At 42.5% G+C, this 107,895-nt stretch overlaps 4 protein-coding genes and 1 long non-coding RNA gene across 7 annotated transcripts in view; 1 reads left to right on the plus strand and 4 right to left on the minus strand.

Moving 5' to 3' along the window:
- Nucleotides 1–20,498: 20,498 nt before the first annotated feature.
- On the minus strand, nucleotides 20,499–48,824 carry KNG1 (kininogen 1). Of its 2 annotated transcripts, XM_019463448.2 has the most exons (11): nucleotides 48,429–48,822; nucleotides 43,553–43,663; nucleotides 42,466–42,550; nucleotides 38,388–38,560; nucleotides 37,398–37,505; nucleotides 30,461–30,545; nucleotides 29,423–29,595; nucleotides 24,524–24,631; nucleotides 24,320–24,406; nucleotides 22,807–22,884; nucleotides 20,499–20,729 (listed from the first exon to the last, which is right to left on the minus strand). In XM_019463448.2, the coding sequence occupies exons 1-11, from the start codon at nucleotides 48,618–48,620 to the stop codon at nucleotides 20,649–20,651; spliced, it is 1,281 nt and encodes a 426-aa protein (XP_019318993.1). In that variant the 5' UTR covers nucleotides 48,621–48,822; the 3' UTR covers nucleotides 20,499–20,648. The 2 variants fall into 2 exon arrangements, with proteins under 2 accessions (XP_019318993.1, XP_053759530.1); XM_053903555.1 differs by lacking the exon at nucleotides 22,807–22,884 and having other exon boundaries at nucleotides 48,429–48,824.
- A 2,737-nt stretch (nucleotides 48,825–51,561) lies between these two features.
- On the minus strand, nucleotides 51,562–61,702 carry HRG (histidine rich glycoprotein). 2 transcript variants are annotated; one of them, XM_053903556.1, is made up of 8 exons: nucleotides 61,429–61,702; nucleotides 59,406–59,522; nucleotides 58,470–58,557; nucleotides 57,662–57,828; nucleotides 56,438–56,521; nucleotides 54,329–54,430; nucleotides 52,067–52,520; nucleotides 51,562–52,006 (listed from the first exon to the last, which is right to left on the minus strand). In XM_053903556.1, exons 1-8 carry the CDS (start codon nucleotides 61,618–61,620, stop codon nucleotides 51,597–51,599), a joined length of 1,614 nt encoding a protein of 537 aa, XP_053759531.1. In that variant the 5' UTR covers nucleotides 61,621–61,702; the 3' UTR covers nucleotides 51,562–51,596. The 2 variants fall into 2 exon arrangements, with proteins under 2 accessions (XP_053759531.1, XP_019318989.1); XM_019463444.2 differs by having other exon boundaries at nucleotides 51,562–52,520.
- On the plus strand, nucleotides 59,459–59,935 carry LOC128777275 (uncharacterized). Its single transcript, XR_008422495.1, has 2 exons — nucleotides 59,459–59,547; nucleotides 59,641–59,935. It is a non-coding gene; the product is annotated as an uncharacterized LOC128777275 (long non-coding RNA).
- A 3,298-nt stretch (nucleotides 61,703–65,000) lies between the features above and the next one.
- On the minus strand, nucleotides 65,001–76,483 carry FETUB (fetuin B). Its single transcript, XM_019463442.2, has 7 exons — nucleotides 76,196–76,483; nucleotides 75,746–75,859; nucleotides 73,875–73,962; nucleotides 71,559–71,722; nucleotides 70,707–70,808; nucleotides 66,626–66,709; nucleotides 65,001–65,480 (listed from the first exon to the last, which is right to left on the minus strand). Exons 1-7 carry the CDS (start codon nucleotides 76,418–76,420, stop codon nucleotides 65,100–65,102), a joined length of 1,158 nt encoding a protein of 385 aa, XP_019318987.2. The 5' UTR covers nucleotides 76,421–76,483; the 3' UTR covers nucleotides 65,001–65,099.
- Nucleotides 76,484–105,075: 28,592 nt separating this feature from the next.
- AHSG (alpha 2-HS glycoprotein) overlaps nucleotides 105,076–107,895 on the minus strand; it is a 7,174-nt gene continuing 4,354 nt past the window's right edge. Inside the window, exons 5-7 of the mRNA XM_019463441.2 lie at nucleotides 107,668–107,769; nucleotides 106,449–106,532; nucleotides 105,076–105,797 (exon numbers count right to left, since the gene is read on the minus strand). Coding sequence (XP_019318986.1) covers nucleotides 105,471–105,797; nucleotides 106,449–106,532; nucleotides 107,668–107,769 — 513 coding nt within the window. The 3' untranslated portion in view covers nucleotides 105,076–105,470. The remainder of the gene's footprint in view (nucleotides 105,798–106,448; nucleotides 106,533–107,667; nucleotides 107,770–107,895) is intronic.

Here is a 107,895-nt window from a genome sequence, read left to right on the forward strand (position 1 = left end):
GTCACGTACAACGGTTCAAACGCTGATGGAAGATGGAGTTCATGACTAAGAATCAACCACTTGTTTGCCAGATGGAACGCTGCTGGTAAGATTGGCCAGAGCAGTTTCAGGGGTAGGGATAAAAGCTTGACGTGTGTGGATTAAAGAGAAACTAGGGAGTTAAGATTCCACACGTAGTGAGCTGATAGGGTCTCAATATCCACCTACGACAACTCCCAGAAATGCTAGATAAATGAAAGCAAAGATTATTTTGAGTTTAGAGCCGAGGGGCGCCTGGGTGGCTCAGTCGGTTACGTGTCTGACTTCGGCTCAGGTCATGATCTCGCGGTCCGTGAGTTCAAGCCCCGCGTCGGGCTCTGTGCTGACAGCTCGGAGCCTGGAGTCTGTTTCAGATTCTGTGTCTCCCTCTCTCTGACCCTCCCCCGTTCATGCTCTGTCTCTCTCTGTCTCAAAAATAAATAAACGTTAAAAAAATTTTTTTTTAAATAAATAAATAAATAAATAAATACACTTAAAAAAATAAATTCATAGCTGAACTTGGAAGGATAAAAGGATATTGCAGATACCCAAAAGGAAGAAGGAGGTAAAAATGGGACCAGGAAGCATACAAGCTGACTCCACAGCTACCTAAGTGTTTACCTGGGGGCTTCATTGTTTAAAAATTAACTTTTTAGGGGCACCCGGCTGCCCCAGTCAGTTAAGTGTCTGACTTTCGGTTTCGGTTCTGGTCATTGCCTCATGGATCGTGAGTTCAAACCCCACCTCGGGTTCTGCACTGACGGCGTGGAGCCTGCTTGGGATTCTCTCTCTCCCTCTCTCTCTCTCTCTCTCTGCCCCTCCCACGTCTCTCTCTCTCTCTCTCGCTCTCTCAAAATAAATAAATAGACTTTAAAAAAACTTTTAGGGGCGCCTGGGTGGCTCAGTCGGTTAAGCATCCGACTTCAGCTCAGGTCACAATCTCGCAGTCCGTGAGTTTGAGCCCCTCGTCGGGCTCTGGGCTGATGGCTCAGAGCCTGGAGCCTGCTTCCGATTCTGTGTCTCCCTCTCTCTCTGCCCCTCCCCCATTCATGCTCTGTCTCTCTCTGTCTCAAAAATAAATATTAAAAAAAATTTTTTTTTAATTTTTTTAAATAAATAAAAAATAAAAATTATCTTTTGATTTTGGGCTAATTTTAGGTCAGCAGAGAAGTCTCAGAGCTAGCACACAGAGTTCCTGTGCGTACCCCTTGCCTGGATTCCCCCATTGTTAAAATCTCCAGAGTCGAGCTCCTCAGAGAGGTTTGGAGTTTGAATTTCTTTCAACAATGAAGTCCCCCACACCCCAAATTGAGACTTGAACATAAGAACCCGTCAAATGCAGTGACATCACAAGACTCTTGGCAGAATCAACCGAGAATGGATCTGCCAGGACTCTTTTTCACCCCGGGGCACAATGGGTTCTCTGGGGAAAAAGCAATCTCTGCTACAGATGAGCTCATAATCAAAACATGGACACACATGAAAACAATGTACCACACCCGAGAGTGTACTTAAAACAAGCAATTCAGTGGTCATGAACTTCAGATAATGGAAAGGCTATCTGAAAGAAAATGTGAAATAAGAACATGTAAAATGATTAATACATAGATGACTTGAGTCCCTAAGAAGAGAAGGAGACACTAGACAAGGGAGAACAATTCAGAAGGTGGGTGGAGAACAGGGCTCCTCTTTGCTCTTTGTCTCCCCTTCTTGCCCCCTCCCTTCCTTCCTTCTTTTAACCACCACAAATGCAGGAGGAGAGCCAAAAATCCTTTTCTAGCTTAACAAACAAACAAAAATCACAAGTATTTACATCTTTCAGAAAAAAAAAGAGACAATAATTTAAATATTACAACCAGACTAGTAAGTTGCTAAGAATAACAACCAGGAAGAAATCCAACTTTAGAGGATATAAGTAGCTTATACTAGGGGCCCCTGGGTGGCTCAGTCGGTTGAGTGACCAGTTCTTGATATCGGCTCAGGTAGTGATCTCGAAGTCCTGGGATCAAGCCCCGCATTGAGCTCTGCATGGAGCCTGCTTGGGATTCTCTCTCTCCCAATCTCTCTGCCCTTCCCCCCTCAGAATACAAAAAAATAAATAAACATTAAAAAGAGTAACTTACACAAGCCATGGCAATAGTCTCTGAACTATCATTTTCCAACTCATTATACAGTTTTTCAGCCCTAATTCCCTGAGTCTGCCAGTACATTTATACAGGTCCCAGCTCTCAGGGGAGTATTTAATTTGGCAGCTTACTTTTGCTTACAAGATTCTATCCTTCATGCTTTTAGTGTTATAAAACACCCCGGAGGGTCCTCTGATGCCAAGGGATTACAAGTCTCACTTTCACTGGGACATCTTCATCCTTCATGTCACATTGAGTTTTGTGTTTCTACCAGTGAGTTCCTCTTCACGAAATCCCCTGGCTGTATACCTGGAGTCTGGAGATGGGCAGATTCATCAACATTCTCCCATCAGTAACTTCTTTTTTTTTTTTTTAATTTTTTTAAACGTTTATTTATTTTAGAGAGAGAGAGAGAGAGATAGCATGAACAGGGAGGGTCAGAGAAAGAGGGAGACACAGAATCTGAAACAGGCTCCAGGCTCTGAGCTGTCAGCACAGAGCCTGACGCGGGGCTCGAACCCACGGACCGCGAGATCATGACCTGAGCCGAAGTCGGAGCCTTAACCGACTGAGCCACCCAGGTGCCCCAGCCCATCAGTAACTTCTAATCACACCCAACTTTTCTCCTAGTGACACCACTTTTCCTTTCTTAGCTGCACTTTCATCTGTGTTGGACAATTCTTTCTTTTCATCATCCATTTTTGTAAAACGTCATGTGGGTTTATCACTGGGAGACGCAGTGGCAACTCTGGTGTCTCCCAGTTGGATGGGGGGCCACTAAATGGGGGGCAATCCAATCCGGTGGAAGAAGGCAGCACGGGCAGTGAAAGAATTCACCCAAGACAGAACAAGGGAGATACAAGTTTCCTGAATACACCGCAAGGAAGCTGGGGGCCGGGAAGGGAGGAGGGGGCAGGGACAGCAAAGCACAGACTGCCGTGAGGTTGGGGGGAGCTGTGGTTAAGTGCGGAAGGTGAGGAAGTATGGAAACCAATGGAATCTTCCTTTTTTGGTACCTGCATCTGGGTGTAAGTAACCAATTGGTCAGCTAGGGCTTGTGGCTATTTTGAGGCGGGTCGCCTGATGGGCCTGTTTGTATTCAGCCCGGGGGTTGGGGGTCACTGTGCATCCTTCGACCTTACTCAGGTTTCCATTGTTCAAGTTGGTGCCTACAAGCAGCCTCTACAGCAACCACACACCTTGGCAGACTGCGTGAACTGAGTAACAGATGTGCTGTGTCGAACCATCAGCGGAGTCAACAGGAATCTATGAAATTGGCCACTAATCACGATGCACGTCTGTTATTTCCCTGGTGTTTGCAGAACCATGAAATTTGTACTATGTAATTACTCACAGGTAATATACCATGGTAACTGCAATTTGCACCGTATTGTTGAGGGACTGGTCTTAATTTAACTCAACTGCTGCTGCTGAAATTTGTGCCAAGTAATGATTGCCAGTACTCATTTCGTGTCCAGAATAGGATTGAATCGGTTTCTGGCAGAAGAGGTTATCGATACAGAAGTTCTAAGTTAATTACTTTGGAATTAGTTCACTCAGGTCAAAAGGTGGCTAAGGTCAAAGCCTGGTGCCTGGGGAAGTGTGTCAGTACTTAAGAGAAACCAAGTACACGGACGCTTGGCTGGCTCAGTCCGTTAGAGCAATGGGACTCTTGATCTCAGGGTCATGAGTTTGAACCCCACATTGGGCATGGAGATTACTTAAAAAATTAAAATAAAATAAAATTTGACTTAAAAGAGAGAGAGAGAGTATATACAATCTAATTTCTTAGAAAAAGAGTTTGAACAAAGACCTTTCTATGAACGAACAGACAGGTTAAATGTCCCAGTGGGAATTTCTGTTTTAGTTTCTTCTTTCCCTCCCTCTTCTCCCTTTAGTCATCAAAACAATTCTTTTCATCAGAGTCTTTTAAAGTTTAACCGTCAGAATCACTCAGGGCTTTCTAAAACACAGATTGCTGGAAATCAGCATTCCTAACAAGTTCCCAGGTGGTGCCAACCTTCTGGTCTCGGGACTACACTTTGAGAACCACTGCTTTTGATGGTAGACTCAGGAATGGAACTGAAATTTTTTCAATTAACTGGATAATTAACAGAATTGTTGACTAGTGAAATGTGATCAAGCAATGAAACAGAGAAGCAGCTCCCTCCGGCCATAATTTAAGCACTCCCTTAAGGCGAATCCACAATTCTGTAGCATCCTGCTTTTTCTCATTACAAACACAAATGTGCCTTCTAGTACATACATGTGAAAATTTAAACATCTTCAGAATACAGTCTAGCTATTTTGAACGTTTGCAAAAATATCTGTGACAAAAAGACCTGAGGACAAAAAAAACCCCCAAAACAAAAAAAAAACCCTAAAAGAAAAACAAAAACAAATTTTTGCTGTGAACGGAAAGAAACAATATGTTCATGCTCCTACTAATGGCTTGCTTTTTGAATCAAGTAGGTTTTGAAACATCATTTAAAAGCTCACAGGAAATCAGAATAAAGTTATAGTGTGGTCAGTAGTCTTATAACTATGTATTATATTGTGTTATAGTGTATGATGTCTACTATTTTATTATACTATACAGTGTTAATTTCCTAGTTTTGATAACTGCACTATGTAAGATGCTAACATTAGGGGAAACTGGGTGAAAGGTGGTATACGAGAGCTATCTTGTTATTTTTGCAACTCTTCTGTCAGTCTAAACTCATGTCACAATTTTAGAAGTTTGGAAAAGCTCATTGGAAGAAGGGCACTGTGATAGCTGGATATTCACACATTTAAAGAAGTATGTATCTATAAAAAACCACCTGAGTTTCCTCATTTATTGCTACAGAAAAGCTCAATTCTTTCTACTTGGCACAATCTCAGGATCCATTCTGAGACAGTGTAGATGGACTTTATTGGGACACCAACTGAACTTTGGTGGAGTTGTAGAAATGCACACTGCTGAGCTTTTTTTTTTTTTTTTTTTTTTTTTTTAAATTTTTTTTTTTAACGTTTATTTATTTTTTTGGGACAGAGAGAGACAGAGCATGAACTGGGGAGGGGCAGAGAGAGAGGGAGACACAGAATCGGAAGCAGGCTCCAGGCTCCGAGCCATCAGCCCAGAGCCTGACGCGGGGCTCGAACTCATGGACCGCGAGATCGTGACCTGAGCTGAAGTCGGACGCTCAACCGACTGAGCCACCCAGGCGCCCCTGCTGAGCTTTTTTGAAATTGGTAACGTTTCACTATTATCTTCCTCTTCTAAAAATTTTGATTTTTATTTTGTGAATAGGTAACATATTTATGCGATTTACAGTTTATTTTTTATTTTTTTTTTTAATGTTGATTCTCATGAGAGCGTGAGCAGGGGAGTGGCAGAGAGAGAAGGGGACAGAGGATCCGAAGCCGGCTCTGTGTTGACAGCACAGCAAGGCTGATGTGGGGCCCGAACTCAGGAACCGTGAGACCACGACCCGAGCCTCACGCTCAACCCGCTGAGCCACCCAGGTGCCCCAAGATTTACAGTGTCAAAGATATACAAGTATATACAGTGAAGAGTCACCCTCTCACTCTTGTCTCACTGCCACCTAATTATTCTCTTCAAATCCAACCAATTATGTTAATTCCTTCTGTATCCTTTAGATATATTTGTTAACACACACGCAAGGAAATGCATATCTATTTTACGCAACATGAGAGATACTTTACTTTTTTGCATCTCTCTCTCTCTCTTTTATTACTTAATATATTTGGAGATACTATTTCCATATGCGTACATAATCTTGATCTTTCCTTCCGTCCGCATTCTACTGTATGGTCACACAGTTCATTTCACTGATCCCCTTCCACAGACACGTACACATTTCGCACCTGTTGCTGTTACACACAACGCTGCCCGAACAGCCCCAAACCATCATCATTTGCGCATGTGCAGATCTGTCCTTGAGAAGCCGGACTCAAGGGGCAGGTGTGTGAAATTGTCATTTAGAAGAGGGTTACTTTATTACATGCACTTCTGGATAAGTAATAATACACCTTGTACAAAATGTCCAAAGAAAGGGTGAGTGGTTACAAAGTAGTCTTTCTCATACTCCATTCCCTTCCAGCTGCCCTCCCCCGAGGTAACCATTGCGACTTACCTCTTTGCTATGGGGCGATATTTCTGGCCATTTTAATCTTTTTTTTTTTTTTTTACAAGATCCTTGGCCAGTGGGACATCCTGTAAGTGCCCAGAGCTTCTGAGTTTGGGGTCAAATTGTAGAACTGGATGATATATAAAAAAATAGCCCTAAGGGGCTGCGCACTTGATAAAATAATAAAAAAGGTAACTGAAATTTTTGAATGGATATTTTATAACAGCCACTCGGAGGTTAACAGTAGACATATAACCCTTTTAGCACAAGGGACTTGTGCTGTTTTCACACTCATGTATGGTCATGAAGTACTGAAAAACATCGCAGGGATCAGGATAAATACTGGCACACTTGTGAGAAGTGAGAGTATACACCCAGAGGTGTGACAACTTTTCCTACCGTGTGGGGACACCATTCAGGCAAAGAAGTTTTACCTGCTTCATGTTGACAGCAGATGACATACCCAGAGACCAATTCTTTTTCCAAACTGGAAGTCCTCTCTCCTCTTTTGTAAATAATTTTTAAAAATTCATTAACCTTGATATAGCTCTGATATGTACACATGCATACACTTAGATAGTCATATCAATGTAAATGACAATACTTAAAGCTTTAAAACTCTAGGTTTTAAATTTTTTTTTTTAACGTTTATTCATTTTTGAGACAGAGAGAGACAGAGCATGAATGGGGGAGGGTCAGAGAGAGAGGGAGACACAGAATCCGAAACAGGCTCCAGGCTCCGAGCTGTCAGCACAGAGCCCGACGCGGGGGGACCGCGAGATCATGACCTGAGCCGAAGTTGGACGCCCAACAGACTCAGCCACCCAGGCGCCCCTAAAACTCTAGGTTTTAAAACAACTTTATCAAATACATAATTTGATGTTTATTTTGTCTTAATTGGGGATTCTGAAGGAAAAAATATTTATGCATAAATAAGAATACATCTATAAAAAACATGTTAGGTGTTATGTAGGAACTATACATTTTATATTTTATTTCTCTCTGTTCAGAGACAGGCCTCCCTGGGTTTCTCATAATTCTGCACATCTTAAGAGCGGAGGCAATGGCTAACTTAGGTCTGGAATATCTTTCAAGGATGTTTGTACAACGAACGGCCCTGGGAGTAGAGATTGTGTCTCCTTCCTGAGCAAAGGGCAATTTTATTTACTGGCCATTATAATAAAGATAATGTCTCCTTCCAGCACAAAGGTCAGGCGGGCTTACTGCTTATTATAAAATATTTGTCTTCTTAAAATTTGGGGGTCCTCTCCTGCTATGCAATCCACCATGCGTGCAATGCGGCGATCAGCTGACCCCTTTTGTGTCACCCTGTGAACTGCAGGGGTGGCTTTGTGTAATATCGTCTCTGATCCAGGTGTCCTATACCTTCTGTCAGGATCATGGAACTATGGAGGCTAACGTGTTAGCTTGAAACTGGAGTGAAATGTTAGATTACTCAGTTCTTGGCGCTCTGAACTCTAACATTTTTTAAAGTCTCCAGGTGAAATGTTGAGTATTAGCTAAGTATCTCAATAGTGTAGTAGTTCAAGGTTCTAAAGACAATTGTGGATTAGAAAAAAATATTAAGTTGGCAGGAAAGTTCGCTATAATACTGTTTTTACACTTTTATCACAGAGATGTCATATCTTCTAAGTTTACACATGAAGGGTAAATAGAGGAACTCTGCAGTTCTCATAAATTGAAGTGCTGTCTGAGGTCTATGAGACTGGTTTCTGATTATACCTGTTATTCAAATAAACACGGACAAACCCAGTTGCGTGCCCATGTTTATCTTTATACACTTTAAAATATTAGTGTAAGCATTATTTTATAAGCTGAGTGTTTGGAATCTTGAAACTTGCATTTAATTTGCCATTTTGTAAAATGCTAAACTTTTCGCATGAAATTACATGTTACGTTTTTTAATTTTTCTTTCTCAAATGGCAAAACCAGGAGAAAATATATAGCTATCACTCACATCCAGAATATATAAAAAGACAGGGGCACCTGGGTGGCTTAGTCAGTTAAGCATCTGACTCTCGGTTTCTGCTCAGGTCATGATTTTGCAGTTGGTGAGATCAAGCCCTGTGTCAGGCACAGAGTCTGCTTGGGATCCTCCTTCTCGCTCTCTACCCCCCGCCCCTGCTCTCTCTCTCAAAATAAATGAATATTTTAAAACATGATTTATCCAAGTAGTTGAGTAGTATTACATAAACTTGGCTTATATTTACTTTTTATTCTTATACTTCATTTATTTAAAAAAATTTTTAACGTTTATTTTGAGAGACAGAGAGAGACAGATCATGAGCAGGGGAGGGGCAGAGAAAGGGAGACACAGAATCTGCAGCAGGCTCCAGGTTCTGAGCTGTCAGTACAGAGCCCAACGGGGGGCTCGAACCCACAAACCGTGAGATCATGACCTGAGCTGAAGTTGGACGCTTTACCGACTGAGCCACCCAGGCACCCCTATTCTTATATTTTAAAAGTAAAATGAAAACCCTATAAATCTTAGTCAAAAGGATTTCTTAGGGTCTTTTCAATTGGAAGCTGTGTCTATGATTAATATTTTACAAATGAAATGGGTCTCCTGAAAAGACAAATGAATTTGTCTTTTTCATTCCCTTTTCATAACTACCAATTGTTGGCTCAATGTAAATTTGCCTATCTCTATTTTTTATTTTATAATTGAAAGGGACACCAGGTCATTCAATGAAAGCTAAGTTTTCCTTTTTCTCATTTAAAAATGTTTTTGATTTTCATATTAGAAAACACTTGATATACTGTTTAAACTTTTATTAATACTTTAGTTATCTTAATACCATAATTTATGTTTTTTACCTTTATTTTAATCAGATATAATATTAATTCTCATCTAAACCTAAACTTATCCACTTGGAAGTCACCTTCTCCCAGAAAAAAAAAAAAATCCCTTTTAACTTGCTGTCTTCTGAAGACTAACTTTAACTTACTCGATGCATTTCTACAAGCCACACAGTGTAATTTTACTGCCGGGCACTGACAGAGTCACAGAAAAGCATTTATTTGCCTTCCCTCCCAGCCAGGAGAATTTTGTTCCTTCGGATTTAATGGGTCACTTTTCTTGAGAAACTTTAGGATCCTTTCTGCTAGATTCGTGTAAAGTCTTAGCAGTTTTTTGAGACCAATTGCAGGCACCCCGTTGAATAAGAGATATTTTACTGGAAATTATTTTCTAATTTCCTCCATGGTTGAGTTATCTTAGATAATTCTAAGGCTTCTGCCAATGGAGCCTCTTGTTCTCTGGTGTTTGTGGCATATCCACACCAGCCCTCCAGGAACGGATACCTTTTCCTGCCACAGGCTTCAGAAAGGCCTTGATGGCGCCTTGGCGGCTCAGCCAGTTAAGCTTCCGACTTTGGCTCAGGTCATGATCTCCGAGTTGGTGGGTTCGAGCCCCATGTTGGGCGCTGTGCTGACCGCTCAGAGCTCAGAGCTTGCAGCCTGCTTCGGATTATGTGTGTGTGTCTCTCTCTGCCCCTCTCCCACTTGCGCTCTGTCTCTCTCAAAAATAAATAAACATAAAAAAAAAAAAAAGGCTAGAGTCCCTTCCTGAGTCCCACATCCTCCTGGGTACATATGGACTTTCACATGGGGGAAGATCATAGCCAGATAACAAAAGGCATTAGGAAACTCTGAGGCAAGTGGAAATTGTACAGCAACCCGGTAAGAACAAGGAAAAAGGGGATAGAAATGTACTCACTGAGAAAGCCGCCTCCCAGCGGCCTGGGGTTTCCTAGAAGGACCTTCAGCCACGTGTTTGTCCTCTGGGGGGCAGCAGTTCCCTGTAAAGCAAGAAACATAACCTTGGAAAAAAGAGCTTGGGCCGTAGCCCTTCTTCACTCCGCTTCTCATTTCACTAGTGAGGGAAAACCTGCTTCCTGCCGAGGTTGGAATCTCACAAAGAATCCTCACTCACCAGAAAAAGCTGAATCACCTTTTAAGTGATCACCTTTTAAGCTGAATCACCTCTCAAGGGTTCAAAGAGTGAAGACTGTTGGTTCTCCTTCTGAGTCAAGGGACTAACAGAAGGGTCTCCACCCATTTTACGGGTCCATCTTTTTTACCATTATCCGCAGGTCAGTATGGTAACAGCAACAACAAATACCATACTTACTGGATGTTCTAACCCACTGCAAGTTTTGGGCAGTGTATCGCCATTAAAAGGTATTTATGTATTTCGGGTGCCTGGCTGGCTGGTGTGTGTGGGGGGGGAAACATGTGACTCTTGATTTCTGGGTTGGGAGTTTGAGCCCCATGTGGATGTAGAGATTGCTTAAAAATAAAAACATCTTTAAAAGATGTGGAGGTGGGGGGCGCCTGGGTGGCCCAGTCAATTAAGTGTCTGACCTCCACTCAGGTCACGATCTCCCAATTCATGAGTTCAAGCCCCATGTCAGTCTCTGTGCTGACAGCTCAGAGCCTGAAGCCTGATTCGGATTCTGTGTCTTCCTCTCTCTGTGCCCCTCCCTGACTTGTACTCTTTCTCTTAAAAATAAACATTAAAAGGGGAGCCTGGGTGGCTCAGTTGGTTAAGCGTCTGACTTCGGCTCAGGTCATGATCTCACCATCCGTGAGTATAAGCCCCTCATCGGGCCCTGTGCTGACAGCTCGGAGCCTGGAGCCCGCTTCGGATTCTGTGTCTCCCTCTTTCTCTGACCCTCCCCTGTTCATGCTCCATCTCTCTCTGTCTCAAAAATAAGTAAACACTAAAAAACAATTAAAAAAAATAAAATAAAATAAACATTAAAAATTTTTTTAAATAAAAAATAAAAATGAAAGATATTCATATCTTTAGTATAATTAGGAAAGAATTTATGGGAATCAAATCTAATGACATAAAGAATGGTCATGATATATGTTGAGTAAAAAATAGAGATTATATACTACATTTACAGCATGATTCTGTTTTTGGAATACCCACACCTACAGACATTTGGAGACATTTCTAGAGAGTTATAACCGAAATTTCTACAGCAGTTTCATCTGGCTGGTGAGATTACAATAGTTTGTGTTTTCTGCTTTACATTATTCTGTATTTTCTTTTTTCTTTTTTTTTAAGTTTATTTATTTATTTTTGAGAGAGAGAGAGAGAGAGAGAGACAATCCCAAGCAGGCTCTGCGCTGTCAATGCAGAGCCGGACACAAGGCTCAAATCCACCAACAGTGAGATTATCACCTGAGCTGAAATCAAGAGTCGGACGCTTAACCGACTGAGCCACCCAGGCGCCCCTTTCATTCTGTATTTTCTAAATTTCCCACGTGAAACATTAAAGTACGATATACCACAAGATACATAAAAAGAAAGAACACACATACCTGAGAGAGACGTTAATCGGGGATTTCAACCTTTAAATGAATATTTAAATATGAATGGCCTCAATCTTAGTCCTACGTTTTCCTGTCATACGTCCTGGCTTTTACTTATTAATATTGATGTGGCACATATTTGGAGCATCAAGTTGTTTGGGCGTGGATATGGTTTCAGAACTGAGCAGTAGTAGCCGTTCAAACTAGAGAGACTAAATACAGGACAGAGGCATCTGCTAAATATTCTTTTAGGGCAACTCTGAGCAAATTATCACTCATATCTTTCTCCTTCTCCTCTTGGTCCATCAGGTTCTAGATGGCTTCATCACATAACTCTTTTTTTTTTTAAATATTTTTATTATTTTTGAGACAGAGAGAGACAGGGCATGAGCAGGGGAGGGGCAGAGAGAGAGGGGCACACAGAATCCGAAGCAGGCTCCAGGCTCTGAGCTGTCAGCACAGAGCCCGACGCGGGGCTCGAACTCACGAACCGTGAGACCATGACCTGGGCCGAAGTCGGACACTCAACCAACTAGCCACCCAGGCGCCCCCATCACATAACTCTAGACCCTTAGGGAGAATGGGCCACAGCTGTCATCTTGTCCCACCCTCCTGCCTGGCTAGAAATGCTTCCGGATACCTCTGACTTCCGGCCTCTACTTCAGCACCTCCAAAGATGTGGAGCTCAGTGCTCCTGCCTGAAATGCCCTTCCCCCTTTGTCTGCCTCAGAACTTCTACTCATCATCCAATATTCAAACCAGGTGCACTGTTTCTGTGAGGCTCGTGTGGCACGGTCATTCGTGGTTACGAGCGTGGACTCCGGGGTCAGAGAAACCTGGGTTCCGTCCTGCCTCCCCTCCTGACACTTGATCTGTGACCTTGGCCAGCGTCATCTCATCTCTTTGAGACTTGGTTTACTTACCTGCAAAATAGGATTCATTGATGTGATCCTGTGTATGCGATCTTCAGATGTTAGCCCGTAGCAGGCAGGTAATAAATGGTAACTACTCCCATATGGCACATCAGTGGTTTCAACCCTGACCTACAGGTTAAAATCACCTGCAGAGCTCTTTTTTTTTTTTTTAAATATTTATTTATTTTGAGAGAGAGAGCATGAATAGGGGAGAGGCAGAGAGAGAAAGGGAGAAAGAGGATCTCAAGCAGTCTCCATGCTCTCAGTGCAGAGCCCGATGCAGGGCTCGACCTCATGAGCCGTGAGATCATGACCTGAGGTGAAATCAAGAGTCAACCGACTGAGCCACCCAGGAGCCCCACGTGCAGAGCTCTTAAAACTTGACTTAACAGGTCTGAGAGGATGCTTGTAGCGAGGTATTTTTAAAAGTTGTCCAAGTGATTCTAATGTGTAGCCAGGCTGAGAACAGCAGCTCTGAAAGTGTGGTCCCTGGACTCTTCCGGAACCTGTTAGAAACTCGGCTCCAGGTCCCCGTCACAGACCTGTGGGGTGAGAAACTCTGAAAATGGGCCCTAGCGATCTGGGTTTTAACAAGCTTCCCAGGAGATTCAGTTGCATGCTTACATTTGTGAACCACTGCGTTAGATTATGAGCTAAAGGCATGAGCTGTGTTTGTCTTGCTCAGTGCCATATTCACGGGCTTAATGCTGCGCCATATGCAAATTGAGTTCCGTTTAGTTCAAGTCAAATCAAGAGATGTTTCCTTTTTTTTTTGAAATTTTTTAAAAAGTTTATTTGTTTTGAAAGAGAGACAGCATGAGCAAGGAGGTGCAGAGAGAGAGAGAGAGAGGGAGAGAGAGAGAGAGAGAGAGAGAGAGAGAATCCCAAGCAGGCTCCACACTGCCAGAACTCAAACCCATGAAACCATGAGATCATGACCTGAGCCAAAACCGAGAGTTGGACGCTTAACCAACTGAGCCACCCAGGCGCCCCAAGAAATGTTTCTGGGACCCTAATTTTCTGTTAAGGCACGATGCCTTGATCCTGGGAATATGATGCTGTACAAGTTGGGACCTTGCCCTACGGCTTGCTTACGGTCTCGGACTTGACTCTTTCTTCTGGATCTCACTCTCCTGAAAACACACCTCTACCTACCATTGTAATTTTAATGCTGATTGATATATATTCCTATATGTCTGTGTCCCCCCCCCACTAACCTGATCCCCTTAGGGCAGGAACAGCCTGTACGCATTGTCTTAGGACATGCTCAAAAGCATTCACATTGCTGGGCCTGGGTCTGCATTCGGAAGCAATGGAATGTGTTCCCCCAATGCACGATGATAGAAGATAAAAGGTGGGTTTGTCTGTCAAGGGTTGATCAGGGAAACAGAACCACCATGAGTATTATGGTACAAGGGTTTTATCTCAGGGATTAGACCTTACACCCTAGCGGGAGAGACTAGGGAAATGAAGACCCAGGGAAAAGAAGCTGGAGGATGAGAGAAAAGTCACTGATCAGGCTTCCTCAGGCTCTGCGCTGTTGGACAAATCAGAGCTCTTAGGGAAAATCTGGACGAGCGCCTCCAGCCGCAGAGGGCCTGTGAAGGGGAGTCCGTGAAGAAATCTGGAGAAGGCTGTTGCTCTGCTGGCCTGATATGGCTGAAGGTCAACCTGTTCAGTGATGGGAAGAGAGTTACAGGCAAAGCAGGAGGAGGGGAGGGGCAGGGAGGAGGAGGATGGCTGGAGCCCTGCAGCGCCCCTGTGTCCTCACTCATGCATCTTGCCCCATGGCGTCAGACAGACAGCTGTGGTTCACTCCACCTTCATCACACGCCCATTGCTCTTTTGAGCAATTCTAACCTAGAACCATATAAGGAAGGGGTTTCTCGGCAGCATAATTCCTGCGTAGCCGAGTTGACACGGTACTAAACCACCCAGCTCGTCAATAGTCCCTCCCTAAAAAGCTGGCACTTGCATTTTTCCCCAAGGGCTGCTATTTCATCCATTCCTCCCCCCCGCCCCCCAAACATTCAACTTTACTAATAATATTGTTCACCTCCATGTCCCCACTACCCTAGCTACCAAATATCAGTTAATAGTTGTCGTCTGTTTAGAGTAATAACAATTTTTAAAAACTGTTCATATAGGTGCCTTTCAGACAAAGATGGCCCATGCTAAACGCCTGGCAAGTTCCTTAAGGAAAAACCATGTGATGGGCATAAAGCTGAACACAGTCCGAGGTTGAGGAGTCTTATAAATGTAAGAATGAAAGCAAGAAGGTATGACTCATTCTGGAAGGAGAGCAAAGCCATAAATACTAGAATAAAAATTCCTCGTTGTCTATGCTGGGAAGTTTTGCCAGTTAACCGTATGCTTCCATTTAGTGAGAATCCTAAGTGTCAGAGACTTGAAGTCAAAACACAAAGGCAGTTACCGATTGATACTTTTTGTATGGCCACTTGGTCTCTAATATTTCTGCAACAAACAAACAAAAACCCTCAGCTAGATCCCTCCCTGAACCACCCCCCCCCCCACCCCTGAAACATTATCTTGGGCAAGTTACACTCAGTTTCAGTGACCACACTGCTTCTACACTTGACTGCCACACCTTCTCCATATCTCCCATTAGGCATTACACGTATGCCCAGCTACTTACTAATAGTTCCGCCTGGTGTTTATAGGCATATCACAGATATAGGACCCAAGCCCTTAATCTACGGCGTGGGCTGCTTTTCCTTCAGGGCTTCCAAACTTTTCCTTTGTGTCATTCAAGTCTACGCTTAAGTCTCTTTTCTCTAGAAAACCCCATCCTACTCACCCCGTCAAACCTTCTCCCAACTGTACGTTCTCTAACTCTGCTACATTTCCCTTATTTGCCATCTCTCCTGCTAGAAAGTAAGGCTCATGAGGACATGCACTGCTATTGTTCTAGGACCTAGAGCAAAGCAACATAGCAGGCATTTGACGTTTTTGAACAATAAAATCAATCAATCAATCAATCAAACACTAACAAATAGTTATTTGAAATAAAGACACAAAATCTTAACAGATAGTCCCAGATGCTCTGAAGGGAAAAATAGTGGGGGGTGTTGTGTTTAAAGACAAAATGAGCATGGGGGCTGGTGAATAGGACTGTCAGAGAAAAGTCTCTCTGAAATTATAACTAAGACTTAAAGCATGGGAAGGCAGCTGCCTTGCTTAGAGCGGGGGAAACTCATGAAATCAAAAGGGACTAGGAAGTATAAAGGATCTAACATGTGAAAGAGTGTGTTCAATTCTGAGAATTGTTGGAAGACCTTTGTCACTAGAGCACTGTGAATGAAGAAGGGAGTGGCTTGAGATATGAGAGGTGGTTACAGGGGTTCTTGGAGACAACGATATGGGGTTTTAGTATTATTTTTCGTAAACTGAAACTGGCGTAAAGTTTTAAGTGTGGGAGCGGCAGGATCTTGTTTTTTTTTTTAGTTTAGTTTTATTTTTTGATTAAATTTTTATTTCTTTAATATTTTTACTTTTTAAATTTTTTTTAGCTTTTTAAAAAACTATTTATTTTTGAGACAGAGAGAGACAGAGCAGGAGCAGGGAAGGGACTGAGAGAGAGGGAGACACAGAATCCGAAGCAGGCTCCAGGTTCTGAGCTGTCAGCACAGAGCCCGACACGGGGCTCGAACCCACAGACTACCAGATCACGACCTGAGCGGAAGTCGGACGCTTAACCGACTGAGCCACCCAGGCGCCCCAATTTATTTTATTAAATTTTTAAATTTTAATTCCAGGATAGTTAGGATACAGTGTTATATTAGTTTCAGGTGATTCAACAATTTTACACCTTAGTGTTCATCATAAGTGTACCTATTTCATCGATTTTTTTTGAAGTTTATTTATTTATTTTGAAAGAGAGAGAGAGTGCACACGCTTGAGTGGGGGGGTGGGGGGGGGGCGGGGGGCGTGCAGAGAGGGAGACAGAATCCCAAGCAGGCTCCACATGGTCAGCGCTGAAATCATGGATTTCACAAACCATGAAATCATGACCTGAGCCGAAATCAAGAGTCAGACGCTCAACCGACTGAGCCACCCAGGCGTCCCTTATCTATTTTTTAATAGCCATGATAAAATAGTGTGATTTCCACACACTCAATATGATACCATCCTCACATGCCAGAGAAAAGACAGGAAAGCTGTTGTATCAAAGGGCTTTTGCTAGATTTGGGCTTCCGGTTCACTAGTAGAAATAGAAGCTAAGATTGCTTTCAGAGAATAATTTCTTTATTTCTTTTTGCTAGAAGGAGTCCTGTGATTACAGTCTCCACAAGCTTCGTCCAGGAGTAGCTAATGATACTCCCCTGTGTATATGGCAGGGGCCACAGATATCAGAGTAAATGAGGTAATCTGAGGTGGGACTTAGTAGTGTTCTACATTCCACTTGTGTATTGATTTCATATCCTTTTTATTTTTTATTAAAAAAATTTTTTAACATTTACTCATCTTTGAGAGACAGATAGAGACAGAGCATGAGTGGGGAAGGGGCAGAGAAAGGGAGACACAGAATCCGAAGCAGGCTCCAGGCTCTGAGCTGTCAGCACAGAGCCCGACGCGGGGCTTGAACTCACGAACGGTGAGATCATGACCTGAGCGGAAGTCAGACGCTCAACTGACTGAGCCACCCAGGCACCCCTTGATTTCATATCTTTATTCAGAGATTGAAATATCTTAAATTATGTGCCTTTTGGGTCAGTCCATTTCTTTGTGAGTTACTGGAAACCACAGACCAGTTCCCCATTTCCTTACTTCCCTCAGTGACATTACCATCCCCTTAGGCATGCTAGACTGGAAAACTTTTTGTCATTTTTAGTTATTCTTGTCCTTCATTCTTCATACTTAGTAAGTAATTTGTTTGTCAGTTTTTGAGATGCCACTTATACCCATCTTGAACTGTCTGTTCTTATTGTGACAATCCTAGTGTATATAATACTTACAGTCATCTATCAGTCCATCCATCCATCCATCCATCCCTTGTAGGTTTCATAACCCTCCTGTTTTCAAAAAGACTTAAAAGACTTAATAAAGTAGAACAATGTAAAACTGGATAATTAAGATTAAAAAGAGAACAGAGAGGGCCTAAATCAATTGTCCTTACCATTGGATGCATTACAATCAATGGAAAACGTATGAAAAATGGTGATACTCAGGAGATTTGGGCTTATATTGTCTAGAGCTCCCCAGGTGATTCTAACATGAAGCCAAGGTTCAGAACCTGGGGAATCTGACATGAAAGACTAGATATTACCAGGCACCTGATATGAGTCGATTACAACTTTGGCATCCTGGCTATGGCTCCAAGAGTAGAAAGGGATGTATGCTGTGTTCAACACCCCTCATTGTCTGACAAAACATTTTCCCCCATAAGGAAGCTCTAAAAATAATATATTGTGTATGCCCTAGTAATGCAATAATAGTTACCCTTTATTTTTATAGTAATCTCTGTACCCAACGTGGGTTTCAAACTCACAACCCTGAGATCAAGAGCAGCGGGCTCTGCCGACTGAGCCAGCCAGGTGCCCCTGAGAGCTGCCCATTATTGAGTGCTTGCCAAGTGCTGAGCATTATGCCAATTAAAGGAATGAGCTGCTTTAAGTCTCACCACACATCTATGATGTGAGGGTATTATTAACATCATATTTCAGATAAGGAAACTGGGGTCTTGAGAAATTGAATACATTGCAGCTTTTGGACTTAGGCCATCTAACTGTGTGACTCTGATCCTTAACCGCTTTGCATACTGTCTCCCATGTGAATACACTGGGCAATCCCTCCAGTTAAACTTTTGCAAAAGACAGAATGGTGCTCAAATGGAGATTCTTGGAAAATGAAGGCTGAAGGAAAATAACCTAACAGAAGGTGCTGACATACTATTTTGCTTTTGGAGGGACTTACTCCAGGGAAAGACACCGGGACTTTTCAAAGGGTGGGTTGGTATCATGTCTACTGGATCCTCTCACGTTTCCTTGCAGGGGCCTTGGGGAGGTCTGGCCTTCCCCACGAGGCGAGGGCACAGAGCAGCAGCACAGGGGCTGGAGCATGTGTGCAGGACATCCCGGGATGAGACCAGCCAGCCTTAAGTCTTTTGGAACGAGGCTGAGAAGCAGGAAATGGGCGATGGCGTAAAAAGCCAACAAGGGCATCCTGCCTGAGCTGCTAGGCCTAGACAACGTGCGGAAGGTGGACTGGGCAAGAGGAAGTTCCCACGCCAAAGAGCATGTGGTTCCAGAGCCGAAGTCAAAAACATGGGTGTGCCTTTGGCTCAGGAGTGGGAGGAAGGCGCAGAAATTTCAAGAAGCGTAAAAGGTCGGTGCTGGGTCACAGGAAACTCATGAATATTTTATCTTTAAAAATGTCCAAAGTGGACCTACTTGATGTTGCTGAGTAAAGTGAGAACTGTAGGCATTACGTGACAGCCCCGAGTGGTCATTCTTGCATTACGGCATGGCAGACTAGAGATGGCTGGGGGACTGCCTTGAGTCCAGCTGGTCTCACTCTGATCTGTGCACTCCAGAATCTTCCCAATAATGGGTCTTAAACACTCTTCGGCCCATCTCAGCTCAAGAGATGTAAAAGGCACTCCATGGCTGACCTCGCTGAAACTCCCACCCAGGCTTCATTTTCTCTGTCCACGTTGGCCTCTCCACCTCCGCACGGCTTCCTATCACATTAGTCAAGCTCCTGCCTTGCTCCCCAAGTTATCGTGGCTTGGATTAAATGTCTGTTCTATGTGCATTAGTCTTGACTGCCCAATGTGATTGTACGCTCTCTGAGGGAAAGGATTTGTCTTTTAAAACTTCTCTTCTTGGGACCTCATGCTAAACATGTGGAAAACGGCCAAGGCCTGCCGCCCGACTCCAAACAGCACCTGCCACGGTGAAGTAGTTAAAAAGGGGTTTGGGATTGAGATAGTGATCATCCTGGAATCAGAAGTTATCTTCGTGTGGTTTTTTATAATGACGATGTTGATAATAAGGCCTCCTGATAACATGGTGTAGCACAGTTCAAAAGCTCCGAGTTTGAATGCCAGTTCCGTCACATATTGACTGTGTGACCCTGGGCAGGGCACTGAGAGCTACAGTTTCCTCCTTGTGAAAGAAAGGTGATCACGGGGACCTCAGAGTGGTCATGAGGATTAAGTCACACACCAAAAGGAAATGGTCTAGCACAGTAAATGGCTATAACAGGCATTCGATCCATTCAGTACAGAAAATTTAAAATCTCTATTGCTTTTTAAAAAGATGTTTATTTTGAGAGAGAGAGAGAGAGAGCATGCGCACATGAGTGGGGGAGGGGCAGGAAAGGGAGGGGAGAGAGAGGGAATCCCAAGCAGGCTCCTCAACGTCAGTACAGAGCCCGATGCAGGGCTCGATCCCACAAACCATGAGATCGTGACCCAAGCCAAAATCAAGAGTCAGACGCGTAACCGACTGAGCCACCCAGGTGCCCCTTTATCACTTTTTATTCTACTGGCTTCCTATTTTCTCCTTTCCTCAGACCAAAATGATAATTTTACCTTTCTTCAAAAGGTGTTTGAAATTAGGTATTTTCTGATAAGAAGTTGGTAGCATATTAACAAAAGATTTTTCTTTCTTTTTTGATAATTATCTGGATCATAAAAACCAATAATAAAATGAAATTACCTTTAGGTTTAGGCTGGGAATCAGGAGGAGGAGGAAGGGGAGGCTGAGAGAGAGTCCTCAGATTGCTGGTAGAAACCTGACCCGCTAACCCTGTACTGAGCACCCATCAGGAGGTCTTGGTTAGCAAAGCCTCACTTAAAGGATTCTTGCCCCGGTTAGCAAGGACGCTCTAGAGTTGGGCTATGAGTTTCCATGGCAGAGCCATAGCACTGGCTCTCCCACCCACTGGGCTTTGCTGAGGACGGTGTGGCCAAAAGAAGACCACCAGGAACGAGAGCATCAAGACTGAACTTTATTTCACCCAGCAACAGAACAGTAAAATGGCATTCTTCTCTGTAAATTGTATCCCATCTTCTTGTCCTTCCATGCAGGGCTGGTGATAGGGGTTGTTGGGGCTACTGGGCCAGGCGTGAAGGTTCTGCCCACTGGTCAAGAGACCTCACTCCCAGCTGCTGGCTCGGCCCCTGCCTCCCGAGGTCGGCCCATGTATTCGCAGGGCCTTAGATGCCTCTGTAAGTATAGTAAAACTCTGTTAATCTGCTATCATTCGGTAAAAGAAAGGTGAAGCCACCAGTTGACAAGACGAGACTTTTTCCTGACATCATCGGTTCTTTATTTAAAAGTACAGATGATATTTGAAATGAAATAAGAACTCGGAGGTTCAAATGCATCCAATGAATAGAAGTAGCAGAGACACATTCATCCGCAGTAAGCGCAGCCGTTTAAACCCCTATCTTGTCTCCCTAGGCAAAAGCATAGCAAGGCTTAGAAAATAAATGCCTCCTCGTGGTATAAGGCACTTGGAGACAATCACATTGATCATACTGTTCTCCTCTGCAAAAATCAGTACCTTCAATGTCACAGCAAAAAGATGATCTGATCATAAAGGGAGGCCAGAGAGGAATTTCCTCATAAAATTTCTGAATGAAATTTGCATCACATCTTATGATATTCCCTTGTCAATGATTAAAAAAAGGTTTTCCTTGGCAAGCCTGCCTCTATATTCCTTCTTCTGCTTTCCATCCTTATCATTAAACTCAGAGCTGCTAAAAACTAAGGATTACTCGATGTGGTCTGGACAACAAATAAACAGGCAGAAAACTCCTATTTGAAAGCCTTGTTGCAAAGGCTCCTTAATGACTAAACGGAGATTATGGGCTTACAGGAAACACTGTCACCCAGAAAGAGACTTATCAGGACAGATTTTTCATGTGGGAGTAATGTAACTAGCCCTTCTGGAAACAGAAAGTCAGTTCATCTCCTTCCGCCCTATCCTCTCTTTGGCCACGCTGGCTTTCTTTCTTGTCCCTCTTTATAACCTCTGGAGGTTTTATTATTTTTATTTTTTTCCCATTAAGAAATTCAGCATTCAGTCTCTTGACTTCCCTTATTTGCACTTGTGCTCAGGGATCAGATGCCACACTTTATTCAGAATGTCACAAATCTTTGTATGAAAATCGATGGCATGCATTTTAAGGTACACACTCGTCATCAGAAAAGCAAATTGCCACAGGCCATAAGGCACATCAGTTTGTCCGTTTTCTGTGCTAGTTAAGAAAACTTCTGAGGAAGTCCCAGAGAGGATTTAGGGTTCTGCACACAGTTTTATGTCATCCAGAGATTGGCGGTGTCCCCACTGGGAGTCTCACCCCTTCTTTCTAGGCTGTTCTGAAGCTTCATGGCTCTCAGTGCATTGTATCAAGATATTTAGACAGTGGAGGGAAGGAATGCTGACATGCTAAAGAAAGACTCATGGCTGCATAAATTAATACAAAGCATCAGAGAGATCAAAATCATGAAATTCTTTGATTTCCACAGTTGGATTCATTCCATTAACTGGCTTCCAGGGGCGTCCAGGACATTTAGGGGAGGTTTTTTCTGGAAAGTCAGGTATCAGGTTAAATGAAAGGCTATTTTTTTCTATCTGGATGTCAGGGATCCAATCATCATCAATCTCTGTGGGAGTTGGTGGTGTGTTAGACATCACAGCTGCAATGAGATCTGAGTCCTGAAAGTCAGGCAAGGTAACTGCTATACCTGGCTGGGCTAGGGGAGGGAGGGGTGTTGGCCCTTCTGTCTTCTCTTGTGTCTGTGCAGAAGAGGTAGTACTATCTTCAGAAGAACTTGCCAAATGCTCTATTCTCCAACCATTGTCCTTTTCATTGTCTTTTCTTTTATTTTTATATTTTCCATGGCCATGACCATGCTCATGGGTATGTCCATGGGCTAGGCCACGTCCCCTTTGATGTCCATGGCCAAGGCCATGTCTCCCTTGGTGTTCAAGATCATAGTCAAGTTCCTGTTGATGTCCATGACCAAGGCCATGTTGCTGTTGATGTCCATGGCCAAAGCCATGTTGCTTTTGATGTCCATGGGCAAAGCCATGTTGTTTTTGATGTCCATGGCCAAGGCCACGTCCCCTATTGTGCCTATGGCCTTGGTCATGCTCATGTTTATGGCCATGGCCAAAGCCATGTTTTATTTGCTTTCCATGACCCCAGCCATGCCCACGAGTGGGTCCTTGTTCTTTTCCTGAATCCTGCTCTTCATCTTGTACAGATGCCATGGAAGTGTGGGGTGGACTTACAGTTGTTCCTTCTTTTGTTTTCTCCACTTGTACTGATCGGAAAGGTGAAAAACCTGGAGGCCTTTTCATCAATGTGGTCTAAACAGGAAATATTAAGATGAATGCATTACTGTGAAAACCATACTATCAATGAAGACAGAAGGGACTGAATCTCGGCAACGCTATCTTGGTTTACAATGGGGCAAGTCTACCAGACTTTAAACACTATATTAATATTGAAAAGAGGATGAAATGAGTATTTTTTCCTCTTTTGATTGATTTTATAATTTGTAGGTATTGTTCTTAATAATCTAAGCTGGAGAGTTTTTTCTTCATCTGGAAAAGTTGGTGGTTGAACTACATGATCTCTAGCGTACCTTCTAAGTCTATGATTATATACGCCACAACACATTATTTATTCATCGATACTGTTTCTTTTAGCACAATTACTGTCTTTATCCTAAAAGGTCCTATGTGGGCTTTTATGAGCTGAATATCTAGGGAGTGTATATCCACAATGACTTTGTTGGACTGAAACACATTAGGACATGTTCACAAGCTTGAAATGCAGTCTTTGCATAATGTTTGTGTTAGGCTATATACGTACATACACATGGCAAAAACCTAAGTCAGAAAAAGAGTGAGAAGAGGCCGAATGCATTGAAGATACGGACTTGTGGGTTATTTCTACCTACAATTTCACTACCTGTGAGAATGTGATGGTTGGAAGCAATGTCTGGCGGTGCAAAGAGCATGGTTTTGGGTGTCACACCAGTCAGACCCTACTAGTTATCAGCATGACAGTGAATAGGGTGGGTTCTTATTTGATCTAGATTTGAATCCAAGCATCGCTGGCTTCACTTCTCCCATCTGTAAATAGGATAATAATAGCACTTGCCTCATAGAGGTGTCAGGAGGAAAATATGTGTGAGGCTCTCACTACAGAGTCTGGGACAGAGATGCACTTCATACTGTTATTATTCACCTTAGGACCTCAGCATCTTTGTAATATTTAGTATCATAACATTGACAATGGGGAAAGTCTCACTTACCTCCCAGGGATCTTTTACAAATTAAAAAAACGATGCAAACCAGTGCTTCCCAAACTTGAACATGGGTATGAATCCTATAGCGATCATGTTAAATGCAGATTTTGAGTCAGTAGATGTGGAGTGGGGCTGAGATCTGCATTTCTCCAGAGCTCCTTAGACATTAGCAGTGGGCACTGGAGAGCTGTGCCTCGTCTCAGGCTCTCCTCGAAGGTACACAGCTTGTGTCAACTCTCCCAGCAGGGTGTGCACTTTGCCAAGAGAGTACGCACTGACAATGGGATGCTGACAATGCGTGACAAGTAGTTAAGAGGGCTGCTGCTCTCATTTCTAGCCATAAAGAGATCAGCACAGAAATGTGAGAGTTCTCCCCAATTTAAGAAGATAGTTTCCCAATTCACTTAAATAATGGTTTATTTCCAACCCCCAAATAGGACTTCAGAATGAGCAACATTGACCCAAGCTGACTGTAATGAGAATCATACCTCTCCCCGTGATTGACAGTGGACAGTAGGGTAAATTTTCTTCTCCCAAGGTATCACATAAACTTCAGCTTTACAGTCTAGAATTTTCTATCCATGAAAACAGAAGTCAAAAGAGAGAACAGTGTTATTCATGAGATGCTTAAACAAGTATAACACATCAAAAAGGTTTCCAAGGAACAAGTATACAGTTGTGTTACTACTCACTCCAAATTTATTGGTATTGCAACTTTCTGTCAACTCTTCATTACTTTCCTTGGAGCACGTGGTTTCCCTGGCTGTGAACTCAATAGAAAATTTCTTTCCAGCCACCACCTGGAAGATTAGCACAAAGGAGGAGCCTGATTAATATTGTTTAATAAATCATATGTTTTTACCCTAAGGACTTTTAGGGAAGAATATTGCCATTTGAATTATATACTGACCAAATGAGAGTTGCACAGAAAAGTACAAATGTTTGACAACAAAACTTTCAATCTGTATGCATGTGAAAAATATTTGGCTAATGGCTAGTCTCATTTCCTTTTCTAATGGGGGGTGGAATCAAACTGTAATTTCTATTTTTATATTTTTCTGAGCTTTATTGTTCAACCGCTGCAAAATTCATGAATGACTCAAGGGTGCAAGTTGTAATGGAATCTAAGAAAAGTAGGAAGAAAAACTTAAACATTTTCTTTGAAAATACTGAGAAATACTGAGTTAGTACCACAATAGAAATTATGGAATTAGAAAAATTATTTGCATTTTTGAGCTTCCTTCTCTTTCTTTTTGATATTAAGAATTTGGTTTTTTTTTTTGTTTGTTTATTTATTTATGTTGAGAGAGAGGCAGTGAAAGGGAGAGAGAGAGAATCCCAAGCAGGCTCCACGCTGTCAGTGTTGAGCCCAATGCAGGGCTTGAACCCACGAACCATGAGAACATGACCTGACCCAAAACCAAGAGACAGATGTTCAACCGCCTGAGGCCACCCAGGCACCCCCAAGAATTTGTTTTAATCTCTATCAACAGCATTAGTCATTACACAATGCTGTCTTCCATTAAGCAATTTATGGCCCCAATTTTTTTTCAGTCTAGGAGAAGCACAATTTATTTACAAAATAAAATCATGTTTTTAAACCACTCTGACTTTAACCAAGTCCCAAGTGTGGCTTTTTAAGTCATTTTAAAATGTCATATCCTATACTTATTCTATTCTTGAAAAATACATGGTATAAAAATGTTTTTATTAGGTATTGAAAAGTTGGTGTGGTTTCTAGACCAAGGTATTTGGTATTTAATTCTAGTATTTAAGTGTGTGTGTGTGTGTGTGTGTGTGTGTGTGTGAGAGAGAGAGAGAGAGAGAGAGAGAGAGAGAGAGAGAGAGAGAGATTATGTAGCCATTAAGAGAATACATCATGCATATCTGTTGACCTGGAGGGATGACCCTTAGTGAAAAAAATGAAGTTATGGAGTGATAGTAGAATCCAATTTTTATAAAAGCAAATGTCAACAGCTTCCCTGTCTCCTTACACTTTGTAAAAACATGGGGAAAGCATGATGGGAGGCAGGTGAGGAAAGCAGAATTGTAGGAAGAACTAAAGCTCCTCCTCCCTCTTTCCTGCCATGGTCTTGTTGGGTAAGCATGGTTAAAATCTTAAGACGAATATAATATTTAACTTCTAAAACTCCAAGTGTATGTGTAAGTGGTGAAGAAGGTTCTAAGAGAGTGTTAGAGTCTATGCTTTGGTGGTCATTAATTTTCTTGCTCATTTCAGAGTATACTTTGATCCAATTTTTTAGCCTTAGGGTTGATCAATGTGATGTTGCCTTAGAAAGCTGACAACATATAATGCAAACCACAGTTGTAGACCCAACTTTAATCAGGGTCCAGAGGGGAGGACCTTCTGTTTGAGGGCCTCAAGGTCACATCCATATTGCCATCATCATCAAGTATCATTCTTATCAGAAGTCTTCCTGCTTAAATCCATCCTGCCCAAGTTTTGCTCTTAAAGTGGAGAACGCTATATAGCAATATAAGTTCCATATGCATTTTAAAAATTAAATTAACAAGCTAGAAAGATATAAGTAAATATTCATCAGATCTCAGGATGAGGAAGGTCTTTCCTAGGTGAAAAGCAGAGGAAGGAAACCTAAAGGAAGGAAAAAACTGTCTAAATTTGACTATACAGAAATGAAAACTGATTCTCAAAAATCACAGTAAGCAAAGTAGCAAGGCAAACTGGGAAAAATATGATGTAGGATCAATATAAAGCCCAGCGCCAAAACCAATGTGCAAAGGACGTGAATAGATATTTCAGAAAAGAAGTTAAAATGGTCATTTGTCCTGGAAAAAAAACATTTACTTCATTAGTAACCAAGGATATGCACCTTAAAAAAGCAATGCAACATCGTTTTTAATCTCCCATGTTGGCAAAGATGAAAACCAGCGATGATGCCTGGTGTTGGCCAGGTGTGGGGAACATGCAGCCTCAATTACTGCTGGTAGGAGTAGAATTCAAGACCATTAATCAGTGTCTAAATATCCAGTTGACGCGAATGTAAATTGGCAAAATTGCCAATGTTTTTGTAATTTGGCAATTTGATTCGTCTTAGACATATACATATCCCTTGACATTTCTAGGACTTTGTCAAAGGAGAAGTTCCTTAATGTGCACACACAGATCCTTGACGTATATTCGTTTGAGCAGAGGCAGGGAGGAACACTGATGGCAGCGGCAGCAGGGGTGAGGCAAAACAAACAGCATGTGACAGAAACCACAGCCATTCACATGTGAAAAATAGAGGATTTAAGAAGTTCTCAGTTTCTGAAATATGACACCAGCTTGAAATGGACATGCATTCAAACAGGACTAAACATGCAAAGCCAAGGCAAGACTAAAACCATAAAATAAATCTCTAGCAACTTGGCAGGTTGGTCATTTGGAGGTTGGCTCTTAGCAACGTCATCCTAATGATAAACTGGGTTTTAGTAAATTGGCTGCTTCCATCAAGGCTGTGCCTCGAAGATCTATGAGCAAATTCTTCTCTTTCAAGGCAAACAGCAACAAAGATTAATTTCTTACAACTAAGTTTGAAATTTTCACAACATTCCCAATTGATCTGGCAAAAGAAGGGATGTGGGATCCCTTCAATTCACAGCATTACCTGGTGGTGTTCCCTGGCATCCTTGCATACATCTAGCGCATACACGCTAGAACGTTGATGTGCTAATTTACAGAGAGAATTGTAACAACTAAGACGGCTATATATTCGTGCTTGGGAATTAGTGGTTCTCTCCCTGACAGCAGACCTCTGGCATGTAATAAAGGGCAGAGGACGGTGCTACTACGACAACATTACGAATAAGGGACATTCACAGGGAAGCGGAGATGTAAATTGCAAAGGAAAGGTGACAAACAGGAGTAGCACAGATTGATATCTTCCCCAAGTGAATTCGGTGTGGGTCACGTGCCAGTGAGACCAGGGAGAGGGTAATGACATGGGGGCGGGGGGCGGGGGGGCAGGAATAAGTGCCTGAGTAGGAGACAGATCAAAGGGTCAGGTTTGATTCACTTTAATACCATTCATTTAGGGGTTTTCTTCGGGTTATAAAAAAAAAACTAAAACAGGAAATTAGAAGGATGGAAATAAATAGCCCATTGGGCTGTCACCTAAAAACCACCACTGTGAATAGTGTGAGGCACCTGTTTCTTTTCAGCATTGTTTTCTGTACTTTAAAAAAAAATTTTTTTAATGTTTATTTTTGAGAGAGAGAGAGAGAGAGAGACAGAGTATGAGCAGGGGAGGAGCAGAGAGAGAGGGAGACACAGAATCCGAAGCAGGCTCCAGGCTCCAAGCTGTCAGCACAGAGCCTGATGCGGGGCTCAAACTCACATACCTTGAGATCATGACCTGAGCCGAAGTCGGACGCATTATCAACTGAGCCACCCAGGCGCCCCTGTTTTCTGTACTTTTTCAAAGATGAATGTGTGTTCAGTTTTATGGCTTCTTGTTTTCCACTGCATATTTTAACACGGGTCATTGCCCACACGCCAAGAGCGCCTCAGAAAGATACTTTAAGCTGCTGCTTATTTGCTCCATTTGAAGGGCATGCCAGACATATTTCATCACCTCTGTATTATTGATCATTTTGACAGTTTACCTTTTCTTTTTGGCTTTTATTGTTAAAGCTGCAGCGAATATCACTGTACATAAAGACGACTTCTAGTTTCTATTTCTAGAAATTCAATTATTAAGTCAAAAGTATGAGCTCGTTTTTAGTGATATTTCTTTCACCAGATTATAAAGATCATGTTGGCTTGCTGTAACAGTTTGGTTTTATTTTGATGACTTTTCTTTAGCTGGTATTTACAGAAGCCAGTTTTGAGGTCTACCATAGGACTCTGTTCATGAATACACTGGTCATAGGTTGCTGGAGTGGAAGGAATTTGGGATCTATTAATCCAGGCACTCAATTTTCAGATGGGGCCACAAGGGCTGAGTGAGTCTGAGTGGCTGGCTGTGGGGTTGCTGAGGACATTGGTGGTGCTGTGGTAAAGCTGGGTCTCTTAACCCCTGGACCAGGACACTCCTTTGCCTTTATTGACAGGGCATGGAAAGAGAGATGAATCCCCAGAGGGTACATTTGTAGGAGGGAAGGGTCCCCCAGGTAGGGGAGAAACGACTTGGAGGTGAGAGGGTGAAGACAGCCTGGGCAGTGACAGATGATGGGGCTGAGCCCAAGGCACAAAGTGATGCCACAGTGAGAGATGAGTCCAGAAAGGCAAAGAATGACTCTTGCTTTTCCTAGCACTGAATTTTGTTAATTATAGAATAGTTGCTAGTATTTAGAGAGCGATTGAGAGTTTGAAAAGTGACTGACATATATGTTCTTATTTGATCTTCACCCCTATCGTTTACAGAGAGAAAATGGAGAAAATGTTCTAAGTGACTCTTCCAAGATCACTCACAAAGAATGCAGCGAGGTTGGGACTTGAAATTCAAATCTCCCAAATCCTGTTCACCGTGACACTGGTTCTCAATGCAGAGCCAAGGACAGTGGTAAAATTAGTAAGCCATTCACACATCGGCTATAAGATCACTATTTTTGTAGCATAATTTACAGACCTGTACTGTTGCACTTTTCACGTGGTCAATCTTGAAATAGAACGTTCCATTATTCTCTGCATTAAGCTTTGCAGTGGAATGATTCAGAGCCACCTCCAGCTCTGGGCTGTTGACAGGTATCTCTTTGGGACAGCCAGGGCAAATACTGGGAGGCGGTTCTATAAAATCCTCTCCTGAAAAAAATCAGCTTTTAAGTCAGCGTGTCACTGAAGGAGAAGTGTATCCTACTACCTCCCCTGCACATGACCTGCAGGGTCATTTACAGAGGATCACATGACAGCCCAAGGCCCAGGAGTGAGTGGGTGGAGGTTGTCTGTCTGACCTTCACCTTACTGCCTCTCCTCTTTTCCTCTTCTCAGAGCCAAGTGTGTTTAGGGGAAACATTCAATCAGGAGACACTAGTGGCTCAATTGATATGCTGTACTTTTCCTAAGTTTTTGCATTTGTCATGGAAACTGCAAAAAGCAATGCTTAACTTAAAGGAAAGATTCTCTATGGGAAAAATGTAAGTCCTATTTTTCCGGGGAGCAGGCAGCTTCAGTCATGCTTCTCATCAGGAAATGTATACAACTATCTTCTGAGGATGAGAAAAACTGACGCTTGACATAAGAAATAAGGACTTGGCCATAATCTTGCAGTATTTCCCTTTCCCTCCATTATAACATGTAGGGGAAAAAATCTTTAATTGAAAGGCTTATTTTTACTCTGAGTGGTCAAAAATGAGATGCAGCTTTCCCCATTTACAGCACCTGATTTTAGGGACATCTTGTACAAGGAAACTGGCTGGTGTTGTACCCAGAGGCCAGCAATTTCCCCTTTTGCCACCACATTCCCTCCCGGCTACTTCCAGAGCAGTCTCCCCTATGCCTACCGCCATACTGCTGGGCAGAGATGGGCTAAGTTGTTCTCAGTAAACCTGCTGGTCATATAGACTTTGTGGCAAATGACAGACACCAAAGCACGAGTTCTGTGAAAAGACCTAGCTAGTTGTCCGGGACCAACATGCAGCATAGAGCACAAGCACGCATCAGCTCCTACCTGGATAGAGTTCACACTTCTGCGACAAAGAAGCAATCCTTAGCTGCAGATCCACGTGTGCGTGATCTGTACATTCACCGATATCCTGGTTTTTAAAAAGGACATAGGTACATAAAGTTAACACATGTTTAAGAAGCTTTAAATAAACAACTAGTATACTAAAAATAGTATATTGACTTTACAAATCATCACATAGAGAACCAAAAGAAAACACAGTCTGATCGCAAAGGGAGAATAAAAAACAATTAGTTAACAGCATCAACAATGAACAGTAGACACAAACCCACAGAAACGTGATGGGTTTCTGAGATGATAAGAATACCTAGTATAGAAATAATAACCATATAAATGAATGGATAAAATTTTCTTTTAGAAAGGCAAAGGTTTTTAGATTAAGTTAAAAACAAAATTAATGTATTGCATCTTCAAGTATAATTTCTGATCATAAAAAAAGAAAGGTTAAATATAATGAATGAGCAAAGCTATAGGAGGCAAGTATGACAAAAAAAGGAGCTAAAATATAATTAATATTGGAAAAAGTAAAATTCAAGGTAACAAAAAACCTCACAAACGTAGTAAAAAAGATTATTTTATTTTTGTAAAAGATACAGTCTGGAAGCATGGGATCAAGAAACATAAAGCAGAAAATGTATAGGAATAGAAATGGATAAAAATCATTGTGGTGGGAAAATTTAATGTACAAGTATAAACCTAAGACAGGCCAAATGGAATAAATAAATAAATAAGGTCACAGAAGACTTGAGTAACATAATAAAGATTTATTTAAATCATAATTTCACACAATACACATGATTTAAAGTGACACTTTCATAAGTATGATGCAAAATTTTTAATCGCTTCCATTCTAGGTCACAAAAACGGCTCAATAAATTTAGCAAATCAAAAACAATACAGGCCATGTTCTTTGGCCTCAGCACCAAAAAGAAAAAAAAAAAAAAACTCCCTGAAAATTAATGACGTAAATTGAAACAAATAAACAACTTGGAAATATAAACACATTTGCCTAAATAGGCAGGGTTCCTTGGATAAGGAAAAAAGTGAGAGACGAAAGAAGAAAAATGAGAATTCCACATCATATTGCCAGAGCACCATTTAGAATTACCTTGTGGCTTTATATGCTTTTGTAATTTAAAAAGGGAGATGAGAAACAAACAAAACAACTCCAAATGTAGGTGTTTCTCTCAAAAAATTCAAAAAGGAAACAATAATAAATAGGCTCAAGGAAAATAAGAAGGAGAAAACAAGATAAAGCCAGATTATAAACTTTTCAAAACTGATAAGTTAGGAAACAGAAAGCACTAGCATTAAAAAATAAATCCAGGGCACCTAAGTGGCTCAGTCAGTTAAACATCCCTCTTGATTTTGGCTCAGGTCATGACCTCATGATTTGTGAGACTGAGCCCGCACAGGGCTCCCTGCTGATAACTAGGAAGCTGCTTAGGATTCTCTCTCTCCCTCTCTCTCTCTCTCTGTCACTCCCTGCTCACTTGCTTGCTCTCTTTCCCTCTGTCTCTCAAAATAAATAAATAAACATTAAAAAAAAATCCAAAAGATCACTCTTGAGGTAAGGAAAAAAATCAAATGTATATGAAAGGCAACATAGCAAAGTATACAGAGGAGTATAAAAATAGAAGAGAATATTATAAACAAGTATATGATCATTTAAATGCCAAAGAAATACTTTCCTCAAAAACTATAAATAACCAATATTGACTTAAAAACAAGAAGAAAACTTGAATAGACCAATGACTGGAGAAGAAGGAGAGAATGCTATTCCTAGTCTAAACTTCCATTCTACTTTCCACCTCCAAATAACAGAGATGTTTTATGGATGAATAATTTCAAAAATTAAGGTATATATATTCCCATGTTATATAAACTGTCTCTGAATACAGAAAATAGTGGCAGAGGTGCTTGCCTGGCTCAGTTGGTGGAGCAGATGACTTTTGATCTCAGGGTCATGGGTTCAAGCCCCACAATGGGCATAGAGATTACTAGAATAACATAAATAAACTTAAAAAAAAAAAGAAAAGAAAACAGTGGCAAACTATTTTCATTATGTAAAACTGTAATCAAGATATTAAAACCTAAAAAAATAGAACACACATACAAACACACACCCAGAAACTGTTAAGCCACTTTCATTTGTAGATATAGATGTAGAATTTCTAAACTAGAAATAGGATCCAGAAGCATATTTAAATAATAATTAACACTAAACACATAGTGAGTTCAGTTTAAGAATCTAAAGATCGCTGTTAGGAAAGCTGTCAAAACAACATAACAGATTAAATTAGAAAAATTTAATTTCATATTTTAACATCTATTCTAAAGCTAAATTCAATACCAATTCCTTATTTAAAACCAAACCAAAACAGAACAAAACTCTTTAAAGAACAGGAATGTAAGGATGCTTCCTTAACATGACAACGAATGTCTGCCTGGAACCCACAGCAAAATAATGACAAAATTCTAGAGGCTTTCCAAATAAAATCAGGCCTAAAACATGACAGTGTGTAATCACCATTGTTTCAAAAATTATCTCTGGCTATTTGGGTCAATTCATTGAGATATAGAACAAAAAAATAAGCATCAGAAAGAAGAAAATAAAGGTATTTTTTGCATAAGATATTATTGTATGCCTGGATGAAAAGAATCAATGAGAAGCTGTTAGAGCTAATAAGAATTCAGTGAAGTTGCTGGATATAAGAAAAATAAATAAAAATTGATACAGTTGTATATATAATAACTTATTTAAAAGAGAAAAAATACAAACATAAGGATTTAATTCCTAATAGCAATAACCAACAACAAAAAACAAAATGAATCTAGGATTATCATTAGTGAGACATATTCTAGATATATATACAGACAAAAAAAAATCACTAAAAATTGTCCATGTCCCCTACAAAAAAGACAAGAGGGAAATATACTAAGATATCTTTGGATATTTGGGAATGTGTGATTCAGTGTTATTTTTTTCTATGTTTCTGCATTTTCTTAAAGTTTTTTATATATGTATATTTCCAATAAAGGAACATATATATAATGTCATATTTTTTAAAGATACAGCGAACACCACATTTACGATATCTTTTTTTTTTTAATTTTTTTTTTTAACGTTTATTTATTTTTGAGACAGAGAGAGACAGAGCGTGAACGGGGGAGGGTCAGAGAGAGGGAGACACAGAATCCGAAACAGGCTCCAGGCTCCGAGCTGTCAGCACAGAGCCGGACGCGGGGCTTGAACTCATGGACTGCGAGATCATGACCTGAGCTGAAGTCGGCCGCTTAACCGACTGAGCCACCCAGGCGCCCCCACATTTACGATATCTTAATTTTGGATGGGGTGAGGAAGCTGGAAGTAGCCCAAAGATTCTCAATTCTATCGGCATATTTAGTTTACATGAGAAGATTTTAGATCATTCTGATTCCAGGGACACACCCAGGCCAATTACATCAGAACGTCTGGGGGAATGGCCTGGGAATAGGCATTTTTTAAAGCTAGCTGAGTGATTCTAATATGCAGCATAGCCTGAGAACTACTTATGAAACCTCTTATGTGGTGCTTTTCAAGCCTTAGTATGCAAACAAATCACCTGAGGATCTTGTTAATATGCAGATTCTGATTTAGAAGGTATGGGGGTGGTTGAGATTCTACTTTTCTAACAGCTTCCCTGGTGATGCTGATGCTGCTGGTCATTGTAACACACTTTGAACAGCAAGGCCTTAAACTATACCAATGTGGGCAGAACACTTCATTTCTATTTCATGCCCTTGAGCTATACTAACACCTCTGTGAGACAGGTGTTTTTCTTCACTCTTTTAAAATTTTTATTTTAATGTTTGTTTTTGAGAGAGAAAGAGAGTGCAATGAGGGAGGGGCAGAGACAGAGAGAGAGAGTGAGAGAAAGAGAGAGTGACAGAATCTGAATCAGGCTCCAGGCTCGAGCTGTCAGCACAGAACCTGACTTGGGGCTTGAACCCACAAACTGTGAGATTATGACCTGAGCCGAAGTTGGACGCTTAACCAACTGTGTTCTTCACGCTTTTATAAATGAGGAAGTGGAGGCCCAGAGAGGCTGAACCAAAAATCTGATTGGCTTTGTGGCTCCAACTGGCCTTAGAGTGTCTCTCTGTGTTGCAAATAGAAAACTAAATTGAGGCCTTACAAATAGATTAAAGCTAGAAAGGATGTAGGCTTATGTAACCTCAAGCCGTTAACTAAATGTAACAGCAGGAGGTGTTAATGGATGCTTGAACGTCAGACTTGAATCAAACTGGCAAAGTTAAATAGTAGTGAGAACATATCTTTTTAGAAGATTACTCTCTTTTTACTGTTTTTTTTTTATTATGGTAAAATAGATACAGTGTAAAATTTGCTATTTTAACCATTTAAAAATGTACAATTCAGGGGCGCCTGGGTGGCTCAGTCAGTTGAGCGTCCAACTTCGGCCTAGGTCATGATCCTGCGTTTTGTGCGTTCGAGCCTCGCGTCGGGCTCTGTGCTGACAGCTCAGAGCCTGGAGCCTGCTTCGGATTCTGTGTCTCCCACTCTCTCTGCCCCTCCCCTACTCACGCTCCGTGTCTCTCTGTCTCTCAATAATAAATCAACGTTAAAAAAAATTTTTTTTAAATGTACAATTCAGTGGCATTAATTGCATTCAGTCGTGTGCTGCCATCACCACTGTTTCCAAAAATTTTCATCACCTCAATAAACAATTATTAAACAATAAATCCCCATTCTCCCTCCTCCAGCCTCTGATAAACTCTAATCTACTTTTTGTCTCTATGAATGTGCTTATGCTAGGTATTTCATATAAGTGGAATCATACATTTGTCCTTTTGTGTCTAGCTTATTTCACTTAGCATGATTTCAAGGTTCATCCACCTTGTAGCATGTATCAGATCTTCTTTCCTTTCTATGGCTAAACATTTTCCATTGTCTTATCCATAGATGACATTTTGTTTACCCATTCATCTGTTGACGGACCTTTGGGTTATTTCCACCTTTTGGCTATTGGGAATAATGCTACAATGAATATTGACATCCAACTAACTGTTTGAGTCCCCGTTTTCAATTCTTTTGGGGTATACGCCTAGGCGTGCAGCTGCTGGGTCATATGGTAACTCTATGTTTTTCTTTTCGAGGGACTGCTAAACTGTTTTCCACAGTGGCTGCATCATTTTGCATTCCCAGCAGGAATATGCGAAAGTTCTAATTTCTCCACAGCTGCCTCATTACTTGCTATTTTCCAATGATTAAAAATTATAACCATCCTCTGGATCTGAAGTGGCATCTCACTGTGGTTTGTATTCACATTCTTCTGATGGTGCTTATTGGCCATTTATAGGTTTTTTTTAGAGAAATATCTTAAAAATTTTTTTTTAATGTTTATTTATATTTGAGAGAGACAGAGACAGAATGCGAGTGGGCTAGGGGCAGAGAGAGAGGAAGACACAGAATCCGAAGCAGGCTCCAGTCTCCAAACTGTCAGCACAGAGCCCAACGTGGGGCTCAAACCCACGAACTGTGAAATCGTGACCTGAGCCGAAGTCAGACACTCAATCGACTGAGCCACCCAGGTGCCCCGAGTAATATCTTTTTAATCCCTTTGCCTGTTTTTAAATTGGGTTGTCTTTTTGTTGTTACATTGTAGGGGTTTTTAATATAGTCTTCATCCTAACCCCTTATCAGATAAGTGATTTGCAAATTTTTTCTCCCACTCTGGGAATTTTCCAATTATGAAATTAGTATATGCTTCAACAGAAACATTGAGAAGGACTGAAGAGTTCCAAAAAGTATGAAGAATCAGAAAAAAACACCTATATTCCCACCTGAAGGTTAATGATATTTTATATTTTGGCATATTTGTTTCTCATCACTATTGATACTTATGTTTACACGTTTGAATGAATCTGTCTATATAGTTCTTTACCTTATTTTTTTTACTTAACATATTATAGCCATTTCACTAAGTCACTAAAAACTTGAAACAGAATCTTAATGTCCACACATATTCCACTATATGGATATACTACTATAATTTACTTAACCATTCCCTACTGCTGAAGATATGTTACTTCCAATGTTTTTCTATTAATAATAAGGCTGAAATTAACACCTTGCTGTCTGGATTCCTCATTTTCTTCCCATAGTTTAGAAGCCTAAAAGTCAAGTTACTGGATTTAAGTCATCCATTGCTTAAAGCAGTCTTTGGCTAAAATGCCAATATCCTTGGGGAGGTCTTCATGCCTTAGCTATCTCTTTTTTTTAATATATATATATTTTTAACGTTTATTTTTGAGACAGAGACAGAGCATGAACGGGGGAGGGGCAGAGAGAGAGGGAGACACAGAATCGGAAGCAGACTTAGCTATCTCAACATGTGCTAATGACGATTACCTTGAGATGCTCTCTTTCAACATAATTTTGGTTCAGACCAAAAGATATCATCTCAGAAAGGGTCCATAAGGGATGGAGACTCGGGATGTGTTTGTTAGAGATCAGAGCAGGGGAGAAAGGGTGAGAAAACAAGCAGAGACAAGTTGAAAATGAGGGACTGTTCTGGGTAGAGCTTGGAGTCAGGACATTGAGCACATGGGGAAGAAAAGAAGATAGGAAAGTGAAGGCGTGAAAAGACAAACTTGATCATGGCATTATTTTGTCTCAGGCTCTTCCTACTCCCCACTTATATCTGTAAGGGCTATTGCTAGATGTGCAGATTCTCTGACTGGGTAGGTAAGGCAGCCTGACCAGTACTGAGAGCTTCGGAATCCCCAAGGGAATGTGAACCGGTGAATGTCACCTAACATTTTAGTGACTAAGTCTTCCCACACAGCTGAGACTTTCCACGCTTGGAAATACTGGACACAAAATGCTAAGAACTTTATAATTAGATTTTTGCCTACTTACACCATTCAAAAGGGACTTGCAGTCTGGAGTTAAGAACAGAAAATGTTCCTTGGAGCAATTCGTCTGCACAATTGAGTAAGTAATTTCATAATTCCATCCAGCCACCACCTGAAACAGTTTTGGACTGAATATTTAAAAGGCACTTTAAACATCACTCACAGTGTTATGACGAGTGTAGGCTCTGCCTGGCTCAAAAATATGAACGATGATTATTACCAGGCAGAAGGCATTTCTGAATAAATATTGAGCGCTTTATGACTCTCACTCCCTCCCCACGTGCACGCACGCACATATGCACATGCACGCACCACACTCCTACACATCAAACAACCAAATGCAATCTACACGCGGAGGTACTGTATTTCCTTAAGTAAGACCTAGCAGTATTTCCTCAGCTAGGCGGCAGGAGGAAAGTCTTCCACTGAATTTGTGAAATATGCATAATGCTGTTCTAGATGGATGAAGCAAACTCTGGAACTTGGGTGACTTTGACCAGTAGGTCCTCAGGTTCCCAGACTGCCAGGCAATGAGATTTCTCCTGCTTTATCTGGGCCCCGTTGCACCCTGATAGCTGGCTATGGACATAACTGAGCAAAACACATGTCTTGCATGAAAGCAAATTGGAAGGTCGATTAAAAGCAGGGAATGTTACCGACCAAAGTGAGTCCTTCGTAATTAGAGGCTGAAATGCAAGGGAGCCAGTCGACCGTCACTAAAGGCTTAACGAATGGAGGCAACAAAAAGACCAGAGTTACAAGTATTTACTTTTTTTCCTGATGGTACGGAACCTATGATTTAGAGGGTACCCAGAAAGCTGGGCCATCTTTTTAGATACAATTTAATTTTTGGAGCCAAGTCTGCCTCATGGTAGTGACGTATTAATAAAGTTTTCTTAAGACCCTAAGGACAGAATGGCTTTTCCATTGCACTGTCTCTACAAAGAACATGTAATACTGACTACCGTGTGGAATGAAAAATTAAAGAACAAACCTGTCTGTGGGCCCTCTTGACTTCTCTAAGAGCAAAGAGGTGGGAATGACCGGTGTGGTTGTTAAAATGTTGAATGGCGTGTCTGAGAACGGGCTCCAGGTCAAGGCTCGCAGTCGATATGGGGTGCACACAGCCAAGGCAGTCATACTGGCTTGTCACCACAGGACCCTCAGCTTGACACAGAGCAGGCAAAAGGGCAGCATTAATGACTGAAACCTTCGTTCACATATGCTGCCCTAAATAAGATAACTTAGAAGGCCCTGGTAAACTTTCCAGTAAATCCTAGTATACATTAAAGAAAGAGAAGGCAAGGGGCGCCTGGGTGGCTTAGTTGGTGAAGCAACTGGTTTTCGATTTCAGCTCAGGTCACGATCTCACATTTCGTAGGACTGAGCCTTGCGCTGGGCTCTGTGCTGGCAGCACAGGCCCTGTTTGGTATTCTTTCTCTCTACCCTTCCCCTGCTCTCTCTTCCTCTCTCTCTCTCAAAATAAATAAATAAAGTTAAAAAGAAAAGTGAGGGGCGCCTGGGTGGCTCAGTCAGTTAAGCATCTGACTTTGGCTCGGGTCATGATCTTACAGTTAGTGGGTTCAAGACCCGGGTCGGGCTCTGTGCTGACAGCTCAGAGCCTAGAGCCTGCTTCAGATTCTGTGTCTCCGTCTCTCTCTGTTCCTCCCTCACTCATGCTCTGCCTCTCTCTGTCTCTCAAAAAAATAAATAAATAAATGTTAAAAAAAAAAGTGAGAATGCAAGACCGCTTTTTAGCCAGAGAGATAAACCTATATTATTTACTTAGGAACATCTTACATGCATACTATTGGGCACTTATTTTAAATTTATTTAAAAGTAATTTAAAAAAAAATTTTTTTTAACGTTTTTTATTTATTTTTGAGACAGAGAGAGACAAAGCATGAACGGGGGAGGGGCAGAGAGAGAGGGAGACACAGAATCGGAAGCAGGCTCCAGGCTCTGAGCCATCAGCCCAGAGCCCGACGCGGGGCTCGAACTCACGGACCGTGAGATCGTGACCTGAGCCAAAGTCGGATGCTTAACCGACTGAGCCACCCAGGTGCCCCTATTTAAAAGTAATTTTAAATCATAGAAGTAACATGAATTTAGTGGCGCCTGGATGGCTCAGTCATTTGAGCATCTGACTCTTAGTTAAGGGCTCAGATAATGATCTCAGTTTGTGGGTTTGAGCCCCACGTCAGGCTTCTGCTTGTGCAGAGCCTGCTTGGGATTCGCCCTTGCTCTCTGCCCCTCCCCCTCTCCATCTCCATCTCCATCTCTCTCTCCCTCTCCCTCTCTCTCAAAAATAAATAAATAAACATTTTTTAAAAGGGTGACATGAGGGGCGCCTGGGTGGCTCAGTTGGTTAAGTGTCCGACTTCAGCTCAGGTCATGATCTCACGGTTTGTGAGTTCGAGCCCTGTGTCGGGTTCTGTGCTGACAGCTCGGAGCCTGGAGCCTGCTTCAGATTCTGTGTCTCCTTCTCTCTCTGCCCCTCCCCAACTTGTGCTCTGTCTCTCTATGTCTCTCAAAAAATACATAAATGTAAAAAAAAAATAATAAAATAAAAGAGTGACATGAATTTATACTCTTATAAAAAGTAAAACATTACAGATACATCTTATTTATTTATTTTTTTAGAATTAATTACAACTCCTTGAAGCCTGGCTCAGGGTATATAATACATTTTGTATCAACTCAATGCAAAAAAGGTGTTTTGCACCTGTTGTCAAGTGCCAGGTGCGGAGCTAGGCACCGTGAGTACGTTGATTCGTTAGTAATGGTCACTGCTGTGAAAGAGTTGGGCAAAGTTGAGTGAGAGAGTCAGAACTGCAGATGGGCCATGTCAATATAATTTGGCAACAACTTGGAAAGTCAGGAGCCCAGACTGAGCTCAAGTAAAACTTTCCTGAGGAGAACAGGCCCGAGCCAAGAGGGGCCAAGGTCAACCGGGTAGGGGCACCTGGGCGGCTCAATCGGTTAAGCGTCCAACTCTCGATTTCAGCTCAGGTCATGATCTTGTGGTTTGTTGGATTGAGCCCCCACATCAGCCTCCACACTGACAGTGCAGAGCCTCCTTGGGATTTTCTCTCCCTCTCTCTCTGCCTCTTCCCTGCTTGTGCACATTCTCTCTCTCAAAATAAATAAATAAACTAAAAAAAAAAAAAAAAAAAAAAAAAAGATCAACCAGGCAACATGAGCAATAAAGCCTGAGAAGGAAGGATAGCTCCCAAGAAAGCAAGTTGAGTCAGGGACAGCAGAGTGGGACATGGTGTATATACATTTTGCCAGGGCTTAAAGCAGGAGGGCAGGGGAGTGGGGGCCTATGGAGGTCAGAACAGTCAGTGGAGAGTCCTCTGCTACTGGGCCCAAGCCCCACCTTGGAGGCCAAGGATTACTAACCATATTCCCAGTCCCCTGGGCTCCCTCGTGAGCCTGATGAAAAACCCGGCCCCTCGGCAGGAAAATGCGCGTACTCACAATGCTCTCCACGTAATTTCAGGGTATTCACAGACCCTCTAAATTTGGTTAAGCATGGTCTGCTGTGAGAATGGGGAACCACTGAGGGGATTGTAATAAACCAATGTAACATGTTAAAAAAGAAGTACTTTTGTATTAAATTACAAAGTAGTGTTCCTAACAGATAGCCCTAACCCATGGGTTAGTAGAAGCTCCCACTGTAGAAAGGGGAAGAGCCATGGGGCTGTCCTAGGCCCCTTCACCCAGTGGGCTCTCCCTGCCCAAGCGAGTGCCATCAGAACAGAATCAGGAGGCCAGGTGGGCGGTGTTCTACAGCCCGTCCTCCATCGTTAGCAGGTGGACACAACCGTCCCTGCAACTGTTTCTTGGTCTCTCTGGAAGTGTGTGTGTCCCAATAAAGACTTCCCCGCTGAGTAGTCATGGCGACCCCCAGTTATGGTGACAGTGGTGGGCAAGTTAGAAAACTGGAATACAGGGGAAAGGGGCGAGAACTAGTGATGGAAGAAGAAAGAACAATGAACAAGAGGCAGAAGGAGATGGAGAAGAGAGGAGGCGGGTCGGCCTCCTCTGGGGCAGCTGTGACTGGGGGTGGGGAGGGGAGACTAATGGGGGGCTGGAGAGAGGTGGAGTCTCTTCTGTGTCCCAGTGATTTTCCACCCTGCCCCAACATTTCTAGAGAGAGGTTTTTAAAATTAAAAGAAAGATTGTGACTTTTGATTCTGAAACACATCTGGTTACAAAGGTTTCAGATGAGGGATGTGGACCGAGAAGTACATTCTGAATGTTTGGCTAAGCTTTGCCGCTCACTATATACAATTGCCGTGTACTGGATGATAAAGTTTGCTTACAAGAGAAAGTGTTTTTTTGTTTTTTTTGTTTTTTGGGTTTTTTTTGTTTTTTGAGAGAGTGAGAGGGAGAGAGAGAAAGAGCAGGGGAGGGCGAGAGACAGAGATAGAGAATTTTGAAACAGGTTCCCTGCTCAGTGCAGAGCCCAACAGGGGGCTCGATCTCACAACCCTGGGATCATGACCTGAGTCAAAATCAAGAATTGGCCGCTCAACTTACTGAGCCAACCAGATGCTCCGAGATAAAGTCCTTAAACTGCGTAATCAAAACCTACTCCAAACAAACAAGCAAAAAAAGATTTTAATTACTTGTATGTTCTTTTCTGCTTTTGGACTGGTTTTCTTTGAAAGCAACTTCTTGTAAGAACTGGATATGGAAGAGGAAAGCCAAGAAGGTGAAGAACTCAGAAAGATTCCTGGCCAAGTTTGACCTCAAAGCCCATGTTTTTCTCCCTCCCTCTTTGCCCATAATTGAAGGCAGCCCTTGTGCCTTCTCAGCCCTTCTCAGAGCCTTTGCACACAGAGGATACAATGCTGCAGTCGGGAGGGGAGTCGGGATGTGCTGAGGGGATGACTGGCCTGATCCTGGCCCTGACCTTGGACTCTGCAGCTCCCTGGCCCCGCCCCACCCCCAAGGCTGCCACCATCCACCAGGAGGGGGCTTCTTCTAGGCTGTGCTCCTGGCACCACACTGACAGGGTTCATTTCCTCCCCGGCTAGCACCCCCCAGGTAGAGCCAGCTACCTGGAGTAATCTGGCAGGTCTGCGTAGCCACGGAGAATTTTGTATTCCCTCTCTTCCCGACGGTTGCGGAGCATTCTCCTGTGGCCTAAAAAGAAAAGAAAAAGAAAGAGAGAGAGAGAGAGAGAGACCATTTATCTTCATCTTTCAAATGGAGAAGTACACCTAGTACTATGGCTCAATATGACTTTCCCTTTTTTTTGAAACTTGCCCCCAAAAATTTTCTAACGAGTTTTGAGGCACCAGAAGGAGAGCTTTTGTAGCCTAACGATTATTTATTTATTTATTTTTACAAGCCACTGAAATCACGAGACGTTGGAGGAGAGGCAGGATAAAGGCAAGGTTTTGAAGTACGTTTCCTTTTCACCAAAATGTATGCAGTGCCTTAGAACCAGCCTAAGCTCTCCTCTTGATTTCCCTTTCAATTTCAGCGTTGAAATGATGTGCAGGACGCCAGTGTTGTGACATGAAGGGGTGAATCCTGGGACTGTGGAGAGAACGGCTTGCTTCTGGGCACTGTCCGTACTCCCCCGTCATTAAGGTCAAGCGATCAAGCCGTGCTGTGCCAGGCACTTCGGCATTTGGTGAAGATAGCCATGGCTATTAAAGAAGGTTCTTTGCATACTGTATCTCATTTCATGCTCCAACAACCTGATGCAGGCAATGCTAGCTGCCCTTTACGAGGCAGCACACCAGTTCTGAGCGGTCAGCTAGTTGGACGCAGAGGAGGATTTACACTCAGGCAGATGCAAGTAAAGCACCCGTGATCTCCCCTCACCAACCCTTGATCTTGGCCCAAATGTTGATCTGTTGTGTCTTTGGGGACTGGCCCGCTGTCCTAATTGGTCATTAGAGTGCCCTTCTCATGGAGGGCTTTCTCTTTGTTTAACTGCTGGTGTCTCCATGCTCTGATACAGAGAACGGGAACACAGACACCAAGCATCTGACTTTTGTACACATTGGAGGGTTTACATGCATTCCTTACAAAGAGGCCTAACAATACTAACATCTCTAGCTCTAAAAAAAGAAAAATCTGACAGTCTTGGTGGAGAAAACTGGGGGCTCGGGAACCATCAACCAACCTACTTACAGCTTGTGCAGATTCTTTGTAGTCACAATCCTGCCATGTTTTGTCACTTTGAACAGAACAGTCTCCCTCCCTGATTTGGTACTTGAAGGAATAAAATGTCTCAGGGTCATCCTGAAAAAAAGCAACCAAAGACACATAGGGTTCATCCAAATGCTCCAACAAATACTTTGTGTGGGACCCAATGCAGATATGAATATTCGATCTTGATTTAACAAGAACAAAACATTTATTAAAAACACTGAAAGTTATAAATATTTACTTGGAAGAATGTTCATAATATATTTACAAATATGTATTTGTAAGTTACAAGATTATCCATAGTATTAGCCCATTTTTGTGGAAACCAATTTATAGGTATTCATAGGACTTTTAGAAGTCTGGAAAGTTATAAAGCAAAGCTGTTAAAATGCTTGTCTTTCAGTGGTGCAGGTACAGCTGTCTCACTTTGTTTGTTTTTTTTTTTAACTTTTTTTAAACATTTATTTATTATTGAGAGACAGAGAGAGACAGAGCACAAGCATAAGAGGGACAGAGAGAGGAGTAGACACAGAATCTGAAGCAGACTCCAGGCTCTGAGCTGTCAGCACAGAGCCCAATGCGGGGCTCAAACTCACAAACCAGGAGATCATGACCTGAGTTGAAGTCGGATGCTTAACCAACTGAGCCACCCAGGTACCCCTGTCTCACTTTGTTTTCTAAACAAACGTTTATGAATTGTCTTGTTAAAAAGTAAACATATATTTCTTTTACACCAAGAAAACAAGAGGCCTTTTTTTCATTTTCAAAAAAAATGTTAATGGTTATCTCTGAGTGGTGCGTTAATTTTTGGTAACTTTAGTATTTTTATTTGCTTTATTTTTTTTCTGGCATGTCATGAGATAATAGATAAACCCTTTATTTATTTATTTATTTATTTATTTATTTATTTATTTATTTTTAATGTTTATTTATTTTTGAGACAGAGAGAGACAGAGCATGAATGGGGGAGGGTCAGAGAGAGAGGGAGACACAGAATCTGAAGCAGGCTCCAGGCTCCGAGCTGTCAGCACAGAGCCTGACGTGGGGCTTGAACTCACGGACCGTGAGAACATGACATGAGCCCAAGTGGGACGCTTAATCAACTGAGCCACCCAGGCACCACAATAGATAAAACCTTTAAAGTGAAGGTGCTTTAAAGACCTGTGAGGCCTGAAAACATAAAACTCCTAGAAGAAAACATAGGCAGTAATTCCTCTGACATTGCCCTTTCTCTGACATTCTCAGGCAAGGGCAACAAAAGCAGAAGTAAACTGCTGGGGATACACCAAACTAAGAAGCTTCTGCACAGTGAAGGAAGTCATCATCAAAATGGAAAGGCAACCTCCTGAATGGGAGAAGGTATTTGCAAACGACATATCCGATAAAGGGTTAGTATACAAAATATATAAAGAACTGATACAACCCAACACCACAAGAAAAAACAAAAAAGAAATAACCCAATTAAAAAATGAGCAGAGGACCTGAATAGACATTTTTCTGGAGACAATATAATGGATGGCCAAACGACACATGAAAAGGTGCTCAACATCACTCATCATCAGGGAAATCCAAGTCAAAACCACAATGAGATATATTATTTTACACCAGTCAGAACAGATAGAATCAAAAAGATAAGAAATCATAAGTGTTGATGAGAATGTAGAGAAAAAGGAATCCCTTGCACTGTCAGTGGGAATGTCGATTGGTGCAACCACTCTAGACAACAGTATGGAGTTTCCTTAAAAAAGTAAAAATAGAAATACCATATGATCCAGCAATTCACTACCAGGTATTTAGCCAAAAAATCCCAAAACACTAATGTGAAAAGATATACACATCTATATGTTTCATACAGCATTATTTACAATAGCCAAGGTATGGAAACAACTCAAGCATCCATTGATAGATGACTGGATAAAGATTTGGCATATATATAATGGAATATTACTCAGCCATACAAAAGATTGAGATCATGGATGGAGCTAGAGGGTAATATGCTAAGTGAAATAAGTCAGATAGGGAAAGACAATATCATATGATTTCACTTAAATGTGGAATTTAAAAACTGAGACAAATAAACAAACATAAAGCAGAAACAGATCATAAATACAGAGAACAAACCAATGGCTACTATAGGGGAGGAGCTGAGGAGGTTGTGCAATACAGGTGAACGGGATGGAAGATACGGGCTTCCCGTTATGGAATGAATAAGTCACAGGGATGAAAGGCACAGCATAGGGAATACAGTCAATGATATTGTCATAGCATTGTATGGTGACAGATGGTAGTCATACATAATAATGTGTAACATGGACGGCATAATGTGTAGACTTATCACTATATTGTATACCTGAAACTAGTGTAATGTTGTGTCAACTATACTTCAATAAAAAAAGAAAAGAAAAGAAAAGAAAAGAAAAGAAAAGAAAAGAAAAAAGAAAAAAAAGAAGAGAAAAGAAAAGAAAAAAGTGCAAAGGTGTTGAGTTAGATGAGAGCTTTCCAGATGTAAAGTCCTGACATCTCAGGCGGCAAGGGACCGGAGAGGTGATTTTGTCCAACCCTACACTTTGCAGGTGAGAGAAAGGAGGCCCTGAGTAGATGGGCATGGCCGAAGCAGTCCCCACACCTTGGAAAGGCAGAGCCAGCCCCAGATCCCAAGTCTCCTGACTCTCAGAGCCTGCTGGAGTCGTGTTAGGTGCATCTGGGATGACTAAGTCAAAGAGGATAGTCTCCAAAGTTCCTTCCAGATCTCAGATTTTGGTAAAGAAGTAGGTGGGGGGCACCTGGGTGGCTCAGTTGGTTAAGTGACCGAGACTTAGGCTCAGGTCATGATCTTGTGGTTTGTGAGTTCGAGCCCCGCGTCGGGCTCTGTGCTGATAGCTCGGAGCCTGAAGCCTGCTTCAGATTCTGTGTCTCCCTCTCTCTCTGCGCCTCTCTAGCTTGCACTCTCTCTCTCTCTCAAAAATAAATAAACATTAAGCAAAAATTAAAAAAAAAAGATGTCGGCTGTGGTGGTATATAGATAGTGCTCACATGGCAAAGTAAAGCAGGATTCTATAGGCTGCTTATTTATTTATTTATTTATGAGAGAGAAGGGGGGAAGGGCAGAGGGAGAGAGAAAGAATCTTAAGCAAGCTCCACACTCAGCACAGATCCCAATGCAGGGCTGAGTCACACCCTGGGATCATGACCTGAGCTGAAATCAAGAGTGGAAGTCTCAAGTGAATGAGCCACCCAGGCGTCCCTCTATGGACATTTTAGAACGAAAAAACCCACATTTGCCGTGGATGTCAGCCAATGAAGATCACACTAATCAACTGCTGCTTGAGAGTGCCAGGACCACATATCTACAGCATTACACTAGTTTGTGAACCAGAAGGGCTCAAATTTACTTTCAGGAAAAAAAAGAAATTCTGTCCACTGGGCTTTTTTCTTTATCCTGATCATGTCAAATGACTAGCTTTCCCCCCTCTGCCAAAGTAAACAGTTACATAACTATCACAGGCACAGAGTTTTATAGTGAAATTCATTTAGACAAATTATTGAAAGATCTGTATTTTTTTAAATCACAACACTGTCAAGATTCGTCTTCAACCTGAGTGCACCAATTTGTTATAAAAAATATTAGAAAACACCTAGAACATTGCTGTTACCCTTGACGCATTCAGCCATACAGACTTCACGGTAGATATTTGGTCTAATGCATGTTAATCTCATTTCTGCCTCCTCTTAGGTATAACTCCCCTTTCCTCTAGCTTTATTGAGGTATAGTTGACAAATAAAAATTACATATATTTCAAGTGTGCAATGTGATTTTATATATATATATATATATATATATATATACACACACATACACACATATACACACATGTTGTAAAGTGCTACAAACAAGCTGATTAACATATACATCATCTGATGTAGTTCACCTTTTGTGTGTATATACGTATGGTGAGAACAGTTAAAATATAGTCTTCTAGCAAATTTCAAGTATGCAATACAGTATTATTAACTATAAGCACCATGATGTACATTAGATCCCCGGGACTTGTTCATCTTATAACCGAAAACTTCTACCCTCTGACCAGCATCCTCCATTGTGCTCACCTCGCAGCCTCTGGTAACCACCCTTCTGCTTTCTGCTTTGGTCAGTTAGATCTTTTTAGATTCCACGTATAATGAGATCATATGGTATTTGTTATACATCTCCCCTTAAGCACCCCCTCCCCACCTGAGATCTGGAGGTCTTTATTTAAATCTTTAAAAAAGTTGTTTTTTAATGTTTATTTTTTTTTTGAGAGAGAGAGAAACAGAGTGTGAGAGGCAGAGAGGCAGAGAGGGGAGACACAGAATCTGAAGCAGGCTTCAGGCTCTGAGCCGTCGGCACAGAACCCAATGCGGGGCTCGAACCCACAAATGGTGAGATCATGACCTGAGCTGAAGTTGGACACTTAACCGACTGAGCCACCCTGGTGTCCCTGGAGGTCTTTATATTTTAATCTAGAGCTAGTCATTTAGGAAGTTCTTTTGCTGCAATCTGACTGAGTTCCTGGATTCTCCTAGTCTGCATAGTTTCTTTCAAATGACTCCATTTACCTTTGTTTCCTTTCACCTGAGGATGCTGCTTCTCTGATCACCCAGGAACCCAAGCTTGGTGGCCCAGGATGAGTCATACTCTGCCCTGCACTCCTGGGCCAAAGAGTCGTAAGCTTCTACCTCTGCTTGTCAGTTCTTTGGCGATTGTTGGTGTGTGTGTGTGTGTGTGTGTGTGTGTGTGTGTGTGGTGGGGGAAGGGGGCTGGGCTCCAAGTGACAGCACAAATCTCAAATGATCTCAAGGTAAGGCACAGCTTACTCACCGTCCTGGTGACCTCGGTTACACGGTACAACACAAACTGGTTGCCACTTTGGTTTCTACTGTTATATTTCTTCAGAGCAGTGTCCACAGCCTTGAATAGGTCTTCATCATTGCAATCGATATCTTGTGAGGACTCCTCGGTTAAGCTTGGTAGCAGCCTAGAGCAAAGGAAAAGCACAGCAATTAATTTCATGATTTAGCAGTCTCCCTCCAGGAGCTGAGGGATGGTTTCACCAAGATCCGGGCGCCAACTTGAATGGTGATTTTAGCTATTCTCAACCCTTTATCTCCCCTGTGCTTTCCTCTCTCTGCCTCAGCACTCTGGGTCCTGGTGAACTCCTGCTTTCCTATACTATCTGCCCTATTTCCAAAGGACAAATGGCTCTGTTGGGTTGGTTATCCAAGCAGATTTCAGGCTAAAACATTGCAACACTGAGGTTATTGGCCTGCTTGTTTGCATTCAGGAAGCACGTGGGAGCACAGAACACATTTCCAGGTGATTGCACAATGTTGTATTCCAAAGCAGAACAGAAAGCAATGAAGGAGGAGGAGAAAACACCAACCACATCTGTTATTCCCTGCCCCAAATGACTTTCCCAAAGCTGTTTCTGAAGGTCACTACATAGGACAACAATGCAACAATGAGTACAATGCACAGATACCTTTCAATAGTTCCTTTGCAAGATTTCTAGCTGCCAAAAAGCATGTTGTTACCAATCACATGGCATGTCTGAGGAGCCCATGCACATGGGGATAAGTCTCATACCAGCACACTGGCAAAACTTAAAATAAAATATGTGTATCCTATCTGGTTTCTGGTCAGGTCTCCACTCAGTTGCATTGGTTTCGGAAAGAAGAATGCTCCCAAGGGTGGAGGAGACAGGAGAGAAGCACAAGAAGAGATGAATTGAGTGAAGTCCTGTGTCCCCTATCCTGGCTTGTTTTTTAAAAAATTTTTAATGTTTATTTTTGAGAGAGAGAGGGAGACAGAGTGCAAGCAGGGGAGGGGCAGAGAGAGAGGGAGACACAGGATCTGAAGCAGGCTCCAGGCTCTGAGCTCTTAGCACAGAACCCGACACGGGGCTCGAACTCAGGGACTGCGAGATCATGAACTGAGACAAAGTAGGACACACAAAGGACCGTGCCACCCAGACGCCCCACTATTTCTTTTTTTAAAGTTTATTTATTTTGAGAGAGAGCGAGTGCATGGGCAGAAAAGGGGCAGAGAGAGGGAGGGAGAGAATCCCAAGTAGGCTCCACACTGGCAGAGCATAGCCCAACACACAGCTGGATAAGGGGACAACATGGGGCTCGATCCCACAAACTGTGAAATCATGACCTGAGCCAATATCAAGAGTTGGTCACTCAACTGACTGAGGCACCTAGGTGGCCACCTTGCTTCTTGTTTCTGATGTGGTGGATATGGATGTCTACTCATCAAGCCTAAGGAAACTTTCCGATCAACTCCAAATTCTGATTCCAACTACTCCTGGATTGTGCACCATTAGAAATGTCCTCACTTTCCCAGCCTCAGCATCTTTGTGGGCCCCTCCTTCTTCTCAACCTAAGAACTTACCCATGTTTCTTTCAGCCTTAGTTTGTTTTTTTACTATACACGTCCTGCCCCAACACACACACACCAATCTACCTTTTGCCATTACTACACAGCTGAAACTGCTTCAGTAAGTCAGGAAGAGAGCCCTTTAAAAAAATATATTTATTTATTTTTTAAATGTTTATTTATTTATTTTAAGGGGGAGAGGGGCAAAGAGAGAGGGAGAGAGAGAATCCCAAGCAGGCTCCATGCTGTCAGCACAGAGCCAGATGCTGGCTGGATCTCACGAACCATGAGATCATGACCTGAGCTGAAATCAAGCGTTGGACGCTTAACCAACTGAGCCACCCAGGCGCCCCAAGCCTGAAGTCTTACTAGCCTGTATCTAAATGCTTGAGCCCTGAGTTGGGAAGAAAGGAAAAGAAAGAGGACTTGAGTGCGGAAAACAAGAGTCCTCTGGCACCAAAATGAATAAAGAGAAGTTATCCGAAATGAATAAAGAGAAGAGCCTCCCTAGCCCAGGGAGAAGATAGGAGAAAAACAGAGGGCCCTGGAATTCCTGAAGCAGAGAACACCTCTGTCCTGCTTTCTGAGCATGCAACCTGGAAGGCAGCAAGATTCCAGGGAGAGAACAGCCATACAGTATCTCTTGGCAGTCATGTTCATTAGCAGTCTTACAGAGACCCTTATATCCTCAGTTTGATACAGCAGTATGAGATAAACTAGACCCAGAGAGGGATGGGAACAGGCTTGGAGGAATTCCTCAGCAGGAGAGAACTGGTGAACCAATGATGAAGAATCAGACCTCCTTCTTGTGCCCACCACCCAAACACCTGGGCACTACATGAAATTCGAGAACTGTGGCACGACTTTGTGTGGAGAGTAGTGGGGTCAGGGGAGTCCAAGAAGGACTGAGGTTAAGTTTCCTATTAGCCTACTAGGATGGCAGACTGAAACGGAAATTAATTTGTTCTGAAAATAAGGTGATATTTTGGGGTGCCTGGGTGGCTTTGTTGGTTAAGTATCTGACTTCGGCTCAGGTCATGATCTCATGGTTTGTGAGTTCAAGCCCCGTGTCAGGCTCTCCACTGACAGCTCAGAGCCTGGAGCCTGTTTCAAATTCTGTATCTCCCTCTCTCTGCCCCCCTCCCCCACTGTGTTCTCTCTCTCTCTCTCTCTCTCTCTCTCTCTCTCTCTCTCTCTCTCTCCCCCCCCATCCCTCTCAAAAGTAAATAAACATTTTTTAAAATTTCCTAATTAGCCTACTAGGATGGTGGCATGAAATGAAAATTACTTTGTTCTGAAAATAAAGTGATGTTTCTTGTGCACCTGAATTTATGGTAACGCCAGCTATAGCATAAGTACTCATAGAGGAAAGACTCTAGAATTAAAAGAATTAAGTCCAGGGAAGAAAGAGGATTGGAGATTTGTTACAAGGATTTGGGAGCCAGTGACTTATAGCACTGAGATCTTTCCTTTCCATTTGTCTCTCTCTTCTCATGCTATCTCCTCCCCTACCCACATTTTGCCCCACCCTGAGTATGAAAGTGAGATTAAAATAACTTGAATTTCACATTCATTGTTGGTCATATTTTTTTTATTTATGGTTCTAATTCAGAACATTAATTTTTCCCCGTCGAGGAAATCAGACTTTGGAAGCGTATATGCAAAAAACTTCAAGATGTGTGAAAACTCACTCTGGAATATCCCTGGGCATGATTCAGAGGCTGACTGAGGGAAGGGCTGAATCTTTGGGTTTAGAGCATTGCTGTGGTCTGGCAATGAGAAGCTAGGAAAATTGGCTTCCGGAAGAGGAAGAACTTCACCTTTCTTTAGTGGAGACAGTCGGTAAATATATCCAATTTGTCTCCAGTGGAAGGGAAAGTGTCTCTTACCTGGACTTCTTTTTTCTGAGTGCCTAGATGGTGGGCCATGATGGTGGTGATGGTGATCTTGGGGATCCTCACTATGCGGTGGTGGGTCACAAGGTCCATGGTCAAGGAAATCATGGCCATGGGGATGGTGTCCATGGGGATGGTGTCCATGGGGGTGATGTCTATGGGGGTGATGCCCATGAGGAGGAGGTCCATGAGGATGGTGTCCATGGGGGTGATGCCCATGAGGAGGGGGTCCATGGGGATGGTGTCCATGGGGGTGATGCCCATGAGGAGGGGGTCCATGAGGATGGTGTCCATGGGGGTGATGCCCATGAGGAGGGGGTCCATGGGGATGGTGCTTACTGGAACTATGATTATGAGGGTGTCCGTGGATCCTATTGGTGCCAAAATGGGGATGATGACATTTTAACTCTGGAACGGGCGAAACTTGGGGGGCTTCTGCCTGAAATGGTGGTCTGTCTGATTGATTTTTGTCTTCTAGAGGAGGAAGACATCCAAGTTCATGTGGCTTGTGGGGATGGTCGTGATCTCTAAACTCATCAGGCTTAAATGGAGGCTTGCCAGCAAGAGAATGCTCATGCCCCCCAGAGTGGAGGGGATGGCCGAAATGCTGTTGTATGCCACTGATGTTTCTACCATCCTATTAAAGGATACAGAAAAGTGAATATTATTACAGAACACAAAAGAAGTTAGATGCACAACTTGATTTAGGTCTAGGGCCTGCAGACTTTTGTTGTTTTTTTTTTTTTAACGTTTTTATTTATTTTTGAGACAGAGAGAGACAGAGCATGAACGGGGGAGGGTCACAGAGAGAGGGAGACACAGAATCTGAAACAGGCTCCAGGCTCTGAGCTGTCAGCACAGAGCCAGACGCGGGGCTCGAACTCACGGACTGTGAGATCATGACCTGAGCCGAAGTTGGACACTCAACCGACCGAGCCACCCAGGCACCCCTGCAGACTTTTGTATTCCACAAATCCACTTTTAAAAATAGGATAGCAAAATAGTATTCTCAAGCTTTTATCCCCCCAAGTTGACACTTGAAATACAAAGACTATCATCTACCGTCATCATTATTTCACAATAGTAATATTTTGATAACACAAGAGTCAGAAAGATAATCTCAGAGTAAAGAGTGGTTCTTCAGATGGAATAAATTCTGTATTAGGAAACAGTATTTATTATCCCCATTTTTCTCATTTCAGCATAAAATGGTGAAATTATATTCTAGATGGTATTCATCTGTAGATCAACATCTGGAAAACTAGTGCCTTATACTTAATATCCTCAACAGAGTTCTGAGGCTTTATGGTATAAGCATCTCTTAGTCTTAAAGGATGAGTACTTCACCTCTTCCCTCTCCTCCTTCTTCAGATTTTAATTTAAAAAAAATCTGTGGATGCGATGCCTGGATGGCTCAGTCAGTTAAGCATCTGACTTCAGCTCAGGTCATGATCTCACAGTTCATGAGGTCGAGCCCCACATCAGGCTCTGTGCTGACAGCTCGGAGCCTGGAGCCTGCTTCAGATTCTGTGTCTCCCTCTCTCTTCCCCTCCCCTGCTCGTGCTCTTTCTCTCAAAGAATAAACATTAAAAAAAAATTGTTTTAAAGCTGTGGACCCATGTTCATGGTGACAAAACTGTCACGCCCCTCCCCCATTTTGTTTTTTGGTCTGGCATATGGATATTTGGATTATTTTCAGGTTTTTTGCTGATGTGAAAAGCACTGTAATGAATGCCTTGGTATAGAACAAAGCCTTCTGGGACAGATGTGAAATATTGCTTTGTGCCTCAGTTTATGTATCTTTATATAATATGTTTGAGGCTAATTCAGTCCCCTTAGGCTCTATGCTTAATAATAAAAGTTAGAAATTATTTTTATTTATTTATTTTTTTAAGTTTTTTTTTTTTGACATTTATTTATTTTTGAGACAGAGAGAGACAGAGCATGAATGGGGGAGGGTCAGAGAGAAGGAGACACAGAATCTGAAACTGGCTCCAGGCTCCGAGCTGTCAGCACAGAGCCCGACGCGGGGCTCGAACTCACGGACCGCGAGATCATGACCTGAGCCGAAGTCAGCCGCTTAACCGACTGAGCCACCCAGGCGCCCCAAGAAATTATTAAGTCTCAGCACTGGTGCCTTAACCATAAGGGCCATTTTCATATTCATTAAAGGGTGACTGAATTGGTTATGATTTTTACTTTACGAATCTTACCTCTCCCCAGTTCTTGGAATTTTTTTATGCTTTTTGTGTCATACCAGCAATAGTACCCCTTCCCCAGGGACCTATTCTCTCTGTATTTCTTTTCAGCCACCTCTCACCTCTCTGCTTCTCTCTTTCTCTTTCTCCCCTCCACCCCCAGAGCTATAACAACAAAATACACTCTGTGTCTGAAAATATTTCTTAGTCTGGCCTGCTTCTGATAAGGACTCCTTAGGCAACCCACCTCCAAGTTGAAGACTTCACAGTTTATGGCAATGTCGTTTGGGGTTTCCAAGTCTGAGACTCCTACATCATAGGACAAATCTGCTCTGCAGAATCCAAAGGCCTATAAAGAAGAGAGAAGCCTGTTAGGGTGTGTATGTGTGTATTCGTGTGAGTGTCTATTTCTGTGCAGCTGGTATGAAGGTTCCCAGCTATAGTTGTAAACTTTCAGACATTTGGGAAAGAAAAAGAGCTTTAGAATAATCAGGGTACTATTATCAAATTTCTCCACTAATTATTTAATAATCTTTCCTAGAAGAAAGTGCAGGTTCCAAAGTGTCTCACTTCAAGTTGCTGTGGTTTTCTTCCCTGAGTGGTGACCAGTGCTGAGCTTTCCCACGGGGGTCAGTGAGGAAACCACATCATTGATGCCCTGCCTTAGGCCAACCCTTCTGCACCGAAGACCCAAATTGCCTGTGCCTAGAGAGAATTAAGAGTGGTGTAGAAGAGGGATTTGTGTACAACTTTATCCAGCCCCTTGAAGGAAAGTATTGGAAAGGAAGGAACCAGTATGAAAATGGCTTGTGGGACCCTGTCAAAGTAACCATCCGCTGGCCTTACTGGGAGTACAGAGGCTACCGCTGGCTTGCACCCCTATGCCCTAGAGTCTCCTAAACCCAGCTGTCAAAGGTAGACTAGGACAAGAAGAAATGCTTTTCTAGAAGAGACAGATAATCACTGAGGTCTGAGAATAGTTTTGCAGTCAGACAGACCTATGTTAATTCTGGCTTCACCATTTATTAGTTGTGTGAGTTTAGGCAAATTACTTAAAATTTCTAAAATCCAGTCTTTGTAAAATGGGCACAATACTATCTTCAGGATGTGGGAGGGCTTCATTAAATGAGATTATGCTGCAAAACACTTAACATTGAGACCCCCCTTTTCCAGCTGCCATGTTTCTGCATGGCATCACCCACAACAAGATTGTTAAGAATTTGTTAAGAAGGGAGTGGGAGAGGGAGGTGTCTTTTCTGGTGGCCACTAAGCAAGATTCTAGAACTACTTCAGGCAGGAATGTTGAACAGCCAGAAAAGGAACTAATGAATGAATGCTTCCTTGCTTTTGACCCTAGAGAGCCTGTTGTTAAACCTCAGGATTATCCTGGCCTTGAAATCAGAAGGCCATTGTTAAAATTCTGTGTCCTAACATTTTCTAGCTAAGTGCCCTGAGGTTAAGTGGTTAACCTTCTAGGGGTGCCTGGGTGGCTCAGTCCATTGAGCGTCCGACTTCGGCTCAAGTCATGATCTCACGGTTCGTGAGTTCGAGCCCCACATCAGGCTCTGTGCTGACAGCTCGGAGCCTGGAGCCTGCTTTGGATTCTGTGTCTCCCTCTCTCTCTGCCCCTCCCCCACTCATACTCTGTCTGTCTCTCTCTCTCTGTCAAAAATAAATAAAAACTTTAAAAAATATTTTAAAAAAAGTGGTTAAACTTCTAGGCTGTTCTGTCCCAGGGAAATGGAGGCAGGCATTTGCTTCTCCTCAGCAGGGTTGTTACAGGGATCCAATGAAGCAATAGTATGCATGTAAACTACACACAAATGCTGAGTATTATTAATAAGATATTTCAGCAGATACAGGAGTATCCATTTATAAGTGATCAGGAGAAAAAAGCCCACTGCATTGAGCCTTAGGAGAACTGGATTCTAATCTCAGCTTGGTTATGAACACTGGGAAAGACACTTTGCTGATCCTCAGTTACCTCCACATTTGTCACATGGGGCCACTGTGAGGAATAAATGAGATGAAGAGAACACAGGCACCCACTGATGTGTAGGCTCTTAATATAAGCCAGTTATTAGTTTTAGCTAAGTCTTTAATCCTAACGGGTTAGAAAAGACCTCAGTGTTAAGTTTAAGTGTGGTGTATATTGTAAAATCACAGTCTCATGATTCACTCAACTCCTCTGTGCCTCAGTTTCTCCATCTCTAAGTCAGAGATAAAAATAAGATCTACCTTATTGAGTGGTTGGGGGGTTAATAACGTATGTGTAAAGCACTTGGACAGGTTCCTGGCACATAGTAGGTGGTCTCTAAATGTTACCTAGTATTTCACAGACATGTATTATACTCACATTATAGTGCCTGGGAAAATGGTGGCTACTGGAGCAGTTCCTCACAGAGAAGTCCACGTAATAATTGGTTCTTTCCCCTCCTCTCTAGAACAAATTGGATCAAAGCAGTTTCAGGAACATAAAAATTAAAAAAGAAAAAAAAAGCAGTAGATACCTGCTCTCCAATATGCTATAAAGCACCGTGGGGATTCAAAATCACCAACATGTGCTATTTTTCTTATGACCACTGCCTTTAAAAAAATTTATCAGAAATAAAATATATTTTTATTAAAAAAATTTTTTTTAATGTTTATTTATTTTTGAGACAGAGAGAGACACAGCATGAGCAGGGAAGGGGCAGAGAGAGAGGGAGACACAGAATGTGAAGCAGGCTCCAGGCTCTGAGCTGTCAGCACAGAGCCCGACGCGGGGCTCGAACTCACAAACTGTGAGATCATGACCTGAGACGAAGTCGGACACTTAACCGACTGAGCCACCCAGGCGCCCCAATAAAATATATTTTTAAAGGGGTGCCTGGGTGGCTCAGTTGGTTGGGCGTCCAACTCTTGATTTCAGGCTCAGGTCATGATCTCATGAGATTGAGCGCCAAGCTGGGTGTGGAGCCTGCCCCTTCCCTGCTAAAGTGTGAGCAAGCATGGGTTTGCTTTCTCTCTCTCTCTCTCTCTCTCTCTCTCTCTCTCTCTCTCTCTCTCTCTTTCTCTTAGTCTCTCTCTCTCTCTCTCTCTCTCTCTCAAAAAATACTGTTTCATTGAAAAGGGCAAATAATATGGACACAATCAAGCATAGTGAAAAATCACCTTTCCTGTACCCGATCTCTTCTTCCCAAAGGTACCACTACCACCTGTTTGATGGGTTTCTCGTAGCCTTTTCCTAAATATGTCACCCATGTACCCATATATCTAATTAACATAAATGGGCTCAGAGTCTAAGTGTTGTCTCTAACTTGCTTTTCCCCTTAGAAACTCTTCCCGATGCATACGGATCCAAGACATTCCCTTTAGTAATTGTGCTATATTCCTTCCATTCCTTCCATTCCATTCAGTAGCTATTCATACTCCCCACAACTCCAAAAATTAAAAAAATCGCAGGAAAGCTGCAACAGGGACCTCAGTTTGAAAGTAGCGCGACACGTGAGGCCAGTGGAGAGGGCCAGGGCCCCTGGGTCTGCGCCTGCCAGGCCGGAGCTGGGCCCTCAGACGCCAGCTGACATGAGGGGACACTCACCGCTCTGGCAACTCTCTCCACTCGGTCCACTCTGAAAAAGGCAAAATCTCCATTCTCTCTTTTGTACTTCTCAAAGGCTTTGTTGGCTTGGTCTCTATAAGACTGAGTGTCCTCAAAGAAGTCAAAGAGTACAGGGCTGTCTTTGGTATTGGCCAGTGCCGAAGAGACTGGAGAAAGAAGATGGCAACCTTCCATTACCAGAGGGTCGGAAATAGCAATGTCAATACTGGGACTTCATATGTATAAGCACGTTGGCAAGAAAAACAATAGCTTCCGTTTTACAGATGGGTACATTGAGGGTTGGAGAAGCAAAGTAATTTGCTCAAGATCAAATCAGCCCATCAACAGCAGGGCTGAACTTAAAACCAGATCCTTCTGATGCTTATGTCTCTGTTGTGACTCCATTCAGACACCTCTCCCATCACTCACAAAGTGTTCATATTTCACTAAACTCCTCCTGTCTCACCCAGGAGGGAGAGGCATCATTAACATAGTTTTTGCCCAGAGAGAGAAGATACAGATCACCCTTTCTTCAAGGTGACCTCTTAAAGGGGTTGCTTGACTGTTGAATTTTTGTATATTGAATCATATTGAAAATCTTATATATTGAATTTCTTTAAAGGAAGGTATACCAATAACAGAAGAAAACCCTCTGCTTTTCCTTCCACAGAGAGCAAATAATAATTGATTTTCTGAGGGCGGGGGCCATTCCTGATATGTGCATCTTAGTATTATATGGTGAATACCACAGTATGATTGAATTCTACATTAATTTAGAATTAATTAGCATTTGAACATATGACCATACCAGAACTTGTGGTGCAGTTAAAATCATTCAGTCTAAGATCCTGAGATTCATTCAAATATGTAGCTATTACCTTACACTGTCCGATCACCTGTAAGAAAGAGGGAATTATGTCATCGCACACTGCCTTTGTCGGGTTGAATGTGAGGGGACAAAAAGTGATGTCACATACTCCTACTATCCACTGAGAATCCACCTTAGTTTTCTCTCACCAAGTCCTCTCTCACAACCTGTATTTTCTTAGTCTGTTTCTGTGGGCTGGGTGCTATATACATCTAAAACCCTCACGAGAGCCAGGGAGAAACTGTTTAAACAGATCATGGCCATATCCCAAACATTTTCAAGGGAAAACAGTGCTAAAACTCCTTGGTAGGTAAACGTCTTATTTTCTAGAACTGAAATTTGATATACGTGCTTATTCGTCTTCTTGCTCTCTTCCTGTGGCGGAGAACCTGGCATCTGAGTACCCACGTGCAATATGGAGAACGAGACCCTGTTCCTCAAGGCAACTACACTTACTCCCCATGGCTATTCCTGCCAACGAGGCCAGTCTTCATAGGGCACAGTCACAGGTTCATATGTTCTCAGACACACGGACTCTCAGGGCCTGAACCCTTAAAGTCCAGGTACCCCAAACCCCTCCTGTTATTTTACAGCTGAGGAGGCAAAAGTCTAGACACTTGAGGTGATTTTCCCAAGGTCTCACAGCTGGGCCTGTTATCCCAAGGCACCACAATCCCCAGTGACTCAGCCTGAACTGGGAATCCCAGGAATGACTCCCAAGAGACTTTACTCAAGGTCAACATAGTCTTCACGAGTCAAGAGGCAGGATCTGCCCTTCCTTGTTCACTCTGTTAGCGCAGGCATGCTGCTGCCCTGAGTAAACAAAATAGACAGAAGTCTAGAATGATACAAGTTCAAAGTACCCTGTTTACTTACAATCTCAGATAAACGCTTAGAAAGAGCTGGGTCACAGTCATCCCAGTGTTTCCTGGATAGGACTGGGCAGTCTGATTCTTTCACATCTAAGACTAAATAATAGACAGCTGCAGATTCCTGAGGAATACCAGAAGAACAACATGTGAGTAGCATGTGGGAGCCTACTGCTTTTTCAATAAAAGCAATCTCTTTATTTCTTTTTATTTTTTAACATTTATTCATCTTTGAGAGACAGAGACAGAGCATGAGTGGGGAAGGGGCAGAGAGAGAGGGAGACACAGAATCCGAAGCAGGTTCCAGGCTCTGAGCTGTCAGCACAGAGCCCGACGCGGGGCTCGAACTCACGAACCGCGAGATCATGACCTGAGCTGAAGTCGGACGCTCAACCGACTGAGCCACCCAGGCGACCCGCAATCTCTTTATTTCTTAAAGAGAATTCCTGTTTCTCTCCAAATCATCACAGATGTCCTACCTTTGTGTCATTTGATCTACTTCTTTTGAATAAATAGCTTCAAAGAGTTACTTCCAAATGTTCTTTTTCACTGGTCATGATGTTGCTTCTGCCCACGAGCTTTAAAAAGCAACCACTGAGCAGCAGTGTGGGTTTGAGTGGAGGTGTTGAAGGTGCAGGCCCAGAATTATAAGTGATGACAGCCTCCGATCTGTATGTGCAGTTGTGTCCTCTTGCCCAGCTCTATTCCTGAACTTGGATTGTTTTGCCTTGATTTCAACCTGCCCAAAGCTTAAACACACTGTCTTCTCCTACAAGCTGTCTCTCTCTCTCAACTTCCCCTGCCTGTTGTCCGAGGCATCATTAATGACTTATTGCCGTAGTCTCTGGCTTAGAAATGTGAGGGTGACCTTGATTTCTTTCCTTTGCTTTTACTTTCCAGGAGCCAGGTGTTCAAAGGCCTTTCTTTGAAATGTCTCATGTCTTTTCTTCATTCTCCCTGCTCTGATTTCCATTGCCTGGGGCTGGTCCTCATTGCCTCTTTCCTGAGCACAAATGGCTTCCTAGTTCATGTCTCCTGTGTCCATCTCCCCAGGCACACCGCCCCCCCTTCCTCACCCACCCACGCACCCTCCTGCTGTCACTCAGAGGCAGCACTGTGCCAATTTGTCCTGTGCCTGCATGTGTCACAGAGAGCCTGGAACGGGACTCATGGTCACTAAATTGCCGGTTGGACCCTAAATTCCTGAAACCCCTCTTGTTCTCTGCAACCTGTGGTGCCTCTCATACCAGCAACAAGTGGAAATTTCTCTGCTTCTGTGGGGCCCCATAGTCTGTCCTCCTAGATTTCAGTGGTTTCACCAAAGGGTAGGTTTTTTGGGGGTGGGGTGGGGTGGGGAGAGAGCCCTTCTTCCGTTAATCTCTTTCAAGGCCTCAGATCCACTCCAAACAAGCATATAATCTTATTAAGTGAAAACAGTAGGCTCTCTTTGCTTCACGATAAGCCTACAGTCAGTCTTCCGACCTGCTAACTGCTCCAAAGCCCACAAAAAACTTCCAGAACACTCCATTCCCGCTGCATTCAATTATTCCCTGACACTCTCCTTCCTGATTCCCTGTCTACATCCTTCTCCCAATCAATTTTAAAAGCTCTCCTTCCATTAGGTTACTTCTGCGTCTATACCACTTGATTGCTAGAATGTGTCCCGTCTTAACGCAGTTTGCCTGTGTGTGTACGTGAGCTGATGATTATTTCCTTGAGGGTCCTGCCGATACCTTATTCTAATTCTTCTCTCCTGGTACTTACTGTTTGAGTTGGCTCAGCATACATGCTTATAAGTACTTACAGACTGATTCATAATTAAGGAGATATTAATAGCAAATGTTAGTTTGAAGGCACCCCCCCCTCCCCCCCCAAAAAAACCCCAACAGTGTGGAGGAGCAGCAGAAACGAAACCAGAAACCCTACCCAGAGCCATTTCATTGTGCAAGGCAGTAAGCGTGGGGCCCGACACCACATTTGCCCCTGGGGCCTGGTCTCCCAACTCAGCTCTACCACAGGCAGTTCCTCACCACTTTGTCCAAATGCGCATCAGTGACCCGCAGCAACTGGAAAAGGTAGCCTTTCCACCGTCCTTTATTGATCAGGTCTAGCACTTTCCTGGCCAAGGGCTCAGTAGCGTCGCAGTCTGTGGGACGCAGAGCGCAGGAATTCTGCAGCGTGAAGAAGGGGATGAGAAGCAGGGCTGCGGTGAAGGCTCTCATCTTGTTAAAACGTGGAAACCATCCCTTGCTACAGTATGTCCCAGCAGAGAATTTTATACAGACTTTCTGAAGATACACACACATGCACACACAATTGATTAAACAAAGTGTTTATGTATTTCTGTTGTGTAACCGGGGAGAGTCACCTTGACCCCTGGTTAAAATACCTGCCAACAGGCTGTAAATGATTAGTGGGTCCTGGGGACAGAAAGTCGAGACACGCCACTGGTGGGCGGGTGGACTTGTGATCTGCACAAAATCTGGATTTTTCTAGTAGTAATGGAGGCAGAGTGTGTTTTGGTGCATAGGCACTGTTTACCTTGGTGTGTGGGTGGGATTGGAAGTAAAGCAGGTTTCCTTCCTCTGCCTGCCGATCGCCGCCAGAAATCTCCCCATCGCTCCCCTGTTCGGATTATGTCCCCAACGTCCTCAGTAGAATGCAGCTGCATTATTTAAGGGAGGTAACACGTTAAACTCCTAATACCATAAAAGGAACTGAATTCTGAATAAGATGGAAGGATTAAACAGCTGTTACTTTGGAGTCAGATCTGAAGTTCAAACCTGCCCTGTTACTCTTAGTGTGTGATGCTGGGTAAGCTATAAAATCTCTCTGATTCTTAATTTTCTCATTTACAAAATGGGGATTCATCCCTTTTGGCTGGATCGTGTGATACTTAAATAGAAAACACAGATAAAGGAACCACGACACGTCTTGGCACAGATTCAGGTACTGAATGCATGATGCTACGTAGTCTTGTTATTATTACCACTGGTGTGTCTGAGAAGAAGTTGGGGATGCCCCAACTTGTCATTCACGGTTCTCAGTGGCCCCCTAAGCGTGCTAAAGAGAACTGGTTCATGTGGAAGAGAATGGTCGTCAGGGTAGTAGTCAAGCAATTGGATGCCCATCTCTGAGAAGGGGTTGGGTGGGCTATACCTGGGAGGGACTCAGAATGGCCTTAAGCTGATATCGCGCCCCCATCCCTCCAGAGAAACAATGTAGCTGTATGCACTCTTCTTACCAGCAGCTGACCAACATCAGAAAGGACCAGAGGGACTTAGCTGAGGTTCCCTCCTGAGACTAGTCCCTTAAACAGAAGCTCCCCACTCTCTGCTCCCTCTGCAGGGAATGTCCGTAAAGGCCATAGTAATAGTTCTCATACTTGAATCACCTGAGGGGCTTTTAAAAATCCTTGTGTTCAGGCCTCTCCCCGGAGCAATTAAATCAGGATCTCTTGGAACGGACCCAGGTACTGGTGCTTTGAAAACTTCCAGGTGATTCCAATGTGCATTCATGGTTGAGAACCACTGGGCTCTAAACAGATCCTGAATAGAGAGAAAGAGTTGAAAGAGAGAGAGAGGGAAGGGAGAGCGTATGTGAAAAGCAAGGCCTCACTTCCCAGAGTCCCAGGTTGGTTCAGCAAGATACTAAAAACCCGTTGTGAGTTACGCTTGACATTGAACTTTTAATGTTAGCGACCCTAGCTTTTGAATACCGAAACAGGACCTCTTCAATAAAATGTAGAATGACAGAAATAGTCTGGAATCTGGCCAACGTGTTACTAAGGGGCTCTAACCTGTGGTGGGGCTGGGGGAAGTCTATCGATGAACACAAAAACGTATGTTTCAATGAGCCGAGCTCCTTCATTAAGGCTTCTATTCTTGCTGTACTGGCCACCCCCAGTATGGAGTGCCCTCAGGGAGCTAAATGCTGGTGGAGGGAAAGGCAGGACGTGGAAAGGCCCCCACAATGAGGATAAGCTTTTCCTACAGTAGTTTTGCTGAGATTAAGGCATGCTCACGAAAGCAGCGGACATCCTTTCCCCCCACCTTCACTGAACCTTAAAGAGTTATCCAATGCTGGTGATACATTGTATTTCTTGCTAGACCCTGATTGAGACAGGGTCTAAGACTCCAAATGATGCCTCTATTTAATCGTTTTTCCTTCCTAAAGGATGCAGCTAAGAGTAACAGCATGTGAATATTGTCTACTGCTCTTAAACAAATGCTGTCAAGGCACAGAGGTGACTCTCCAAGAAACACCTGCCGGGATGGAAGACAACTGTTACTCTGCAAATTCTTTGTTGTGTTAGCTTTGCTAGAGCTTCCATAAAAAAGTACCGTAAACTGAGTGGTTTAAATGACAGAAATTGATCTTCTCACAATCCTGGAGCCTAGAAGTCCAAGGTCAAGGTTAGTTTCTTCTGAGGCCTAGCTCTCCTTGGTCACATTTTCTCTGTGTCCCCACATGGTTTTGCTTGTATGCTCATCTGTGTCCTGATCTCTTCCTACAAGGATACCTGTCATGTTGGACTGGGGCCCGCCCTAATGATTTCATTTTAACAAAGTTACCTTTTTAAAGATCTATATCCAAATATAATCACGTTCTGAGGTACTGGGGGTTAGGACTTCAGTATGTGAATGCTGGGGAAACAATTCAACCCATTAACGCCTGTCAAACTTCAAAAGATATGTGTGTATATGTATATGCAGGTGTTACATATATTTGTGTAAACGTATATACACACATAATATACATATATGTGTATATTTTATATACATATTTTTAAGTTTATTTATTTTGAGAGAGAGAGAATGAGCTGGGGAGGGGCAGACAGAGAGGGAGAGAGAGAATCCCAAGCAGGCTTGGTGCTGTCGGTGCAGAAACTGATGCAAGACTTGATCTCATCAACTGTGAGATCATGACCTGAGCTGAAGTCAAAAGTTGGACGCTTAACCGACTGAACCACCCAGGCACCCCTACCCTACATGTATTATTTCTTAAGTGAAAAAATTGAGAATGAATGTTGTTGGGCTCTTGATTTCCACTCTGAGCAAAACTATTAATGGAATCAGAAAGCTTCCCATCTTTGGAGCAGTGTTTGCTTCCCTCCAGGCTCAGCCATAGGCCACAGACTCTGTATTCCAACAGTGAAGGTAAGTGAGTCTATTCTGGGGAGTTCTGGGGAGTGGAGACTTCAAACAGGTAAGAAAGAAACAAGATTCCACCCTCAGGCCGAAGGCTATGCAGACAATATCTGACCAATACTTGCTGCTGAAATAATTATGGAATAAAGGGAGAATGAAACTCTGATGAATCCCAGTTTCTTGATACCCTTCAATTTTTATCTCATTTTGATCAAAAGAATCAGTGTGCTCTTGCCCAGATGGAAGAGGGCATACCTAAGTATAGCAGGCCCTGTATCAGAGATTTAGGTAAAAGTCAGTAAGATTGCAGAAGGAGAGGCTGAAGACATGAGAGGCACAGTGGCATCTGAACATGATATGAGGCCTTGGATGGTTCAGAAGGGATGCAGCCCAGTGTACAAGTAGAGTGTAGCCTCATAATTTCCACTTCCAGATAACATTATGAAACCGAGAAGAGTCAAAAAGATATATTTTATGAGTCACTCTGTACATCTGACTTCTCCTACAGGGGACCATGCCTTCACCTGAGGCATGAGAACTCTACGTGGTTCTCAAGGTGGGAGAACAAGAGGGTTGGCCTGCTGGGCTGGTCCTGGGCACTCAGCAGAGCGTTGTTCCTTCTTGGGGAATGGCAGGACAACCACCTTCTTCTCCTCAGGGCCCAAGAAGAGGAAGGAAACATCCAGACTTTCTCCCAGGGGATCTGTGGTGAGCTCCAACTGCACAGGGAAGGCCTCAACAGGGCTGTTTTCCTGAGTATCCTCAGGCTTCTTCTCATCATCCAAGTCGGGGAGGTACTGGACAGATCCTTTAGGCACGGCTTTGGAGGGCGAGTTAGTAGGGGCTATGATTTTCTGCTGGGACTCTTCCACTGTGGGGAGGTCCGCAGGTCCCTGGTTAGCTGCAGGGTTTTCTCCTCCAGGGGCAGGAACCTGAAATAAGAACATTTTCAAATAAGGGAACATTCCCTGGAAAACCTCCTGCCATACCTGGTACGGAACTAAGCTGTTCTGGGACTTTCTGATGGAACGTTTCAAAGAGATACTGGCTAGGGGTACTGGGTGGCTCAGTTGGTTGAGTGTCAAACTCTTGATTTCGGCTCAGGTCATGATCCCAGGGTCATGGAATCAGCCCTGCATTGGGCTCAGTGCTGAGAGTGGAGCCTGCTTGAAATTCTCTTTCTCTGTCTCTGTCTCTCTCTCTCCCTTGGCCCCTCCCTCACCTACTCCCCACAGCTCTCTAAAATAAAATAAAAAATTAAGAAAAACAAAAACAAAGGGAGACCAGCTAGAGGGATGAACTTCAGGATTAAAAAGCAAAACCAGATAACAGAAGCTTGACTGCAAGCCTCACAAATTCAGAGCTGAACAGTGGTTCAGGGAGGTTAAATGGTCTCTTCCAAGTCCCTGGTGAGCCACCACTCTGCTCTCAGTAGTAAGTACAGCCCCAGCCATCCTATTGATTGCTTATTCATTGCCAGGCCATGTACAGGGCCGTTCCTCCAATTCCTCTTAGGGTTTCCCATAGGGATCTGAATGAGGTGGGTGTTGCAACCCCATTCTACACACAAGGCAACCAAGACTCAGACAGGTAAGAACTTGCCCAGGGTCACACAGCTCGCAGGTGGCAGAAAGGACAGGGACCAGGTGTCCTGTGTCAATCATCCTCTCAACTACAGCTGGCTGCCTTATAGTAAACACTCAATAAATACTTTTGGAAAGGGACTGGATATTTCCAGTGAAACAACTTCTACCTGCAGTTCAGGGTAAGGCTCTTCAGGACACTGGATTTCAGTGTCAGAAATCCACTGGATTTCAGTGTTCAGAAGCCTGAGCCATCTGAGCTGGGATGTTCCTGTTTCTGAAGGAGTCTTACTTATTGTATAGGACCTCTTTGTGACTAAAAAAAATAGTGTGATAGGTCTTTAGCCACCCTCAGGGTGTGGCCTTGGGGCAGCCTGAATACAGTGGTGATCACAGATTTTAGGAAATGAAAAGGAGAGGGTGGGGTAGGGGCCCATAGGATTTAGATGATCTGCTCTCTTCACAGGAAGACAAACAATTAGACTGAAAAATACCTGTGGTTCAAAGAAGTCACAAGTCACGGAGACAAACTTTTGTAATTCTCTTTCAGTCAGTGTACCTTTGCAAAGACCAACAGGCTAAAGACAGAGAAAACACAATGTCCTGTGAGTATTATGATTATCAATGACTATAAATGGAAATCCATTAGCTTTCTGATTGTGTAGACACACAGGCAATCAACAGTTTTATGTTCTTATCATGTTATGGGCAGACTCTGAGCCAGTTCTCACTAGATCATTTTTACCAAATAATCACCCAAACTAGGCTAAATCGCCTCCAGTGATGTGAAACTAAGGATTTCTTGAGGAACAAACCCAATTAGAAAATTCTTTGTATTGAGCAGAAATCTGTGTCTATAGAACATCTACCTCTTGGCCTTACTTCTACCCTTGAGTCATTTTGAAAACCTGTTTTCATCTCTCACGTAATGGTAGCCTTTTATGTATGTTCCACCCGAGTTTTCTCTTCTCACACAAACTTCCTCTTAGTTCCTTTGACTTTTTTAAAATTTAGAAATAAAATAATTTCATTTCCTTAATATAAATGTAATAATAGTTATTTAGAATATGGATAAACAAAAAGAAAATTAAAGGACCTGTGACTGCATGGAAGTTAACTGTTTCCTACAATGATTTGGTTTCTTCTGACCTTTTTTCCTTTGCATACATATTTTCTTCTAGATAAACAGGATTATGTTACATATTTTATTTTATAACTCTCTTTTGTCATTTAATAATATATTGTGAAAATCCTTTCATGGCACTGAATAGTCTTCTGTGATTTTCTTTATAATCGCTACCTAATATTCCTCTGCATTACTTAACAAATTCTTAGTTACTCCCTTTGGGTAAATTCCTAGAAGAGGAATTTTAGAGTCATACAGTGTACATATATTCGAGCACAAATAGAATATTTTAATAAAATGTTGCCTCGATTTCTAAAGAACTTTTAAGAATATTCACATGGAATTTACTAAAATGTGTCTAAATGGCTTGCCTGAATATTACTCTATCACTCATTTCCAGAATACGCAAAGAGAAGATTTGAAATTCCTTAAGATGGGAAAATTTATTAATGTAGGAAGTCCTTGGAGAATGGTACTTCAGCTTCTTCCTTCTCCAATTCATCACCAAACCATATAGGGGATGGGCTCTATGAGAACCTTCTGGAGAGACTGCAGTTACCTGTACCAAGCAGAGCCTGGTCACTCCCACTCTAAGATTTGCTGAGTTACTCTAATTCATAGTCATACCTGGTGCTCTAACTAGAGTGGACCACTAAGAGGGAGTTTGTGGGCATGCTTAACCTGTGAACCCTAGAGTTTGGGGACATATGGGCTATGAATATTGGTATCTGCTTCTCTCTCAGAGCATTCTGAAGGCAGGATCTTGGCTAAAGCAAGATCCTACTATGGTAGGGTAAGGAGACAGAGAGAAAAGAGAAGGATGTTCACACTGTTTGGAACAGTAAAAATGTGTGAGGGTTCCATGGGCTAAGCAAATGTCATAGGTAGGGCTCTTTTGAAAGTACCTACTCAAGGGACAATCTTCCAGAGAAGGGGCATTTAATAGTAAAAACCTGTGGGGGCTGAATCTGAGAAGGGGTGGTTCCAAGGGGTCAGCTAGAGAATACATCATCCTGCCAAGAAAGGACCTCTGTACAAACCCACACCTGTATCGCCTGAGAGAAGCAGGTCTGGAACTTGCTTTATGGAGATCAAGAGAAAACTACAACTTCAGCTATATAAAAAAGACTTTGTACTTTGTTCTCTTATTGTCTCTCATTCTTCTTGGAAGTTGGATGAGCCAGAATTAAACAAAAGATTATGAAAGGGGAAGAAAAGTTGAGAGAATAGACCTGACCCCTTTCTCACATCAGGTCCTAAGCTCTAAGTCAGGCTGAAGCTACAGAGAGAGAAAAAAAGCTTTGCATTGGGTAGAAGATAGAAGTTTTAGTTCAGAACTGATTGAACAGATTTTATTCATACCCCAGAGTGAATCTCAATTACCTAAGTGAAAGTGTTCTTATTACAGAAAATGAACAGAAAATTATGCGATCTGCCCCAGATGTTATTGACAAGTGAGAAAGACAGACCCTACAGAATAGGATGAAGATGTTTTCCCAATTATTCCTTGAGAAAATTCACCTGGCTGATTACACGAGGCTTTTGAGACATACACTTTAGATTCAAAGACACACATAGGTTGAAAGTTAAAAGATGGAAAAAAATAAAAATAATGCGAACAATAACCAAAAGAGAGCTGGGATGGCTATACAAATATCAGACAAAATTGATTTTAAGACAAAAATTGTTAGTAGAGACAAAGAAAAACACTTTATAATGCTAAAAAGTTCAATTTATTAGGAAGACACAACAACTATAAATATTTATGTACCTAACAACAAAGCCCCAAAGAACATAAGCAAAAACTGACAGAATTTGAGAGAGATAAAGACAAGTCAACAATAATGGCTGGAAACCTCACTTTCAATAATGGATAGAACAACTATGCAGACCATCAACGAGGAAATAGAAGACTTGAAAAACACTATAAACCAACCATTACAGAATGCTCCACCTAATAACAAGCACAAAGTATACACTCTCCTCAAGTGTGCAAGGAACATTTTCCAGGATATACCTTATGTTAAATTATAAAACAAACTTCGATAAGCTTAAAAGAATTGAAATCAAATCAAATATATTCTCAAAATACAATGGAATAAAATTAGAAGTAGATAACAGAAAAAACTGAGGAGTTTTGCAAATATTAGACAACATAATCCTATATAACCAATTGGTCAAAGAAGAGATCACAAAGAAAATTAGAAAATAGTTTAAGATGAATGGAAACCAAAACAAAACATACGCAACTTAGATGCAGCTAAAACATTGTGTAGAAGAAAATTTGCAGATGTAAATGTTATTTTTAAAAAAGAAAAAAATGAGGGACACCTGGTTGGTTCAGTTATGCATCCGACTTCTGCTTAGGTCATGATCTCATGGTTTGTGGGTTCAAGCCCCATGTCGGACTCTGTGCCAACAGCTCAGGGTCTGGAACCCGCTTCCAATTCTATGTCTCCCTCTCTCTCTGCCCCTCCCCTGTTCGTGTTCGTTCTCTCTGTCTCTCTCTCTCTCTCTCTCTCTCTCTCTCAAAAATGAATAAACATGAAAAAAAATTTTTTAAAGAAAAAAATTGATAGCAAATCATTTACATAACTTTCCATCTTAAGAAACTAGAAAAAAAAAGAACTAATCCCAAAGTAAGCAATAAGAAGGCCATAATAAAGAGCAGGAAGGAAATAAATGAACTAGATGATTAAAAAAAACCAAAAACTGAAACTGAAAGTTGATTCTTTGAAAAGATAAACGAAATTGACAAAACTTTAGCTAGACTGACCAAGAAAAAAAATGACTCAAATTACTAAAATTGGGATTAAATAGGGGATATTAAATCTAATATTTCAGAAATAAGAAGCGAATACTATGAACATCGTCCTGTATGCTGAGAAAGGAAGTAACATAGAGGAAATGTACAAATTCCTAGGAAGACACAGACTACCAAAACTTACTCAAGAAGAAACAGAAAATCTGAATAGACCTATAACAAGTAAAGAGACTGAGTTATTAATCAAACAAAAACAAGAAGTTCTCACAGAGAAAAGCTCATTCACCAGATGGCTTCACTGGTGAATTCTAATGAATGTTTAAAGAAGAATGAACACCAATCCTTCACAAACTGTTCCAAAATAAAATCAAAGAGGAGGGAAAATTGCCCAACTCATTCTATGAAGCCAATATTAAACTCTTAGGAAATCAGGCAGAGACAATACAAGAAAACTATAAATTAATGTCTCTTATGATTATGATAATCCTGTAAGAAACACTGGTAAACTGAATTCAGCAACATATAAGAAGAATTAAACAGCATTATCAATTGTTCCTTGAGGGGAAGAAAAGCATCTTATGCATTGTAACACCTCATGCAATAATTTATGCTCAATAAGTACATATAGAGATGACTTGTGAATGCAAATCCTAAGTCATTTCTGAAGATGTTCAGGAATACTTACCACAGAGTCAGGGGGCTGAAGTGCACAGCTGCTGGCCTCCTGTTTGGTACACGGTGACTCTTTGATTAAGTACTCCACAAAGAAGGCAAAGCCAAACACCCACTGGTATGAGACAAGAGTTGGGAAATAAAAATCAAATCTTACCACATGGAGAAATGGTTTGGGTTTGGCAGCATTTTATTTATGGGAACTGTACATCCTCAGCATCATTGTCAACACAGGCCTCCTGTTGACCCTGTATCCCCATCAAGATCAAAGCAAGTACTGCGATTTTGTTCCTTAAAGAACATAACATACTTTCTTCCCTTCTTAAGGATTTGAAAGGGCTCTAAAAACCTTCCCTTAGGTGAAATTATTTTTCCTCACTGGAGATTTGTTTTTAGTTTTTTGTCTATATAATTCATTCAACATGATCCAAATACAAATGAGCCGCCATTTTCCCTACTCTGTGGAGCTCATAATCCACTCCGGGCCTTAAGATGCAGCACAAACTGACTTGCTAAACGGTCCGTGGTCAATCAAATACGCGCACGTAGCAGTCAATCAAATATGCGCACGTAGCAGCCAATAGTGAGCCTACTTGGAATTGCCAAGGAGACTAGGAATCCATTTCCCTTCTAGCCTTAAGGCGAATGAGGTGACATGCAGTCCCACGACTCTGGTGGAAATCCCATGGCAGTTTCAGAAACTGACACATGATTGAATTGTGCATCAGGCCTACTGAGGTAGAGAATGAAGAAAAGGCTTTCCAGTGCGAACTAAAAGGAGTGCCTTGATATCCATGTCTCAGCTTAAGCATGGACAGCAAGTGTTATGAGACACATTGCTGGCATAACAGCTCTTCAACCTCACCTGGCCAGAAGCCCGCGTGACTTGGAAGAGAGAGTATTGCTTTGACGCGCTCTCTTTGTTGTATTTTGCAAGGGACTCGGCAGCAGTTTCCAGAACCTTGGGATTTGACAACTTAAAGGGGCTGGGGCAGTCAGGGCACGTCATGTGAATACTTCTTCGAGAAACTGTTGACGCCACAGAGAGAAGTTGAAAAATAAAATTTCTTAGTGAGTTTTAATCCCACAAATCGTACGACCGCAAGAGACAGAGATTGAAAAAAAAAAAAAAAAGATAATCGTTTTGACAAGGATGGACTAGAAAAGGCATTATCTGGAAAGAAAGCTGTCAACTGTGGGTTTTCTGCCATGAGTGTGTATTACTTTCATTATTCACAAAAATTAAAGCAAGATTTTTTTTCACCTCAAAGGTTTTTACCCTAGGAATTTTGTTCAAAAATACATAATATATGTGTTTATTTTGATGTAAAACCTTTTTCCCAGTTAGTTTAGTATCTTCCACCATCGTTGCCTCTGTCAGGCAGACTGAGTGTCTTAAAATGTTAGGATTTCATCACTGTCACGTCTAATCCACCTTTAAGTCCCCAACACCTAACACAAGGTCTATTGCATTGTAAGTGCTTATTACGAAATGCTTGTTGAATGAACGGATGAGTGAATGACATATGGAAGGTAGAAGCACACCTTCCCAGATGAGAAAATACAAGTGATGGGAAGTCTGGGTGGCTCAGTCAGTTAAGCGTCCGGCTTCAGCTCAGGTCATGGTCTCACAGTCTGTGAGTTCAAGCCCCATGTCGGGGTCTGTGCTAACAGCTCAGAGCCTGGGATCGGCTTTGGATTCTGTGTCTCCCTCTCTCTCTCTCTCTCCCTGCCCCTTCCCCACTCATGCTCTGTCTCTCTCAAAAATAAATAAGAACATTAAAAAATTTTTAAAAAATACAAATGAGCCACAAACAAATATTGGTCAAATCACTGTGGACTGGATAGAATAATCAGGCTAAAGGTGTAGCCAGAATTTCTGATTGGGAGGACCTGGAGGTGGCAAAACTCATATGAATGTCAGGTAAGAGAACTTTTCTGGGAGTTATTTTTGTAGAGCAAACGCATTGTTTTGATCAATTGCGTGTTCATTTGCATGCATCTGGGCATATTGTGAGGCAGTTTCCTCAGTTTGTTGCTCCTGGCACCACCCCCATGTGTCACTTCCTGACCTCCCATACCTCTGGCACCTATGACTTCCATTTTCAGTTCCCATCTGCCTTGTTAGCTGTTCTCTTATTTACGTAAGACTCATCTTCACAACCAGGAAGCTTAAACCATGGCTAAGAAACTATTTGCTCTGTTGTCTTATCTCCCAAAGGAACCAGCAACATTGTTATCTCCTAGAGCTTGTTAGAAATGCAGACTTTCAGGCCATACCCCAGATCTATAGAATCTGAATCTGCATTTGAACAAGACCCACCCGGGGAGTCACAGGCGCATAGTGGTTTGACAAGTAGCCATATCCTATTTTCCCATACCTTGGATGCTTGCTTTCCAAAGAAGGATCCAGAATAAATGCATATGCGTATTTGAAATGTCATTAGTTTCAGCCCCATTCTCAGTTCATTTATTCAACAATACTATGGACTCCTTACACCTGATAGGAACCCAGGGAGGGCTTTGGCAGGAAGGAAGAAGGATTACCTGTTCTATGTGATGTAAGATAGGAGACTCAAATCAAGGCAGTATGTTGTGTTCCAGGAGCGCTTAGGCTCAAGTTTTATAGGAATGAGAACAGGAGAGAAGCTTTCTTTTCTTGAATAGAGAACATGGTAGAATAAGTGGCATTGGCAGGGGTCCGCAAAGAATGGGTGTAAGTTCTAAGGGCAGAAGGTATCAGGCAAGGGCATCCTCCGCGGAGGAGGAGGGACAGGCAGATGTGGAGATTGGAGAGTGCAATGTGTGTTCAGAAAATAGTGAAGGATCCAGCTACAAGAAGTGCAGAGTGGTTGTGGTCAGGGAAATAATAGCAGAGAGAGCTAGAGAGGGAGCCTGGGGACCTGCATAGAGATTATGCCATTTACATCAGACTGAAAATTCAGGGTTTAATGCAGTCCTCACTAATAAGTGATTGCAGGTGATTTAAGAAGATTCATCGTGGGAAGAGGAGCAGTGCAAGTTGGACTTCACGGGAGAGGCAAATACTGGATAGAAGAATGTGGCCTTTGTATGAATAGGAAGTAAGGGTGGGAGAACCCTGTATACTCTAGGCATAGCCCTATTTCATGCTCTTTTTCCATATTTTATTAAAATGAACAAATTCAGAGGGCTCTCTTACCTGGGCGAAGAGTACAGTTGTAAGCAAGTACATAGAGAACTCTTCCTGGCCTGTTAACGTAAAATAATGCTTTGCATTGACCATAAACCTGGAACAGACGAACACATTTTATGACGTCGTAGAAAAAACTGACTTTTAAAAATATTTCCCAGAAGGGAAGGAAAAATAAGATCAAAACAGAGAGGAAGGCAAACAGTAAGAGACTCTTAAACACAGAGAACAAACTGAGGGTTGCTGGAGGCGGTGTGTGGGGAGGGTGGCTTAAATGGGTGACAGACATTAAGGAGGGCACTTTTTGGGATGACCACTGCGTGTGATATGTAAGAGATGAATCACTGGGTTCTACTCCTGAAGTCAAGACCACACTGTGTGTTAACTAAGTTGAAGATAAAAGTAAAATAAAATATATATAAATAAATAATAATAAAAACATAGCCCCCAAATTAGACTGGATGCTTTATTTTTCAATAATGAAAAACAAAGATCAATTTTGGCAGTTTTGAGTGTGAGAAATCACCAGCAAATCAACAAACAGTTTAACCTTCTTCTGAGACGCAGCTGGACCCCATCTCCCAGCCTCCTTCCAGATTAGGTGTGACTGTGTATAATTGAGTTGCAACCACAGGAAGGTGAGAAGTGGCTGTAACAATTTCCACATGGCCCATGAAGCTCTGCCATGCGTGGCCTGCCCACCATGCTCTCTTTCCATAGCCTTATCCAGATGACCATGGCAGTCACAGAAACCACAAGTTGAAGGTGGCAGAGTCTGGAGCCACAATGTGGAAGGAACTTGGGTGTCCTCTTCATCAGGAATTTCTATTTTGAACTTTACATGAGTGAGAAATAAACCACTATCACGTTGGAATCGGTATATACTTTTTAGGGTATGTATTATAAAAAGTTTTTTTAACGTTTATTCATTTTTTTGAGAGAGAGACAGAGCACGAGTGGGAGAGGGGCAGAGAGAGAGGGAGACACAGAATCAGAAGCAGGCTCCAGGCTCTGAGTGGTCAGCACAGAGCCCGAATGCAGGGCTCGAACCCACAAACTGCGAGATTGTAACCTGAGCTGAAGTCAGGTGTTTAACTGACTGAGCCACCCAGGTAACCCATTTTAGGGCATGTATTACAGCAGCTAGTGTCACCTTAACAAATATAATTCATAACAGGGTAAACACACACTTTGCTCATCAAAATCAGATAGGTGCAATTTGACAAATTTGGTTAAATGATTAGAAAAGTACTTTACTTCCAAACACAGTCCTGCCCTCAAAATATAGTTTCATATCGGTTAATGGAAATAACCTCAGGATAATTGAGAATCAAAAAAAAGCTATGTTATTTTCAAGCCTCTTCAACAGTCACCTTTGAAAGGATGGATTCTGAGGCCCTTTAGGTTCTAGGAATCCAGGAAATCCTTCCATGGCACCTCTGGGAGCTCTCATACTGTAAACCCTCCCTCTCCCCAGCCCCATGTCTCATATCAGTGTTCACTGAAACAAAAGCAAAATAAAACCAACAAAGAAGCTCTCCCTCCATTGCTTCTACAGTCTTCCTTAGATCCACGTCCACAGCACTGTATCTCTGATCTTTTTTCTCACAATTTGAACACTAGCTCAGAGACTACAGGAGGGTCTTGGAGGTAGGAAACAATTTGATGGCAACATCAATTCTGGGGCTATGGCTCCCACTGGGACTCACAGAAACTGCTTCAATTAGATGCTCTTTGATCTACAGCGCGGGAATAACGACATGGGCATTGTGCCCAAGAGATTATAATGAAGAACATTAAAGAGTGGCACATAGCGAGCAATCTTCATTCAGCTCAGAGGACACCTAGCTTCTCCAGAGCTCCTGGACACGAGCACTTACCGATTCATGAAGGGTCCTCACCCCACAGTCCTTCCATGCCTTCCTGCTGAGTACATGGCAGTCAGTCTCTAACACGTCCAGTGTGAAATAGAACAGAGATCCCAGGCTGTTAACCTGTTGGAGGGGGTTGAGAAATGCATTGTGTCCCACGTGAAGCAGAAACCCCTAAAGACTGGCCAAAGAGTCTCTGTTATGGTACAGCCAAAGTCTGTGATGTTTGTGAAGATTTTTGACAACCCGTGGGACAGTAGAGAAGGGTCAGAGTACGATAACTATTAGCACAATAACAATAGGGGTGTGGAGCATACCCTGGCAGAGGAGAGGGGAGCGTTTTTAGCAGGGCTTCCAATTCGGAAAGTACCTGGCAATATGTGTCCCTGGGTCCCCCCTCCCTGGTTGTTCTCCTCAGCTTGTGCAAGCACATGCCCTGGACAGGGGACTGTCACTTGCCTGTCTGTGTTCTCGGACGTCGCTCACTCGGTTGAGGCTCAGCACGTAGCCATCCTTTCGGTCCCTGTTGATGTCCTGCAGGGCAAAGCCTGCCAATTCCAGAATACCTGAATCATTGCAGCTGCGGGCGATGGGAGGCCAGAATCTGAGGGGCGGCAGGGGTGGAGATCTAGCCCCGCAGCATGCAGCCAGTGCACAGAGCACCACCGGTAAGAGCAGACCCATTCTGTGGGGAACAAGGCCCAGTATGGGTAGAGCTACAGGGACGGGGCTGTTTATAGTGCTCTCTTTGTAACCACACTTTGAACCGGTAATCAGATTTGAAACACAGTGTCCCATTTTATCTCCTTGAATTCTAAGTGTGGACTTCCCTGAGTCAGTACTTTGCCTGGGATTTACCAATGTTTCTAACCTTGGACTCCTGAGCAACCTCACAGTCATGGGTCATGTAAACAAACTTGTTTCCTAACCTTTTCCTAAGAAGCCATAATAAATACTTGGGTCAAGGCTTGTAGGACGTCATGAATGAATTCTGGTTTGTGTCCAGGGTCCACCTGAATCAGAATATGTGGACTGTCATCTTCCCCCTTCTCCCCTAGCACCTGCCCTCCAGCTGATGTTCTGGGCTACACTAATAGTTATCCCCGGTATGGAACCCGGGGTTTGATCTCAATGGTACTCAGTGAGTTCAGATTTCCTTCGTGACCTCCCATATTCACCATTCTTGTTAGATCACATCACCTACATGAAGCACCAGTGACATTCCTAAAGCAATTTGGGATGTGGCTAGAAAGTGTTCTATTTAAACTTATTTAAGTTTTCTAAAACAAATACTGCATTTAAGCAAAGAAAAAAAAAAGAAGTGAATGGTACATCAATAGTTCTTGCATCATATTTCAAGCCCACCTCTCTGGATATGGATCTGTATGGAAGCAAACTCGTTACACACTGTGGTTAAGAAGAGATAGGTAATCATTCAGAATAGAAGGAGAGATAAAGAATTTCCCAAACTAAAACTAAAGGAGTTCATGACCATTAAACCATCCCTGCAAGAAATATTAAAGGGGACTCTTTGAGTAAAAAGGAGAAACCAAAAATGACAGTATAAACATAGGAAACATGGAAGCAGTAAAAATGAACATTCCTGCAAAAAAAAAAAAAAACAGTCAAGAGACTCACACAAGAAAAAGGATATAAACTATAACAACATATGCCTAAGACGTGAGGAGGAGAGAAGGGGTTCAAACTTGAATGACCAGCAATTGAATATAGACTACTATTTGCAGAAGAGGTTATGTACAAAATAATGGTAACCATATACCAAAAACCACTAATAAACATGCAAAGAATAAAGAGAATGAAATCCAAATATATTACTAGAGAAAATCAGCAAGACATGAGAAAAAGACAAGAAAGGATCAGAGAAACAACCACCGAACAAGTAATAAAATGGCAACAAATACATATCTATCAATAATAACTTTGAGCATAAATGGATTAAATGCTCCAATCAAAAGACATGGGGTGACAGAATGGATATAAAAAAAAAACAAACAAAACAAAACAGACCCATCTGTAAGCTGCCTACAAGAAACTTATTTTAGACCTAAAGACACCTGCAGATTCGAAGTGAGGGGATGAAGAAACATCTATCATGCAGATGGGTGTCAAAAGGAGGCCAGAGTGGCAATACTTACATCAGACAAAATAGACTTTAAAACAAAGACTTTAAAACAAAGAGACAAAGAAGGACACTATATAATAATAAAGGGGATAACCCAACAAGAAAATATAATAATTGTAAATATTTATGCATGTAACATGGGAGCACCCAAATATATAAAACAGCTAACAACAAATAGAAAGTAACTAATCAATAACAATGCAATAATAGCAGAAGACTTTAATACCGCACTTACATCAATGGACAGATCATCTAAACAGAAGGAGACAATCAAGAAGGATTTTCTGACCACAACACTATAAAACTTCAATTCGACCACAAGAAAAAATCTGGAAAGACCACAAATACATGGAGGTTAAAGAACATGCTGCTAAACAATGAGTGGGTCAACCAGGAAATAAAAGAAGAAATAAAAAGTAGATGGAAACAAATGAAACAACAATGGTCCAAAACCTCTGTGATGCAGCAAAAGTGGTCCTAAAAGGGAAGCATACAGCAATACAGGCTTACATCAAGAAGCAAGAAAAATCTCAAATAAAAAACCTGAACTTACACCTAAACGATGTAGAAAAGGAACAGCAAATAAAGCCTAAAGACAGCAGAAGGAAGGGAATATATAATAAAGAATTAGGGCAGAAATAAATGATGTGGAAACGAAAAAAACAATAGAACAGTTCGGGGCGCCTGGGTGGCTCAGTCGGTTAAGTATCAGACTTCATCTCAGGTCCTAATCTCATGGTTTGTGAGTTTGAGCCCCACATCAGGCTCTCTACTGTCAATACAGAGCCCACTTCAGATCCTCTGTCCTCCTCCTCTCTCTCTCTCTCTTAAAAATAAACATTTAAAAAATTTTTAAAAATAAACATTTAAAAAAAAAACCACAGAAAACAATAGAAGAGATCAATGAAACTGGGAGCTGGTTCTTTGAAAGAAATTAATAAAATTGATAAACCTCCAGCCAGGCTTATAAAAAAGAAAAGAGAAAGGACCCAAAGAAATAAAATCACAGATGAGAGTGAGAAGAAACAACCAACATCAGAGAAAATGCAAACAATTATAAGAGAATTTTATGAAGAGTTGTATGCCAACAAATTTGACAATCTTGAAGAAATAGATAAGTTCCTAGAAACATATAATCTACAAAAAGTGAAATAGGAAGAAATAGAAAATTTGAACAGACTGATTGGTAGCAAAGAAATTGAATCAACAACCAAAACTCAGCAAACAGAAGTCTAGGACCAGACAACTTCACAGGCAAATTCTACCACATATTTAAGGAAGAGTTAAAATCCATTCCCAAACTATTCCAAAAAATAGAAAAGGAAGGAAATCTTCCAAATTCATTCTATGAGGCCAGTATTACCCTGATACCAAAAACCAGATAAAGACACTACAAAAAAAGAGAACTACAACCAATATCCCTGATGAACATAGATGCAAAAATCCTCAACAAAATGTTAGCAAACTAAATTCAACAATATATTTTTAAAAAATCATTCATCACAATCAAATGGGATTTTTTTCCCCCAAGTTGCAAAAGTGGTTCAGTATTCCCAAATGAATCAACATGATACATCACATTAATCAGGGAAAGGAGAAGAACCATATGATCATTTCAATAGATCCAGAAAAAGCATTTGACAAAGTACAACATCCATTCATGATAAAAAAAAAAAAAAAACCCTTAAGAAAGTAAGTTTCGAGGGAACATACTTCAACAAAACCCACAGCTAACATCATCCTCAATGGGGAAAACTAAGAACTCTTTCCCTAAGGTCAGGAACAAGACAAGGATGTCTACTCTCACCACTTTTATTCAACATAATACTGGAAGTCCCAGCCACAGCAATCAGACAACAAAAAGAAATAAAAGGAATCCAAATCAGTAAGGAAGAGGTAAAACTTTCACTATTTGCAGATGACATGATACTCTATGTAGAAAACCCCAAAAGACCAAAAAACTGCTAGAACTGTTAAATTCAGTACAGTTGCAGGATACAAAATCAATGTACAGAAATCTGCTGCATTTCTATACCAATAATGAAGCAGTAGAAAGAGAAATTAAGAAAACAATCTTATTTACAGTTGCACCAAAAATAATAAGATACCTAGGAATAAACCTAACCAAAGAGCTGAAAGACGTATACTCTGAAAACTATAAGCATTGATGAAAGAAACTGAAGAAGACGCAGAAAAATGGAAAGACATTTCATGCTCAGGGGGTTGGAAGAACAAATATTGTTAAAATGGCTATAGCACCCAAAGCAATCTACACATTTCATGCAATTCCAATGAAAATACCAAAAGCATTCTTCACAGAGCTATAACAAAGAATCCTAAAATTCATATGGAACCACAAAAGACCCTACATAGCCAAAACAACCTTGAAAAAGAAAAGCAAAGCTGGAGGCAACACAATTCTGGACTTCAAGTTATAGTACAAAACTGTAGTAATCGAAATAGTATGGTACTGGCATAAAATATACAGAGATCAATGGAACAGAATGGAAAACCCAGAAATAAACTCACAATTATATGGTCAATTAATCTTCAACAAAGCAGGAAAGAATAACCAATGGGGAAAGGACAGTCTCTTCAACAAATGGTGTTGGGAAAACTGGACAGCTACATGCAAAAGAATGAAACTGGGCCACTGTCTTATACAATACACAAAAATAAATTCAAAGTGGATTAAAGAACTAAATGTGAGACTTGAAACCATAAAAATCCTAGAAGAGAACACAGGCAGTAACCTCTTTGACATCGGCTGTAGCAGCTCCTTTTTAGATATGTCTCCTGAGGCAAGGGAAACAAAAGCAAAAACAAACTATTGAAACTTCATCAAAATAAAAAGCTTCTGCACAGCAAAGGAAACAATCAACAAAACTAAAAGGCAACTTACAGAATGGGGGAATATATTTGCAAATGACATATCCAATAAAGGCTTAGTATCCAAAATATACAAAGAACTTAAAAAAACTCAACACTCCCAAAACAAATAATCCAATTAAAAAATGGGCAGAAGACATGAATAGACATTTCTCCAAAGAAAATATACAGGTGGCCACAAGACACATGACAAGATGCTCAACATCACCCATCATCAGGGTAATGCAAATCAAAATCACCTCAAACCTGTCAGAATGGCTAAAATCAACAACACAAGAATCAACAGGTGTTGGCAAGGATGTGGAGAAAAAGGAACCCTCATGCACTGTTGTTGGGAATGCAAACTGGTACAGCCACTGTGGAAAGCAGTATGGAGGTTCCTCAAAAAGTTAATAGAACTACCTTGTGATTCAGCAATCACACTACTGGGTATTTACCCAAAGAATACGGGAACACTAATTCAAAGGAATACATGTACCCCTACCTATGTATATAGTAGCATTATTTACAATAGCCAAGATACAATAGCCCAAGTGTCCATCAACTGATGAATGTATAAAAAAGTTGTGGGGCACACACACACACACACACACACACACACACACACACAGATACATATATGTGAAATATTAGCCTTAAAAAAGCACGGAATCTTGCCATTTGCAACAACATGGATACAGCTAAAGCATATAATGCTAAGCAAAATAAGTCAGAGAAAGACAAATGCCATATGATTACACTCATATATGGAATTTAAGAAACAAACATGCAAAGAGAAAAAAATAGAGACAAACCGAGAAACAGACTGTTAATTACAGAGATGGTTACCAGACAGAATGGGGGAGGTGAAATAGGTGATGGGGATTAAGGACAGCACAGGAGACGTATGGGAGTGTTGAATTACTACATTGTACACCTGAAACTAATATTACACTGTATTTTAACTGGAATTAAAATAAAAACTTAAAAGAATTAAAAGAATAAACTTATGTGCACATGCATAAAACAATAAAGAAAACACAGCTAATGATTGTGAGGTGGCTGGAAAGTCAGTAATACCCTGGTCAGCACTCTTGCTTTGTTTCTTTCAGCTTCTGCTTGGGGTTCAGGAAGTTACTACTGATCGAAACTGCAAAACATAAATATCATCTTAAACTTTCTGTTAAGAAAAACCCATACACATATCAGAGGTACTTTGTTGCAAGAGAAAAAAAAACAAGACTGGAGGGAGGCTTTCAGATTAGGATTTTACAGCGGGGAAGAGGCCAGTCTTTGGAGTCAGACAGACCTGGGCTTCAGTTCCACCTCTGCCTTTTGCACGGTGGAGGGCCCGGGACACGCAGACACTGCGGGCGCGTAGCATTTAGTTCCTTTCTCCGCGAAACAGCCCCACGCCCAGTGCACACGTGCGCACGCGCAAACAACGTTGCACCCACTTGGAGAAAGAAGGCAACGTGTTTGGTGTCCCCAGGAGCACCCCCCCTCCCCCCCGCCCAGGTATATTTGTGTTTGGTCCCCATCGCGTGTGGGGACGAGTTTAGTGTCAGCGGAGAAGTTTGGTTGCAGCTTAAGAGTGAAAGGCAAGGCTGAGCATACCTTCGGCCTGGCTCTGCATCTCGGCTCTGGTTTAGGGCAATCGCCTAATCCAGTGCTTCTCCGCAGACACAACCCCACTCACACATGGCAGTTTAAATTTTCTAATGGCCATGTTTAAAAAGTAAAAAGAAACCGATAAAATTAATGTTAATATTTTGCTTCACCCAATGTGGTCCAGACGTTATCATTTGAATCTGAAATGAATACAACAGTGAGCAAGGAGATAAATTTCCCTCTTGGTTCCACACTGCAGCATACCTCATTTAAGGTGCCCAGTGGTCCGATGTGGCCACGTGATGAGGCCATACAGGCTCTTCCCTGTCAAAGGAAGGCGGCTGGATCATCCACCTCCTGAGGCTGTCCTCAGGACGGGACTGGGAAGGGACAGGGAAGTGTTAGCAAGGTGTCTGTCAAGCACTGGCACATAGGGCGCCAGGGGACAACGTCTGCTCGCAGTGCCATGAAGTTCCTTGTGTCCCCACCTTGTCTCATTCAGTGCGGATCCCACTCGACTCTGCTGGCCGCCTTTTCCAGATCCACCTGAACAGAGTCACCAGCAAGTAGGCTAGGGTAGGAGAAACAGGTGAGTCGGGTTAGAGGAAACAGGGCTGCTTTGCCTTGAGCCAGGAGGGGCCGGTACCAGGACTCCTCCTCATCCGCCCGCCTCCCAACACAGGTGTGATTCAGGATTGTTGTTCTGGAGCAGGAAGCAGTCAGGCAGGACATTATTTGCTGCAGAGCTGGGAGAGGCGTGGTGCATGGGATTGGGTCTCTGGGGAGTTAGACAGGTACCAAGTCTTGGCTTGAGAGGGCCTGGAATATCCTTCCAGCATATTCCGTATCCTGCCAACGCCCAGCATTATAAATAACAGACGACACTAATGAGTTCTCGGTATGTGCCCAGCCCTGTGCTAAACAGTGTGCATTCCTTCTGTCACTTAAAGTCCACGACCAACCCAGGGCGGTAGGTGCTACTATTATTCTCATTATTCAGACAAGGAAAACTGAGGAAGAGAGAGATGTAGTGGGTTGCCCAAAGCCTTGCGGTTAGGGTTTGCATCTAGCCAATATGGCTTCAGAAAGGAAAGCCCTCTTGAGTGGATACTAGGAAAGCAACAGGGGGAGAGACTAGCTCTGCTGGGGAAGTCAAGAAAGGCTTCCCGGAGGAGGTAACATTCTGTCTGGGGCGGGAAGAATGAAGAAAAGTACTCCTGATAGACAAGGCATGAAGGGAGCCCCAGGAAGTGGGAGCAGGAATCAGTAAAAATTTTAAAATGTGAGTTACATTGCCACGTAGTACTCCATTGTGTATATAAACCACAATAAGCCATACAGAGAAAGACAGATACCATATGGTTTCACACTTATGTGGATCCTGAGAAACTTAACAGAAACCCATGGGGGAGGGGAAGGGAAAAAAAAAAAAAAGAGGTTAGAGTGGAAGACAGCCAAAGCATAAGAGACTCTTAAAAACTGAAAACAAACTGAGGGTTGATGGGGGGTGGGAGGGAGGGGAGGGTGGGTGATGGGTACTGAGGAGGGCACCTTTTGGGACGAGCACTGGGTGTTGTATGGAAACCAATTTGACAATAAACTTCATATATTGAAAAAATAAATAAAAATAAAATGTGAGTTACATAGTTTGTCTTCCTTGTCTTTCCAGCCGTCTCCTCCATAGACTGAATGGTATTTGCCCCACCACCCCACCCAATAGCCTCGAGCTACCTTTTAGCAGTCCAGCTCCCAAAGAACCCTACATCGGGAGCATCTTCCTCTCCCTTACTTTTATCAATCATATTTAGGTAATGTTTGAAAAAAATTCAGAATGTTTGGGGTACGTTTCCCAGTATCAAAAATATTCTTAGGGCAAATCTGCCTTACAGTGTCATGAGTGAGATGTCTTCTAAGAACCCCTATGGTGTTGTAGCCAAGAGGACATCTGGGCCCAAACAAGCCTGGGTTGGAATCCCAGCTCTACCATTCATCAGATGTGTGGCCAAAGAGGGGTTCCTCCCCCTCTCTGAATCTCAACCTCCTCACTGATAAATTGAGGACACAGTTAATCCACAGGAGGGATGTAGAGGATCAGGTGGGTTCCAACACACAAATAAAGTGCCTGGCATACAGTTTTCCTTCAACACCTCACAAAGAGATTTTTTTTTAAGTTTATTTATTTATGTATTTAGAGAGACCGGGGGTGGGCAGAGAGAGAGGAAGAGAGAGAGAGTCCCAAGCAGGCTCTGTACTGACACTGCAGAGCCCAACTTGGCGTTCCATCTCATGAAGTGTGAGATCACGATCTGAGCTGAAATTAAGAGTCAGATGCTTAACCAACTGAGCCACCCAGGCGCTCCTCACCAAGGAGATTCTAAAAGGTAAGAAGGCACCCTCAGGAAACACAGGTAGGATCTCCAAACCCGCATCTCCTACTCACGGTTGTGAATGAGGTTGGAGGGAGCAGTGCTGGTTTATGAAGAGATGTCAAGCACATGTCAACAGAGCAGATCACACATTCAGGCTTTCCTAAGGATCCAGAGTCACTGAGATCTAGGGGCTGACCCACACTGACCCTACGCACAAGCAGCTTATGTAAAAATCAGAAGCCCACTGGTTAATTTACACTGGAGAGGGATGCCTTTCCAGCATCTCCCCAGCAGGCTGGACCAACACTGACAAGTTTCTCCCCTCTGATCACCCTTTTGTATCCTGCGAACAGACTTCATTGTCACTTCAGAATGCTAGGCAACCATACACTTGGCTGAGCCGCAGCCTTCATTAGCTGGCTTCCACTGCCAAGCACACACCCTGGTTCCAGAATTAGAGCTGGGGGCAGAAGGCTCATCTTTAATTAGGCACAGTTTCTCTCTGAGGAGCTGCCCAGCACCTTGCTTGGACCTGGGACTTCCCAAATTACCTCACCAACACCTTTACAAGCCAGCTTGGAGGGTGCGGCCACTCTGCAGATGGCTTCCTTTACCCAGAAGTGCTGGTTCTCATGGGTCTCACTCCCCATGGATGGCTTGATTGCAGACTCCACCCTGACCAGGACCACTCACACTCTCACCAAAGAAGGGAAGGGGCATTGATACTGCTGAGTGCTTGGTTCATGCCAGCACTGTTGAGGGGCAGGTCTTACACTCCATCCTCAGACTCTGTTGGAAGATCTTTCTATCCCTATCTGATGACTGTATCACCCCAAATCATGTGCCCTTTCCGATATCCCATGTGTGGTAACACCTGCCAGATTAACAGAACCAGAACTTGACCACAGGACACATTCTCATGGAGGGGTGGCCGCTCTGGCACATTTTCTTTCAGTGGAAGCTCAGCTATGATTCAGTTGTTTGTTTTCTGGATTTGGCTTGAATGGTTGAGGTTAAGGAGATTCTGATGAAGAAATAAAAGGATATGGGTTTGAGGGTGGAGAAAACGAGCAAAAGTGATCGAAGAGTATGAACTTCCAGTTATAAGATGAATAAATTCTGAGGATCTAATGTATAGCATGGTGACTCTAGTCAACGATACCGTATTATGTGCTTAAAGTTAAGAGAGTAGATCTTTTTTTCTTTTTAATTTTTTTAACGTTTTATTTATTTTTGAGACAGGGAGAGACAGAGCATGAACAGGGGAGGGTCAGAGAGAGGGAGACACAGAATCTGAAACAGGCTCCAGGCTCTGAGCTGTCAGCACAGAGCCCGACACAGGGCTCGAACTCACGGACCGAGAGATCATGACCTGAGCCGAAGTTGGCCGCTTAACTGTCTGAGCCACCCAGGTGCCCCAAGAGAGTAGATCTTGAATGTTCTCACCAACCCAATGCCGCCCACCAAAAGGAAAAAACAAAAAAACCCACAGGTAAGTATGTGAGGCAATGGATGTGCTAACTAACCTTATTGTGGTGATCATTTCTAAATATACACAAATACCAAGTCATCAGATTGTATACCTTACGTTACTATAAGGTTATATGTCAATTATATCTCGATGAAGTTGGAAAGAAAGGGGATATAGGGTGGCTAAAGTTGAGTGGAACAAGAAGGAGGGGTGTTCCAGGGTGTTCACCAAATCCTAATGAAGAGAGACATATCTGGTAATAATTAAAAGAGAATTTTAAATATAATGAGGCAAAAAATAAATTACTCAAAATTGCCAGTACCGTTTTCTAAATATTCCTTTTTGTAGAGTTTGACTTTTTGAATCATGCTAATGCTTTAATTATTCCAAACAATAAAATTAATTCAATAAAGCTGGGGGCAGAAAACGAAAATCGAAAAACAAGTACAAATTGAAACACATGTGCCTGTGTTTCAAATGAATACCAGACACAGTGAAAGGGGAAAAGTGGAGAAATCCAAGTAACTTTTGAACACAATTCTTTAATTACATATCATTAGTGTAAAGAAAAAAGAAACACAGACAAATCTTGAACTTTACTTAGTAGGTTTGGTTTTTCTTAAGGGAATGGATGTAGCAGTTCCTGAAACTATTTTGTGTGTTTCAGTATTGAGCAAATGTTTTGCTGTTTGGCAACAAGGGTTCTCCCCCAGGAGGAGAGTAAGAATAGGGAAAGACAAGGAACATTCTGAGTTTGGATCCGTGATAGAGGGAGCAGTACAAATTTTTAATTTTTTAATTAAATTAAAAAATAATTAAAAAATTATTTTTAAAAAATAATTTTATTAATTTTTTTTAATGTTTACTTATTTTTGAGAGAGAGAAAGAGACAGAGCACAAGTGGGGAGGGGCAGAGAGAGAGGGAGACACAGAATCGGAAGCAGGCTCCAGGCTCAAGTCAGCACAGAGCTTGACGTGGGGCTTGTACTCACAAACTGCAAGATCATGACCTGAGCGGAAGTTGGACGCTTAACTGACTGAGCCACCCAGGAGGCCCGAGATTCATAATTTTATGTAGACTGCATGAGTGCAAGCTGGACCCGATGAAATGACTATTCTTTGCAACTTCATCCACTGGGAAGTCCTGGAAGCGAGAGCACTCAGCCCATGCAGTGCTCGGGTCTTGCTTTCTAAGTAGTATTCCCCACTAGGAGCAAGCAAAGCTCCTCAAAGTAATGGTTGATCCCAGGGAAAGTGGAAAAGTAAGGAAGCCCTCAAGAATGATAGACTGCCTCTGAAAAGAAGGCATTTGCAAGAAATCTAGCACTACCTGAGCGGTACAACAAATGATGAGGGTAGTGAATTACAATCTACAGAATGAAATAGAGATCCCATACTAGTACTAACTAAAGAAGGAAAAAGGTGCAACTTTTGTTTACAATAAAATGCCAATGACTAAAAATAGATGAAACCATGGGGTCGGAAAATCAACATGGTAACCATTGTTGCAATAATGAACTGAGGGGAGAACCATCAGTGTATATTAAACTATCAAGTGAAAATTTTTACATGGAATAGATTATCCATACAATCTTAAAGTATCTCCCTACAGACTACTTATTAATTAATAAGCTACTTATTAATTATAAGGGGAAATTATAACTATACAGCAGGGAAACGTGGAAGACATCACCTTAACCGAGGGATCAGAATTGACATCCCCAATAATGGGACCAGTAGATACCACATGTTTTCTGATGTGATACACTGAGGACACAACATCCCTTCTCTGGTATTCCTGGGGGAAGGGGAAAGCATAAACTAAATCTATTGTGAGCAAAGATTAGGTAAACCCAAACCTGGAGGGCATTCTACAGAACAACTAGCTTGTACTCTTCCAAAATGACAATTCGGGAAACACAAAGAAAGCCTTAAGATCTGTTCTAGACTAAAGGAGATTAAAAAGAATTTATAGCTGGTGTGCCTGGCTGGCTCAGTTAGTGGAACATGCAACTCTTGATCTAGGGGTTGTGAGTTTGAGCCCCACGTTGGGTATAGAGATTATTTAATAAAATATAATAAAAATAATTTTAAAAAGTTAGAACTAAATGCAATGTGTGCTTCCAATGTGACCTTGGACTGAATCTCGGGATAAGGAGGAAAGATTGCTCTAAAGAATTCCACTGACATAGCAATTTTTTGCATATGGAATGTAAGTTATATAATCGTTTGTATCTGTTAAGTTTTTTGAATTTGAGAACTATGCTGTGATTATGTGAGAAAATGTGCTTGTTCTTAGAAAACAGACCTGAAGTTTTTAGATTGTGTTGAGGCGGGGTGGGGGGCAGAGAGAGAGAAACATCAAAAAAAAAAAATCAAAATAATGAAATACCAACAGTTGGTAAATCTGGACAAAGGGCATATGGTACTTTGTAATTCTTCTGCAATTTTGAAGGCAAGAAATACAATAAAGATTAAAATTTGCTAACTACACAAATACCAAGTAATGACTAGGAAGCAGGAAATTACTGTCCTTAGCATAAATGCCCAGAGGCTGTGGACTGAAGGTGTGTGTCCCTTCACAATCCATATACTGAGGCCCTAATCCCCAACTTGAGCAGCAACAGGATTGTTTGGAGGTAGGGACTGTGGAGGTGATTGGGTTTGGATGACATCATGGGGTGTAGCCTTCAAGATGGGATTGGTGCCCTTCGAAGAGGTTTAAGAGACCAGAGTTCTCTCACTCTCTCAGTCATGGGAGGATGCAACCAGGAGGGGAGTGTCTACAAACCAGGGAGAGTCCTCCTCAAGAATCCAACTGCGCTGGAACCCTGATCTTGGGCGTCTGGCATGCAGAACTGTGAGAAGTGAGCTCCTGCTGTTTAAGCCACTCAGTCTCTGGTATTTGTGAGAGCAGCCGTAGCTGACTAAGCACTAAGTAACAGGAAACCCGAGTGCTCTCCCAATGAGACGACTGAAGTCTTGTACCTTGAGACAACATTCCCAACAACAGCATTACACGTGGATTCCCAAGGTGCCCAGGTCACACTCCCACCAGCACTGCTCGCTTGCTTATGTGCATTTTTCTACCAAGTCACTTGCCACACAAGGGATCCCTGCGCCAGTTCTGGAGCCTTGGGTCAAGAAGCCTGATGCTGCTTGTGCTGACCAGCCTTGGGCCCTGAGCCTTCCTCCTTACCATTGCTTCTTATAATCTCTGCCTCATGCTCTTTAGATCCTGATACTACCGAGGAGGAAAGGTTTCAACAGTTTAAACCTAGGACTGAGTCACTGATTCCCTTAGTTTGTTCATTCATTCAACGTGCAGGCTGTGTGAAGGGCCTTAGCCAGCAGCCGATGGAGACAAGGGCGAAGGAGGGCCAGAAATGGCTGCAGAGGTGTGATCTGGGGAGAACATGAGGAAGGACTGCCAAAGACAAGATGTACCAGAAGGAAGAATAGCTTCGATGGAAAGATGGGAAAGTGATGAAGAGCTGAATTTTGGAATAAATGTTGGGTTAAATATGCTGGCAGGATATCCAGGTGACATTTGCCAGATGGCAACTGCTCAGAGTTTGCCAACTGAGCAAGAGCACTGAAAGATAGCCTCTTGGAGTTGGTAGTAGAAGCCCCAAGGGTCGATAAGGCCACCAGGCCTGAGTTTAGGGCAGGAGTCAAGGACAGAATGTTCACACTACCTCTGTTGGGATTTTACAGACTGGATGTCAGAGTCCTACTTCATTTCTATAATTTTCTATGGAAAAAGACTCATTCTTTTGTAAGAAGGACTCATTCTTTACACGATGCCATCCCATCGTATATATAAGTTGACAGTGTTTACTTTCCCAGGGCCAGTGAGGCCAAGAGAACCCAGGCTTTCTCATGCCATAATTAATCTGTGCCATGGCAGTATACAGGGCACAAAATTAAAACAATGAAGGTGGCATTGGCTTTATTCATTTGGTTATGTTACAAATGAGTTTATCTCAATGCCTCCCGCGTGAATCACCTTACGGAAACTACCCACACGGGGATTCAGGCCTGTGGGAGGGGTCCAGTGAACTGGGGATTTTCCAGTGTGGTTCAAACAGCTTTAGAAGATGGTCATTTGTGCTTCATTCATCAAACTCCTCCTGAGGAGTTTAGTCCAGGTACTAAATAGCAGGGGAGAGGGAGATGTGAATAAGACAGAGGCGCAATCCCTAAAGCACACATAGCCTATAGGAGAACAGACATTTGTAAGGAGAAAATACAGTACCTCGTGTGTGTGTGTGTGTCTGTGTGTGTGTGTGTCTGTGTGTGTGTGTGTGTGTGTGGCCAGTAAGCCTCTGGTCACAACATTTTCATCAACTGATCAATAATATATAACCTTGTTTTCGCAGATTTCTGTTTAAAGACGTCTTATTTCATATACACTCAGTTCACTAACATTGCACTCATGGACACGATGACTCCTGCCTGCATGACGCTTACCTAACACATGCATTTCCGGCCTTCTTGTTCTTAGGAACACTACAGAGCACACCGGCACTATGCTCGGGGGCCGTGTCAAGCAGCAGAATCAACAAAAAGCACAACATTGTGAAAAACGGGGCACTAAATAGACGGTGAAAAGTACACTGAGTTACAGCACGAGAGCAGCACCAAGGAGCAGTCACCTTGTCTGACATCAGCCAGGACCTCCAGCTGCCTCAGGAGACCCAGCTTGTTCATCACTGTGCACACGCCGAGGGGTGACCCTGAAAATAGGATGGGTATGGATTTGGGGGTACAAATGAGGATTAGCAAGTAGGTGGCTCGCAAATCCAGAATCTGCACCTAATGAAGACTGACTCCCTCCGTCTGTCTCTGTGTGTCTGTCTGTCTCTCACACATGATGACACAATGCTATGGGAGCACAGAGGAGGACAGGCAGCCAGCTATCTCAGCACCACATTGGAGGCAGGGAGGAGGGTTCTGTCTTCCAGGATGGAACACCTCAATTATGCCCCTTGCTGGTAATTACCATGAACTTGCTCAACTGAGCAGTTCCTGTTGGTGCTGTGAGAGTAAGGGTGGGTGGGAGAGAGGGGGCAGAGAAGACAGCAGGGAAGAGGGATGAGAATACAGGGGTGGGTTAGCAGAGAAGGTGGGAAGACTGAAAACTTCTACCCTGAATCTGGAGGGAACGGGTCCACTTTTTTTTTTTTCTTTTTTACATTTCCCACCCCTTCTCCACTGCACCAATATCTTCCAGCTAGGGACTGAATGGGGAACAACATTTCTGAAGTCGTTTTCTTTCTTTTTAAATTATGAGCATCACCTTGCCATTTTGCAGTGTTCAAAGACTTGGTTAAGTTTTCTTCTCTTTCAAAATGCAGCTGAGAAATCTTGGGGGATTCTGAGCAGTGCCAGTGGCAGTACTGATGAGCTCTCAGGATCCAGGTCCTCAAAGCATATAGAGAATATAGAGAATGTTAGAGATCCCTGGGAGGAGACAATAGTCTGCAGAACTCAGAGTTTATTTCTGGGAAATAAGTAAATAATTAATTAGCCTTGAGGTATGTCCCTTTCAAGGCTCTGTCTTGCATGCCCTCAACCAGCCTAAGGATGTGTAGCTGAGCTGGGCAGAGACCTCGGTGGGACCATCAGAGGAAAAAGATGTGTTAGCCCTTTGCCACTCTGGCAGCAAAAGCATTAATTTGTCCTTCACTACTTTTCTTGAAAACTTCGAAGCTATCACAATCACAGATTCTTAAAAAGAACAAGGAAAGGGTGGGGAGAGGAAGAAAGCGTATGAAGTTCTATGCAGGAAGCTGCTCAAAAGCTTAAGAAATTGTCCCTGTAACTTTTTTTAAAGAACCAGTTTCCTCCTCTTGAAGATAAGAATAGGAAAATCTCTCTGTGATGTTTGGTGAAACTGGGGTCTTTAAGACACACTGGAAATGTTTGTTCCTGTCTCCCTTCCTATAAGAAGATGACCTTCCTACATGTTGTGTGATAATTATATATATATATATATATATATATATATATATATATATATATATATCTCACAGAATTGAAGTGTTCTCAGATATTGAGCAGGCTACCCACCATTCTCTTTCAATGGCGTACCACAATCCTGAGAAATTAGATGACTTTCCCAAGATCATGTATCCAGCCAGGAATTGAATCCCAAACCCTCCAAGCCAGTGCTTTCCTCAGTGAGTGGGTGGTGTTTGTTGTTCTCCTTCATCATGAATCTGGTTGAGTAAATACTCAGATAGAATATTAATCCATTAACTACAGGGAAAAACCAATATACACCCCCACAGCTTCAATCCAGCTTCTGTTAATACAAGGTCCCCTGGCCTCTGATGGGCTTTTATCAAAGGACAATGACCTCTGGAGCAATTTCATTTTCAGCCTTCAGTGTGGTCACTGGCTTCAGGGATGGGTGCTCCCAAGTGGGGCCTCTGCTGTGCAGTATGGTAGAAAGGCCCAGGGCTTATAGTTGGGTAGGTCTGTTGGATGGAATCTGTCACTAGCTGCATGATAGCTGCATGATTTGGGGCACAGGTACAATCTATTTTCTCCCATACTCAGTTCTCTCTTCACTAAAAATGGGGACAACATGTATATTTTCCAAGACTAAATGAGATCATGCATGTGGATGCATGCTCTGCCAATTTAAAGTCTTAATACTTGGTTCTTCTCTTCCTTCTTCTCCTTCTCTTCCTTCTCCTTCTTCTCCTTCTTCTCTTTCCTCTCCTTCTTTGCATCTTTCTCCTTTGTCTCCACCTCCTCCTCCTCCTTCTCCTCTTCCTTCTCCTCTTCCTTTTTTTTTTTTTTTTTTGGCTCAAATGCATTTATGCCTTTTAATGGAGTTGAGTCAAGGGCTTAGAGAACTCACAAGTTATTTAAACCCTTTTCTCATCAAAAGAATATGAACAAAGCAATTCATGTGCACTATAGAGGAATTCAAAAGAGCGAAAAGTTAAAAAGATGACAATATCCTACTGCATGCTAATAGTTGATGGATATCTTTCTAGATTTTCTTCTATATACATAGAATACACATTTTATAGACAGATAACATAATACTGAGTTACTATATTGTAGCTTGCTTTTGAAGTCCAGTAATAGATCATGAACATTTTAACGTACAAATAAGTCCATTTGCACAACTTAATTTTTAACATTGGCAGTTGATTCTATTATTCAAACCAATTCTCTTTGATGGATATGCAGATTGTTTCCAATTTGCTGCTGTTATATACATGCTACAATTAACATTCTTGTGAGTAAATCTTTGTTCACACCCTTAATTATTTTCTTAGTACAAATGCCTAGAGATGGAATTACTGGATTAAGGCATTTCCTAATTTAAAAGGGCTTTAAGAACTTGGTTCTCATAAAGATCATTCAGGGTAGCAGTGATCCAGCTTCTTCAGGATACCCGTGTCACCGTCAGAGGCAAAAGAATAACTTGGATGTCCATCCATCCTAATGGGGTTCATGCTTGTGGGTTCCATCCTGCTTTCCATCCCCCCATTTGACAATTGATCTTCTATTCTTGAACACCTGCCCTGTGGACTTCAGGCTCCAGGAGCAGATATGAACACAGTCTTACATGGACTGTTTATTCAGCCCCCACAAGAAGGGGGGACATAATTGCACAAACCAATTCCCTGTAATACCTCCCACTGTCTCTGCTCCTCTGGCTGAACCCTGACCGATACAATCATGAACAAAAAGAGATCTATTGGAGATGACACTGCTGTAGAGACAGAAGTGACAGTGCACACAGAGGAGAAGGGAAGGGTCTAAGCTATATTAAAGACGTAGGAAATCAAGACTTGGCAACCCAACAAATATGGCAGTGAGGAGGAGGAAAGGGGGTCAGGAATGAGCCCAGAGATTTCAGGTGAGGTGACTGTGTGGAGGGATTTTGCATGGGGGGGGGGGGTTGGGGAGGGAGGACTGGAGACCTGCGTTTGGGACTGCTAAATTGGGAAGGCTTGACAAGTCTCTAAGTAGAGAGATTTGTAATAGGTGTTGGATACATGCCTGCAGCTTGTGGGGGATGAACAGTACCATCATCAGAACCCCATAGAAGGTAAAACCATGGGAGTGGGTGAGTTCACTCTGGGAAGGCAGATAAGGTAATAAGGTAAGAATTGGGTTGGAATTCTGGAAATACTAATATTTAGGGAAGGAGCAGAGGAAGATGAACTGAAAACAAAACAAAACAAACAAAAAAATAACACAGAAGTCTGAGACTGAGAAGCCACAGAGGAGAAAGCTGGATTCCATCAATAAGGGAGGATTAAATTCAGAAAAGAAAGGGGGGTCAGAGGATCAGATGCCATTAAGAGCTTAAACCAAATAAAGGGCTAAATATGTGTCCACTGGATTCAGCACCCAGGAGGTCCCTCGCACCCATTGTTGATGGCAGTTTCAGTGGGGTGATGGGGGTGAAAGCCACCTTTCAGTAAAATAATAGACGGGAGTTCAAGAAGTTGAGACAGGACCATTGTCTTTAAAGGCTTGGCTGTACATAGAAAAAAAGAAGCAACATATGAGAAAGAGGAATACAGGATTGAGAACGAGCTTTTTAAAAAGTGGGAAAGATTTGAGTATGTTTGTGATGGTGCAGGCCCATTAGAGAGGAGAGGTTAGAAAGAGAGCAGAAGTGGGAAACCTTGGAATAAGGCCACTCAGTCACTTGACCCTGTGGATGAACTCGCCAGGCAGAGCATACAAGATAGGAAGAGTTGAGAGAAAAGTCCCGGGGTGCTAACACTTTGGAGATGGCTCAAGGAGATGGAGACAGAAGACAAACTCTAAATGGGAGGCAGATGACAACCTCACACACAGATTAAACAGTGAAAGAAGGAAAAACAAACCAGGGCATCCATGGTTTTGGTAAATAAGGAGGTTGTTGGCAACTTCTTTTCCAGAGTAATTTCATTCTATTGGTTCACACCAATAGTATAGTCAAAGTATAGTGGATTGAGACTTGATAAGAATATAATAAATTATCTTTTATTTACTAAGGCAGATATAAGTTAGCACTTTGTGGGAGAAACAGCAATCATGGTGAGTGATGGCAAAAGTTCAGTAAGTGGGCGCTCTCGTGTCTTGGGGGTGCAGATGGGTAAAATTTATTTGGAAAACAACTCGGCAATAAATGTCAGTAACCTTAAAATAATCATATTTTGGAGTATTCTACTTCTAAAACTCTACCCTTAGAAAGTATTCATAAATATTGGAAGATTTTATGCATACTAATGTTTATTGTCAGGCCGCTTATAACTGTGAAAGGGTGGAAACCACCTAAGTGTTCAAGGAGAGAGAAGGATTAAGTAAACTATGGTAAATCCATTTGCTGAACTACTGATTTAGTTATTACAAATTACATATGTGAACCCTATAACACAGAAAAACGTGGTAACAAAGAAAAATGTTTATGTTACAATGTTAAATTACAAAGACTGGCTAGACCACTGCAACTACAGGGTAATCACATGGTGTTTATAAAGCACCTCTGCGTGGGGTGGATAGCATGAACATAGTACAGAAAAATGTTAACAGTATCTGTATCTGAGATACAGGACTATATACAGGAGACATTATTTTTACTCTTTCAGTTTCCCAGTATTTTCCAAATTTTCTTTAGTGAACGTGTAACATTTTAAATTTTTTTTTTTGAGAGAAAGAGAGACAGAGTATGAGTGGGAGAGGGGCAGAGAGAGAGGGAGACACAGGATCTGAAGCAGGCTCCAGGCTCTGAGCTGTCAGCACAGAGCCCGATGCGGGGCTCGAACTCACACTGCGAGATCATGACCTGAGCCGAAGCCAGATGCTTAACCGACTGAGCCACCCAGGTACCCCTACATTAAAAAAAAAAAAAAAAAATGTAAGTAAGCATTTGTTAAAAGGAGGTTTGGTGGTAAAAGGGAAGGGGAGGGATAGGGAAGTGGCTTGAGAGAAGGGAGTAGGTTTTTAGGATGGGGATTATCTGAGAGTATTTGTGGTCAGTGGAAAGGGTGAGGCTGATGTTGGGAGAGAAAAGATGCCAGGAAGGACAGTAATCAGGGATGGGGACCTGGGGATTGGGTGGGCAGAGGAGTTTGAGAGAGGGGAAAGATATTTACTTTGAGCAAGAGAGGAGGTAAGAACAGGCAACTCTGGAGATGTACCAGAGGGAAATGGAGGGAACTTTCACTTGGGAACATTTATTTTATCTGGAAACTGGGAGTCTCAGTCTGTTGAGGGTCAAGACGTGGGAGGGAAGTGATGTCACTTACCATGTCTCATCTCAACAAAGATTTTATTTGAGCCTTTCTAAGAACAAGGCAATGTTCTATGCAGGCTCAAGAATAAGAGGGTGAATTAAAATGAACCAGACAATCTGAGACATGCAAACGAATGGCCACAAAATAGAATAGAAAGGGCTCTGTGCCATAAAACAGGTCCAGAAAAGGGCGGGGTTTTACAGCTGGGGCTTAGGGAAGGCTTTTTGAAGAAGAGGGTATTTGAGATGGGTCTTGGAATAGCACTTACACATATGGTTTGGGGGCGTTGGGGAGAAGACAGGGAGTAGCGTGAGGTGCACATGAACAAGAAATCCCAGGGCGTGTTCAGACGAGATCTAGTAGCTGAATTTGGTTAGAGCATAGTCTGTACAGGAGACAGGATATTAGAAGGGGTGGGAGCCGATTTTGTAAGGACTTGAATGCTAAGGTAAAGAATCTAGACTTTATTCCATGTAGTAGGGATTTTTAATTTTTAAATCATGCACCCTATTAGTAACAAACGGTTTGAATATGCATCCCCAATATGCATATGACTATTTAGTACATATGTTTACATCAATAATTAATATGTTAAATATTAGAAAAGCTTAATTTCTTTCTTTGTAAGTAAAAATAAAAATAGATTTCTTTTTGGGGCGCCTGGGTGGCTCAGTGGGTTAAGTGTCTGACTCTTGGTTTCGGCGCAGGTCATGATCTCATGGTGCATGAGATTGAGCCCCGAGTCGGCTCTACACTGACAGCGTGGAGCCTGCTTGGGTTTCTCTCTCTCCCTCCCTCTCTCTGCCCCTCCCCCACTGTCTCTCTCTCTCTCAAAATAAATAAATAAAGTTAAAAAAACCCTCAACAATCAAATAAGCAACATGATTTAAAAATGGATAAAAGACCTGAACCTCAACAAAGAAGAGATACAGATGTCAAGTAAGCACATAAAAAGGTGCTTCACATCATATGTCATCAGGGAAAAGCAAATTAAACCAACAATGAGACACTACTACACCCCTCTGGGAATGGCCCAAATCCAAACTATTGACAACTCCAAATGCTGGTGAGTGGAGAGCAAAAGGAGTGTTCATTCATTCCTGGTGGGAATGCAAAATGGCAGTCACTTTGGAAGACAGTTTGGCAGTTTCTTACAAAACTCAACATCCTCTTACCATACAAATAATCCAGTAGTTGTGTTCCTTGGTATTTACCCAAATGAAATGAAAACTTATGTCCACACAAAAACCTGCACATGGATCTTTATAGCAGCTTTCTTCACAATTTCCAGAACTTGGAAGCAACCAAGATGTCCTTCCATTGGTGAATGGACAAATAAACTGTGATATATCCAGAAACGGAATATTACTCAGCACCAAAAGAAACTGAGGCACCAAGCCTAAAAAAAACATGGAGGAAGTGTACCTGCATATTATGAAGTGAAGAAAGGCCATGTGAAAAGGCTACATACTGTATGATTCCAATAATATGACATTTTAGAGAAAGCGAAACTGTGGAGATAGTAAAAAGATCAGTGGTTGCCAGGGGATGGAGTAGGGAGAGGGATGAAGAGTCAGAGCACAGATGAACTTTTAGGACTTCTCTGTATGATACCATAAGGGTAGACACTTGTCATTATACATATGTCCAAACCTACAGAATGTAGGACACCAAGAGTGAACCCTACTATGAACTGTGGACGGGGGTGATAACAATGTGCCGATGTAGGTTCATTGATGATAGCAAACATAACACTCTAGTCAGGGGTGCTGATAATGGGGGAGGATGTGCCTGCGCAGGACAGAGGTATGTGAAAAATTTCTGTACTTCCTGCTCCGTCTTGCTGTGACCCTAAAACTGCTCCAAAACATAAAGGCTATTTTTATTTATTTATTTATTTATTAAAAAAAATTTTTTTTAACATTTGTTCATTTTTGAGAGACAGACAGAGACAGAGCACAAGCAGGGGTGGGGCAGAGAGAGAGGGAGACACAGAATCCGAAGCAGGTTCCAGGCTCTGAGCTGTCAGCATAAAGCCCGACATGGGGCTCGAACCCATGAACCATGAGCTCGTGACTGGAGCCGAACTCAGACGCTTAACTGAGTAAGCCACCCCGGTACCCAAAGGCTATTTTTTAAAAGGAAAACTCATTGTCACATGATCAGATGTATGCAGCCAACAAATATAGTAAAATATTAAAAACTGGAGAAATGGATTTCTGGTGCTTTCCCCCACAAGCCAGTGATTTATCTTGTGCATTCCCTGGGGTTCGACCCTCTACTTAGGAGACCTGTGATCGTATGAATCCTCCCTTTGTAGGATAGTACCATGATCTGGGCCTTGTGCATCTGGCAGCCCAGTAGGAGGCAGCTGGAAGGAGAAGAGCTGGAGAGATCAGTTAGGAGGAAGTCATTCTTTTTTTATTTACTCATTGCACTCTTCCTCCAGGCAATGCACCAAGAGGAGGTGAAAAACATAAAAAGGAATACAATGGAGGATGCGCTAGAGATGAGAAAAACATTACTGCCCAGTCCAGTTACATCTGGGCTCTTCTAAGTGGGGACCAACGCAACGTCAACGGCAATGTCATCTTGAATGACTTTGGGTAAGGTGACACTGGGGGAAGGGGGGGGATGATGAGACCTAGTTAGGAAAAGGCCTCGCATCCTGCAGAGGTTACTGTTGTTTCCTGTATTGAGGGCCTGGGAATGAATTAACACCATTGGCTGCCCTTGAATCACCAAACTACAATCCACACAGGCTTCTGCCTACTCATTCCCTACATAAATCCCTGCAGGCCGCACGTGCTTCCAGCAAAACCCCTTTTGCTCTGTCCTCTCTCACCAGCGTCCTTCCTCTTCTTCGTGCTCTCTTTGTCCTCGCCTGCAAACTGATATACCACCAAGCATCCCTCTTTTGCCCAAATCTTTCTTTCCACTGTGCCTTCTGAAACCCCTTTCCCTAGTTAATAAACCTGCCCATCTTATTAACCTAGTCATTTCCTGGGCTCAAGTCAAGCTTGGCTTTCCCCCAGGATACAACTTCTCCCTAAGAACTTTTGACCAGATGCTGACACCTAGTAACACTGGCTCCCTCCCCATTTGCCAGTGCTATTTCCAAGAAGTTTAGGCCTCTATGCTTGCATAAAACCTGTTTCTTTGAGGGTCATGACACATGGTTGTATCAGTCTCCCCTTCCGGTTATTGCCCTCTTCTGACCTTCTGGTCACTCCCTCTCAGCTGTAAAGTGTTTCGCTCCAGGCTTACACATCTGCCCTCCACCCTCCCTCTGCTGTTGTTCAGACAAATGCATCATCCCTATGGCAACACTCTAGCTTCTTTCTTACTTGACCACTCTTACTCCAGAGACCAGTATCCAACTCTACACGGAACCACCTTGCTCTATGACCACCATTTTCCTCCCAACTCCATTTCTCCTTATTTCCACTGTTCTAGGACACTTTGACAAACTACTACCTGAAGGCCAGATGCAGCTCACTGTTAACTGTGTAAATAAAGCTTTACTGGGACACAGTCCTACCCATGTGTTTATGTATCGTCCATGGCTACTTCTTGCTACAACAGCAGAGTCAAGGAGGTGAGGGAGACACCATATGGGCTCACGAAGCCTAAAACATTTACTATCTGACCATAGAAGAAGTTTGTTAATAACCCCCATTCTAAGCAAACAAAATAAAAATCTTTTTCCATAAAACTAATACATGAGCATTATAGAAAGTTTAGGAAGTACAGAAAATTATTAATACAATAAAGACAAACAACTCCTCATTATTTCACAACTCAGATATAAATCACTATCAATATTTTAGTATTTTCCTTTCTGTGCAGTGTAGTTTTCATGCCTGGGTGTGTGTGTGTGTATGAATATGCTTATACAAAGTTAGGACCTTGTCATTTGAAAATATATTCTGAATATTTTCCTATATGAATTGCTACGTTTCTGTAACGTGATTTTAAATTTCAGTGTAGCAGTCCGCGGAATGGATGTAACGAAATTTGGTCAGTCATCACTCCCCAAAATTTATGTTGTTTACAATTTTTGCTCTTTCAAATAATGCTGTGATAAACGCTGCAAACACTCTTAACTCTGGAAGGCCATGAAAGGAGGGTCAGGGTCACCACCTGAACGGACATTTCATGTTTTCTCTGTGTCTCTAGTGATAAGAATGCTAGTTACATCAGCATGTATTTCACATTTTCCTAGTGGTGCTTGGGGGTTTGGGGACCTGGGTCGGGGGGTAGGGAAAGGGCTAGAGGCTGGAAGGGCAGTATATGCTGGTACCAGCAATATTTTATGCAAACAATTAACTGAGGAACAATGGAAAAATGCTATATTATATAGGCTACATATTCTTGCATTGAGTCTTAGAGACTAAAACAATAGAATTTACCCTGTGATGAATAAAATTTTAAATGTTGGGTGACTGGGTATTACGAACCAAAAAGGGAAAGATTCAGGGATGGGAGTCAGTTTGGAAGATAAACAGGCCAGTTGAGGTTTGCACATACAAAATAGTTATATCTTATGATAGTCATGCTGTATGATCTTGAGCCATGCAAATAAAAAAATTTTTTTTAATGTTTATTTTTGAGAGAGAGAGACAGAGCATGAGCAGGGGAGGGGCAGAAAGAGAGGGAGACACAGAATCCGAAGGAGGCTCCAGGCTCTGAGCTGTCAGCACAGAGCCTGACGCGGGGCTCAAACCCACGAACTGCAAGATCATGACCTGAGCTGAAGTTGGATGCGTAACCCAGGCACCCCAAGTCATGCAAATTTTAAAGAGTGGGATATTAGCAATAAAGCCTCACGTTATACACAAAATTGGAAACAACTTGAATTCCTCAAATTTTAAAAATTAGCCAAAGATTGAGTATTTTCAAAGTAAGTACCGGTAAACCTTGTTTATGACATTGCTCTATGACTGCCCCATGGAAGAGATACCTAGCACCCTTTGTCAATATCATGGGACCCACCCTTTTTTTCATGAGCAGCAAAATTTTGATGGGAGATTTTGATGACTGCTAGTCAATTATTCTAATGTTTGCCATTATTATGGCTCTCAATCTTCCTATCATCCTAATCCTCGCCAAATATTGTCAATTAGTGGTAGTGGCACAGTACTGAAAAGTATACCTGAAATTCAATAACCTTGGAACATGAGTTAGATGTGATTAAAAAGCCACCAAGAAGGCAAGGAAGGGAGACACATGTAGTGCTATTAATTTAGAAGTGAGCACTCTGCAACATATTAAAGATGATATATAAAGAGAGAATATAGACAGCATCATTAATGCAAGAAATGTGCTATCAGGGCAGGAGACTTAACAGCTCCATAACTCATCCTCTCTAAATTATGTTTATTTTTGCGAAGAAATTTTTTCTGGAATATGCACGTTTTCAGTAACGCTGAATCTTCAGGTATGCATCCGTTAGATAAAATAAATCACGTAGGAAATTGTTCCTGATAAATTCAAGTGAGGAAATCCTGGAGACATTTGGAAGTGCAGTGTTGGAATTCAAAAAAGAGACCTATACTGGAGCTGTAAAGTGAGATGTTACCTATGCAAGACTGACAGTTTAAAATCATGAGACTTGCCAAGGGGAGAGTACACATTTAAGAGAAGGTCAAGAACATAATCTTTGGAAGCCACCAAATTCAGAGGACAGGCAAGAGGAAGCAGAGAGGGAGGACACTTACTGAGAACCGAGAACATGTCAAGAAGGCTCTAAGCATATACTTCCAGCATCTCATTGAATCCTATCACCCTGCCAGGCTGCTGTATACACCTGGTTGTAGGACGAGGACAATGATGGGTGAAAGGTAAGGCAGCTTGGCCCAGGTCACTCAGGTCTGTCAGATTCACTGCTTCCTTGAGAGCCATGAGATTGAGGCATTATTAGCCTGACACAGAAAAATCAAGGGCACAATTTCAAGACAGAGAGGAAAGCATAGAGAGGAGGTAACTCACATGAAATGAACCAGTTCCCTCTGCCTCAGTGAATGGCACCACCATCTACCCAGTTTGCAAAGCCACAGATCCAGGAGTTATCTTTCACACACCCCCTTTCTTACCCCCATATCAAATCCATGAGGCGCTCCAAGGATTTCTACCTGAAAATTATATCCTAGTTTCACCTCTCCTGTCCACCACCTTACATTGAGGTACACACTTATTTCTGCCCTAGAAAGCTCCAGTCCTTCCCTATCCTGTGGCTGCTCTGGCCCAGCTACAATCTATTTTCCCCTACAGCATCTAACAACATGATTCATTATTGGGGCTGACCTGTCCATTTCAGAATGTGTAGCATCTTTGGCCTCTGTCCGGTACAACCCCAGGTGAATGCGTCCATTGACTTCCAAATGTCCCTCTGGGGGAAAGGTGACACCCCTCATCTCCACCTCACCCAGCTCCAGGTTGAGGGCCACAGAGCCTGGGGGGTCTTTTAACATAAATCAGATTATGTCACTGCCCTACTTCAAACCTTAAGTGGTTTCCCATTGCACTGACAACAACACTCCGACTCCTTCTGGGGACTTCAAAGCTGTTCATGATCTGGCCCCATCCACTTCTTCACCCTCATCTTCTAAAGCCCTCTTCCTCTTCTTAACTGCTTCAGTCCAGCCTCCTTTCTCATCCAGGGCCACATAGACCTATTTCCTGCCTCTAGGCCTTTGTGCCTACTATTCCCCCGACGAGTTCTTCCTTTAGCCCTCTCTCTTTCTTCAGGCTTAGGCACTGATGCTGTTGTAGGTGTGAGGCTGACAGGAGCCATCCCAGCTATGACTGAAAGCGTCATGGAGGCGGGGGAGAGATGGTATCTTTTGAACCACTGGACCCGGCTGTGCCTTAGGTAGGACTCATCCATCTGAATTCCTAGCACCCAGCGCAGTAACATTCCCCTTTCACTTATGCTGGGTTGGGTATCAACCACCTGCCCTGGAAAACACTAGTTCTCCATGTGCTCCCTCATAGCAGTACCTGTGTAGCAAGGGCGGAAAGCTCATGAGTCTCTTTTGGTACTGAGTGAAAGGTGCCTTTTCAGGATCCTCTTGCAAGCTCCCTTAAGGAAGGACCAGACTCCTTGGCAGACTTGTTCAAACCCTCCTGTTCCCAGCTCTCTACTAAATCTCTCTCCTGGCACCCTGCCCCATCATCTCTGTCTTTCTTCTTCCCTGTCTTCCCATAGTGTGCCCTAAATATGCTTAAAAATCCTCATTCCTGAAAAGGAAATCTTCCCTCGACCCAGTTATATTTTTGGATTACATCCTATCTCTCCCACTCTTCACCATCAAACTGCTTGAAAGAGGAGAATGCACGTGCCCCTCTATTTCCTGATCATATCCCACCAGCCAACCCTCTGCAGGCAGGCTTTGACACTCATCCTCCTAATGAAACCACATCTGCCAGGGGTCACCATGACCTCCAAATCATCAACTAACCTGTGGATTTTTCTCAGTCCTCATTCTTGTTGCTCTTTCTGCAGCATTCAGCCCAGTTGACCATACCTTCCTCATCTTCCCAGGCTTCTGAAATACGTAGTGGTTTTCCTGCCTTCCTGGCCATTCCTTCTGGTTACTGGAATATTGGCAAAACCTCTAGGCAAGAGTAATATGGTATCAGCCCTTGATCCAGTCTCCTGGTTCAAGGGAAGCAACTCAACCGTTTGTTTTTTTGTCCTTAGCACCTTTTATTGAAGTATAATCTCCCCTTTAAAATTATGTCTGGATGGGCCTATTATTTAGGTGGTGCAGAACCACCTAATGGTGGTAGACAAAATGTTGAAATTGTCTAGACACCATTCTATTATATGCACTGTTAATTCCTTTATGCAATCTGAGCACTTGGATAGTATCTACAAACATTCACTGGATTTACCTGTCCAGGTATCCCTCCTGTATTCATACTATAAACCAGAGCTTTAACTTGAAGTCTTAGAATGGATTGGCTCGAAAGACCAGTCCTCTATCACAGAATGAAGTGGATACAGTACCATCAACAGTTATTTTAAACATAAATGAAGAGATAGGGGAGCCTGGGTGGCTCAGTTGGTTAAGCGTCTGACTCTTGATTTCGGGTCAGGTCATGATTTCAGTCATGAGTTTCAGCCTCATGTCAAGCTCTGTGCTCAGCATGGAGCCTGCCTAAGATTCTCTCTCTCCCTTTCCTTCTTCCATTCCCCTGCTTGTGTGTGCTTTCTCCTTTTCTCTCTCTCTCAAAAAAAAAAAAAATAATGAAGAGATATGTTTAAAGTGAGGCTCCTGTGTTAATTGCAGATCACCCCTTACCTGGATATTGGGGAAAACCAATAGTTGGTTTGTACAAAGTTCAGGCCCTGGGTCCTCCTTTAGCAACATTTTCTGACTCTTATGAAATGAAAATAATGATTTTCTCATAAGGAAATGAGCATGTTCTATGACCTGTGAGCAGATCCTGGTCTCATCATTTTTCTTGTGCATAGTAATATGGCTGATTTTTGTTCCATTTTATTTCTGTTTTCATTTTGATTTTGCTTAGGGACATTCATGATTGTTTGTTTTGAAGACAGACCACACATGTGAGCCTGGAGGGAATAGGCAATAATCATGACCACATTTCAGCTTAGAACCTTCTCTAATAAGGAAGGTCCTTCAGTCACTTTTATTTATAAGCTAATATTACGCTGACAAGAGCACCTCTCAAAGTCACAGTTTCAATCATTTTTGTGAGGTCAAAGAAGGCAGAGAACACAATGGTAGTGGCCAAGCATCAAAACAATGACGATCAAGTTGCCAGCCTTATACCTTCCATGACACAGAACTGCCACCACCCCCTCCCCCCGCCCCTGATTCCATCCTCTGAAAAATGAAGAGGAGTTGGGATTGAAGACTTGATATTCATCTAGACCAGTGTAGCACCTGCTTTGATAGCAAACGAGGCCCCACCCATACCCAGACTTGGACAATAATGGTGGCTATGTTCCTGGGCCAAATCTTTTCATCTCTGACATCTAGATCTTGAAGTGTCTGATTCTCCCTGGGCAAGGACGGACCACTGGACCAGCAGTGACAGGAACGCTAGGCTGCGCCACGTTGGGTACTTTGCCCACGTGGAATGCTTCTCCTGAGGCTGACTCCACTGAGGCCACACCCATGAAGGAATGGCGCAAGTCGTAGTGGGTCCGGTGTCCCGGCAGGGGTGCCTGGGGGGCTGCCACCACCACAGGTCCCACCACCAGGGCAGCTGCAGGCGGGTCAGCCGGAGGAGGTGCAGGTACAGCTGAGTCTGCCACGGGGGACGCTTCAGTGCCATCTGGTTGGGGTTGCGGGAGCACAGGCTGGAGAGAGGACCATTTCTATATGTTAGCTACCTTTCTCCTCCCAAGCAAGGCCCCCCACGCTTCTGGATGGAATCCCACCCAATTCTCTCAAAGTAATAATTTTCATTTGCAAGGAATCTGGCAAAAAAAAAAAAACAAAAAACTACCTAGGGGCAAAGGATTGTCATCAGGGCCACAAGGGAGGGGTAACTGGCCTCTGGTAGCCAGCCCCTTTCTCACCAATTATCTTGGGATCAGTGGACTCACACATCCACCCCACAAGCAAAAGCATCCTGCCTTACAGCTTTTCCCAGCAGTGTCCCCCTCCTTATCATCTACACCTGCAGCCACTGGGAGCTTCCAGGCATATCTGGCCACCTGTTCTGTCCGGCTCAGAATACCACCCCCACCCCCTGCAAATAGAAAGGCTCACTTGTCAACCGCTCCCTAGGATGGGCTCTACCCTGCAGCCACTAGCTCCTGGGAGGGGGAGGCGTGGCTAAAACACGCTTTCATTTGTTGATGATTACATATACCCCACAGCTACTTATACTGTGGGGCTCAGAAGGGCAGGGCAGCAAATGCCCTGTAATTACTAACACACTGCGTAACTGTTAAGGCATCACTGTATTCTGAAGATGAGGGCAGGTATATCCATGATGCCCTTACCTGTGTCTGGAACACGGTGCAGGTCACTGCAACATCTTCCCCACCCACCTTCTCAGTGAGTGTTGCCTTACAGAAGCCATATTGCTGCCCACAGAAAGAGAGAAGCTATTGGAACTGGCTTAAAAAGCGGATTTTCTCCCCCCAAGTTTCACTGACACTCCAAGTCAGAGGGGAAACAACTAAATGCTTAATCTTTTAACATTTTTTCCCCTGAAGTACTCTAGTTTCTGTCTCTAGAAGATAGGCAGTACGTAACTCTAAGCAGAAGGTTGGAAATACAGGTATGCTCTGAGATTGTAAGAGATCACCCGTAATCCCAGAAGGAGTGGTGACCCAGGAGAACTTCTGTTAACATATATGTATTCTCTACTTATTTTTAGATATATTAAAAAATCACTTAAAAATTAGGATCACTGTGAAGCGCCTGAACGGCTCGGTCGGTTAAGCATCTGACTCTTGATTTCCGCCCAGGGCATGATCTCACAGTTCGTGGGATTGAGCCCTGCGTCAGGCCCTGCACAGTCAACGCTTGGGATTCTCTCTCCGTCTCTCTCTCTCTGTCCTTCCTCCACTCTCTCTCTCTCTCTTTCTCTCTCAAAATAAATAAATAAACTTTAAAAAATTGGGATCATTGTGACTACGTCATTTTGTCTCCCGTTTTTCACTCACTATAATAACACTTTCTTCTATCATTCATTATTCTTTCAAAACGTATTTTTTTTAAGATCTGTATAATTTTCTATTTACATGTTGTTCCATGATCCCCTCCTGTTGGACATTTGAGTCTTTTGGGGGTCATTTTGAATCCGTGATGAATCATCTTTTTAGGTCTATTCCTGGCGAACATCTCTGGTGATCTCTTTAGGATAAATTCCTAGAGGTGGACATTACTGCACTGTGGACTTGAAAGGTTTCATATCAGAGGTGTATCTAGAAAATCTACAACACACTCCTGGCAGCTGGGCATGACCCGGCCTCATTAGGAAACAGCCTCTGCCTTTCTCCTACCTCCAGGGACCTCCAGTGGGTGAGATGACTTGGTGACAGCTGGTGAGGGGGAAGGCCACGTTACAGAGGAGGGCCTGGCATGACCCAGCCCCCCAGGGAGCGGGTATTCTTCACTGTGACCTCTTTCTCCCCAGCCCCCCAACACCAATTGCTCCCAGGATCCTCTGTGCTACAACCAGTTCGGCCATCCCCGGGCCCCCGGCCTGCTCACCTTTTCTGCCAGCAGGTTGCACTTAGCTGGATCCGTGACCTCTGCAGCAACACAGTCAGTGGCAGCCACCGCAAACTCCACGTACGTGGAAGGCGGAAGAGGCTGATGGGAACAAATGAAAATGCATGTGAGGCCACGTGACTCAACCAGAAAAGGCAGGGAAGGAGAGGCCGGAGGGAAGCAGCCAGGGCTGTGTGGTTGCACACTCCCGGGAACAACATTCGCGTG

Source organism: Panthera pardus, unplaced genomic scaffold (assembly GCF_024362965.1).
Source record: "Panthera pardus isolate Hobbes unplaced genomic scaffold, ASM2436296v1 HiC_scaffold_16, whole genome shotgun sequence".
Taxonomy (NCBI): domain Eukaryota; kingdom Metazoa; phylum Chordata; class Mammalia; order Carnivora; family Felidae; genus Panthera; species Panthera pardus.

What these genes read in the sequence shown, in the direction of transcription:
- KNG1 (XM_019463448.2), bottom strand. Translation starts at nt 48,620, where the DNA reads ATGAAATTAATTGCTGTGCTTTTCCTTTGCTCTAGGCTGCTACCAAGC. An exon ending in GACCTGCCAGATTACTCCAG is followed by an intron (nt 38,561 to 42,465) that starts GTAGCTGGCTCT and finishes CTCTGTGTCAAG; the next exon opens with CTGAGGGTCCTGTGGTGACA. An exon ending in TCAAGAGGGCCCACAGACAG is followed by an intron (nt 37,506 to 38,387) that starts GTTTGTTCTTTA and finishes AAACTGTTTCAG; the next exon opens with GTGGTGGCTGGATGGAATTA.
- HRG (XM_019463444.2), bottom strand. Translation starts at nt 61,620, where the DNA reads ATGAGAGCCTTCACCGCAGCCCTGCTTCTCATCCCCTTCTTCACGCTG. An exon ending in ATGCGCATTTGGACAAAGTG is followed by an intron (nt 59,523 to 61,428) that starts GTGAGGAACTGC and finishes GGTATTCCTCAG; the next exon opens with GAATCTGCAGCTGTCTATTA. An exon ending in ATTTTCCCAGGCACTATAAT is followed by an intron (nt 54,431 to 56,437) that starts GTGAGTATAATA and finishes TCTTCTTTATAG; the next exon opens with GCCTTTGGATTCTGCAGAGC.
- FETUB (XM_019463442.2), bottom strand. Translation starts at nt 76,420, where the DNA reads ATGGGTCTGCTCTTACCGGTGGTGCTCTGTGCACTGGCTGCATGCTGC. An exon ending in TGAGGACCCTTCATGAATCG is followed by an intron (nt 73,963 to 75,745) that starts GTAAGTGCTCGT and finishes CGTCTGTTCCAG; the next exon opens with GTTTATGGTCAATGCAAAGC. An exon ending in TCACGCGGGCTTCTGGCCAG is followed by an intron (nt 70,809 to 71,558) that starts GTGAGGTTGAAG and finishes GTCTCATACCAG; the next exon opens with TGGGTGTTTGGCTTTGCCTT.